Source organism: Atractosteus spatula, chromosome 12 (genome assembly GCF_055471065.1).
Source record: "Atractosteus spatula isolate fAtrSpa1 chromosome 12, fAtrSpa1.hap1, whole genome shotgun sequence".
NCBI lineage: Eukaryota > Metazoa > Chordata > Actinopteri > Semionotiformes > Lepisosteidae > Atractosteus > Atractosteus spatula.
This window is the reverse complement of record NC_142717.1, coordinates 20560814-20697176: the sequence shown is the minus strand read 5'-3', so window position 1 is coordinate 20697176 and position 136363 is coordinate 20560814. Positions and strand designations below refer to the sequence as shown.

Genomic DNA, 136363 nt, shown 5'->3' with positions numbered 1-136363 from the left:
ACAAGTAACCGAAAGGTTTTTTAGTAGCGTCATCGAACGCTTCCAAAACAAATTTGGCTTTACCGGGGAACATCTGTCGGGACAGGGTTGTAATCTGTAGTTTATCTCTAGGGTTTTTAAACAGCACCATGTACTTTGTATTTAAGGCTATGGTTCTACTTTTCCGGCCTTGACAAAACACATTTTGGACGATATACATGATGCTAAGGTTTCTGTGGTGTACGTATTTGGTAAAAGCTTTTTCTATCTCATTATTTTCACACGCAGACTCCATCAAATCATCAACTATAATCAAATTTACTCTATCAGGTGGCAGTAGCTGGTCGTCAGAAAATGACGTCGGTAGCCCTTCTATAAACTGAATGTATGGAAATTTCACAGGTAACTCAGCGTATAGAGGTTGCCAGCAGCTGTAACACCAGACTATGTTTTCGGGTTTACGAGTCATAATGGTATCGCCGTTCTCCAAGAGTTGTTTTATAAAATAACTTTTACCGCAATTCGAGGGTCCGGATAAAATGCATGAAAAAGGGTGTTTTAACCTGACATCCATCGTGTTAATATCCGTAGGGCAACGATGTAAAATTTTCTTGCAGCACCCGCTTGTCGTACACCACCTTCTGGGTTTTCTTTAAGGTCCGGGTCTCAATGCGCCAATCCTTTTTAACACGCAAGATCATCGGCTGTTGACTAGAAATGTGTTTAAATTCCCTGCACTCATCATAAGGGTTAACGCCATAGTCAAAAACCAAGTCCTGCAGACTCTCAAAGTTAACTTTTTCACAATTGTTCACATTGAGCATAATACAGATGCAGTCATTCAAAATGCACGGTACAAACCCGCGGTACGGTAAAGTACCCACAAGCCACCGCAGGGCACCGTGGTAAGTGATTGGCTGGCCAAATCACCGACAGGGGCACTCGTGGTGCATTGGTTGGTAGTGAAAAGATTTAATCATTTAATCTCTTTACTGTGCACATTTTAATCCTCTTAGTATTGAATATTTATATGGAATTTTACCACTGAAGGGAAATTTTAGTAGCTGAGCATAAAAAGAAGAGGAGCATAACGCATCTGAAGGTCATAAACGATATTAATTTAGGAACATAAACATTACTGTATGTAAACTGTACTGTGTATGGCTGGTCTTGGTAGTTTAAAGAAAAAATACACGCCAGTCTTCCCTTTCTCCCTAAACATTTTAAGCATGAAAGTTTTATGAAATGGTACCCAAATATGCGATTGCTGTATAGAATGAATTTTAATTTAAAAAAATTATTTAACACGAAAATTAAGCTGTTTACATCTTCCGCCTGAGAACAGTCACCCGTTGCTACCCAACGCAGAAACACAGCCACTAACTAGCAAAGGACATTAGCTAGCCAATATGATAAAGAAATAAATGATTATTTTGTTTATTTCTTTTGCACATTTATTTGAACATTTCCATCGATTGTACAAGCACTTGGAAACTGTCCAATCCCTAGTTCATCAGGCATTTTCTTTTACACTGTGGGCATTCTCCTGGTCTGGCCGGTCTGTGTCTTCTAGGATATAATGCCAGCGATTTTTTGTTAAATTTGGGTTTCCAATAACGCCGCAGCAAACTCTTGTTTTTATGTCCACTATAACAGACAATCTCCTTTGCTTTTAACCCAGCGTTTAATAATTTCCTAAAATGAAAATGATTTACTTTATTTCCCTCACGGGATCAATAAAACTATCTATCATCTATCTAAACTATGGGACAGAATTCTGGGGTCTCCCTATACCAGAGATTATGGTAGGGCTTCAGAATGGTGATTGGCTGACACCATCTGACACCCCTCTGATTGGAGAAAAAAGACGTGCTGGTCTGCTATACATACTGTACCAGGAAGAGGATTTCTTTCTATTCGAAAATTGTATTTTAAAAGTTTAATTAAGAAGTAAAAACCTTACAGCGTACACAGATTTCTAAACTGATCAGGAGGAAGAAAAATCACCCGTGTTTCGTGCATAAAAAGTGGTTATTAACTATCGAAACCTGTTTTATTTATTTTATTTTTATTTAGATTAAGAGTTCCCGTCACCCCCATTGCATTTAAATCACAAACCTGTGTTTAATTAAATGTCTTTTAACGTAAATCGTTATCTTTGTCTTATGCATAATAATGTTCACCACTCTGTCCACCAAATTAATAATAAACTTTATTTTATATAGCGTTTTAAACGAATAAGTAATTAGATTGCTCATAAACCTAATCACTTATTCAACATAAACACAGCGTAATTGCGCTCTGAAATTTTTTTTACTTTTTATTTAGGCTCAGATTTCAACTATAGATCGTATTATTAATAACCATAATAACAACCAACCAACAAAAACAACCATATAAACATAATACCAACCAAAAACATAGATAACAACCACAATACAAAATTAAATATATCAAACCATTAAACTCTCTCAAATTCCTCCAATTATCATAATCCCGCCCCTTATGCAAAACCAAACCCTCCTCCCATCCCAGTTTATCCTCTTTATCATAAACAAAATCCACCTCAATTTTCAACATAAAGCATTACACAAAATCAACACCTCAACACTCCATACTCAACAACGATCATTCACAGCCAGAACATGTAACTCCACATTCCCAAATAGACCTCATTTCCATAGCCCCGCCCCTTATGCAAAACCAACATCCCTCCCCTGTTCTCTTTCTCCGCTGGCGTTTGTAATCGTTTTTATTTTTAAATAAATTTTAGCAAAATCATGTATTTTAAAAATCTTAAGATTTCTATATTTATGTCTTTATTTAGTGGTTTCATTAGTGACAAAGGCTAAACTTTCTTGGAAAAATGTCTTTTATGTAAACCATGTTTGCTATTAATTCATTTAGGGCTAGAATATGTTCATTGTCTTCCAATGAAAGAAGGGTTCCTTTCGCCGTAGTCGGGTTGACATTAGAAGCTTGCCACGCCCAGACTGTTACACCAACGCATTAGCATGTTAAAGTGATTTCATTGAGGAGCCTAGCTTTCTTAACTAGTAAGTACTGTACTTACTGGGTTTTTGAGGGGGGAGGTGTCTTTCGCTGGAAATCTCGCCCCCTTCTACTTTGAAAATACCTGTGAAACCGGTTTAATTCGTCACAGCCAGCACTCCCGCAGAGAGGGGGGTTGTACTTGCAGTGTATATCGGTATACAGTAGCCAGAGCCGACCGCTACGCCGCCCACGTGTTATGCTCTTCATTAATGTCTGAGCCGGAACACATCATTATATCTCATTTTGTATTTCTTAAAAAAAAAAGGTTTGCCCAGCCTAACAGTATTGTTGTTATTGTTTTATCCTGTAAAGTGCTTTGAGGAGCCACCTTTAAAGGCGCCATATACAATAAAGTTCATTATTATTACTATTGTTAATTTGCTGGACAGAGAGGTGAACATTATTACACAGAAGACAAAGATAGCGATTTACGTTGCATTGTGCATTGTGCTGCTGTAATACAGTTTTAAATAATTAAAAGTCTAAACAGTATCAGCTTTATTTATGGGCTTTAAACAAAGGCGATTTAAACACGATTTAACTCAATATAAATGTTTATATTGTAACGCATAGGTGACTATTCATTGTTATTAAAATGACTTAAATTCGATCATGTTGTGATATTTAGAAATATACATTTGTTTGGTGCGAGTGAAGTTTTATTTAATCTCTGAGCCAGGGAAACGTTTTATTTTTTCAAAGAAATAAAAAAATAAAAATTAGATATAATAATATAAACATATACTGCAATACATTTACTTTGGTGGGTAGCCGCGTCAGCCTGCAACGTTTCGGCTGTGAATCCTTCTTCAGGTGTGAGGGTCTTCAGTTCAAAATGAAACGCTTGGAGTTTGTAATGTAGGGCGCTCTGAACGAGTTCAACTTTAATGCAGGAAAAATGTATTTCCCAGAAGCTATATTGATTCTTATGGAAGCCAGTTTCCGCCAGGGAGTAAAAAAAAAACACACTATGGTATTCTCTCTGATGCAGTGCAGTTAAAAACATATCTCTGATGCTGTTCCTAAATGAATATCGTTTATGACCATCAGACGCTTTATGCTCCTTTTCTTTTTTCCAGTGGATTGAACAGGGAGAGGCATTTCATGATGTACTTTTCACTGATGAAACAACAGTGGCTCTGGAACAGTTTTCAACCATGTTGTTTTATAAAAAGGGGAGATACGTGAACAAGCAAAACCCAAAACAAACATGTATGCCATACGGCGTACGCGTTACTGAAGCTAAAAGTTTAGCCTTTTTCACTAATGTAACCACTAAATAAAGACATATAGAAATCCCTACGTTACAGACTGTATATGGCTGGTCTTGGTAGTTTAAAGAAAAAATACACACCAGTATTCCACTTGCTCCCTAAACATTTTAAGCATCAGAGTCTTACATGTGGTTATTTCGGAAACGTTTGTACGTGCTCCTTCTGACCATGTTACTGTTTACTGTTACTGACCATATTAAGTTTAAGTGCCTGTGGGCACTTTTCCTGTCCGTGGGGGGGTGGACTGTCTTTCATTAGAAGGTTAGTCTTTTCTACTCTGAGAATGTAGAGGGGGTGGAAAGTGCCCGCGATCATTTAATTAGTATTAAAATTCGCACTGATTCCCTTGCGAAGATACGGACATAGGAATATTCATGCGTGGTCAAAAAAATGGCATAAAAACGACAAAGTGAAGGCTGTGAAAACATTCACAATGTACTTTATACACAAAGCAAGTGTTCTCACAACTCTATTGTGAAAATGCTACAGGGGTGCCAAAATCGTTTTTTTAAATTCAAGGTGACTTTACCACGGTTTTCATTTTCAGATTGTGAATCAAAAAAGGCATTTAATTAAACACGCGATTGCGATTTTAATCAATTACTGTATTGATTGAAACACACATTCTGTACAGATACAGTACAGTCACATTCTCCTGTTGTCCAGTGGTGTAAAAGGAATTAGCAGGTGATTGAGATAACAATGCACCGCCCACTGAGTGGAATGTTCTCATTTGTTCTCAAGTGTAAAAAGAGGTGATAATTCTTAATAATTCTGTGTCGCATTAACTAACCTCTTCAGTTTATTCTGCCAGACAGTACATGAATATAATGATATCGTTATTAATTTGTTTAGATACACAATTCCATATTATATTCCCTGTTAATCAAATTCTAAAAGTATGCATTTGTTAGATAACAAGCGAATTCACAGAAAAGGTTAAAAGACTATCACTTTTCACAAAGTATATAATCCTAATATGGTCAGAAGGAGCACATAAAAACGTTTTCCCAAATAACAACATGTAAGACTTTGATGCTTACAATGTTTAGGGAGAAATGGAATACTAGTGTGTATTTTTTCTTTAAACTACCAAGACCAGCAATATACAGTACAGTTTACATACAGTAATATGTTTATGTTCCTAAATTAATATAGTTTATGAGCATGTGAAAGGCATGGTGAATCGGAGATTCTCAAGAATTACTTTGTATGATTGGAAATGAATGCGTGATCGGATCAACTAAATGCTGTGGTGTTACTTTTTGTCAATGAAAAAATTAAACAAATGAAAAACTCTTTTCGTTTACAAAGAATGTGGACCAGGGTAATACTTTGAGCTTACAGCTTGTCCAAGGTCATTCATTATTAATACTATTAGTAATATCTTCGGTAAAGACTTTGATGCATAAAATATTCCTGCATAATTAAAATATTTATGATAAAGGTGGTAGGTTGTGTACTTTTGTCCAACAGAACAATCTTGCTTTTATAAAATATACCGCCTTTTTAATGTTTAATGATTAACATGCTGTAATACACTGTTTAAATTTAAAAGTCTAAAGAGTATACAACTTAAATTCTTAATTGAATAAAGATTGTCCCTTAGCAGTGATCGGGATTCGAAACCGACGTTTTCTGGTGACAGCTCAAATGCTGTACAGGAGAGGTTAACCTTTATTAGCTCCACCTGGCGGTTTTACAAGGTGATTCCGGATACTATTATCATAATCTAATTTGCATACGGTAAGATGCGGTATACTGCGACACGCCCACCGTAATATACCGCAGCATACCCCGCTTGTTTTGAATGGCTGCATCTGTACCTTTCACCTTTAAACAGGCTTTCCCACCAGACAGCTTGTACCCATACGACTTGGGCCCTGTTGATACAAACTTGGTGATGAGTTGACCAGCATCGATTTCGTTGGTCAGCTCACCCAAGTAGTCACCCAGTTCCGGATTCCACTTACCCTCCCGGCTGACAAAGATAACGGAATCTGTGTCGTGGTACAGACAGCGGTCTTGCAAAGCATTTAGCAGCTTGTATAATTCCAAGCGGGCATAGGCTGTTGTAAAGCTAGCAATGAAAATATTAGTGTTTGAATGGTCTGTATAGTGGTCTTTAGTGTGTTTCCACGTAACACAGGCTGTGTTTTCATCGATAGACTCGCAGGCTGACACCTCATGATAAGGCGCAAATAAGTACCTGAACAATTAATCGGGGTTTCTCACAATGGTGGTCTGTGGTAAATTGGGTCTTTGCCCGTACTTGCCCCACAAACTGTTCAAGGCAATTTTTGAAAGCTGTCTTTTGGCCGGATTCTTTTTAATGTTGCCGGGGTCCAATCGGACACCCTCTTTTTCATAATATTCGCTGATATATCTTTGTTGTTTCGCGACATCAGTACACCACTCTGGAAACCCCGAAGCTTCCTGTTTCCCTTTCAGATGCAGCTTGATGTAGTTGGAAAAAAGACTGTGTGAGGACTTTTCGAAATGCCAAATTTAGTAAATTTTACCCACTCTATACCCCAGATCAAAGGCCGTCTGTAATTCCGGAGTGCACCAGACACCAGTCAAAGTGCGATCTTCATCACTGTGCTTGCAGGGAATGGCCTGTTTTGTTTCAGCATACGTACGACACAGTGTGAAAAACAGTTTTTTTGTCAATTTTGGTTGGTAGAACTGGAAAGTACAAACATCTTGGTGGGTAAACTTTCACCTTCGCTAAACCGAAATACAGTTTTAAATCTCCAAAGTTGTTATAAATTATTCGGGGGTGACCCAGTGGGTATTTTTTAGTTTTGTTCACAAACGGATAAAGACTGGTGAAATCATAGTAATGAATTTTTTCACCAGGTTGTGCGATGTAATGCAAACAAATAGCATTTGTTCTACCCCCAAAAAGCAAATCGCGCGGTTTCAGAGGCATTGGTAACTGCGCAACTGCTAGAAATTTCCCCAAGTCTCCATTTTCAACAAGCATGTCTCTGAACTTGTGCTCCCACAAAACATGCAGTTAAAACCTTTCATTTTGAGAAAATTAATTTTCACCATCGTCTTTCTGTACAACCAACCAAAAGTAGTGTTTGTCAGCGGATTAAAATCGTTTTCACAAAAACAAACACTACAACCGTGAAAAAAGCAATCGTTGACTCTAAAAGCAACTCAAAGGCTGTCTGCACTCCGTCAATTACACCATAACCATCCAGAAAATATGGTCCAACCTTGAACTCACCGGGTGTGGTTAATGCGTGTTGGATTTTAACGTGCTCTGTGTGTTCGATGTACATAAGCCATTGAATGCTGGGTGTAGAAAATCGTTTTTGCTGGCGGTGGTAATTGTCATGGGGTAGCAACAATATCGTCTCTTCCTGTAAAAACATAAGTCTGAACATGGCCATGCAGACACTTGTGATGGTCACAAACTGAAAGGGGTCGATGCACACAACGCAGGCAGCCCCCAACTCAGTCAAACGCGCCTGTCTGGTCATACCTCGTCCCAAAACCTGACACAGCTTTCTCTTAGAATTGCCACATCCAGCTGGCAGTAGCGTTTCAACTCACTCTGTAAGTTAAACACCATTCCCTTGTATTCTTCATACCAAACCAAAAACTCGGCTTTCTTGCTCGGCAGCATATAGTTAACGCCGTAAAGTTCTGGCGGTGGCAAAGGGCCTACATAATTTTGTTTTTTTTGAAAATTTTGGTTTTCACCAAACACCAAGTCTCAAATAGCGTTATTATTTCTCTCCAAAGGCTTGTCACGTTTGGCTTTGGTCAGCGTATTAACGTCAGTCTTCGACGCTGTCACCATCTTAGGGCCCGACGTTTCCTTCACATTTTTTTCACCACTCGTCGATGCAGCTGCTGTGTGAATAAAAATAAAAGACTTTTTAATACCACGCCAATGCGCCATATCTCAAGATCAGAAAACTACACTAACTAGGATAAAGATAAAAATAAAAGACTTTTTAACACACCAACCAATGCAATCTAAACGGTCAAAATCAGAAAACTACGTTAACTAGGATAAAAACGCCACACATGTGGCGCTTCCTTACACAAAGGGTTGTGAGAGAATGGAACAAGCTACCCGGCCATGTTGATGTTGTTACACTGGTTTCCTTTAAGACAGTGATGGTGCTACTGGCAAGCTGTTTCGGTTGACGTCTTTGCGGTCTGTCGTGGTTTATTTTTTGAATGTTCGGGTTCTGCACGGAGTGGGAAAATACCATTAGTGAAAGACCTCAACACCCCAAATTACCAAAAATAGAAAATTTTTAGAATTCGTTAGAAATAGAATTTTTATTAATTCGTTATAGACACCTTTAAATGTGTATGTTAAAAGAATGTTTTATAACACGGCACAGACAATTCTTAACTAATACTGACCTCTTCTCCCAGGCGATATAGTAATATGCTCCGCACCCTCTGGAATAACGTGAACATCTGCCTGAGTCTCCACAAGATGTTGAGGTGGTATTGAAAAGCAAAAACAATTTTTTTAAACGTGTATCGACTCGTTCCCTCACCAGCGTCTGTGAAATAGACACCCGCGTGTGTTGATGTGGAGAAAGTGACCGTGTGTCTTTAAGACGCCCATGGCCGTGAAGCGTTATTCAAAACATTGTCGTAATGACTCACTGGCATTGCTGGGTATTGCTGTAACTGGTCGTTTGATAGCTGTCGAACCCATGACCTGTGATGTTGTTTTTGATGTATCTAATGGAAAAGAATGGTTATACGCAGTCACTGAACTACTGAACAACTCCCTTGTAATTCCGTTATAATAATTCAATGTTGCCTAATATACAAATATTATACAACGTTTTGCATCTATAGCTATCAACATGACTACATGAGACATGCACCGTAACATTTATATATCTCACAATAAGCCAAATATACATACCTGAGAAACTTTCGAAATTGTCGTCATCTTCTATCAAATCGTGTAGTGTGATGTCTGAAAATAAGACGTCTTCAGACTGTTGAATTTGATCGGTGCGGTCCATTCTGATAAGTTAGTCGATAACGCGAGACTGATAAACTTGGACCCCTGCCAGCAGTTCAGCTGTCACACTACGTGTTCTTATACACGTTGGTGCGGAACATCCCCCCCCGATAAACATCCTCTTCTAAGAAACACATGTTTTTGTAAGATAAACATTTTTCACCCCCCATATCCTTTAATCTTAGGTATCATGGGGTGTGCCTGTGTTGGGCTGTAGAAATTATTTTAAGAAACATTTTTAGAAAACGTTTTTGAAAAGACCATTATAATGTTAAAATCTATATTATTTTAAGTCATACATCTGTGCCTGTCTAAATTTCATAGCTGTTAAAACGCTGCGAAAATGTGGCCTGGTGTCTGTGATTGATTCAGCAACAGACCTCTCTAAATATTATTAAGAAAAATGTTTTTTTATTAATGGTATCGCTGTAAGAAAATTTATCTTTTTTTTATAACGACGTGTTCACAAACCATCCTTGACGTTTTGAGATTTTATTTTTTCCCAATGCAGAGTTAAGAACATTTACATTATGCATAAAATACATGTAGTGATTATAAATTAGAAAACTTTACATTAATATAAACCTAAAATGTATATACAAAACAGCATTTAAAACAAAAGAAAAACTATAACTCCTATATCCGTACGTTTATTGTCATTGTTAATTGTAGCCGCTTAAAATTTATAACTTTTATGAACTTTCAATAGAGATAAATTTTAGCTCCCCCCCCCCACCGATAAACATCCTCTTCTAAGAAACACAGAATGTCAAATTGACCGGCTGTGTTTGACAGATAAAATCATACATTGTCTCTACATCCCGGAGCCTTTAACTGTCGTGACACCGACCCCCCTCATGACTCCCAAAGATCTCTATTAAATTATTTTAAAACTTTAAGACCAAGCCACGTGTGTTAAAAAGTTTCTGCGAAAAAAATCTTTTCTGCGCAAACACATCATTTGTTGCATGTTAATACTTTTAAAGTTTAAAGACTTTTACGCGCACAGTGTGTGGAAATTCATTTCAAACTTTTGAAAAGCTGTCGAAAATATGTCATTAAAAATAAGCTAAATGTGTCTTATTACATTATTTTTAAAACTTTAAGACCAGTCCGTTAAAATATAAAGAACAACACCACATCATTTGTTGCCTGTTAGTACTTTTAAAGGTTAAAGACTTTTACGCTCACTGTACATGGAAATTCATTTCAAACTTTTGAGAAGCTGTCGCAAATGTGTTATTAATAGTAAGCTGATAAGTTTACTTTTCGCTCTTGATAAAACTCTGCTAAACCTATTACAGTTCTTATTACAGTATTTTTAAAACTTTAAGACCAGGTCGTTAAAATATAAAGAACAACATCACATCATTTGTGTCAAACTTTTGAAAAGCTGTCGAGAATGTGTCATTAAAAATAAGCTAAGTGTGTCTTACTAAATTATTTTATAACTTTAAGACCAATCCACTTGTGTTAAAAAGTTTCTACGAAAAAAAATTATTTTCTGCGCAAACACATCATTTGTGGTTTGTGTTGTGTGTTAATACTTTTAAAGGTTAAATACTTAAAAAACTTATAAGCTGATAAGTGAATATTTTTCGATCTCGATAAAACACACGTGGCTTTGGGGGGTGGGGAGATGCGGTGGGTCGTTCTAAAACACCACAACCAATTGAAAAATGTCTTGAGTGATGTAGGCGTGGTTACGACGTGGGCACTTATTCTTAAACGTACCGGCTTGACAGGGGTGTAGCGTGTCCCTTGAGCTGTCAGACACCACACCGGTGTTGATACCTATGAAGATGGCTTCTTTGTGTGGTGAAACATTGGGTTCCTCTGCGCTGCAAAGAGAAGAGGTAGACTGCTAAAATATTTTTTCTGATCGGGAAATTGTTGTTTCAATCTGCGCTTAGCGTATGTCATTTCAACACTTGGTCTTCTTTTTAGCAAAAGCCGACCTTGCCCTCTGCGACGTGTGACAGCGGCTGTCATGCGCGTTCAGACAGGGAATCTGGTGCTGCAGAACCATCAGGGACTGGTATTGAAACGTCGCTACAAGTGGTAAATATTAAGCCGCCGCTGGCGCGGAGGAAACGAAAAACCCTAACTCAAAAGAGGCGTTAAATGGTAAATATTTTAGATACAAAGCATGCCTATTTATTTTGTTAAGCCTTCCTTTTCTTTTTCCTTTAATAGAATAACGAAGAGGTCGACGCATCAATCTTCAAACTACCATCAAGCTTGAATGTTTCGTGTCTATGCTTGTGTGTTCGTCAAAATTTTAATAATGATGATGCTCAACCAGGTTTAGCTAATGATGTCCCTAATATGCGTGATGTTATGGCCCAGATTGTGAAGGCGGTAGTTTGTTGCATCTTCAAACACTGTTTAAAGGGGGTTCTGGTTGATGAATGTCCGGCCTGTTTGATTGACAACCCCGGTCAACGGGGTCACACATGCCTGGTTGTCGGCTACACAGATGGGTTTGAAGATGTGACATTTGCCGCGTTAGAAATTTATAAGTCTCTCAGTTTAGCCCGAATTTTATCGGCTGTTCTGTACATCGCTAGGTGTCTGGGTTCATACACCATTACAAATGACACTGAGCGGAGCATAAAACACTTGCTTAAAAACATAATTGACGACATGCTCGTCATACGAGCATGTATGCTCCATACTTGAACAGTTAGATGAAAAAATACTAGACGTGACTTTTGATGCATTGCAAAAGAAACATTATTCTTATTTTTACAGACGCAAAAAAAGATCTATGTAAAACCAGGGCTGTGAAATACACGCCATGTGAATAGAGCTTTCACTCTGTTTTACAGACCCGGGTGTGCCATCATCCGAAGAATGAAGAATTTCGAATGTATACGTCTGAATTCTTACAATGAGTGCTTTACACACTTCTTTCCGCAAAGCTTGATATGAAAAACAAAGAGTCGAATGCTAATGTCCTTAAATTTGTTAAAGAGGTAAATGTGTATGTCAAGAACTTACAGCGGATCTGATGTTTTCAGATCAGAAACGGAAGCCTGATGGATTCTGCAGTGTGTATTCCAAAATACAATGTGTTTTGCACAGAACTTGTGGTAACACCATCCCGCTGATTACTCAGGCAAATTTTTTTGCTCTACTAGATCTAATCGCCCAATGCGGTTCGCATGGTTTTAGACATGGTGAGCGGAAAATCATTATGAATGCTTTTTCAGATGCCTCAAAGTTTCTAAGCAATGTTGGGGTGATAGTTACGTGTACCAAACGAATTTTCCGCACCAACATTTAATTGGTGATTCCAAACAGGAGCCTGTAACGTGTGTGTACTGCAATGTTTCTGTGTTTGAAAACCTATTGATGAAATAAAGTGGTTCACATTTCACATGCTATTTGTCCTGCGAGTTCTTTCCGTGAGACTTTACGCAGTCAGTGTGCGTGTGCTTACACGCCCTTGATGTTTTTTGAGACTTGCTGTCAAGGTCAACCACACTGTCACCCGACCCTGGCTGGTGCCGCTCACACCCCGGGATCTTGTGGCGCTCACCAGACTCCCCACGCCGCTGTAACTCCCCGATTCCCTAGGGTTATAATAGAGTGCGCTCAACCCCGCGGCAGACATGGTCGCCTTCCAACCCTAATACACGCTTTCATACGCTTATTTATAAATTGAGGGATGCAGCGGCAGGAGATTTTGGACCCTGAGGCTCAGGACCGCTCGGTGGAAGATGGCAGGACATCCGCCCCTTAACGACACACCATAGGATGACAAGGGGGCGGGACATCCGCCCCACGATGGACTCCCAGTGGCTGAAAAAGGGGCGTGGCACCTGTCAAAAAAGTTTGACGAAAGGTGTTGCTTTATACTTCTGACCTCTCTTTCTCCTCGGCATTCAGAAGCCATTGTGTGTAACGGAGCAGAGGGCAAATGGGTCAATATGCAAAATTAGATTTGAAGTCTAGTCTCAGCATTTTTGTTATGGGAGCTGGGAGGGCCTTAATGGAATGTTTTTTTATTATTATTTTTGGTTCTTGATTCATGGAGCGTTCATGACTTACCTTGATACAGTCTGAGTCATAGAGTTGACTACAATTGACCAAAAGTAGTTTTAACCTGGTAACCTTTCAGACTGCTGAAAATCTAGGAAACCAGGGAAGAAACCAAATCATTTATATGTGCAAACGACCCTGATGCCCAGTGGTGCAGCTGTGCAGAAAGGGTAACCAATTGTTGTGTACATTATCAAATAGTTCAGGTGGGTAGCTGTGTCAGTATGCGTAGGCTGCAAAGGAACAAGTAATAGGTTTATTCCATGCTGAAAAGAGAAGACACAATGTTTCGGCTGTGGAGACACCCGAAGAAGGCTCCACAGCAGAAACGTTGTGTTTTCTTTCTTCTTTTTTCAGCATGGGATAAACCTATTACTTATTACATTATCAAATACTTATCACTGTACAGATATATATCTATTATGGACATGTCCATTAGATTTAAAAAGGTTTTTAAAACAGCAGTAAGCTTTTTTAGGTGTCTTTTTAGGTGTTATTAGCATTAACATTTTTTTCTATAGTAGAAAAGATCAAGATAAATATAAGGAGGATAATTGTACAGAAGATTTCAACATATGTTCTCTCTCTCATCCTAGCGTTAATCCCGCATCAGCAGGGTCTGCTTGTCGGCACGCCCGTCTCCATTTGGTGGTTTGAACCAAATCTTTGAGCTGATGTTGCCATTAAATGCGACCGAGAATACTCCAACCGGCATGTCACTCGTCCTGCCGTCGGGGGGGGGAGGAGAACAAAGTAATGTAGTCAATTTATAAAGGGGGATTATGAGGAGGATAAATTTGGCCAAGACACCGGGGTTACACCCCTACTCTTTTCGAGAGACACCCTGGGACCACAGAGAGTCAGGACCTTGGTTTTACATCTCATCCGAAAGACAGCGCTCGTTTCACAGTATAGTGTCCCCGTCACTATACTGGGGCATTAGGACCCACATGGACCACAGGGTAAGCACCCCCTGCTGGCCTCACTAACACTTCTTCCAGCAGCAACCTTAGATTTTCCCAGGAGGTCTCCCATCCAGGTACTGACCAGGCTCACACCTGCTTAGCGTCAGTGGGTTGCTAATTGTAAGTTGCAGGGTGACATAGCTGCTGGCAGAAGATTTCAACATATCTCAACATAAGGAAAAAGAAGTATTTCATAAAGTTGTGAAGACTGAATAGAACCTTTAAAAGGAAAAATACATACAAACCAGCCTAAAAATTAAAAAAAACAATTCTAAAGGTTTCACCTGAGGTTTTTATATTTTTAATACATATGAAATTATGAAATTATGTCATATGAAACATAGTTCTTGGTCAATTTTACTGTTTATTTTGTATTTTTAAAGAATCCAAGATACAAAAACTGCAAATCACTTCTCTGTCCATAGCATTCAGAAGGTAATGTCACATGCCTGAAAAAGAAGGCAAGGTTACCCACGCTACTGACAGCCAAGCAGACGTTTGAAAATAACACAGAAAATATAAGAGAAAAAATAAGTAAAACATATTTTGCCCATTTATGTGCAGCAAGAATAGATACTGATATTTATTTATTAGAATCTTTGCCAAGCCTTGCAAAATTCTGTACAGACCTTTGTCCTTGATGAGTCTGTTTTTAAGTTAGTAAGACCTACAATGTTATTTAAGAGGCCGGGCAGTACTCTTCTTCCTGCTCTGAATGATTTTGCATGAAAGAGCTGACTTGGTTTAGTTCTTGTTTGCACCAATGTGCAACTCAATCACATACTGTAGATAAAAAAATGCATTGTAATTGTTATTCTGTTTACATACTGTAGTAACCTTGTGAACAGCAATGATAAATTTTAGACCTCTTAAAAAATCCTGTTAATTCCAAGTGCATAACATTATAGGCATTGGTGTTAACTTGGATTATGCTAGGTATTCTTCTTTGGTGCTATAACACTAAAGAAAACAGATGTCTTCTGTTCTTAAACCACACAGGTACTTTTTGTGATTCACTGGGATTTAAATAGGGATATTCACCATGCAAATTCTAGAAAACTATTTTGACTAATCTTAATTCTGTGCTTAAATATTATATATATATATGCATTTTCACATTTATATGTGTTACTATACATGACCTATCTCTATAGCATTCAAAAATAAAAGCAAGAGGTTAACACAATTTAATATTCACAAGTAATGGTACAGATAGATTTATTATGTTAGACAGGGTGGTCCTAAACTGGTCCTTGTGTGTCTTTTGATTTTCCTTCCAACCCAGCTCTAAACCACATACTGTAAATCAGCTCATCACTGGCTATAATTTGATGAATTTCCCAACTTCTTTGAACAATTCAGGAAAAAAAAAACTTTAAAGATGCAAACCTGCAGGCACACTTCAGGGACTAGAGTTGAACTGCCCTCTTTTGGTACGTATATCCTTAATAGGGATATTAATTAACCCACATCAAAATTAAAATCCATCTATCCATTTCTTTCAATTAAGGGTCATGGGGGAAACAGCAAACAGTGAGTGCAGGATGGGGTATACCCTGGATAGGACTCTAGACCTTCAGAGGGCAGACACACACAAACACAGACACACCCACACTCATACCACAGTGAATTATACCAGAAGCCAATTAACCAACCAGTATTTTTTTGGACTGTTGGCAGAAACCAGAGCACCAAATGGAAACCCTCACACACATGGCAGGAACATAGTATAAACTCCTCACAGATAGCAGCCCAGGTTTTGAATTGACCCCAGGGCCTCAGCAATGCAAGGCAGCAATACTACCCACTGTGCTGCTTTGCCACTGTGCCGCCCACCAAATTAAAGGTATTTGATCTAATGTAGAAAGATACAAAATATGTAAACAAACATCTTGTTCCCTGTTTTTTTTTTTACTGCAGCAGCTATTCAGTAATCTCTCGCATACATGCAACATACAGTGCAGACATACAGTAGATCATTTAAAAATTTAAAAGCTATGGCTAAAAATATACAGGCACTAAAATCTGCCTCAGAACTGTAAACCATCTGTATGCATATAGACAGCAAAGAGACATTTTGTTCTTCTAGCACATTTACAGAGACAGTCTATAAGACAATTAAGTCACATATAATCTTAATAACCTGAAAAAACCAGGACCCAGCCTAGTTGTAGATACAGCTCAAAGAAAACTAATGGTCTGCTTTCCAAATGCATGAACTTTCTACATCCTTCTGAGCTTCTGTCCTTTGCAGTATAAAATCAATGAAGCAATTCCAAGGCTGCAGTGATGATAGTACAATACATCTGTCAGCACTGCAATTAGCAGTTCTAGGCTTTAATCCCTTTGTATCCTCCTCCAGATATCATTTTTCTCAGATTTTTTATATGCATATTCTAAAATTCTCTTGGATAATTCTGTCTGGTTCTCAGCATACAGTATGTCATGAGCTGCAAAATATTTGCTGGCACAGTGCAAAATGAGGATGAACATCACTGGTACTGCCTTTCTTTCATTTCTTCAGATATTTTCCAAAACATCAAATGGTACAAATCCTTTCTTTTTCCCACTAGACACTTTAATGAAGCCATTGTTTTCTTCTTCGTTGGTTACACAGATCTGAAATGAAATAAAAGGGAGAAAAAGTAGAAACTAACAATCTATAATAATGTGGTTGTATTCCTGGCAGAAAGCTCTCAGTTTATAGCTACAGTACAAACTATAAATTCAACAAAAATGATGAGTTGTTTTTACCATGTGATTGCTAAGGGTTTATAGATTATCACTAGGGCAAATAAATCAGAATTAAAGTGAATTAAAAAAGTCTTTAGCTTATTCAGCCATCTTCTGGCAGTACTGACCTTGCAGGTTATTGAATTTTACCTGCATTCTATAATTCAAATCCACCATTGGATCACTGCTGATACATCATTACTTTAAAGAAAAAAATACACAACGGTATTCCATTTCTCCCTAAACATTTTAAGCATCGAAGTCTTTAACTAACATGTGAAATAGCGTGTTAAAAAGTGGTAGTTTTAAGCTTTTCTGCTAATATAATATGGAATCGTGTATCGAAAGAAATTAATAATGATATGATTATATTCGTGCACTGCGACAGGGCTGTGTAGGGCTGTTTCGCCTCTCTCTTCATGCGACTTCCCTAGTAGCCCACTGGTCTATGTGCCTGATTACAAACCTACAGGTTGTGTGTTCAAATCCAGCTGGCGCTGTGACTTCTTTTAACAAACATTTCTTCGAAAAAATAGAATAGCAATATTATGGACAATCAATTGACTTTTATATTTCTAAATATCACAACATGATCAAATTTAAGTCATTTTTGATAACAATGAATAGTCACCTTCTTCCCTTCTGACAACGGTCCCTGCTTCTGCTTCCTGCTTCTATTGTGTGTGTGTGTGTGTGTGTGTGTGTGTGTGGGGGGGGGGGGATCCCTTTAGATCTCCCTTCAGATTTAAAAGGTTATTAATCATATCTTCGGTGTTGCATCTTACCAGTGCAGCTGATCTTTTGCTGCCTGGGTCAACTATCACAAAGCTTTAGAGAACCTAACATTTCTAATATCAACAAATTGTAAATATGACGTTTACATTGGCATTATTAATTTTTCACATGGGTGTATGGAGGATTGTCTGACAGCTAAAAAGCTGTACACCACCTGCTATACAGATACATATTGTAATACTTTCGGGTTTGGATAGGACGGACACAAGAACTCAGACTTGCGGAGTTAAAGCAAGTTAAAGCCTTTATTTTTCTTCTCCGTCACCACCTGCTAGCCCGGCTCTCCCGCACCCCGCCCGCCAACAGCGCGAGCCAACACACCGCCCGCGCACCCGAGAGAGAGAGAAAAGAGAGAGAGAGTAAGACCCAGGGGTGCAGAAGCAGGGAACTATTTACAAGGAAGACGGATACCTCCCCAGACTGTACACCCGCTTCACTGTGGGACAGCTGCACTGGTCGGCAGCCTTCCTAAACCCCGCCCTGACCACTTTCACTCCTGTCCTGCTCTTCCCCGCGCACCCCAGCCGGGCGCTCTTTAGCCTCTGCCCGGGGCGAATGTATGTTTAGATATTTAGACCCGGCGCGGCACCGAGAGAGCGTCTGCATTTATAACTTAGTTTTTAAAATTAGTCAAGCAATATGAAGCATCTCCTTTTACTTTTAAGTCCCTTAATTATCATTGAGCACGGCTTTCTCACCACTTAGATTACTTTTTGATACCATCCTTACACAGAGCAGAAACTTCTTGTACTTTCCGATGACATACAAGTGGAAAGATTGCAGATTTTAATCGTCTTTAATTTTGTTACATTATACGTTTTAGGAACGTTTCATCTATACAAATACCACAAAACTATTCTCGATTGTATTTCTGAATGTTATGTTACACCTACAGTAGTTCACTGTTTTAAATACATCTAATTAAGAAAGTTAGGTGTAAGCACTTTAGATCTTTTTTTCTGAACCAGGGAAAATCTGATCATGTTTCTCTATAACAATAATAAAAAACTTTATTTTACATATCACCTTTAAAAGTGGCATCTCAAAGCAATACAGTAGATGTAAACCACAGATTACAAAGTAAATACCCAGACAAACACAAACGCGTTTTTAATAAAATGCTTTTATTCATTCAGCAGAGAGAGAGAGCGTAAAACCTGGGCATAACAGCTGTTCCTTTTTCTGATCACTCGCTCTCTGGATACACGTCTCACCTGTCCTGTTCTTTGTTTTCCTAATTTGCTGATTATGCCTGCTGCGATCCACTCCTGCCCTCACACCTAAAGAAGACTATTTTAAATTTCTTTGCGCGGTCCAAATTACAATTAACCCTTGTATGTGCTGTCCTTAAGGTGATATCACATAAAGGTGATATGTAAAATAATGTTTTTTATTATTGTTATAGAGAAACATGATCAGATTTTCCCCGGTTCAGAAAAAAAGATCTAAAGTATACTAGTTTGTCACTAGTATACTTTTAATACAGTCTTTGCTGTGCTCTTGAGGATCCTTGTGATATTTCGAGCTCTGGTTGAATGATAAGTGTCGCAGTTTAAATAATTTTCGTAGTTAGAAATTATGAAATGCTCTGTTAAAAGCAAGGGAGTTTTTATGTCCGTTACAGTAAAAGAAAATGCCTGACAAAGTAGGGCTTGGACAGATTCCAAGTGCATTTTTGCAATTTACGTTGCATTGTGCATTATGCTGCTGTAATACAGTTTAAAATAATTAAAAGTCTAAACAGTATCAGCTTTATTTATGGGTTGCAATTTAAAAAAAGTCAAAAACCGCACTCAAAATGCAATTTAGAGCTTTCTGGCAAGAGGAGACACCCAAATTAATAATGTAACATGCCACTGTTTGTGCATGAACAAGGTTATACTGCTATTTCCTTAGATACGCGATTAAAAAAAAATTTTTTTTTTTAATCCCCGGCGGAACCAGGCATCCATAAGAATCAAGTAATAGGTTTATTCCATGCTGAAAAAAAGAAGAAAGAAAACACATTCCATAAGAATCAGCACTTTTATATATTGCCTTTAAAGGTGGCTTCTCAAAACGCTTTACAGGATAAAAACAACAATAACAACAACAACAATATTGTATTTCATTGCACTTTGACAGATCGTCCTTAAATCAATTGTTGACTCTTCTCTCTTTACTACTTGTTTGGAGTGACTGAGCTCTGCTCTGTACCACACAATGATTACCCCAGAGTCTCTGCCCCGGATGATTTGGGGTTTTTTGACAGAGGGCAAAAAACTCTCTCTCGCTTGCCCTCCCCCCCTGTGTATTGTCTGTTTTTTTGTGCTGTCCTTTGACAAAACAAGGCTCGCCAGATAATGTGAATCGAAACCTGTTTTTCTAGCTTTTAAAGTCGTGCGATGTGTAAGCGGGAACACATCATTATATCTTACATATGAAAAATACATAATATAGCTCCCAAACAAACGCAAACGTGTTTTTAATAAAATGCTTTTATTCACTCATAATCTGACAATTTCAAGAAGACTAAGGAAGGACTAAGGGAATTGTCGTCTGTTGTTGAAGCTCTGTGAGCTCGGTGACTTTGAGACCACTTGTTATCCGAGGTTGTTTGAATTGCTACAATTCAAATAGAGAAAAAAGAGCTGACTGACAAGATTTAAGATGTGGCTGTCAATGTTGGATTAAAAAAAACAAGTTGCCCGACGTTAGTTGCATTGCTTGAAAAATAATTTTATTTCGAGAGACTGCATAAGTAATTCAAGTGTTTTTTTAACTTCCTGAAAAACAAGTAATAATTTAACTATATGTGCAAATGTTTTATGATATGTCGCTGTTGTGAATGTCTGTGGAGTGTATCTTATTTGCCTGTCTGTCCTGGCTGTGCTCTCTCGCTAGCCCTCTCCCCCCGCCTCTCTCAATTCAATTCAATTCAAGGTGCTTTATTAGCATGACAGATGGGTACAATCAGTGTTGGGTATTTACTTTGCTTTGAGATGCCACTTTTAAAGGTGATATATAAAATCAAGGCTTTAACTTGCTTTAACTCCGCAAGTCTGAGTTCTTGTGTCTGCCCTATCCGAACCCGAAAGTATTACAATATGTATCTTTATAGCAGGTGGTGTACAGCTTTTTAGTATAGATTACACTTTTCTAAAATGTATTAAAAAAAATAAAAACGATTACAATCTAATCTTTCCATGTTTGATCCCAAGATCCCAAGAAAAATAAATCTAAACGGGGAGAAAGCTATGCTGAAAGTTTATTAAGATACTTAGAAGACAAAGATATCAATTTATGTTGCATTTGTCTGATTGTGAATCAAAAAACACATATATTTAAACCCGCGTTTGCGATTTAAATCAAAATGCGATTTAAATCAATATAAATGTTTATATTGTAACGCATAGGTGACTATTCATTGTTATTAAAATGACTTAAATTCGATCATGTTGTGATATTTAGAAATATTAATTTGTTTGGTCCGAGTGAGGTTTATTTATTTAATTTAATTTATTTATTTATTTAATCTCTGACCCAGGGAAAAGTTTACAGTATGCTCCTATTCTTTTTATGCTCAGCTACTAAGATTTCCCTTCAGTGGTAAAATTCCATATAAATATTCAATACTAAAACGGGCACAGTAAAGACATTTGAATGGCTGCATCTGTAAGTTAATGATAAATTAAGCATGTAAATGAGTCTACTATAGAATTTGCCTGCTAGGGGAAATTTAGTTTGCAGTTCTGAATCCTCTAAAATTACTTATTTAACACAACTCGTGTTTAGTTCAATTGTTCTTAAGAATCTGATCATGTAATACTTGTAAAAGCTGCTGGACTGGGGCTTTCCAGGTTCAGTGGTGTAGATAACCTGCAAATAATACTCAGCATGAATAGAAATGCACATAGTTCTCAGATTGTGGTGGTTTTTCAGGGATATTTTGTACCTGAATGTGAATGAAAACAATTCGGAAATGAATTATGCCATATTTAAGCCCAGGCACATTCATGTTAGAAAAAAATGACCTTGTCATACATACTTCTGTTACAGTATACTCGTATACTTCTGTGAATATGGATATGGTTTACCATACAGTACGTTGCTATACATGCATACCACAGTAATTGTACTGTACACCTTGGAACAGTACAGAAAAATGTCAAAATTGATCACTTATTCATCCTAATCCCAGACAAAAAGCCACAGACCATATTTTAAGTATATTCTACACAAGAATGTACAGTACAGCTACCAGAAACGTGAATCAGGTAAAAAGGACACACCTGGCCCTCCTTTAGGGTTATCTGTCCTTGTTCCTTGCAGCCAATATAGGTTCTGGTGCATCTGTAAACTCTCTCACCAGCCCTCACCTGCTGAGCAAAACTGGCGGGAAAAAATCCGACTCTGTCTTCAATTACACCCTAAAAAATTCCCAAAGGACACTGAATATCATTCACTAAATTCCATCTAAGGCAGCATAATGGAAAGATGTACAGTTGCAATATGCAAAGTGAAAAAAGACAGTGTTTACTAAAATACTGAAAAACAAACGTCCACACATACTGCAGGTAATACAACACAATAATATACAATACAACAATATAATCTCACTATAAGGGTATATTACACTGGAGTTATGACATCTAACAGAACTAAAACTTTTCTATCCATGATCTCCATGTTAATGACCGTAATTAACTGTTTGTAGTATCAAAACAGTGGTGCTACTGTATATTACAGTAATAAAAGAGGACAAAAATATAAGAATAACCATTCACAAAGTAGAAAACATCCTATTTATTTTAGGAAATTCTGATTTGCTTTATTGTGGAAATCTTCAGACTGAATAAAAAAATGAATATTTCTTTGTCCAGATTTTCACTCTGATTTTACATTTGCCAGAGCTGTGCCAGAAAATAAAGAATGCACATGCTATTTCTCATGTGCAGTACATTTTTATTTAACCACTCCCATTGACTTCGTAACAATAATCACTACCTGCTGTTAGTCACAATTTAGCTGCCTTACTCTAACGTTTTTGTTATGTGATTAGTATTCAAATATTCAAACCTCTAGCTGGCCTTTGCCTTGATCCTACAGTTGTTTTGCAAATCTGTATAATTAATACAAGTATAGTAGCTAGCTACTAAATATAGCTGCAGTTAGAATATAATAAATGTAGTTGAATTTTAACAGTATCTATAAACCCTGACTTGGAGATAGCAGTTAGAAAATAGATGGATGGATATGCACAACTGTGAAGCAGGCCAGCAAAAGAATAACTTAATTTACAAACAGCTTGACACTGGAGGCCATTTAAGGCGTCTATTCATTGTAAATAGACTTACTAGGTGATAATTGCCTATTTAGTCAGGGTTTATAGATACTGTTAATTGAAATATATGTACTGTATTGTTGTGGAAGGTTCACTACCTGGGGGGAGTTAGGCCCTTTGTGTTACCTCGTGGTGGAGGGGAGTCCCCATTACCTGTGAAGCACTTTGAGTGGAGTGTCTAGAAAAGCGCTATATAAGTGTAAGCAAGTATTATTATCATCATCATCATTATTATAATTATTATTATTATTATTTCAGTGAGGGTTCTTACAGTGTCTTTGAGCATCCAAGTGATTGTAAGGATTTTATCTTTTTTTAAACAAATCCAGCTTGGTAAACAAGCTGTGCATTGACCTTTGTATTTGAAAACTATTCAATAAAATAAAGAATATTCAATACGATAAAGAATAAAATTCAATATTTTATTCTTAAAAACTACTGATTGAATTTATGCTTGGCAGATTTCATCAGCATCCACACCTACTTGCTGTCCTTTTGTAGCCAGACAGGAATATTAACATCTTATCAAAATGTGGCCAGTACCTTAAACTGCTCCTGTACTGAATACTATTGCCACTGTACAAGCAAAAAGGTGGACCTTCACTGAGGTTTTAAAACAGCTTTTGTAATCTTCTTTTTCGTCACATGTAAGCTGATTGGTTTGAAACAAACATCACTAACATTCACACCTGTTTCCACCTTGCTCAGCTCAATCTGACAACAGATTTGCTGGAATGGGCTACTAAAAGGATTAATCAGGTTCAAGAGAAGTAGAAGGCTTCTCCTCTTACCTTCCACCAGTCGTCATTTGAGTCATCCGCTAATATGATTCGGTCTCCAGGTCTGAAATGGTAAAAACACAATCTTAATCAACTGATGATTTCGCGTAAGAAGAATTACTCAATTCTACAGTTCCAGTAGCAAAATTAAAAAGACCAAGCAACAGAGTCTTGTTATAGTTGCTTCACAAGGGTCTTTGTCAGTGATTTCTAAAACATCACGAATACGGCTCATTAAGGCTAATGAGTAATAGAGAAACCTCATTTTACATTTCAACATTAACAGTCTACATTGACAGTCTCTCTTGGATTTCTATTTTGTGCTGTCAATGGGGAATGGCCTTCATTTGGTTGAAATATTAAGTTATGTATTTAAATGCTAATAAGATGTTTTCCATGAAAGAGAGATTTTTCCCCTGCATTTCAAGACAAATTATCAACATGTCAGATGTGCACACTTGTCTGTGTTGTCTACTCCAGTGAACTGGGCAAAAATGTCACATAATACATTTTTAGGTAATGTAAGCAGACAACCTGTTGCCCTGTTTCAAGCTACATGTAAAGGATCTTTTATATCGAGAGATTTACATAAAATTCATAATGAACTTATATTTTAAAATAAAAAAAATAGAATAAAACTATTTGCAAAGGACCTGTGGTTTTATAAGTGTTATAACAATGCTAAGGTGGTGAGCTCTATAGCTTTACTAATGATCTTGATTCCTACTTTAAGAAGGGGTATTTGTCTATGTGACTTTGAATGTTCTCCCTGTGCTCATGCACATTTTTTTGCTAATGCTATGGTTTCCTCCAGTCTTCCAAGGACATGCAGTTTAGGTTTTCTTTCCTACATTGTTCCATATTGGAGAGGTTTTCACTGGGTTTTAATCTTTGATGGAGCTGTTTGCATGATGACTATGGTACTATATAAAAACAAAAACCAAGTGAGCATTATGGATCATACAGTATAGTGTACTTGCATTCCTGACTAGTTCTCATGTTAAAAGAATTAGTACAGTACAGTACTAAGTGCCTTAGTTTGCAGCACTTGTACAGATGCAGCCATTCAAAATGAGTGAGGTACACCACGGTACAATGCGGTGGGTGTGTCGCATCATAACGCGGTATGACGCAGTGTCACGCATCTTATGACGTCATATCGGAAAGTATCCGGAATCACCTTGTAAAACCGCCAGGAGGAGCCAATAAAGCTTAACCTCTCATGTACAGCATTTGAGCTTTTAAATTTAAACTGTGTATTACAGCATGTTAATCATCAGTCATTAAAAAGTTGGTATATTTTATGAAAGCAAGATTGCTCAGTTGGGCAAAAGTACACAACCTACCTTTATCATAAATATTTTAATTATGCAGAAATATTTTATGCATCAAAGCCTTTACCGAAGATATTACTAATAGTATTAATAATGAGTGACCTTGGACAAGCGGTAAACTCAAAGTATTACGCTGGTCCACTTTATTTGTAACCGTCATTTTAAATGAAAAGACTTTATTTTTTCATCGACAAAAAGTAACACCACAGCATTTCCTTGATCTAACTAGCAAGGACGGGACATTAGCTAGCCAATATGATAAAGGAATAAATTACTTTTTTTGTTTATTTCTTTAGCACATTTATTTGAACATTTCCATCGATTGTACAAGCACTGAAAAACTGTCCAATCCCTAGTTCGTCTGGCATTTTCTTTTAGTATAACAGACATAAAAACTCCCTTGCTTTTAACAGAGCGTTTCATAATTTCTAACAACGAAAATGATTTAAACTGCGACACTTTTATCATTCAACGAGAGCTCAAAATATCACAAGGATCCTCAAGAGATCAACAAAGACAACAGAAAAAGATATGTGTATCAGATAGTGTACATGAGAATCCAAGCTTTTTTATCTACGCTAAGAAGTAGTCTTTAAAATTTCTTCATCACACAGTGAAGTCAAAATTCTGGGATGTGCCTATATTAGAAAATATAGGACTTCTTCGAATGTATGTCAGGCAATCAGACTTCAGGACCAGAATTATCCGTTTTATAATGGGGAATATAGTGTAAAATCCTGGGTTCGGTAAAATGTTTCAGGCATTCATGTGAAGGACAACAGAGCTTTCACTGGCCGATTATCATTATTATTAATAATGATATTAATTTAAGGGTCTAAATACTTGTATCTAAAAATATGTATCTATATAGCAGGTAGTATCACTGTATTCCACTTTCTTTTTAAACACGGAAAAACAGATTCACAACACGACGCTGTGTCACTGTGTAAAAAAAAACGGTTTGAACACCCTATATTGTAATAAGCTGCTGAGCTAAGAATAGGAATGTTCCTGCTGTCAAAAGGGGGTGGAAAGTGCCCGCGGTCATTTAATTAGTATTACAATTCGCACTGATTCCCTTGCGATGATATGGACATAAGAATATTCGTGCGTGGTCAAAAAATGGCATTAAGCACTTAAAATTAATATAGTCAGTAATAGTAAACTGTAACATGCTGTAACAAGATCGGCTAAACTGGGAAGAAAATGCTTTCAGAGAAAATGTTTCAGGTGTGAAGAACATAGATCCCCAATGCAATTTCAACCAAACCTGTTCCCACACACCCTGCCCCCACTGCCATTAGAATATACACAAAGCACTGAAATTTTTCGAGCTGATGATCAGGTGTTTCCGTCAACACCTTCCAGCAGCACTCCCGTGCCCAGACGAGATAGAGACGCAAGACAAGCCCGCCAGCCCGAAAGAGAGCGAGAGAGAAAAGAGAGAGTAACACCAAGGGGTGCGGAACCAGGGAACTATTTACATGGAAAACGGGCGATCTCCCCAGACTGTCTGCCCGTTTCACTGTTACCTGGATACCTCTTTATTTAGAACACTCTCCCCCCTGCCTGTCTGACTTTTTTTAATCCTTCTGTGCCCGGATTGCAGCGGGTAAGATATTTTTCCAAGAAAAAAAGAGAAATTAAAAAAGAGAAATTTCACCAGAGCCTTTTCTCTTCTTCTAATTTTTAGTTAAGAAGGATTCAAGCAGGATTTTAGATGAAAGGCAGTGACCTCAATCAAGCCCAAATCATAACTGAACCCATTCAGAGCCTACATTACATTTTAGCATTTCATTCTGAGCAGAAGACCCTCACACCTGAAGAAGGCTTGCGTTTTCTCTCTTCTCTTTTAAGCATGTGATCAAAAAATACATTTAATTAAACACCCGTTTGTGATTTAAATCAAAATGGGGGTAACGGGGATTTTCTCTCTCTTATTATCAACACTAGTTCAATTGTGGCTCTTCTCAGATACTGTAGTTCGGCATTCAGTTAGATTGCCAGGTGAAATAAAAACAGGTTTTGATAGTTAATAACCACTTTTTATGCGCGAAACACAGGTGATTTTTCTTCCTACTGATCAGTTTAGAAATCTGTGTACGCTGTAAGGTTTTTACTTCTTAATTAAACTTTTAAAATACGCGTTTCGAATAGAAGCAACATATGCTGTTGTCTTCCTGGTATATAGAACAGATCAGCAGGTCTTTTTTCCCCAATCAGAGGGGTGTCAGATGGTGTCAGCCAATCACCATTCTGAAGCTGTGCCGTAATCTCTGGTATAGGGACACCCCAGAATTCTGTCAAATTTTCATTTTAGGAAATTATGAAATGCTCGGTTAAAAGCAAGGGAGATTGTCAGTTATAGTGGACATAAAAACAAAAGTTTTCTGCGGCGTTATTGGAAACCCAATTTTAACACAAATCACCGGCATTATATCCTAGAAGACACAGACCGGCATCAGTGGGAGCGTAAAAGAAATTGCAGACGAACTAGGGATTGGAAAGTTTCCAAGTGCTTGTACAATCGATGAAAATGTTCAAATAAATGTGCAAAAGAAATAAAAAAATAATTTATTCCTTTATCATATTGGCTAGCTAATGTCCTCTCTTTGCTAGTTACCTGTGGCTGTGTTTCTGCGTTGCGTAGCAACGAGTGACTATATTCTCAGGCGGAGGAACGTAAACAGCTTAATTTTTGTGTTAAATAATTTTTTTAAATTAAAATTCATTCTATACAGCAATCGCATATTTGGGGACCGTTTCATAAAATGATGCTTAAAATGTTTAGGGAGAAATGGAAGACTGGTGTGTATTTTTTCTTTAAACTACCAAGACCAGCCATATACAGTACAGTTTACATACAGTAATATGTTTATGTTCCTAAATTAATATCGTTTATGACCTTCAAATGCTTTATGCTCCTCTTCTTTTTATGCTCAGCTACTAAGGAAAATTTCCCTTTAGTGATAACATTTTATATAAATATTCAATACTAAGTGGATTAAAATGTGCACAGTAAAGAGATTAAATAATTAAATCTTTTCACTACTGACCAATGCACCATGAGTGCCCCTGTCGGCCATTTTGGCCAGCCAATCACTTACCGCGGTAGACTGCGGTGGCTTATGGGTAGTTGCGTGCGGTACGGGTTTGTACCATGCATTTTGAATGGCTGGATCTGTATGCCACAGTAGTTTCCTACAGTACTGATTAAGCCACTTGTTAACTTACTTATTAACCGTCTTGGATTTTTCTGGGAAAAACTTCATAGAAATATGCATGTAAGGCTACGTTGTTAAGCTGCCATGCTACAATAGTCAAATTGAACTGCTAATAAAATTTCGCTCCTGTTGTAATATTAATGTTATTTTTAGATTGAGTCTCTGCAGTTTGGAATAGTCAGTTGTTGTTTTATTAATTTATCGAATATGAAGTATATGAACTTCTTAAAAAATATTAATTTCTGAATAGAAATATATTATACATAATGCACATACTGTACTATAGCTGGTAGTGGTAGCTAAAAATAAAGTACACTAGTAAAAATAAAGTACAAGTAGTATTCAACGTTCTTCATAAACATTTTCTGTCAAAGTCTTTTTCATCAAATTCTTTAACTTGGTCACTTATTGTGGTTATTTTGGAAATATTTTGATGTGCTTGTTCAATATAAAGTTTATATACTAGAAAAACCTATAATGTTTTAACCTTTCTGTGAATACTTGCTGTCATAATTGTTGTAAATAAAAGTTGTTTAACTTTTTAAAATCCACTTAATAGGGAATATTAATATGGAATCATGTAACTAAAGGAATTTTGGTTTCATCAAAATAGTTTCATCATTATTAAGTCACTATATGAATTAATTCACTAAATCACTATTAATTCACAGTATGTAATTAAATATAATATAATTTATTAAGTTGTTTGTAGTAGCACATTCTACTTTCTTGTAAACAACTGTATCTATTTCTGTAACTTGTTCACTTGTGGTTATTTTAAAGTAGTTTTTGCTGTCGTTGTTATTTTTTTTTACATTTCAATTACATACCTACAATATATGTATTGTATTGCTTATACTGTATACAGTATATTTTATATACAGTGTAGCGGCAATGCTTGTTAATAAGACAGAATTAAGCGTTGGTATGCTCCTAAAGGAGGCCCCATCTCACCCTCCATCTCTGTGGTGCAGCCACAGAGAAAGAATTCATGCAGGCTGATTTAAGATGTTTTCTTTTGATAAGAAGCAAGCTCCCAGACGGGGATGCAATTAGCTAAGCCTGGCTATCATGATCAATGGTCATCCATTGGCGCCTATCAGTCTAGGGAGTGCCGAATGGACATCTGGACTGCATTCCTAAGTGTCAAGAGTAAGTGACTTATATCTCACCTTGACCAACCAATCAGGGACTGGCAGGGCGTGGTAATACCACATGGGTCTCCAATGCCCGCCAAACTCTCAACCAATCAGCACACATCTGGGTCCTGATCAAAAAGGGAGCGCAAGCTCAGTTCTGGGCTCTCCTTGGCCATTTTCGCGCATCCTCAGAGACAATCACGTGACAACTGCTGTTGTCTGCAAAAGGACTTGGACTTTGTTCTAAGCGCGAGGCCGAGGATCCCGTACGTACTCAGAATTCTACCAACGTGAATGCTCCGCTTGATCAACGGCAGCCTACAGTTGGACCCTCGTCGACAACCTGAATAGCTTATTCAGAAGCAGCGCTGGACCGGGAACGAACCAGTTTCTTCCCAGGTAAAAGAGTGACTTGTGAGGACTCGCGGTCACACTCTGTGCATAGAGACTTTCTACTAGCCAGCCGGACTGCTGGTAGATCCCCTCGGAGCAACGACTGCCCTGCGCGCCGCAGTTAGATTCCTCCGCCCGTCCTACTCCGAGCTGCACCTCGACTGGTTGGCCGGTAGCCAGAGGACGCCGACACAACGCCCATTGGACAACCGCTGGAACAGAGGCTGCAACAGAGCCTGTCAGCTGGTTTGGTGTTCGTGCCAGGAAATTCCAAATCCAAACACAGTGGATAAGTAAACCCCATGTTCTACATTGCGTCTCGAGAATTTAATTGTACCTCAACACAAGTTGTTATCAATTTAATTCATGAGTAATGTATTTACTTCCGAGTTTAGAGTAACAGTGGGTAATAACACTGATTAGCGATTTGGTAACCGAACGATATATATTGACATATATTCTCTGTTGTGTATCTCTTTGTGTTTGCATCTCTTCGAGATTATATACCTTGTATTGATAACCCTCACAGTAAGGTCTGCCGCTCGTATCCAGGCAGACTAGTATATGTTTGGTGCACAGTTTATATTAATAAATGTATCTCGTGTATTGAACCCGTGTGTGTGCGTTGTTAGTTGTTCTGACGATTGATTTTCTAAAAGCCCCAACGAACAACCTCGTGATTACTGCTACAATTGATAATTGTCTCAGTAAACCCATCAAACCACTACAACAGTAATACTGTATATACCTACACTTGTTATTGGACACTTAACATAACATAAAGCGTTCAACATTATTGAGAGACAGGCGCACTGTCTGAGATCACACACTGTATTATTACAGACATCCCCTGGGAGAAGTTACCATCTCCTGCCCTCTTTATCACTTCGTGGTCAGTTGAACTGAACTTCAGTTCATTTGAATGTAAAGTGAACACTTAATGCACTGTGATATATAAAATAAATAAAACATCAATACAAATGTTATAATAATTAGATTTTATTATAAGAGAAAGAGTCTGGCACTTCCTCCAAGACTATATTTGGAATATAGCAAAACAGAGGTGAAACAAGAACTCATGTTAGCAATTAATAGTTTCTGAGAGAAGTTGACTAACAGACTTTTTTGTGTTCTCCCAAAGATAGTAGAATGCAATGGGAGACATTCAGGAATGTAATTTCACAAATGCATGTGTTTTGTCTTAAATTGTCAATAGTCAAATTGTCAACAATAAAGTAACTAACTTAACTTGATTTGAGTGTGATGTTAATAAAAAATAAATATAATAAATAGCATGAATACAATTTTCTCACCTTCTCATCCCTTGGGGATAATTAAAGACTTAAAGACTAAAATAATATATTTTAAATATCTTAATATATTAAAATCATGTGTACCATATTGACCTTTTTATTAAGTGATGATGTTACAGATACAGTATACTGTAGGTGACCACAGTAGGAATGTTAGGCTTAGCCAAAGAAATTGTAGACTAAAAGTAGTTTGTTGAACCCTATGCAAATCCTTTAGATGTTTCCGAAGGTAGCTGAGTAACAAGTCCAAATTGTAATCCAAAACTGTAGTCAGAGACGAGCACGAGATTCGAGACCCGGAGAGATAAGTTAATCAGGGCACGTAGAGAACAAGGATTTACAAGGATGAGCTCCGTTCACTAAAGCAATACTGAGCGCAGTGATGTGAATGAGCAGAACTAAAGTAGTAATGGCAAGGAGATTGTGGTTGGTTAATATTGAAAATGTAGTTTGAAAAAGTTTTATCCTCAGAATTTTTGGGGGGTTATTCTCAAAAAATAAATTTAAGAGTGCAAATAATGTAATATTACAATCTCAAATGTAATATCATTTTATCCCCATTACTATGCTTATTGTTTAAGAATTTAAGTATTAAGAATTGAAAAAATAAGGGCAGCAGAAAGATGTAGAACCACACAATTTCAAAGAACAAGGGGAGCTTATCTGAAACTGAAATTTAAATTTCTGAAATTTAAATTCTTTGAAATTTGAATGTACCTGTATAGATTAGAGTTGTTACATTTTTGTATATTTTGTGATGTTCTTATATTTGTACAGTATGTGAATGTTAAGACAAAAAATCTTTAAACTGTTTTAAAATAAAATAAAAAATCTCAAGAATATAGTATATATCAAGAATAAATAATATCTCAAGAATATAGTAGGATGTACAGTATGTGCCACTCTTAGATAAAGAAATATTCATACTTTTCACAGTAAGCTTGTGCCTCATTTTCAGATACAGTCCTGAAACAAATATACTGTAATTAAAATATTTTATGGAGCCTGATAACGTGCATTTCTAAAATTTGTACCTACCTTTGCCATTGTTTTCTGTTTCAACACTTCAGTGCATTGCTGGTTTTATGCAAAAAATAAGATTAGACTGTCATGCATCGTGTATTCTATGAATAGTGTACTGCCCTGTTACTGTAAGTAAGAGATTTCAATGTTGGCAAAGCAACAACCCTGCCTTATTCTTTTGGTCACTTCAAGCTGTTTCATAAAGGATCCAACAAAGAGCTCTTGCATGTACAGTACAGTAAATAATCAATAACTCCTGTTTTCATTCCTAAATCTTCATTCAGAACTCTTCTGTCCTGTTTTAACTCACTACCTCTAATTTACACAGGATTCAGATTGTAAAACAAAACTATGTACTGTATCTCAGTTTTTCAAAGTGCACTGGTACTTTGCGATACACAATGTTTTTGTGTTTGATTTGTTTTTGTAATCACCCTGGTGTTTTATGAGGTATTAGAGTTTCTTAACTTACCTGGGCTGAGAAATCTAAGATTCCTATTACCACCAGAAATGGAGGAAATTTCTGAACTGCATAAACTGTCATTTATGTTGTCTAGCAAAGTTTCTAAGGAAATGCATTGTGTTTTTTATATTTACTAATGGAGTCTACATACAGTACAGATCCAGCCATTCACAATACAGGTCAAATAATGAGCCAGAATGCAGCATACATACTGTACCACCTTACAACACATTTATTTTGACTTGCACTGCTTTGTAAAACCGACAGATGGCGCAGTGATAGATTTTAATTTGCATTCTGTTTCCACTTTTATTAATTTTATACTGTACATTACAATATGTTAAATATTAAATTAATGTTTAAAAAGAAAGTAGGGATGTTTTATTGTTACAAATGTGGGGGTGGGGGAGGGGTGTGTGAAAATGTTGAATATCATAAATTGACTGTGAAATTTTGTCAATAAGTAAAATAAATATCCATAACTCATAATTTGTAAGTGATTTCTCCAGAATATACCCAAGCAATGGCTAGAATTAAAGACTAACTAGAGGCACAGCCTTGGTGAAAAGAGTAATAATCCAGGCACACTTGTACAAATAGTGAACAAATATGTATTATCAATAACAATAAAAACACTAGACTACACACAACCTAACATGCAAAACACAAGTTACTATATACAGTATAAAGACAACGCATTTCAGAGGCCTAACATCCTGATCATCCAGAAAACCCCAGACTGCTACTAAGTATTAAAGTTTTAAATAATGCCTACAGAGGCCAAAATAAGAGTTAAGCTGCCTTCTAAATAAATGTTATACAGTCTGCAGTTAAATCTCTCTCTCTGCAAACCCAGATGCCACAAAGTAAATGGGAGCCTTTTTTAAGAAAATTGGAGATCTTTTTAGAATCGTCCTATTCTAAAAATGCACCCACAATCAGGAAATGTCATCTTTTAATGAGGTACCTTTTACTCCAGAAACTCAAGTTCCCTAAAAACACAGAATAGCAGTCGCTCTCTAGCAAGATTCAAAAACTTCAAAATCCAATCAAATTTTGTTTGGATGATCATGAAGTAGGGGCTCGCGCCTGGTGCAAGCTTTAAGTTTCAACTCCTCCTGACTTCTCTATTGTGATCTGACCTTCCTTTTCTCCTCTCTTCTCTGTTCTCCCCTTTTCTCTTTTGCCTCTCCTCCTGTGATCTTAATGTGATCTTATATGGTGTTTCTGGACTGTTCACTGACAATAAATTACCCACAACGTAATTAACTAGGGAAACCAAGGTAAACTTTGGGGGACCTCCTACACCTCAGTCAACATTCTCTCAAAAAAACTTTTTGAGACACTTCCTTGTCACGACCACACGCGAACGTCAACACATTCCGACGCGCACAGACTCCAGCAGACGTTCACACAGTAACTACAGTAGTTAACCCATTGCTACAGATGCTTATTACCACCATGGAGAAAAAAATATTTTTGCGCTTATACAAGATAACATTGAGTTAAAACATGATAGTTAATCTGTGAATAATATTGCCTACTATATTAATATCTTGCATTATACATGCAATAATATTGTCACATGCAAAGTAGCATTGACTTTAACAACTGAAGAATATCGTCACACACCTCTTTTTGGAAAAAAATAATCTAAAGGAGCATGTACAGTATACTGTCTTTTGAATACATGATATAAAACACCATTTCAGTGAGCATTCCCGGGTTAAAGGCAAGTCTTGTTCGCCGTTACTGTGAAAAGTAGAAATGACACAGCTTTCCAAATGTATGGTAGTGTTGATGCAAAACTGCCGAAAAAAATGCACTGTAATGTAATGTTTTTGCCCACTCTTTAAACATTGAACAGAATATATTTTCCGATGACTTGACATGAAAACTTATTCCTACTAAGAGTATAAGAATATATATTTTAGAAAAAACATTTTTCTGTGTTGCTCCCCACAAATTTCTTACCTGCCTATCAGAGTAGAGTCAGGGCCATTTTTCTGATTGAGAGTACATTCACGTGTAGCTGGAAATAGTGCTGTATGCCTCAAATGGATTTCTTTATTTGCTATTTACTTTTTAAGAAGGTAAAAAATGCTAAAGGACAAAATAATCTCAGGAGTCTTTTCTAGCTACTGTATATTATTTTTGTTTTAATCCAATGAGAGTACTGTACTTAACTTATTTTCCTGAATAATGAAATTCATGAATTAATGAAAACTAATTTCATGTGGTAAATGGAGAATGAATTGGAATCCCATGAAAAACATTTTAAAAGAATGAAACGTGCCTAGCGAGACTAATTGCTGTCTGTACTGATTCACAGAAAGAATGATCTTTACCTGTCAATAATTAATTTTAAATTTTAAAGCCACTGAAGCTTGTCAGCATATCTATAACAGTAAATAAAAAGCCTCTGCACTACTTCTTTGTTTTCTGTGGAATACGAACAGTACTATCAGTTGTGGGTGTTTTAAGTATTCAGTGACCTGTACAGCCTGGTTATTTGATACTGCCCCTTAAATCAAACATTCACTGTTTGACACAAATGCATACCCCAGAAAAAAAATGTCTTTCAGTGGGAGGTTGATAGTAAAGTTAAGTGTTTGACTAAAAAGCTGTCCTTACTCTACTGTATGTGTGCACAATGGGCTCTATACTGAGGTTAAATTGTCAGGTCTTCATTTACTGTATATCTACAGATTTTTAACCTTCTTCTTTTGTTCACTGTAAATGACTGGTGTTGGTTATCTGTTGCCCTTTTTACAACAATCTAGAACCCAGCATTCAGCAACATTTATCAGACATTTAAACTGACCTCATTTCTAAGTCTTCATTCTCTTGTGGTACAAATTTGTACAAGGCCACATAGGTGTTAAGCTGCAGTATATCCTTTCGTTGTTGTATTTTCACCTGCAAGACAAGAAAACAGCCCTTAAAACTTGAGCAGAAATGATAACTTTGGTGGCTTCATATCATTTTGTTTTCATATTTGACAAAGATTAGTGAAACTTTTAAAATGCTTTTTGAGTGACAAATCACCATAATGTGTACTAACTTTCAAATTATAAGTTCAACAACAGTGTAGAAAGTGTAAAAAACTAATTTATTAAAAAGGGGTACAAAATTGAGACAGGAAACTAGACAATCAGTCTTACTTCTACTATTAATAATGTTATGTAAATGATCCTTGGAGCTAAACTAGAAGAATACTTTACTAAATACAAAACAATTGCATTTTAAGAGATTAAAATTAATTAATTTAATTTAAAATTAAAATTAATTTAGAAAATGTTTAATGTTTATTAAAATGTTTAACAAAACTGCTCGAAATACTAGAAATTTTTGAACAAGTAACAAGGATGGGAGATATCACTAAAGCATATGACATGAGATATTTAGATTTTTGGAAAGTATTTAATCCGGTTAACAAACATGAAGCAGCATTTCATCTACAGGGACATAACCTGTAATTGAGATTATGTAAACTATGGTGTGACACAGGAATCAGTATTAGGCCTGTTGCTTTTTCTGATTTATAGTAGCTAATTAGAATCTTGTATCTTTAGCATGAGAGGGTGGCATGCTCTAATGGCTAAGCATTTGACCTCACAACTGACAGACTGCAGCTTCATGTTCCTGCTGTACACTTGAGTGAAATATGTTTATTTAGTCGCTCTAGTACCAAGCTATAAAGGCTGACCAAGACACAGGGGAACAATTAGAAAATATTCTTAACTAAAAAAGAATTAATAATGATGGAGAATAAGAATCACTTCTTTATGTTATTCTGGAAAAGGATACATAGGCATTGTTAAAGCCATAATTCTGGTTTTCTACAAGGAGTAGGTCTACAAAATTTTGATTTACTTAACTATCAAACTAAAAATAGATACAGTATGTGTCGAATAGCCTGCTCTTGTTTGTATTTTCATCAAAATCTTTTATGTTCTTATAATGTTAAGAATTTATATTAGTATGAGTGAAGTCTTGAAGAAAACTGCTATTTTTTCCAATTCTAATCTTTACCTCTATACCTACAGAATAATTGCCTAAAATACTTCTAAAATGTTCAGCTTTGATTCTAGGCAAATCCCCTCTAATAAATTACATTCAGAGATAGAGATTTTTGTTTAAAGAAAGAGAATAGATACGGAAGAAAACACATTTATGTATTTTTTGCTCATGCTCAGATGAATGCTGTTCCTTGCTACTGTAATGCTACAACCAGTGTTCAGTTAGCAAATCAATCATCCAATCTGCCCATCCCCATTTCAGCATGCTAAGGCAGATTTTCAATACCACAAGCCGTAATTAAACACCACAAACCCAATTGACAGCAGGGCATTATTCCCTCTCCTCAAACATCCCGGTGCTCATTCTTAGAGTCTGCCCAGCTTTGCTTAGCTACCTGCTATGTACTTGCCCCCCCGAGGCTTTGCTTTTTTTCTCAGTGCTTACTATTTAGCTTGACCTCCTTCTTGCTTCCTGCATCACCACTTCTGGATTTTGCCTGTGCTTAGCTTTGTCTCCCTTGTTTGAACCTTTGCCTGTTGAATGACCTGTGTGGATTTTCCCTTGGCACTCAGTGGAGAACCTGTAGCTGTACTCCTGCTGTGTGGCTGCCTGGCTGCTTAGCCACGTCTCACTGGCTTGCTTCACCAGCTTACCCTACTTCATCTGTTTTATCTGCATTGCCTACTCAGCCTGCCTGCTCTATTCAGCACACATCACTACATCTTGACAGTTTGCATTCTTGATCTTACCTCTACTCTACTCCTGCATTAGGATTCTTCATTCAACCAGTTAAAAATTACCCAAAACATGGTTACTGTGGGAGAAGAAGCAATCCAAAGTGTTGAGGCAAACCATAAATCAGCGCTGTGTCCAGCAAGCTAATGAATTTGATTAATTTCCTCATTCTTTTTGGGCTTCTGTCCCTGCCTTATATAAGTATAAGTTCTGCCCCCACCCACTCATTTTGTCCCAGAGCCCTAGATCCATCCTCCACAGCCCCCTACTCAGGAGACTTATCGGCCTGTTGAGGCTTCCTCATGCAGTATGAAATTATTTTCTCAATTGAACCAACTTCTTTCCCTTCTGACTTGGTAATATATCATATATCATATATCATCTCCTCTCTCATCAAAGGTTTGGCCTGGGCCATAGCTTTGTGGGAGAAGGAAAACCCGATGTGCAGGAACTTCCGGCTGCTCAAATACAAAATCCACCTGGTGTTCTGCACTCCTGAAAGAGCAGCTGATGCATCGCACCAACTACTGTAACCGAGACAGAGAAATCAAGACAGTGGCTCGCTATGCCATTCAGGTCTGGACCTTGGCCATCAAGAATGGATGTGGGGAGGAGGATGTTGCTGCCCTATTTGCCAGATTATCTGAACAATTGAAGGATGAATTGGTATGCTGTGTACTCCTGCAAGACCTAGAAGCCCTAATCAGTGTGGCTTCCCATCTAGACGTGTGCCTTCGAGAGCAATGGTAAAAGCAACACTTGCAGCTTCAGATGGATGCAGCCAGAGCATAAAGACCACTGCCTGAACCCAGCCCTGTAAGACAAGCTCTTTCACCAGCTCTTTCACCATTCAAGGAGCAACCCATGCAGGTGGCTAGAGCCAGGCTTTCCCCGAGCAAGTGCCAGCAACACAGAGTGAATGGGCTGTGCATCTATGGTGGAAGGAAGAGACACTTCTACATTGAGTGCCTTGAGATTCCAGGAAATGTTCTAGCATAGTAGAGTGAGGGTAGACCTTACTGAGTGGAAGCAGGTAATCTCCTCAATCTCTTCACCACCTCAAGTCTACTGCTTTTGCTGTCCTGGGGGACTTGACAAGTCCAGGTAAACACTTCTGTTGACTTGTGAGACACTGGGGACTTCAATAAAGGATAGCTGAATGTCTGAAGACCCCTCTGAAGATCTACTCAATTTTATCCAATGTCCTGTCTCTGGAGGAAATCTTCTTGGAGTCATTGTCCAGCAGACCTGTCCTTGAATCTCACAATGGGAGCACCTCATTGTGGAACAATCTCTTTCTTGTGTGTCTTATCCCTACTCTACCCCGTGGTCCTGGGATTCCCTGGCTGGAACTGCAAAACCTTCACATAGTTTGGCTTTGAAAGAAACTTACCAATTGCATACATTTGCCCTGTAGGATTTTGACCACAGTAAGATTCCAACTGCATGTTACGAGTTTGCTGACATGTTCTATAAAATCAAGGCTGACGTATTGCCACTTCATCACTCCTGTGATTGTTCCAATGACCTATTACCTAGTGTCCTTCTTCCTAGAAACCGGTTATACTTTCTTTCTCCTCTAATCCATGAAACAATAAATTAAAGAAAACCTTTAAAGTGGATTTATTTGTCCGTCTACATCTCTAGTTGGATTGGGGTTCTTCTTTTTCAAAAACAAAGATGGCTTTTTCCCAACATTGCATTGATTATAGAGGCTTGAACCAGATTATTGTCAAGAACCGAAATCCTCTTCCATTAATTTCTTCATTCCTGGAGAGGTCCAGCCAGGCAACAGTGTTTTCAAAAATCAATCTGAGGGAGTTCTATATGGGGAAGTAGATTAAGATGACTTTTAACACTAATATGGGCCATTATAAATACCTTGTGATGCCCTTTGTAATGCCCCTGTCATCTTTCAAACCTTGGGTTACTTGGATACATTTATGGTTGTCTATATAGATGACATTCTAATCTTCTCCAGCTGGATCACTGAGTAAATCCAACATATTAAGCAGGTCATATCCTGGTTCATCGCCTATATGAGAAGTGGGAGAGGTGCAAGTTCCACATGCCTGAAGTTTTGTTCCTGGGATTCCATATCTGTTTCAAAGGCCTCCAAATGGATCCCCAGAAGGTCTCAGCAGTGTGAGACTGGCCTACTCCCACTTCACTAAAACAAGCCCTGTGGTTTTGGCATTTGCCAAATATCTGCCAATATTTGAGATATTTGAAATAATTTCAATTTGATAGTGGATCCCATCACAGTCTTCACCAAGAAGGTACCTAGACAGAGAAGATAGAATCCGGAGGCGTAGTGGGCTTTTACTGAGCTGAAATGATGCTTCACATTGGCGCCTCTGTTGCAGGAGGCTGGCACTTCTCTACCCTTCAAGCCGGAAGTGGATGCATCTGATGTGCATCCACTTGAGTGATGGAGCCATATCCCAATGGGCTGGTCCATCTAGAATCCATGTCCCCATTGACTCCTCAAGAGCCTCTGAAAACATTATTTCCACCTACACATCATCAGAAATAGTCTCCCATCCATGAAAAATACAGTGAAGAAGGCACTGGTGTATGATCCCACACACCTAAAACCCCTCCTGGCAAGTTGTACTGTACAGATGCAGCCATTCAAAATGCACGGGCGATACCGCATTATTTTCCGGTACGCTGTACGCAGTCTACCGCGAGTTACCGGTAAATACCGCAAGTTACCGGTAAATACAGCTAGCAAAATAATAGTATCCGGAATTTCCGCAAGGTGGAGCTAATAAAGCTCAACCTCTCATGTTTGAGCTGTAGCCATCAAAGTCTTTAACGAAGATATTACTAATAGTATTAATAATAAATGACCTTGGACAAGCTGTAAACTCAAAGTATTGCCCTGGTCCACATTCTTTTTTTGCATTGACCGTCTTTGTAAAAGTAACACCACAGCATTTCGCAATCACGCATTTTTTTCCAATCATGCAAAGTACAGTAATTTTTGAGAATCGATTCACCATGCCTTTCACATGCTCATAAAAGAGATTGATTTAGGAACATAAACATATTACCATATGCAAACTGTACTGTATACAGTATGTATATGTATATTTAATGTCTTAACTGTGCCCGTTTAAGTATTGAATATTTATATGGAATTTTACCACTGAAGGGAAATCTTAGTGCCTGAGCATAAAAAGAATAGGAGCATACTGCAACGCGTGTGAAGGCCATAAACGATATTAATTTTGGAACATAAACATACAGTATATGGCTGGTCTCGGTACTTTAAAGAAAACATACACGAAACATGGTTTCATTATGACCAGAATCGGTCTTGAGATATTTTTAACTTGATTTACAGTATTTGAGAGGTATGTCTTGACACCGATACTACGTAAATACTGCTCACGTACTGTATATGTTTCTAGGTTTATATTATGCATTTCATACGGTCAAATTACTTTTGAGCAACTGATAAGAAGCGCGAAATGGTATGCCCAGGGTGTTTTAGTTTCGTTTTGTGCGGGGACTGCTTTAACTATATCGCCGTGGATTGATTAGAGATATCAAGTACATACAAGTCATTTTTTAAATGTTGTAGTTCGTCTTGTAAAAATGTTACGAGAACATCATCTGTCAACAATTACACAGGTTCTGTTTCCATATTGCGGATTTTGGTTACGTAATATTATTTTCTAATTTCACGTTGTGAATATATGATTTGGGCAAACAGAGCCGCAAAGAAGTACATTATGGGTTGTTGTTTTTTTTTTGCAGTTTTATCTAGAACAAGCGATGCTTAAACCTTTGTCTGATTCTTGTGAAACTATCCACACGACAGTTACCTACAGTAGGAGTTGACTTCAGTGATGTCGCTGATGGGATGTTTCTAAAAATACATCCTCTGTAAAATGTCTTCTCTAGTTGTCCTGCATATGTATTCGCTAATGAAGCTGTGTGTTCTGAGCCTGGTTCTCTACATTTCTGTATGAACCAGCTTAGAGGGCTAAAGACAGCTTGTGTTTAAATTGAGTGTAAGGTAATTTATGCTTCTAAAGTCATGGTCAGTATTTATTATTGTACTGTGCTGTAAACTTGGTCAGAGATTAAATAAAACCTCACTCGCACCAAACAAATTTATATTTCTAAATATCACAACATGATCGAATTTAAGTCTTTTTAATAACAATGAATAGTCACCTATGCAATACAAAATTTATATGGATTTGAATCGCGTTTTGATTTAAATCGTAAACGCGTGTTTAAATATATGTGTTTAAAGGCGATATACTGTATAAAAGCGCTGATTCTTATGAAATGTGTTCAGCCGGGGATTCAAAAAATTTATTTTTTTTAATCGCGTATCTAAGGAAAATTGCAGTATAACTTTGTTCATGCACAAACAGTGGCATGTTACATTATAATTTGGGTGTCTCCTCTTGCCAGAAAGCTCTAAATTGCATTTTGAGTGCGGTTTTTGACTTTTTCTAAATTGCAACCCATAAATAAAGCTGATACAGTTTCAACTTACTGTATTCTAAACTGTATTACAGCAGCACATTGGACAATGCAACGTAAATTGCAAAAATGCACTTGGAATCTGTCCAAGCCCTACTACGAAAATTATTTAAACTGCGTTTTATATATAGCGTTTTAAGCGAATAGGTAATTAGATTGCTCATAAACCTAATCACTTTTTCTACATAAACACAGCGTGATTGCTCTCTGAAAATGCTTTTCCTTTATATTTAGGCTCAGATTTCAACTATAGATCGTATTATTATAAACTTTCTTGGAAAAATGTCTTTTATGTAAACCATGTTTGCTATTAATTCATTCAGGGCTAAAATATGTTCATTCTCTTCAAATGAAAGAAGGGTTCCTTTCGCCGTGGTCGGGGAAATTAGAAGCTTGCCACGCCCGGACTGTTACACCAACGTATTAGCATGTTAAAGCGATTTCATTGAGGAGCCTAGCCTTTCTTAACTAGCACTGTACTTACTGGGTTTTTGAGGGGGGGGAGGTGTCTTTCGCTGTGAAACCAGTTCAGAAAAAAGACGATTAAATTTAATAAACGATTAAGGGTATTTACCTTGTAATCTGTGGTTTACATCTACTGTATTGTGATTTGAGATGCCACTTTTAAAGGTGATATGTAAAATAAAGTTTTTTATTATTGTTATAGAGAAACATGATCAGATTTTCCCTGGTTCAGAAAAAAGACGATTAAAATCTGTAATCTTTGCACTTGTACAGTATGTCATCGGAAAATACAATCAGTTTCTGCTTTGTGTAAGGATGGTTTCAAAAAGTAATCTAAGTGGTGAGAAAGCTGTGCTCCTCAAAGCGCTTTACAGGATAAAAACAATAACAACAATAGTGGCTGGGCAAACAAATTTTTTTATAGAAATGCAAAATGAGATACTGTATAATGATGTGCATGCAAGTTATACTGCTATTTTCCTTAGATACGCGATTAAAAAAAATAAATTTTTTGAATCCCCAGCGGAACACATTCCATAAGAATCAGCGCTTTTATATATCGCCTTTAAACACATATATTTAAACACGCGTTTACGATTTAAATCAAAACGCGATTCAAAACAATATAAATGTTTATTTTGTAACGCATAGGTGACTATTCATTGTTATTAAAAAGACTTAAATCCGATCATGTTGTGATATTTAGAAATATAAATTTGTTTGGTGCGAGTGAGGTTTTATTTAATCTCTGACCAAGGGAAATGTTTCATTTTTTCAAAGAAATGTTTGTTAAAAAATAAAGTCATAGTTACATGGGATTCAATCACAGACCGTGTGACATGGGAGTCAGGAAACTAACCCACAGCGCCACCGGCGCAGTCACATGCAGAGTGCTGAAAAAGCACTACAGAAACATTATCGACAGACAATGTACAGCGTGTACTATTCTTGTGTTGCGGTACATGAATATAATTATATCGTTATTAATTTCGTTAGATACGCGATTCCATATTATATTCCCTTTTAATCAAATTCTAAAAGTATGCTTGTTGACTCCGGTATCTCTTTAGTTAAAGACTTCGATGCTTAAAATGTTTAGGGAGAAATGGAATACTGGTGTGTATTTTTTCTTTAAAGTACCAGGACCAGCCATATACTGTATGTTTATGTTCCAAAATTATTATCGTTTTTGGCCTTCACACGCGTTACAGTATGCTCCTATTCTTTTTATGCTCAGCTACTAAGATTTCCCTTCAGTGGTAAAATACAATATCTACAATGGGCACAGCAAAGACGTTTACTGTAAGTCTTTCTACGACAGACCAACGGACCATGAGTGCCCCTGTCGGTCAACCAATCACGTACCGCGGTACTGAGCATCATTTTGCGTCACAATGCGCGACGCCACCTGCGGTACGTGTCTGTGACACGCACTTTGAATGGCTGCATCTGTACGTCCCTCCCTGTATGTGGGCCATACAGGTGTACTGCAGATGCTGGTACTTCTAGTGGCTGAGGATACGAGATGATGTTGCCTCCTTTGTTGTGACATGTCACACTTGCAAATGGCCCAAGCTTTCCTGATTACACCCTGCAGGCTAGATGCAGCCTCTCCTGACTCTTGGGCCTCCATATGAATGGATTTTGTCTTTGGCCTATCCACACTTTTGAGGGTGATCGTGGAATCAGGTTATCAAGGATCATTTCTTGAAAGTTGCCCATGTTGTCCCTCTGCCCAATCTGCCATCTGCTTCTCAGAACGCAGACATCTTCAGGAAAAAAGTGTTCACACTCTATGGTTTTCCATCTGAAATAACTTCTAGCTGAGGGACCCAGTTCATTTCCAGATGCTGGTGGTTAACCTCTTCTCTGGATACCACCCGGAAAGTAATGGACAGACAGAGTGAGTTAACCAGGACTTGGAGAATACCTTTGCTGCCATGTCTCAACCTTTCAGGATGAACTGGCTCAACTAGGAACATCCTACTCAATGCCTCTGTAGCAGCAAGGCTTATTAAAAATACAGGAATTAAGTTTGCTGCTCCCTTGCCAGTCTCTCTCTCCCTCATCTCAGTGGTGCTGGATACAGAAAGGCATTCCATTTGGTTCACATTTAAGGTGTTTTTCTAGCTGATAGAGTTTCCTGATAAGGAATAACTCCCAAGCCTGAGATTCTCCAGCCACCCTAATAAATGGTCATCTCTGGCGCCTTACTGTCTGGGAGATTCCTTGGGGGAGTCACATCCCAGGTTGTTTACAACCCTAATGTCAAAGAGCATTGTTACTCATCCTCCACCTCAATCAGCCAATCAGGAACTGGTAGGGCAGGGTAACCCCACGTGGGTCTCAAATGCCCGTGAAACATTCAACCAATGAGCGACCATAGTTCCTCCAGATAAAACAGCAGCACAGGGCCCGGGAAGGGCCTCCTACATGATGTTCTCAGACTCATCTCGGACAATCACTTAATGGCCAGTGGGTCCGAGTGCCAGGACTTTGTTCTAAGAGTCGAGAATGGAGGTTGCCCACGCGTAACCAAAGGATCCGCCCGAGGTTAGCCCAGCAGCAAGCCTCGTGAACCGCCGGTACCCCACCACAAACGCTCTCCTGATCAACAAGTGAACTACGGTCGGAACTGTCGACAGCTGAATCTCAGGATTCAGGACTAGTGCTACATCGGGGACAAACCGGACATCTTCCCGTCTAAAGAGTGTGACGTGCTTGGACCCTCAGTCACTTTTCATGTGCACAAACTCTGCTAGTTCAGCCGGGACTGACTAGCCGGACTAGAGAGCCCACTGCCAGTGCATTGCAGCAGGAATCTCTCCCTCCCTCTCCCCCACCTCACGCCGAACCAGGACTGCCTGGCCAGAGGACGCCGGTTGGACGCAGCAACAGCCTGCCGCTGTTCCTTTGTGTCCATGGGAGATCTGAATCCACACAGATTGGATGAGTATTCAACATTCTGCATTGCAGCTCGAGAATTAAATTGTTACCTCAACCTGAGTTGATATCAATTTAATTCCTATGAGTGACATACTTGCTTGCGAGCATCTAGTGTAGAAGTTGTAATCATAATTCGTTTACGAAACGGTATAAATGAATGGTATACTGAATGTATGTCCCTCTTGGTTTGTAACTCTTCGTGATTGAATATATAGATAGATAGATAGATAATACTTTATTAATCCCGTAGGGAAATTGATGTGTTACAGCAGTCCAGCCCAAGACAAGCAAAACAGACATCAGAACAGTTATAAAACAAAAGACAAACAAGATAAATAAAAATAAATAAATACATAGGTGTGTGATATATATGTGATATATGATATATGTGTGATATATACCTTTTGTATTCTGCTAACCCTCACTCTTAAGATCTGTTATGTTTATATGCACATTTTTTGTATTAATAAATGTATTCTCGTGTATTAGTATCCGTGTGTGTGCGTTGCTGAGTTATCCCACAAGGTCGGTTTTCTAATAGCCATCCACGAATAATTTTGTGACTTACTGCTACAATTAATAATTGTCCGAATAAATGCACAAAACCCCTACACCTCCTTGGCAACCTCACCCTTCTAGTACATATATTGCTGACTACCAACCTCCTCTTCTTACCTTGCAGTATACCCACCACGAATAGCACTGCAGCCTGCAGGAAGTTTGGAATGTGGTTGCTGTAACCAGGAGAAGAAGTCTTGAGGGCAGAATCAGCTTAGATAAACTGTAGCACCTTTCTCATGAGGCCAGAAGGTATGGTTGGAGTCCAAATATTTGTGCCTGTGAGTTTCATCCCTTAAACTGGCTCCTCAATTTATAGGTCCCTACCAGATCTTGAAAAGAATCGATGCATTCACTTATCGGCCAGATCTCCCGCTTTGCCTTGGAATGCACCATTACTCAAGCAAGCCCAGTGGAGTGCCCAGAGGTTGCCCTTTAATCATGGAGCTCATCCTTAGGGATTACCCAGCTTTGCTTAGTCAGCTGCTATGAGCTTGCACCCTATTGAAGCTCTGTTTTGTTCTCTGTGTTTAGTGTTTCCCTGTGCTTTGTGAGGAGACAAGGGAGAGACCTGGGAAGTGAGATAATTATATAATTTTTGTATTTTTGCAAACTATGCAGTCTAGTGGCTTGAAGTTGGCCTTGCACCCAAATACATAAATGTGGTGCCTGTCCTTGGTCAGTAGGATAAAAAGGCATGTATGAGGTAAGCTGGATGTCTTTAGTTACTTATTTTTCGAGTTCGGTGGTTGCAAGCCGTTCTCCCATATAGATACAGTATGAAATAAAGAGACTTCTACTAGACAGACACCTGGACTTTGTCATTTGTATGATTCAATATTTGCTTCATCTCACATGTTTGGCCTTCACTTTGGTGCTTTCACCTGACTCCACCTCTGTGGTGTGCCTGCAGCTCTACTCCTGCTATAGTGAATGTAACTGGCATTAATTACAAAAGCAATGTTTTAGGTATTGTTTTTTTTAGTGAAGTACACAGAAGTCAAAATTTAGAATGTTTTGCTAATCTCTTAGAATCTCTTGCTAATTATTGCATTTTCAGAAATTTAAAAGATCAACACGTAAATGCCAGCAGCTATATCACCCTGCAACTGACAACTGGCAACCAATCATGTCCTACTAATAATCCCCATCTATCATTTGGTAGTACATAAGAGTAAGGAAGAATTATTATTAAACGATGACCTTGCAAAAGACTTGACTATCATTTTGTAATGACTATACAGTATGTTGACTGTTTTGTAAGGTACTGTACACATTGTGTGGTGTTGTCTAATGTTGTCTATTATCTATTTCGAATAAGAATCACAATGTACGTGTACATATGGAAAATAAATTCCTTTATTTCCCTATCAATAACTCTCAACAACATTGTATACTCAGGACATTCTGGAAAGATGAAAGATAAACAAATGCGACTATGGTGCTTATAAAATTATAAGACATATCAAATCTGCATTGGAAATGTAGCTCTGATGTATTTTCTACTTCAGTCTTGACATGGTACTATACTGTACATCTCAGTTCTTCTTCCCAAAAAGAGTCATACTTACTAGGGACAAAAACTAGTAATGCATGCGAAGGACAGCTCAGAACTCACAGCTATTTGTTTCAGCCCATTTTCGTATGTGGTTGTATTCATGCTTGTTTTATGCCATGCATATCAGATTTGCAGATGGTCATGTCTCTGCTATTTTCTTCTGTCCATCAAAGAGTTTAAACAGTTTAAAGAGAACCTCAGTGTTTAAGACAGTTCTGATGAACTCTATTATTCTCTATTATTTACATTTTACTACAGTTAGTTTAACACTACAGCTATTTTTAGTAAATATTTAACCAATATTAATTTATACTTTTTTTTATTAATTGACACTACAGACACCATACCTCTGACCATTGAATGTAAGCCGAACTTGAACTTAAAACAATACTTGATTGTAGTTGTACTATTTGATAGTTGTACTGTTTGATAATCGCCGTATTATTTTGTACTGTTCGCCTAATTATTTTGTTTTGTTTGTGTACTTTTGCACAGTTTTTAACAGATATGGGTACTGTCACACTGGTACCATACTCATTGTTTACATTGTTATTGTTATTGTATTTACTGTCTTGTCTGCTGTTCTGTATATACACTGCACCTGAGAGACTAATGAGAAACACTTTCCAGTAGTTGGAAGTAACTGTAGTTGAGTAATAAAACATATCAAACAAATGTAAGCTCACCTTTTGGAATAATGAAAATTAATAATGTGTCTACACCACAGGAGTAGACAATATTGTAAGCTAGGTAAGACTGGAAATCATCATGTGAAAATAGGAAATGATTAAGTACATGTTTGGCATTTGGTGGAATTTGAACCACACCACTTTTTTAATTAACTTTTTTTTCGAACACTTTGAAAATTAATGAGTCATGGAACATCCAAATACTCAATTGACATCCTGTGGATGCCAGCTCAATGTTAATACCCCAGGAGAAAGAAAGATGAATAGTGTACTTCCTTAAAGATAAATACTTTCCAGCAAGCTGTAATTTGATCAGACAGTGTCATAAATCTTTACTGTCAAAATCATACCTGCCAAGAATTGTACAATAACAGGCTAGATCTTATTTTATAAAACATCATTTTTAAACAGTAGACTTTCAAACTCTGTCTTTCTGTCCATCTATCCATTTTAACTAATTGCATTTTTACACAAGATTTTTAAACTTGAAGTTCAGCTTTTGTTAAAATGCCACTCCTTACCGGAGAAGTTTCAGGTTTCTTTTCTTCTGAGTGAAAATGTTCTGCTCCATTTTCTAAAGATGTAAATACTGGAAAAGATAATAATTCAGAAAACAAGGAAGATTAATTCTTTAAAGATTTTTCATTTTCAATGTTTGAAAATAAAAAAAAGAAGGCACACAAAAACATGATGCAAAGTTGTGTGCACGTTATTAGCATTCAATACTTTGGAAGCATTATAAGAAAAATCTCTCTTCTCTTTTATATAGTTTGTCATTGATTTTAATGTCTATGTTTGCTGGTAGCCCAGTTTATCCCTATTTTTGCTAGGTGTCTCTCACCCCCTCCACAGCGAGTTCACACTTCACCCACCTGGGAGATGCCTCTGTGTCTCCAGATATAATACTAATAGACACGACACAATAAATCTTTCATCCCCATTGCAATATCTCTTTCAAACAATGTATTTTAACTATCTTCTCCCTTATTTTGCTGTACCACTGTTGTACTGAATTTTTGGTTGGTAGCTTTTGTCTCTCAATGTGTTGTTATGTTGGGAATGTGCTTTAAAACAAATTTCCCAACTGAGACAATAAAGCTTAAATTGAATTGATATATCAACTTTGTGTGCTGGCATAATAAACACTTTTGTACCTTTGAATGTATGCTTATGCCGTCATTGCATATTCTAATTGCATTGCAGTCCCTCAGTCTTATTATAAACATTCACAATTATACCACAGTTTTTTTTACTCAATACTTCAATATGTAATATAGTTTTGCATTCTGGATTAATTGTTTCTATAAATATCGTGAGATATCCTGGTATAAGAAAAACATAGAAATGTAATTTTTTGCTTTACCTGTTGCATACCATCTATTCGCTAAATCTGAACTGTTTTTTAACTCAGAGCAAATATATAATGTTAGTATATATATTACTCACAGTAGTATAATATGCAATATTTCTCAAGTTTTCTTTTAAATTGAATTTCTTAAAACATCTTACTCCATAAAGTGTTATCAGTGAATCAATGCTTCTATGGTCATTATCAGTGATTCCTGTGATATGATAGAATTAATTGTGTCTTCACTAAGACAATCAATGACATACCAAAAAAAATTGCTAGAATGTAATACTATAATGTAATACAGTAATACTGGTAATACTGTACCAAAGCAATGTAGCAAGTAAGTTTTTATATGATTGGTATCTTCCTTGCTAAATTGACAAGTGAAAATCAACTTTGCAGTTAATCAGCTAGGTTTGATCACTGACAGTTTAAGTGTTCAAGATACAAATAATAACAATATTTTTATAATTGGCCTTTTCAAACCAAGGAAGCTGTACCTAATGATATAAAATACACTAAAAAACAAAATGTAAGACATACAAAACAAACTAAGAAGGTCAAACCATGAGAAGAAATGTATACACAAGGGAGTTCACAAATGTATGATGTAGTCAGATTATTCAAAGCCTTATAAGTCAGCAATTAGGTCTTGTGTTGAATATGTGACTTTACAGGTTGCCGATGTAGACATTTAAGAGTAGTAGCAATGCGCTGCCAGGGACTAGTGTGAGATAAAAGACTAGCTGCAGAGTTTTGGACATATTGCAACTTACTGAGGTGCCAATAGAGCAAAGAATTGCAGAATTCAAGCCGTGGTGTTATAAATGCATTAGCAAGCACTCGGTATCAGTATGATAGAAATTGCCAAATGCAGGCATTATTTCTAAGATGAGTTCTTAATCAAATTTTTCACATGGGACTCAAATTACAGGAGAGGATCAAATAAGACTCCTAAATTCCAGACTAAATTTGGAGAAGCCATCCACCATTACTGTGAAACTCTCCAGCTTTTCCAGCTGACATTAACTGCCTACCAGTAATGTTTCTGTTTTGTCACTATTTAGGTTCAAAGAATTAGATATCAACCAGAGCTTAATGTCAGGCAGACAAGTGACAAGTAATGGAGGTGGGAGATCAGAAAGGGAAGACGTTTTAACATAGATCTGATTTTCATCTACTTAACAATGAAATCAAAGACCGTATTTGTGTATGATCTGACAGAGAGGAAGCATTTAAATAATGAAAAGCAGTGGACCTAATACAGAACCCAGAGGAACAACATGGTTGACTGTGGCCATGGGGAATTTCAGAAGACCAGGAGAAAGCAAAATGCTGCCTGCCAGATAAATTTGTGCAAAACCACTTAAAAACGGTGTCATCGATAGACAAACATGCCTGCAGTGTTTGATTAACAATGAATGGTTAAACACTAAGAAACACTAAGTTCAAGGAGCAAGAGTGCTTATAGCCCCAGAGTCTGGCACAACAAACAATTCACTCATAAACCTGACAAGAGCAGTCTCTGTTCTATGATTAGTATGAAAATCAGATTGGAATTGTTCAAACAGATCATTTGCTATAATGTGTGCAAATTGGTAACGTAGAAATTGGTCTATAGTTTACAATTATATCAGAATCTGAATCTTGTTTATTTCATATTGGAGTGATTGATGAAGTGTTTAAAGTAGTAAGTACAATACCACACCCATGGAAAGAGAACTGTTAATAATATTGACTATAATAGTTCAGATGTTATGCAGGCAAGCTTTCAGTAAAGACACATGGTTGGGTTCTAAGCAACATGAAATTGTTTAACTGTTAATAATTTTAGAAAATTAATCTGAGTCAATTAAATTAAATTCAATAGAATCTGGTACAGAGGTAATGCCTATTGAAAAACCTGGGCTCAAATAATTATCCAGATCAGGAACAAGGCTAAAACTTGATTCAGACAAATGTAGAGTTTTTATAAATTATAGATTTAAAGAATTGCAAAAACTTAAAACTGAGGTCAGGGATGGAAGAAAGAACAGTTTTCAGTTAAAAGTTATCAATTATCAGTTTGTTAATAACAGAAAAAGCAGGTTAATATTAATTCCTAGCCCAGGGTTAATAGTTCCAGAGGTATAAGAAGATATGGCAGAAGATAGTGCAACTCTTTAGACTTGTTGATGTTCATTATACGGCTTAATATGAACCTCAAAGATTTTTTTTTCCTCAGGCATTCCAAACTCCATTCAATCTTAAAGGAGTTTTAAGGGGAGCAGCTCATCCTGCAGCTCACAACTGGCAACCCACTGAAGCTAAGCAGGTGTGAGCCTGGTCAGTACCTGGATGGGAGACCTCCTGGGAAAAACTAAGGTTGCTGCTGGAAGTGGTGTTAGTGGGTCCAGCAGGGGGTGCTCACCCTGTGGTCTATGTGGGTCCTAATGCCCCGGTATAGTGACGGGGACACTATACTGTAAACAGGCGCTTTCCTTCGGATAAGATGTAAAACCGAGGTCCTGACTCTCTGTGTTCATTAAAAATCCCAGGGCGTTTCTTGTAAAGAGTAGGGGTATAACCCTGGTGTCCTGGCCAAATTTCCCATTGGCCCTTACCAATCATGGCTTCCTAATAATCCATCTTTAATTGGCTTTATTACTCTCTGCTCTCCTTCCCACTGATAGCTGATGTGTGGTGAGCGTTCTGGTGCACTTTGGCTGCCGTCGCATCATCCAGGTGGATGCTGCACATTGGTGGTGGTTGAGGGGAGTCCCCGTTACCTGTAAAGCGCTTTGAGTGGAGTGTCCAGAAAAGCGCTATATAAGTGTAAGCAAATATTAATTATTATGATTATCCAAAGTAATAGTCAGTACATAAGTGCTGAGTAGCACAACCACTGAAGATGACCAATTTTGAACAAGGGGAGAACTAAGAATAGTATTTGAAAAATCAGAGATGTTTATAGATTTCAAATTTCTAAAACAAATTGTGCGGTTACATCTTTCTAAAGAAAAACGCATAGGCTTTAAATAGCTCAGCCTTCTTAATTGGAAATGTGTTGTTGAATTTCTTGAGGTTGTTAAACATTCTGGCCAGAAACACAGACCAGATCAAAAGTGTGGCTGTAAAAGTGTTTGGGAAAACTTACCAGTTAAGTAAGGTCGAGGCAGACAAGTAAAATCAACAATGGAATGAGGCCATAAAGTTTAAGAACAAGACATTCATAAAAGGTGACAGAATAAAAAGATAACTCTTTTATAATTAAGTCCTTTGGATAGACTACAGCCAAAAAATCACCACGGCCAGCAGACCGGTGTTTTCCAACATATGTGAAACCTGAAGGAATAGTTTAATTCAATAAAACAAAATTGTTAGGTTACTGCCAGGTCTCAGTTACACATAATATTAATTTTGAGAAGAAGTACCTCAGGATAGGTGTGGTAAGTATACAGTCATTATTTCAGCTTGCAAAGGAACAGGTAAAAGTTTATTCAGTGTTGAAAGGAAAAGAAAAGATACCCAATGTTTCATCTCTGGAGCTTTTTTTAACACGGAATAAACTTTTACCTGTTCCTTTGCAGCCTACACATACTGTACTGATGCAGCTACCTACTTGAAATTATTTCAAATTGTTGAGCACTTTACTAGGCAAAGTCTATAGAGGCAGAGCATCTGCAGAATCCTGAGTGGTGCCAATACAGTACTGTAAAGTGCATTAAATCAATGGAACAAAACAACAAAAAAGCTCTTTGGAAACTTTTAGAAACTTTAAATCGAACCAATTTAACAATCAGCATCCAATGAACCAAATTTAAAAAAGGAAAGGAATTAAAAAACAGCAAAATATACCAGTAGTGGCAGCCAAAACATACAGATACACTCAAACTGGATCCACAAAAAAAGTGACAAGTAGTAAGGATGTCTTTGTTGTCAACACAGGAGCACCACTGAACAATATTATAATTTCAATGTCCCCAAGAACTCACCTGAATATAGTTTATATTTTCCAAATTTAAAGTTTAGTACTATACCTTCAAAGTTCAGTACCTTACATTTTCTGAATATAAGCAGCATGAATTTTGAGAAGTGATAGAGGTAAAACAACCAAACATTCTAATTTATGTAATAATTCCATTAAATCCATTTAATTGGATTGCCACTTGAATGATATCTACAGTACTATAGTCTAGAGTTTACTAGTCTAGTTTGTGAATAGGAGCATTTTCTGACCATACAAAGAGATCAAATGACATGGTGCTCAGACAGCTGTCTTAGATTATGCAGGAACCCCATTTCATCTAATGTTAATTGTATTAGGTATAAAACTTGTGTAGGTATAAAACAATTGCTACAGCTTGTAAGGTACAAATGAAGCACTTTTGGTTGATGGTGAAATATGCCATATTTCAGTTTAATGTGCATTCCATTACTTACATTGTTTGACCAGGGCCAGTTTGAAATTTCATAATAAACAAATAAACGACAAAATTGTAAGCAGTTATGAAGGTTTCCTATCAAATTCCTATCCACTTTTTAGGAAACCTGAATGACACTTATGAAGTCTGGAATTCATTGACCAAATGTTTTTTGAAGAAAAGCAGCGGGCATTTCTAGGTGCATTTTACTAAGCATGTGATGACCCATTGAGGGTGTATGTACAGTAGTATCACTGTAGCGTTTAAAGTGCAACTTTAAAACAGCCCTAGATGTGATGACCTGTTAGGAGTGTAGAAATCTGGCTCTGTCCTGGGGTCATTCTGAGTATGCTTTAAACAGACATCTGCTGTTGTACATGACACCTCAGAAATAGCTGAAAGATGGGATAACTCATTAGGAATAGCCACTGTACCATAAGAATGTGTAGAATGTGGACTCTTAAACCCCCATTCATGGCAATAACATGGCTGGACAGATTATTAAACCTTTTGCAATTCAGGGCAGTGTGGGAAATACACCTTGTGTATGTCACCTTCAGTGTTCTCTGGAAGTGGCACTTTTCATCACAATTAAGCTCATTTCAAACCTTCACTGGACTGCGCGACTCCTTGGATCCCTACATGAATTAAAAATTATAACAACAACTTGTGGGGCCCCAATCAGGAGCAGATTTTATTGTTATCACATCAATTGGTTTGAAGACAGAGAGTTGATTAGAGAAAACAAAATGACAGTAATGTGGTCTTCATCATATGTATAAGAATGACACTGTCACAGATGTTAGTGGCATGCCCAGTAGAATGATACGTATGATGTTTGGAGTTAACTAGCTACAGTAAATTGATTTTAAATAGCAGAGGTTGTTATGGGCTGCATGTACAGTAGATAATGAAGAAAAAGAAACAATGGTTATGTGGCAATTTTGATTTATGCAGGAACCTCAATTTCACATACTGTACATTCATCCAGTTGAACTTGAATAATACCCATAAAGGTTAGAGCTAATTGGCCAGACAATGAGCAGGAATAGTTTGCGTGATACTTGTGTTTTTTAAAAGGTTTAGAACTCAACTTACTAAAATATTTTTAGCACCATTTCAGGTGCAAAATTAAAAAAAAAACTTTGGCTGTTGATAAAATTCAGCAGATTTTAATTCAATCAGTGCATACAATGATTTTGGTGTTTTCAAATACAAAGATCAACATGCCATCTGAGTTCACACAGGACCGATTTTTTGCAAATTTAATGCCTCATCTTCAAACATGACCTTTTTCAGAAGTAACAAGAAAAAATCTTTTTGACTGCTATAGATTCCACTACTTGTGCAATATGTGTCACATTAATATGCAATGAATTATGTTAGGATTTTAATTTATTCAATGTAAGCTGCCTACAAAAATTATATTTGCTAATTGCATAACAAGAAATACCCTAAAGCCATCTGAAGAGTATTACACAGCTTTATTTCTGACAAGTCCCTGGATAGCATTTTGGTATCCATTGGTTTTTATTAGTATTACAAAATGTTTTCTGCTGTAGATCTAAAAATTTAAGTAACATACTGTACACAAATTCCAGCATGATGGAGCTTGAGAAAGGTGGAAAAATCAGTTTTTCCTTTTTAAAGTAGCCTATGTTTACCCATTTTAAGTGCATTTAAGGACTTCTGGTCTATAAAGTGAAAGTATGGAATATTGAAAAATAAAAAAAGAATAAATACAATAATCTTCTTTTGCTTATGTAATATAGACTATTTGCTATGGTACAGTTTAAAAGATTAAAAGGTTGTACAATCTGCCATCTTGTTTGAACCTGCCATTCTGTAACAGGGGGTAATTCAGCCTTGGCTATGGACTAAATGCACACCAGAATGTTTCAGTTTGTTGGACACATAAATGTTTTTACTCATAAATCAAATCAAGGATTGTGGATTCCTATGAATTGTTTTCCTAGTGAATGGCTGTAACATAAACTGTTAAAGCCTAATACTGTGACTTTAATCTTAAGTGCTCTTACCTAATACGAAAACAGGAATTTTATTAAGAACATTACTGTTATAATGCACAGCACAGTTCAATTCCTGGGGTGCTATCTGCATGGAGTTTGGATGTTTTCCCTGAGTTTCCTCTGGATGCTCTGGTTTATTCCCACAGTCCAAAGACATATTAGAAAATCAATTGGCTTCTGAGAAAACTGGCCCTGCTGTATGTGAGTGTTTTTATCAGTGTGTGCCCTGCGATGGACTGGTGTCCCGTCCATGGTGTATCCTGCTTTGCGCCTGATGCATGCCGGGATAGGCTCTGGCTCTCCGTGACCCTGAATTGGACAAAGCGGTTAGAAAATGGATGGACAGACATACAGTAGTTGTTATAAACAAAGGAAGATTATTCAGATAATCTAAATTGTTTGTTTTTTTCGAGATAAAATAACAATGGTATCTTTTTTATCTGGTTGGGTACATTCTTACTTGAAAAATGTTATTTTACATTCTTACATCATCAGATAAAAGCTAAATAATCTGACAGAGAAAGGCAGTTGAAGGTGTAGAGTGGTTGTTGTTTGCGTGTTGTGGTGACACAGCAACAATGACAATATGCTGAAGGCAAAAGAGGATTTTTTATGTAGCTGTCTGTATCTGCACCCTGAAGCCTAATCCCATTAAGGGCTACAGATAAATCAAATGCAAATCAAGCAGAAATCCTGCAACCATAAGGAATTATCAGATGTGTTGCAGGTGGCCTCTTGATCTTCCAAACAAGCTAATAAGTCCTATGGCAGAAACCAAGATGACAAGGAATAAATACCAAATCTATAGCAAAGTGTTTTGTGTAGCACACATTTGTTTCAGGCAAATGTACAGCACACATTATGTATTACTTGAAAAGCTCTTTAAAATTAGAAATGTAATTTATTTTTTAGTCTTTAAAGTGATTTCTAAAATTGCTCACATACAAAAATAAACTGTATATGTATAAGAATAACTACACTGCCTATGTCTCTTTTCTAGCATTTTATATATTGTTGATGTACAGATGCAGCCATTTAAAATGCAGGGTAAAACCCCATACCGCGTGTAATTATCTGCAGAATAGCGTGGAATACCACATTACGTGATTGGCTGGCCAAAATGACCAACAGGTGGTACTTGTGGTTGTTGGTTGTTAGTGAAAATTATTGTTTCATTTAATGTCTTTACTCTGCATATTTAAATCTGCTTAATATTGCATATTAATATGGAATTTTACAACTAAAGGGAAATTTTGGTAGCTGAGCATAAAAATAAGAGGAGCATAACATCTCTGAACATCATAAATGATATTAATTTAGGAATATAAATATATTTAAAAACTGTTTATGGCTGGTAGTGGTAGTTTAAATAAAAATGCACAACAGTATTCCACTTTCTTCATAAACATTTTAAGCATCAAAGTCTTTCATTCGGTTATTTAGGAAATGTTTTAATGTGTTCCTTCTGACTATATTAAGTTTATATACTTTATAAAAAGTTATAATGTTTTAACCTTTTCTATGAATATCATAGTAAAAAAAAGCATTCTTTTTAGAATTTGATTAATAGAGAATATAATATAGAATCACATATCTAAAGAAATTAATAACGATACTTAAGGTTTTATTTATTTTCATATAGCTCAAAGTATTACCGTAGTCCACTTTCTTTGTAAACATCTGCATCAATTTGAGTCCTTCACCCATGATAACTTGAAAACATTTTGCCTACCCTTTTCAGCTATAACATAAGTTTTCAAGAGGTGTGTTGGTATAATGGCTTTGGCATGTGACTTGCATGCTGGAGGTCAGTGGTTCGAACCCAGCTCCCGGCATGGGTTTTCTTTTAACAAATAAACATTTCTTTGAAAAACTAAAATAGTAAATATTATGAACACTATATTGAGTATTTTGGTATTTCTAAATATCACAACATGTTCAAAGTTAAGTGATTTATTAATAACAACTAATAATTTCAAACTATTTGTATTTTAAAATTGTATTTTGTTTGGGGTGATTTGTCACCGTTTTCAGAACTTTCAATTTATTAAACGTCTATGTTTGAGACAGGGTGTTCCAGACCCTGGAATTTAATATCTGAAACTCCCTCTGTATTTCCTGTTTTCACACAAATAAGAATAAACTACATATGCAAATCTTTTCACAGGTGGAAAGATGTTCTGTGCTCAATAGCTCTTTTACTACAATGTTACATTTGTAACATTTGTTACGTTACATTTTTAAGCATCAGTCAAAGCATTCTGAAGCCTGTCAAAATCGTAAAAAATGTTACCAAATAGTATTGGTGAAACTGTTACCTGTCCTGGATAAAGTGGTGATAAAATAGACAGGTGGATTTACATTTGTAAAAAATTTCCAATTGTAATGTGATATGGAAGATATTATTAATAATAAATGACCTTGGATGGTCTGTAAGCTGAAGATTTATAAAGGAGACACATTGAGTCTTTTGTTTTCAGCTTGGAATGAGCTTTTTCCTACTACAGTATATTCCATTGCAGCCACTTTATGTAACGCAGCTCCGTACTTCTCACAAAGGCTAAAAGTGTGACACTCTGTTGTGTTTATGTAGAATAGACAGTTCTGCCCAGGGGATGGGAACGAACTTTCAGTAGCATGCTGTGTTGTCACTGTTGCTCTTTAACATTTGGCAACCAGCAATCAAATGTCCTGTTTTTTCTAAACACTCGTTTTTCCAAACTATAGTTTTAAAACTTCAACAAAGACCTGCCACATGCATATAGCATGATATTGTATAGTTTTAAAGCCACTACAGTATAGCTTGTGGAAAATACATTTATTTGTCCTGCATCAAAGTTGAACTCGTTCAGATCGCCCTACATTGAAAACTCAGAGGGTTTCATTGCCTATTGCAACAGTATCGACAGCAATGTAGTTAAAAAGAACATGTCAAAATGTTTTAAAATGTTTCATGGGAGGAAGAGCCGTTTTTGTGTTCTTCCTAAGCTTGTTGAGCGCAGTGAGGGACATTCAGGAATGTGATTTCACAAATGCTTTTATTCTGTCTTGCATTGTCAGATTGTGAATCAATTAAAGCATTTAATTAAACACACGTTTGCGATTTTAATCAAAAATAAATAAAAATAGTATGAATATACAGTATGTCTTCTCGCCTTCTTGCCCCCTGGGGGTAATGGGGCTCTCTGTTTTAAGCCTTGCCTTGCTGATGTGTTTCACTTCATGGACTTCCTTCTCTGAATTAAACAGCCATTTTCACCCAAAACAAACAAGAAAAAGAGCATTTTTAGAAATCAATTAATTTGTGTTTACATATATATAATAAGTGATTAGATTTATGAACAATCTAATTTCTTATTTCTTTAAACAGTGAAATTTCAGCTGCAAAAAGATTGCACCAGAGACGGCACTAGTTCTGCTTGTCATAGACGTTCAGGAAAGGGGTTGAATTAAGTAATGTCAAGTGCAATAATTCAGTGATCAGTAATAACAGCTTATAAATCAAATGTATCAAATGCACAATAATACACCGTGCAGCAGTAATAGCTGACAATGAAATATCTTTTTTGCATATTCCGCGGGGGGGATCAAAAAATTAAATTAAGGACTCAGCAGCTGTCAGGTTGAGCTCAGTGTATATTTTGTCACAGAGTTGGTGCAAGATGTTAACAGTGAAAATAGGTATTTATAAATGACCCATTTCAAGAAGAAGATTTTCAGAATAATTATAAATCAAGCAGGATAGGGAAAGCACAGAAAATAGGTAGTTAGATTGATCAGATCCAGAGAAGAGGAAAGGCTGACTCCTTAAACCAGCACTATAAAATAATTTATCCTCAGTGAGATCCTGCCATCTCATAGTGGGTTTCTATCACTGTGTATACAGTAGTTACACAGTGCCTTTAGTTCCATTAATTTTCTAATCTTTTTATCCTTTACAGAGTAGCTGGAGTCTATCTCTGCAAGAAACTGATGCAAGGCAGAATATACCCTGGACATAGTGTCAGTCCATCACAGGGCAGATAAAACAGACACAAACCCACACTTAAACCAGGGTCAGTATTAACCTACCATTATGTTTTGGACTGCAAGAGGAAATTTGATTACCTGGAGAAAACCCACATGAACCCAGAGAGAATATGCAAACTCCACACATACAGTACAATACCTCAGGAATTGAACCTAGGGCCTCAGCACAGCAAGATAGCAAAGCTAGTCACTGCACCACCATTAAAAATGGATGGATATCTTAGTCATCTTTCTAGTTCAAAGATGTCCATGCATCATTTAATTTTGAAAGCCTCTGAGACATGTGGTGCTACTGTTGTATTGATGAAAGAACATACAAACATACAAAAGGCATGCTAACCATTGTGCCATCTGATTCTTTAGTTAATATATTTATTTTTTTATAAACAGTTAAGATTGTTATTAATTGTTGATTATTAGCAAATTTAAATGATATTTTAAAACCCTATTTTTTTCTTTATTAATTTTGTATTTTACTTATTATCTTATAGTCATGTACATTTGAACAATGATTTGTAAATTAATATTTTTACAAGATGCTGAAAAAGTGCAACAATTTATTAGTGCTAATTTTAATATTATTGATTACTAATCGTTTATGTTCACACCTGACTTTCTTATTTAGATGTATTTAAAATGTTGAACTAAGTGTGCCATAACATTCAGAAATACAATCGAGAATAGTTTTGTGGCATTTGTATAGATGAAACTTTGATAAAATTTATTTGAATAAATCAAAACAATTACAATCTAATCTTTCCACGTGTGATGCCATTGGGAAGTACAATATGCTCCTGCTTTGTTTAACGATTGTATGAAAAATAAACCTAAATGGTGAGAAAGCTATGCTTAAAGTTAATTAAGTGACATAGAAGACAAAGATAACGATTTACGCTGTTTAATTTTAAAAACTAAGCGATAAATGCAGATGCAATCGGTGCCATTCGCACTCTGTGCTTTAGAAAGCTCGCTCATGTTGTACTGCTCCTCCTCCCTCTCTCGGTGCCGCCCCCCCTCTGATGGAACGCAGTGGGCAGTGTGATATTTTCACAGCCTCTGATTGGGAAAAAAGACCTGCTGATCTGTCCTACACAACAAGAAGAGAAGAGAATGTGATTTTTTTCTGTATGAAATGTGTGTTGTGTTTATGAAATTCAAGTATTTTAAACGTTTAATTATAAAGTAAAAATCTTACAGTGCACACAAAGATTCTAAGCTGATCACGAGGAAGAAAAATCACCCATTTTTTGTACATAAAAAGTGTTTTTTTTAACTATCTGAACCAGTTTTTTACAGCTTTTAAAGTCATGCAATGTTTTAGGCAGGAACACTTCATTGAATCTTATTTTTTATTTTGTTTTTAAAAATTAAAAGAATTGTTTGCCAATCATGTTGATAAGCTGATCTCCGATTACTGGCAATTGTAAAAAAATAACCCTTCCCCCCTCCCTCATTTAATTGAAATATTTCCATGAAGAAATCCTTAAACACAAAACCATCACGTAAAATAATTCATCCAGCTTGTTCTCTGTTGAATGACACTGACAGACCGGGTTCAATTCCAATTACTATATAGTACAGTTTAAACTGTTTTTGAAATTCAAAGTTACTGTAAATTGTTGGCTGATTACTGGCTGCTGACATTTGGATTAAGACAAAATATAGATTTTCGAAATGTAAATTTCTCAGATGTAAACCTGAAAGAGACACATCATGTTCACAATAAACTATAATAGTGGACTATTCTTATGCATTTAGCTATATGAGAAACAAACCAAAAGTAATGCTCTGATCACGCTTTGAACTGCCTAGGTGCAGCTCGCTACATTACAGTGCTCATTACCACTACAAGGACAATAGAAGTTTTTTTTAAAAGAAACGGTTGTCAAAATGTTTCCAAAACGTCTACTTGTGATACTTTAGCTGCTTGGTTACATGATTCCATATTAATATAACTATCACGTGATGTTAAATCACTACAACATTTATCTTTTTACAATAACAGCAAGTGGTGTTCTTACTACATATTCTTAGAAAAGGATAAAACGTTAGAACTTTTTATGAAGTACATAATATAAGCTTAATAATGTTAGAAAAAGCACATTAAAACCAGAACCCACTGTAAGTTACCAAGTTAAAGACTTTGATGCATAATATATTTATACATAATTAAATTATTTATGAAGAAGGTGGAAGTGTGTACTTTTGTCCAACTGAGCAATCTTGCTTTTATAAAATATATCAACTTTTTAATGTTTAACATGCTGTAATACACAGTTCAAAATTATTAGAAGTCTAAACAGTATACAACTTAAGTTCTTAACTGGAAAAAGATTGTCTCTCAGCAGTGACCAGGACTCGAAATCCGGTGTTTTTTAGTGACAGCTCAAATGCTGTACATGAGACGTTGAACTTTATTAGCTCCACCTGGCGGTTTTACAAGGTACTTCCGGATACTATTAATCTATTTAAAAAAACATGCAGTATGTTGCAGTATGTTGCGCTTTGTCCACCATGTTTTAACGCAGCATACCTTGCTCATTTTGAATGGCTGGATCTGTAGATTTCTGTTCAAATATTTATGCAGAAGTATGTGCATAAAAAGATTAGGCATATCTCAAAAACAAAAGGTTTGGATGATGTGTTTAGTTTAAATCTTGAAATATCAACTGACTGGAAAGTCAATATTCTGTGTCAACTGGACATTAAGTGATTTGTTAAATTGTTAAGTTCTTTTCTTTGCATAACCTAATTAAAACTGCCATGCAAAATAAATGACTCACCACTGTCACTGTGTTTCCTTGTGTGCCCTGGCAGGCTGTGGCCATCAGATTCTTCAGGCACTTCTGCCAAGTCAGTTGTCTGTCAGGATATAAAGAAAAATATCAGTCTGAGAAAGCACAGAAAACACTAATTCTCAGGTTTCTTATCTGTTGCTTCCAGATTTAAGAGTCTGCAAAGATGTGATACTTGTTTTCTGCTCGTATACTGTACTTTAAGCTGTCCATTCAAAGATAAATAAGCCTTTCCCCATTTGCATTGACTCAAATTAAAATTCACATACTCTCTGACCTGAGAAAATGATCATGTATGTTATCCTGTACTAACAAAATATTGGTCAGTAATATAACAATTTATAATACTTTATGTGCCCTATATTCAAAACAAGTTACAAACATGAACAAGAAACACAAATTATACAAGGATAACATGTATTTTAACATTGAAAGTCATAAATAGGAACATTAATAATAAAAAATAATGATAAACAGAATATGTTACTTCACAATTATAGCAAATCATAACTTACAAATTACTGCATTGGAACCTTTGTAGAAAGGAATTGATAAATAAATACATATTAAAGTAAGAAAGTATTACACTTTATAAGTGAAATTGAGGCTGAATAGATGGGAAAGGTTTATAAAATTGTTCAGAAATCAATCCACCTAGATTAAGGGAGGCAAATTCATCAATTACATGTTCATACAATAGTAGTCCACCCACTACATGATTGATGCTCATGATGGCCAGTCCACTGAGGCAGTCTTGTGCCATGGCTGAACTCAGGTATGTTTTTTTTAATCATGTTGAGCTCTGAAAAGATCCCCTTTGCTTCTGTCACTGGGAAAGTGACTGAAAAATGAAGGACTATAGGTTAGGTTATAAAGTACAGGAGAAATTGTAAAGAAAACAATGTGTTGTATTGCTGATTATGTATACTGTAACTGTGAACATTTTTTTTTGTACTGTACATTTGTTTTCATGGTTTTTTTTGGCCAGGCAGTGCTGAATTTTAGCCAGACGACTCACACTTCATGTGTAAAATTAAGGGAAACCTGAATAGGTTAACTTCTACTGTTACGTCCCAGTGTGGTCCGTGTGTTTGTTTTGATGTTATGTTCCACACTTCCTGACTTTGTTTGTTCTCCTTCCCCATTGGTTCATTAATTCATCCACCTTTGTCGTTGTGACATCATCATCAATTAACTCTCCACCAATCAGAACTCAGCTTATTCAGTATTTAACTTGGAGGTTTTCAGAACGGAGGGGCCTTTCGCTTGACTTCGGTTCTGTTCGGCTCAGCTTTGTTTCACTTTCATTTTGCTTCGGCTCTGTTTCTCTTTGTTTTTGTTTCACTTCAGTGTGTGTTTCCGTATAGCTTCAGGTTTGTTGGTTTGTGTCCGTCTCCTCTTTGTACTTTTGTTTGTTTGTATTATCCTGTATTTTGCCATTACCTTGCCCAAACTTGTTATTTCAACCTCTGTGTTCTTTTGTACCCTATTCCTTGTGTCTACCCTCATTTCCCTTATTTGTATTCATAGTTCACTTGTGTATTTGTGTGAACTTTTGTGTATAGGGTTAGTTTAGGTGGTCGGGTACATTACACACGTAGTTGATCTTTGTATTAGTAACAAAAGTTAGGACAGGTGAGTGCGTTTTGTCTTGTATGGTTTTGGGTAGTTAGTAAAGGTTAGCCAGGGCATTAGAAAACGCCGAAGACCAAGTGTTTCGGGTTTTCTTTTGTAGTTAAGTCAGTTTTTCCTCACTTTATTATCCAGCTCCATTTTGTTTGTTGTTTTCTTTTCTTTGGCACCACTCTAGTTCCCTTTCCCTGTGTGTTATTGTGTCCTATTACGTACCAGTCACTTATTCACTTTAAAATAAATCAATTTTGCACCAAAACATGTTGTCACGCTTCCTAAGTCCCTCACCAGAAACCCACCTGCATCCAAATCATCCTAAATGTTACACCCCTTTACCCTTAAACACCCGGGGTCATAACATCTACTAAAACACCTTGAGTAGTCTGTGTCTGACTGTGGCGTCTACCACTAGTTACATGGATCTAACTAAATAAAATACCAAATGCATTTGCACTTGCCTAGTTTGCCTGTGTCCAGGGATGGCCCCGTAGGGGTCTGTATGCTCTGTCATATTTCAGTTGACTAGTACACATGAAGTGAACCGTTAAAATTGTTTGGATTCTCTATTAATAATTAATGTATTTATATTTCAATACCAGTGAAAATATGGAATGCCTTGTTAGTAGTTCAGGCTGTTATGGTAGTGTGAGGCAGCAAATCCACTGAACTAATATTTTTAGTAAAAAAAATTAAACACAACCAGCCATTCAATATAAAACACCTCCAAGAGTGGCCATGTGAGTTCTAGGGCTTATAATTTCTTATTCTCTTTAAAATGTACAGTTAATTCACATATCTATCTCAATTAATGGAGTATTTGTTATAGACTATAGTGAAATCCCCCTACTGCACTCAGCTGAGCACTTCACCCACCCAGGTAAAAGTATTTAAAATTAAATTCTAATTTATATCTTCAATAATTGTAATCATTCAGTTCACAATTAAACTCCTCTTACTAATGTTGAGTAATCCAAACACTTTGCTATCATAACCAAGTTAACATTGTTGTAGTTGTCAGGTGTACAGCACCTCGGGGAAACAATAGCAGATTTGTATAGCACAGGTAATGTGTAGCATTATGTCCATACTCAAAGAAAAGAACTCTTGCATAAACATTTAGTTTTGTCATTGTTTTATCTTTCATATGAGAAAAATGTTCCAGTGAATACCACAGGGGTTTATATTAGGACCACTGCTGTTTTTAATTTGTATTTGACTCTGGTATAGTTGATAATGTATTTGGCAGATCAATGGAAGGAAATATTATAAGCAATGACATTTCAAAAAGATGAAGATGAAATTAAAGATAGGGCAAAAACCTTGCAGTCAGTGTTATATGAAGAGAAGTGTAGAATATTACATGCAGATAACAAGAACTAGAAATATAAATAAGAAAACACTGTGCTTGAAGAAACCACCTTTGACAAAAAGTGTTTATGCTAACAGATCACTTACATCTCATCTCATTTTCTGTCTGATTATTCCTGGTGAGGGTCAAAGTTAAAACAGGTTGAGCAAAGCAGACCAGATTTCCCTTTTCCAAAGCAACAGTCTCCAGCTCCTATTGAGGGACTCCCACGCATTCCCGGGCCAGCTGAGAGATATAATTCCTTCAGCATGTCCTGGGTCTGCCCCAGGCTCTCTCCCCAGTGGGCTGTGCACAGGTGTTGCCCTGGGGTCATCCTTACCAGATGCTCAAGCCACTTCAATGGGCTTCTCTCAAACTGTAGGAACAGCAACTCTACTCCAAGGTCTTACCAGATAGTTGAGCTCCTCACCCTGTCATGGAGTGAAAGCCCAACAGCCCAAAGGAGAAACCTCATTCGCACCAATTATATCTGTGATCGCATTCTTTTAGTCACTACTCAAAGCTTGTGACCATAGTTGAAGTTTGCAACATAGATTAACCAGAAGACTGAGAGCTTTGTCCAAAAACCAGGTACTTTCCTAGAATGTCAGACAGGCTGAAAGAACTGAACAGTTTTAATATTGAACAGAAAATACTAAGAGGGGACCTGATTCAAGTATTCAAAATCCTCAAAGGCAAAACCAAAGGACTTCAGAAATAACAGTGAATTATGAATTGGACATAAGTGCAAACTGAAATGAATTCCATTTAAAAGTGAGAAGAGAAGGCACTTTTTTACACAAAAGATTGAAGGAGTCTGGAACAAACTACCCAGCCATGTGTTTGAAGCCAATACCCTGTTTTATTTTAAGAAATGGTTGAATGAGATTAATTACTATTTACTAAAGAGGCTAGATTGAATGGATGGCCTCCTCCTCTTTATAAGTGTTGTTGATATCCTTATTCTTTAAAAAAACTACTAAACCAACATTACCATGCTGTGTTTAAATGTGGCACCCGCTGAAATGAATTTAGATATTAGTAGGAGATTTATTGAAATATTACAGTGCCTAATGGATTCTGTGAGGTAAATAAGGGCACTTTTATATCCAAAAGACAGTTGTGAATGCTTCCATAAATGTCTTAAAAGTGTTTCATTAGAGCAGGTGTTTCACATTCTAACACAAGTATTTGCCACCTCTGTCACCTCCTACAACACACTGCATAATAAATTACAGCTAGTGACTTGCTCATTATACATCAGAATGAGTTATTAAGCAGAGATTAATAACTCAGGGAAGCCTGCTGTTAAATCGATAAATAACTATTGATGTAATAAATCAGCCTTCACTGCTCTGGACTTTGATAAACAGTCACATTTGGGCCCAGGTTTCTATCCCACACATTTTTGGAGGGTTGGCAAGTACTGCTACTTCTGCACTGAATAATTCATCCACAGAGTAATATATAAAATGATTTTATTTTTTTAATAGTTGTGAAAATATTTTTTTTCTCTACTGTCAAATTCAGACTTATTTAAGATATCTTGCAGATACATACTCTGTGCCTCAGGTTAGTTTTTTCAGTGTTTAAAGTTTGGGTTCCTAAATTTGGTCTACACTACAAAACATTATGATATAATATTTTACCTTTGCCTATGTCCAAAATTCTGAGTGTGCCCAGACTGAAGCAGAAACATAAACCTCAGTGGACTAAATGTCCAGTTCTCTTTGTGTTTGTCAAAGTCTAGAGTCTCAAATTATAGCTATTAATGTTGTTGTTTAATCTACAACTACAGTGCTGTGAAAAACGTTTGTGAGCCTCCAACATAATTATGGAAATTACAACTTGTTAACATGGCATCATTGTTTAATTGAAATATGGTTTAATTGAAACAATGATTTGTATTTTATTCAATGGTTTTTGAGATAAATTATGAAAATGAAAAAAATAGGAATCAGCCTAAACATCTCGTTTATGTAGTGCAATTAATGGGGTAATTAGAATCAAGTGGTTTCTGTAAATAATTGGGTCAAACTTAAACAAGGATTAAGTGTGCGCATTCCTGTCCTAAATAATATTCTGAAATTTAGTGAGTTTGTTTTTTTGCCATACAGATTCTGAAATCAGAAGAGATTTCAACTGACCTCAGGAAAAGAGTAGTTAATACCCATTCATCTGGAAAAAGTTACAAATCCTTTCCTCTATAAAGCAAAAATATTCAAAACCATAGTTACTACTCCCAAGACCAGCTGGCCTGCTAAAATGTTCCCAAGAAAAATCCTTCAGAACATCTTCCAGGAAGTTCAAAAGGACTCCAGAGTAACATTTATGGATCTCTATGCCTCTTCTGCTATGACTGTTGTCTGTGTTCATGCCTCAGGAAAAGCCTGAACATGGGAGGATGGCCATTAAGAAACTAGCTTGCTCTCTAAAAATAATGTACTGTAGTTGTGAGGAAGATTAATATATATATTAAACTTTCATGAAGAAATTAATTTTCTATTATAGAAAGTTTTTATCTAGATATAGAAAAGGGGGAGCAAATTTTATTCTTAAGGAACAAGCTTTGAAACTGATCCTGTATGAGTATAAACATTAGTTTGTAACCTTAAAAACTATGATTTAGAGCACAGCATACTACTGAATGTTTCTTTCTCATGTTGACACAGATGAATATAACTATACACTTCACTTACAGAGTTTCGATGTGGGGACTCAGAGCCACTGCCAGTGCTGGACCTCTTAGTCTTCTGTGCTAGAGAAGTTCCAAAGCGTAAGGTCTCATATACTGGGTCAACCTTACTGCCGCAGGCTGGGAGGAGGGAATATGAGGAAAGAGGTAAATTAGAACTGACAAGTGAGCAAGAAATTGCCAAGAGCAATCAGGCACGTACTTGTAATATAGGTCTGTGCATTCATTGAGAGTACAGGAAAAATCGATACCCACCAATAGGCATCACCTCTTTGATGCAGCCAAATTGCTCCTGGATGAGCAGTGGGGAGCTGTAGTAGCGACGAAATCCTTTTGGCTAATGAGGGAGAGAGAAAGAAGAGAACCACATCAGTGATGAGATCAATACAGCAACATGGGCAATGTCCCGCCAGCTAAATACGTCTAAACCCTCCATGTGCGGCCACATTCTCTTCCTACTCTTGCTCCCTGCACGTACTTGCTTTTCCCTAGTAACTTCCATTTCTGCATTCTTTGTGTCTTTACAAACATTGATTAAAAATGCATGTTGATATACATTTGCAAATATTAACTAAGCAAAATGATCTTGAAAATCATTGAAAATGAAAATCAGGTATTTTATCACACCAAAGTACACAGCAGCAATTTCTAAATTTCAGTAATTATGATAGTTTTTATACTTCATACAACAGGTTTGTCTTATAATAATATAGCCTTAACATGTAATCAGGTTAGAGAAGGACAGTTATTTATATAGAACTGACAACTCCAATATTGTGAAAAGCTTTTATATTTGCTATAATATGACTACACTTATTATAATGTTAGTAACTGAAATTTACCTGTCTTGTTTACTTCATATTTTATAAAATCAGTGGCAGAGGATCTGCTTTTGTTCACAACGCACTTTGAAAAACAGTGGGCACACTGTTATTTTAATTTGGTTTTAAGTAGTTAAATGAATGCATAAAGTTAAAACAGGTGCAACATCTACTGTAAGGTAATCCTTTATTTGCACATAATTATCACATTAATTTATTTTCCTTTTTATTGAGGAACATTATATCCAATATTATTAACTAATATTAACCAATATCTTTAAAGTGATTAAACTGAGGGATTGACTGGATTTTGAGGTGGAATTCAATTTTCTTTTTAAAAGGGACTAGTAAAGCAAAAGATGGTTATGGTTTTGAAAATGCAATTAAGATTGGGTTATCAATGCAAAAAACAATTATTCCCTCAAAATGCATAAAGTACATTGTATAAGGCTATATGCTTAATATTCCTCACATAAGAGATAGACAAAGAAAATTTTCAACTCGGTATAAACATCATATATAAAGGTTTGTTTCTATATTTATTAACTTATTTTAGTTAACCATACTGTACACTGTATATATTTATATTTAGGAACAAGTATGCATGCTGACGCAGCTACCCACCTGAACTACTATATTTATATTTAGTCAAACAGCATACTCTATGTAACTGCACATCATCCATCCATTTTATTACCATTTAATCCAATAAAGGGTTGTGGGGAAGGTGGAGTTTATCCCGGCAAGCAATGGACACAAAGCAGAATACACTCTGGATGGGAGGCTAGTCCATCGCAGGGCACACACAGACACAAACACCCCTACTCTTAAATCAGGGGCAATTTTCCCAGAAACCATTTAACCTACCAGTACAGTATGTCCTTGGTTTGTGAGAAAAAAACCCATGTGAACATAGAGAGAACATACCACCAGTTGGGCAGGGTTTTTATTAACATCCTGTTTTCCCTCTTTTATGAAGGGTGATAGTCAAACTTAAAATGTAATTTCTTTCATGTGAGTGGGCTTATTTGAGAATCAATAACAGTGTTTACACATCATCTACAATTACAATAGGATACATTTAAAATATCTCTGCTAATTTTATATTGTCTCAATAATAAAAATAGAAACATTTCATTAATACATGTTTTAACAATAGGAATACAAAAAATACAAAAAATAGTTTTTCACCCAGACTGATTAATAGGAACTGTTCTTTTTTACTTCAAATTTCAAATTTGATCAATTAAGAGGCATCACAGCAGTGTAATGGTTAGCATTTCTGCCTGGGGTCCTGGGTTCAGTTCCTGGAGTGCTATCTGTGTGGAGCTTGTATGTTTTCCCCTTGGGCATGTGGGTTTCTTCCAGTTCCACAGTCCAACTGTTAGGTTAATTGGCTTCTGGAAAAATTTCTGGTGTGAGTGTGTGTGTGTGTCTATAGTATGTGTACCCTGCAATGGACTGGTGTCCTGTCCAGGGTATCCTGCCTTCCACATGTTTCTTTCTGGGATAAACTCCGGCATCCCCCATGACCCTGAATTGGATAAAGCAGTTAGAAAATGTATAGATTTTGGAACTGAAATCCCCCCTCCTTTTAAGGAAGATGGTGCCAATTACATTCAACTGTAAATGTTCTTCAGAATTTACTCAGATATCATTTTTACAAGCAACCTTACATAACTGACTCTTCAAAACAAGGAAGAATACAAGTTTTAATTTGAAGCCCATTTTCTTGTTGAACCTGTATAGTTGAAGACAAAAATATTTAGCTTGCCCCCCTTCCATATTTTTTTCTATTTTTTATGTTATACCTTGTGTATACAGAATGTTGTAACACTGAAAGGAAAGGTAGGCTGAACTATGGATCAAATCCAGATCACCATAAGGAATTTGGCCCAGCTAATTTTGTTACTTGCTAGTTATTAAGGGATTCAAAAATCTCATCTTGCTTCTTTCCGGATTCCCACAGCCATTTATGTAAAAAAGTGCCTCCTGTGCTGAATTGTAAAGGCACTTTTCTTCTCTTCTACTTGAGTCACAAAAGACAGGCCTATTATTACATTGCTTGGAAGGGTAGAGCATCCATATCAGTTTGCCAATCCTCAGCTTTAGCATGTCAACACTACTGTGGGCAGTCTCCCACACAGAGAAGTACAGGCTCTCTGCTTTATGTCTGACATTAATACAACACTGGAGGGGTAGGCATTGCCTAGATAGAGATAACACAGGAAGCCTATTTAACTAATACAGGACTCCCATTCTTGGTCCTGTAGGCCCACAGACCGTCTGGGATTTAGCAGAGCTTTGTTACACAGTTGTACCCTTAACTGACTTAATAACAGAATTAATTCAAACTGTTCGGCTATTTTCAGCGCTTAAAAATATTGGAGGTTGTCTTTTAACTATTATAATTCATACTGTAAGTAAAATACAATTTAAAAATTCTGAATAGAATTCTAAACAGAAAAATATTAAAATCAAGCAACTTTCAGTTCAATTAAAGCTTCAGTTAGGTAATTAAGATCAGCTGGAATGAAAACCATTAAGTGTGTGTGCCTTCAGGACTAGGATTCAATAGACCTAGATTACATAGCCAAGGAGTAATTGATTGCTACTGTATGTGCACCTAGCCTCTCCACGTCTGTACCTGGACTCTACATGTTACAACCTTTTTATGTTCTCAAAATTAATTTAAAATATACAGTATCACAAAGATACAAAGATAAAAGCACCACTAGAATGTAGACAATGTATTATAGGACAAAAGGATGTTTCTTTTCAAAATCCAAAAATTCTATAGAAAAATCACATCAAACAGTAGTCAAAAGAACAAATTTATGCATGCATTTAAAAAATAATAATAACTACAAATAGATTTGAGGTCTACGGGGAATACTATTGTTTATTATCAACACTGCACCTTATTTACCATTTCTGAAATACAACCATATCACAGAATTGCTAATCTTCAAATCATATTGTAAAGGAAACACAGCTTGTTTGCTTCTATTTTTTTCATCAGTAATGTAATGTGACTAGGGATGTGTATTGCACAGGTCTCAAAACCACACTTCTTCCTAGTGGCACCTGACCTCTATGTGGAAATTTGCAGCAGGCATGCCAAGAGATATGATATATGACTTATTTTTTGCTTTTTTCTCTTAGTGTGAAGCTTGGAAATGTCTGTTCTTGCTTGGTTGTGACTATCAATCCCCTGGAGTACCACTGAAGACAGCTAAATGACAGACGAGATCTGGCATGTTGAAGAATATTTTCCTAGCTTCTTCATTAAAAATGCATGAACACATTCAGCATACAGAAGAAGCATGAGGATAAATTTGTTACTTGGTTAAGGAATAAAGAAAAAAATGAAACACAAACTGAATAGACTAATAGTAAAAAGGAGCACTGATGTACTTTTGAATTCAACATAAAAAAGAAAAAAACAATGTAACAGTCATTGTATTTGATTAAAACAAATAGGATTAATTATTTACCAAGGTTAATATGTGCTTTGGTATTTGGTACTTATGTAAATCAACATAATAGTTCACATCTATCTTTGGTCTCATAGTCACTAGAACAATACACTGTATTAGTGTTACATTATTTTATGTCTAACAATTAAAGGGCTGATTGGTGTAGAAGATTATTTTTAAAAAACACCCTAATGTGAGCTTATTAAGATGCTGAATGTTACATTAGCTGGTTCTACAAAGAATGCCAAAATAAACAAGATGACCCCACCACAGAATATCCTTTATGGCTCTTTCTTGATTTGTATTCCATCACCCAATTTAATCTCTATTATAAGGATAATCATCAATCATTCTCTTTAACTTTAACAGAAATCCATCTCTTGCGTTCATGGTAAAATGCTCAGTATCTGATAGGGAGTAAGGAAAAGCCATCTTGTAATTAAACATTTCTCACATCAAGCACAAGGTGGTGATAGTTTTGTTCATGTAAGGACACAAAATATTGAGTACTTTCATGATGTGTTTTTCCATGTGGTTAAAGGTAAGAAACTTTTGTACTGTTAAGTTTCTATTTTGTGGGCTATCACTCAGGTCCATGTTTAAAAGATTTCTGCAATGTGACTGATATGAAACAGCTGGTTTGAAAATCTGTTGTGCTAGGAAGGAAGCCTTACAAAGGATGGCAGCAGAACAAAGCATCTAGTTATCATTGCTTTCAAAAATGCAGGAAAAAAAGAATGTCTTACCAACTTGCCCATGCATCGCTGCTGTCCAACGCCATCTGCACACTTGTGATGGATGCTCATTTTGCAGGCTTTGCAGCGCAGTCCATGTTTTGCATTGGTGCCTGACAAAAACCCCCCAGAAAATATAACTTTATGATTTATAATAATATTGTTAATAAAAAGATTAATAACTTAATTAATTAATGTTTTTGTTTAGTACTGGTGTAAACCCATTTAAGCACCTGTGGCAAAGTATGCTATAGATTACATTGTGTACACTATGACTAGAAAAACTGAAGAAAAATATAATTTAATTAAAATTATTAATACTTGACATGACTGTGAACAAAATATAGAGCATAGAAAGAACAAAGAAAAGCATATTACTAGAAATAAATACTAAGATGTAGTATTATCTTGTAAATAAGAAATATCTGGGTCTATATTCAAAATACTGTAGTTACCAAACTCAAATCCTTATAGGAAGCAACATGGATTTAAGCTTTAAGGTGTTTGAACATATGGTGCTAATAAAATAATTCATTTCACTCACTGAAACAGTTCTCCTACAGTGTACAACTTAACTGCCTTATTAAACTGTTCTTGTTATTAAACTGTGGTATGGCACTTCTATATTTCTTTGTTATTACTGCTACTGTTACAAATATAGTACAACCCAAATGCATCCCAGTTACAACCTGTCATCTGATTTATCCCTTGCTCAGTAGGTTGGTGTGCAGAACATTTTACATGGATTTCAGCTGGCTTGATATGCTCTTGTAGGTGTAATTAAACTATATGATTGATACTTTGACTCACAGTACAATCTGTAATGTGTTAAAGACTGCTGCAAAAACATAACATGGTGAGCTGAGAGAGTGGGAAAACTGACAAAGAAGAAACTCTGTGTACTGTATATGCAGAATGCAAATACTATCCTTGTAACTCAGTTGTAATCACACACAGGCTTATATACCCATATTGTGTTCTGGACATTAAAATAGTTATGCATTTTTATGGTGTCATCTTAAAAATATGAAGCCAACCAATTAATTCATTGACTAATGCATATTGATAATTTTGACTAACCCACTTTTGAATTTCCTCTGCATGTTTCCTTTGGACAGCAAAGCTAGACGTTCAAAAACTCTCACAACCCACAAAAAGCAGTACAAATGGCTAATGTGAGTTACACAACTACAATGCAATCATTACTCAGATACAGTATGGTGATATGATAAATACAAAAATACATAACTCACTGAAAAACAAAGAAGTCTTATGAAAACAAGAACTGACCTCCCAACTTCATGGTACTGCCTCCTTAAAACTACAGCTGAATAAATCTACCTTATGAAGCAGGAGGCAGACAGAGATACAGTACTGTGTCCTTAGATCATACTTGGTTGTATTGAATTCCAGAAACCTTTCTTGTCGAAGGACATATGAAAAGGCTAAGCTCTGCTAGTGAAACTGAGACAGCATGGTCAGGTGCTTCTTCTTAACTAAAAACCTGTTTATTTAGCTCCCTCTTTCCTGTTTTTTGTCTGTCAACCTTCAATATTAGCACATATTCTTTTTGGATTTGTGTTTCTTTGGAAAATAGAGAGCTGTTGTGTCAGAAATTTCTGTATCTGCTTTCTATCCATGCATAGCCCTAAATAGGGATTTGTTGCCTGTAGGATTTGGATGTGATTCATTGCAAAGTCAGTAATAGCAGACCTGCCATTGTCTGTTTTCTGGATAACACAATATTTCCATTCTAATTGCTTCCATTGATACATAAGTCACAAGCTTATTATTAAATGAAGATTAATGAGGCGTATTTGCATACAGATGTTATGTAACACAGGATCAAGTAAGAGAATAAAACAACAGATATTAAATGCTAATTACCACATGACTTCACAATCTTGTGTGCCAGACATTAATTGGATACACTACAGATGCAGCCATTCAAAATTGGTGGGGTATTTCGCAGTATACCCCGGTGGGCGTGTCGCATCAAAACGCAGTATCACGCAGTATCACGCGGTGTATCGCGTCATTTGACGTCATACCGGAAAGTATCCGGAATCACCTTGTAAAACCGCCAGGAGGAGCCAATAAAGCTTAACCTCTCATGTACAGCATTTGAGCTTTTAAATTTAAACTGTGTATTACAGCATGTTAATCATCAGTCATTAAAAAGTTGGTATATTTTATGAAAGCAAGATTGCTCAGTTGGGCAAAAGTACACAACCTACCTTTATCATAAATATTTTAATTCTGCAGAAATATTTTATGCATCAAAGCCTTTACCGAAGATATTACTCATATTATTACTAATGAATGACCTTGGACAAGCTGTAAACTCAAAGTATTACGCTGGTCCACATTATTTGTAACCGTCATTTTAAATGAAAAGACTTTATTTTTTCATCGACAAAAAGTAACAACACAGCATTTCGTTGATCTAACTAACAAGGACGGGACATTAGCTAGCCAATATGATAAAGGAATAAATTACTTTTTTTGTTTATTTCTATTTATTTGTTTATTTCTTTGAAATATTTGAACATTTCCATCAATTGTACAAGCACTGAAAAACTGTCCAATCCCTAGTTCGTCGGGCATTTTCTTTTAGTATAACAGACATAAAAACTCCCTTGCTTTTAACAGAGCGTTTCATAATTTCTAACAATGAAAATTATTTAAACTGCGACACTTATCATTCAACAAGAGCTCAAAATATTACAAGGATCCTCAAGAGCACAACAAAGACTGTTTTAAAAGATACTTGTACCAGATACATGAGAATCCAAACTTTTTTATCTACGTCTTTTTTATCACACAGTAACAAGTCAAATTTCAGGGGTGTCCGTATACCAGAGATTATGGTACCGCTTCAGAAGGGTGTCAGCGAGTCAGATTCCAGGACCGGAATTATCTGTTTTATAATCAAGAATATGTAAGCACGTATCTAAATAAATTAATCATGATATTAATTTAAGGATCTAAATTTCTAAATCTATGTATCTATATAGCTGGTAGTATTACTGTATTTCACTTTCTTTGTAAACACGTTTTGTTAACACCCGAATCGCAGGTGGATTCTGTTTTTTGGTCTGTTATGGTCTGTAGCTAAAATCCTGCTTAACTAAAAATTAGACGCGAGAAGAGTATTATTGGACAATGTTGTGAGGCTCTGGCGGAATTTCTCTGTAAACTGAAGAGTTATAGAGGAGACAGGTTGTCGATCTTTGACGATCTGTCAAAGTGCAATGAAATACAATATGCTGGACAGTATGCTTCTCAAAACGCTTTACAGGATAACAACAATAACAGCAACAATTTTACAAGTCCTGGGAGGAAGAATATCATCAATGTTAATAATAATAATAAACTTTATTTTATATAGCACCTTTAAAGATGGCTTTTTAAAAAAAAAACTTTTTTAAATGTATTTGCATTTGCACACAGAGCAATGTTTACTTGAACATGGAGATGCCATACTGAATAATTCCTGCACACAACCATTGCAGTGGAATTTGCATCATTTGGCAGGGCTATGATTCATACAAGTGGTGGTGGATTTGGAGACAAAATGTATTTACATTGGGTTGCTGTAAGTGGAGCACTAATAAGCCCAAAGCTCTACTTATTATTTTACAAAAGAATGCACCTGACAAGCTGGACAGTATGCTTCTCAAAGCGCTTTACAGGATAACAACAACAATAACAACAACAACAAACAAGTCCTGGGAGGAAAAATATGATCAATATTAATAATAATAATAAACTTTATTTTATATAGCCCCTTTAAAGGTGGCTCCTCAAAGCGCTTTACAGGATAACAACCGATGAAACAACATTGGTTGGGGGTTGAAAATACCTGTGAAACCAGTTTGTTCACAATGTACTGTAGACACAGAGTGTTACACCAACGCATTAGCATGTTAAAGCGATTCCATTGAGGAGCCGGGCGCGATAATTGTTTTGTTCCTTGATACAGTATCTGATCTGCAAGGCCATTTGGCTGCAGCGAATGTGAATTCTGTCTGGCATTACCAGATTGTGAAAAAATAAAAGTATTTTAATCAAGATTCCCTTATAAAATTAACGTGAAACAAAACAAAAACTAAAAATAAGATTCAATCTACAGACATTCACAACATAAACATATCTTAAAACATTTACACATATTGTTAAATTATTACTTTAAATATATACTTTAGGTTACTGAAACAGCCAGTTAATAAAATCATTGCAATTTTGTTCTTGTTTGGAGGTGGGGATATTCTGACAACAATTGATTTAAAGACAATCTGTCAAAGTGCAATAAAACAATTACGCTGGGTGAACGTTCCGAGGTCAAATTCTTCCGCGACAGGGGTACCTTTAAAGCGCAGACGACAGCACCGAAAAATTTTGGCGCGCCCTCTCTTTAAAACCCTGGCCAAATACGAAGACAGTACGTACAGTTATAATTCAAACTGAATTAAAAACTACTCCTATTTGGCATTTTAGTTATGGAGGCGGAAAGAAGCCCCCCCATCTCTGGGTGCCTGAGTTGTCGCCATCGTTAACCATTCCGTGTCCGAGTTGCAGCAGGTAGAGACACGTTCGAAAAAAAGTTCATCCCAGCTACAATACATTATTTTTAATATTTTTGTGGTAAGAGGGAGCAAAACATCAGTATTTACTGCTAGTAATTAGTGTACGATCTATAGTTGAAATCTGAGCCTAAATAAAAAGAAAAAGCATTTTCACAGAGCAATTACGCTGTGTTTATGTAGAATAAGTGATTAGGTTTATGAGCAATCTAATTACTTATTCGTTTAAAACGCTATATAAAATAAAGTTTATTATTAATTTGCTGGACAGAGTGGTGAACATTATTATGCAGAAGACAAAGATAACGATTTACATTAAAAGACATTTAATTAAACACGGGTTTGTGATTTAAATGGGAATGGGGGTGACGGGAACTCTTAATCTAAATAAAAATAAAATAAAACAGGTTTCGATAGTTAATAACCACTTTTTATGCACGAAACACGGGTGATTTTTCTTCCTCCTGATCAGTTTAGAAATCTGTGTACGCTGTAAGGTTTTTATTTCTTAATTAAACTTTTAAAATACAAGTTTCGAATAGAAAGAAATCCTCTTCCTGGTACAGTATGTAGAGCAGATCAGCACGTCTTTTTTCCACGATCAGAGGGGTGTCAGATGGTGTCAGCCAATCACCATTCTGAAGCCCTACCGTAATCTCTGGTATAGGGAGACCCCAGAATTCTGTCCCATAGTTTAGATATATGATAGATACTTTTATTGATCCCGTGAGGGAAATAAAGTAAATCATTTTCATTTTAGGAATTTATTAAAAGCAAAGGAGATTGTCTGTTATAGTGGACATAAAAACAAGAGTTTGCTGCGGCATTATTGGAAACCCAAATTTAACAAAAAATCGCTGGCATTATATCCTAGAAGACACAGACCGGCGCCAGACTGGGAGAATGCCCGCAGCGTAAAAGAAAATGCCTGATGAACTAGGGATTGGACAGTTTCCAAGTGCTTGTACAATCGATGGAAATGTTCAAATAAATGTGCAAAAGAAATAAACAAAATAATCATTTATTTCTTTATCATATTGGCTAGCTAATGTCCTCTCTTTGCTAGTTAGTGGCTGTGTTTCTGCATTGGGTAGCAACGGGTGACTATGTTCTCAGGCGGAAGATGTAAACAGCTTAATTTTTGTGTTAAATAATTTTTTTTAATTAAAATTCATTCTATACAGCAATCGTATATTTGGGTACCGTTTCATAAAACTTTCATGCTTAAAATGTTTGGGGAGAAATGGAAGACTGGTGTGTATTTTTTTCTTTAAACTACCAAGACCAGCCATACACAGTACAGTTTACATACAGTAATGTTTATGTTCCTAAATTAATATCGTTTATGACCTTCAGATGCATTATGCTCCTCTTCTTTTTATGCTCAGCTACTAAAATTTCCCTTTAGTGGTAAAATTTCATATAAATATTCAATACTAAGCGGATTAAAATGTGCACAGTAAAGAGATTAAATGATTAAATCTTTTCACTACCAACCAATGCACCACGAGTGCCCCTGTCGGTCATTTTGGCCAGCCAATCACTTACCGCAGTGCCCTGCGGTGGCTTGTGGGTAGTTGCCCGTACCGCGGGTTTGTACCTTGCATTTTGAATGGCTGCATCTGTATATGGAATCTGAAATTTTTACACTACATACTGTATACTGTAGTCATTTAATTGCTTACACCATTTGAGACACTCTGTACCTATACTTTCATAAATATGAGACGTATACCAATAAACAACTTCAGGAGGATTAAACAGAAAACTAGTATCACATTAATATTGTTAAGTAGACCAAAGCAGTAAATAAATTTTGCCCAAAAAGTCTAAAAAGACAGCAGAATGAAATGAAGATAAATTTACTGGGACCAACACCTCAAGGATATTCACTGTTTACATGTACAGTAAATTATGTATCCAATTTGTATAAGGATTGTCAGGAGAAGTACACTATACTATATTAATTATACAGTAATTTAAAATTTTCATCTATTACACATTTAATGGAGTAAACTGAAGTTCAGGATGATGGTAAAATCCTATATAGTATATCTAAGTCCCACAATAGGTCTTTCCTTTGAGTATCTTTCTTTCATTTTTGTATCTCTCACTCACCATCTACACCCTTACAGCAAACTCCCAAGCCCATTTATTACAATAGTGGCAGGCTATTGTCTCGCAAACTAAAATCAGGTTTTGTCATTTTTTCTTCTTCTATTATTATTATTATTAGTAGTAGTAGTAGTAGTAGTAGTAGTTGTTGTTGTTGTTGTACTGGGGTTATAGGGAGTCTCCTTATGATTGATTCAGAAACATAATTTCCTATCAGTACTCTTACCTTAAGCCTACACTTCTGCTCTCCTTAACATCTCTCTATTCTCAGATTACTATCCCTGTTTTTAATTTGTGCATTATTAGTGTCCGTTTAAAAACCCACTCTTCATCCATCACTACTTCAGAGCTATTGCTTACTCTCCCTTCTTTTTTTTTCTCAAACCCATGCGTGGGTGCTGCATCAACATTTCTACTGTTATATACTGTTAAAGTGTTTTATTTTGCAACACTTGCTACTTGCCTTTCTTCAGTCTGGCCCGGTACACTTAACTGAAAGTGTTCTCCACGTTTACCAATTCTCTTTACTCTGCTTGATTTGCTCCCTCTTCTTTGTCATACACTATTTTAATCTCTCTGCCACCTTTGATACCAAATCTCTCTATTCTAGAGGCTGCAGTTACTGACATTTCTCCTGTCAACGGGACACTACCCTTACCTGGTTTTCCTTCTATCTCACTGGTGGCACATACAAAATCTCTGAATAAGGCTTACTCTCTGCTTCTTATACCATTACTGTCCCTCACATACTGTACCTATCCTGGGTCTCCACTTTTCGTCTGCTGCGTAGACTCCCACCATCTTAAACTCAGCCTCTCAAAGTGTGACCTCCTTTTATTCCCTCTGTTATTTGCAAAGTATTTTTTTCTCAGGTACAGTCTTGTTGGTGCTTTTGAAGTCCACGTTTTCTAAAAAAAAGTCTAGTCTCCTAGGTCTCCTACTGTATAGCCTAGGCTATTGTACATCCATCTTGGCTAGCTTTCCTGAAAAAAAAATCCACTACCCGTCACCCAGAATTATGCTGCTTGTATTATCTATCGTGTTCTATTCCATTAGTCCAGCACTGGCTCCCTATTGCCATAAACACCAAATTCAAAACCCTAGTTCTTGCCTAGGCTTCACAGAATGAGAAGAGAGGATCACTTTAATGGCCATATACAATTTCTTGTATTAGGAATTTGTCTTTTCGCATACCCCAACTTGCTCTTCATGAGACACACAGAGAGGGAGAGAAGCTTGGGGTCAGAGTGCAGGGTCGGCCATTTATACGGCGCCCCTGGAGCAGTTGGGGTTAAGGGCCTTGCTCAGGGGCCCAATGGAGTAGGATTCCTCTGCCAGCTGCGGGATAAAAACTGGCAACCTTCCAGCCACAGGCACAGATCCTTAGCCTCAGAGCCACCGCCCACATTCTTCTCCCATCTTTCTTCTATCCCTTATCACTCCATATACCCCCTCTTTTTTCCTTCTTTTCTATTAGACTTTCTCCCTATCCTTTCTCCCACATCTAGAACTGGTCATTTCTCTAATCATGTTCCTCAGTGGTGAAATAATCTGCTCACAGAAATTAAAACTATTCAGTCCCCTACCACTTTCCGGTGCCTGATCAAGTCCCATCTGTTTTGACAGCACCTGTGATTTGATACATTCTTCAGTCACTCTTAAACCGCATTGCTCTAATCTTCTAACCTCTCAAGCTGTTAAAGTGATATGCTTATTGCAATTATTCCCATTAATATTTATTTATTAATTTTTCCCAACCCTTCACAGCTGCGACTGCCCAATACCTCCTCCATCCCCCCACAAACATGGCCGCCTACAGCCACAACCCCCGACGGCTACTCACCCACCCATCCCCCACAGCTGCCACTCTCCAACACCTCCGCCATTAACACCTGCAGCACTGAAAGCACTATGAGCACCATCCCCCAGGCCAGGCTGACCATCACAGCTGACCAGGTGAAGAAGGAGCTGAAGAGGCTGCACGAGGGTAAGGCCACAGGACCAGATAACATCTGTCCCAGAGTTCTGAGGGCCTGTGCTGATCAGCTGAGCGGAGTGCTCCAGCGACTGTTCAACCTGAGCCTGCACTTGGAGAGAGTCCCGGTGCTCTGGAAGACATCATGCCTGGTCCCGGTACCAAAGAAAGGGCGCCCCTCTGTCCTCAACGACTACAGACCAGTTGCACTGACTTCTCACATCATGAAGACACTGGAGAGGCTGGTCTTATCCCACCTGAGACCCCTGGTCAGCTCATCACTGGACACCCTACAGTTTGCCTACCAGCCCAGTGTTGGTGTGGAGGATGCGATCATCTACATGCTGCAAAGGGCCTACTCACACCTGGACAGGGCTGGCAACACTGTAAGGATCATGTTTTTCGACTTCTCCAGTGCCTTCAATACCATCCAGCCCTTACTTCTAAGGAGGAAGCTGGAGGAGATGCAAGTCGATGCCTCCACGACCTCGTGGATCACTGACTACCTGACAGGCAGACCACAGTCTGTGAGACTTCAGAACTGTGTGTCTGAACAGGTAGTGAGTAACACAGGGGCACCTCAAGGGACAGTTCTTTCTCCATTCCTCTTCACCCTCTATACTTCGGACTTTAAGTACAACTCAAAGTCATGCCACCTGCAGAAGTTCTCAGATGACTCTGCAATTGTGGGATGTATCAAGGGTGAGCAGGAGGAGGAGTACAGAGGACTGGTCAGCAGCTTTGTGGAGTGGTGTGGGGTGAACCACTTGGAACTGAATGTTACAAAGACAAAGGAACTGGTGGTAGATTTCAGGAGGAAAAAGGTCTACTCCTACTCCTGTCTACATCCATGGGAGTGGCGTGGAGATGGTGGACTCGTACAAGTACCTGGGAGTGCACATCGACGATAGACTGGAATGGTCTAAGAACATCGAGGCCATCTATAAGAAGGGACAGAGCCGACTTTACTTCTTGAGGAGGCTCAGGTCCTTCAATGTGTGTAGTAAGATGCTACACATGTTCTATCAGTCGGTGGTAGCGAGTGCCATTTTCTACGCAGTGGTGTGCTGGGGCTCTGGGATTAGAGCAGTAGATTCCAAAAGGCTGAACAAGCTCATCAGGAGAGCAAGCTCTGTCATTGGGTCTGACCTGGACTCCTTGGAGGTAGTGGCTGAGAGGAGAATGATGTCCAAACTAGAGGCCATCATGGACAACTTCTCCCATCCCCTCTATGACAGGCTTGCAGGAATGAAGAGCACGTTCAGCAATAGACTGATTCATCCACAGTGCGACAGGGAGCGCTACAGGAGGTCATTCTTGCCGTCTGCCATAAGACTGTACAACGCATCCACCTTGCGTCTTGGCAGAGGCAACATCGACAGTGACCTGTTTCTGGACTAAACGCATCTACACATCTACTGCTACATCTGTTCTCTTTCTTTTTCTTTTTCTTTTTCCCGTTTACAACCACTTTTTGTGCAATATATGCCAGGGACCTGTGCAATACATTTATATTTATATCTATAGTTACATCTATATTTATATTCATATGTGTGATATGAGTGTGATACGATTTTCTGTGTACTGTTCTGTTCTAGTTTGTTCTTGTGTGTCCGGACTGTGAGTAACTCTTGTATTGTATTGTATGTATTGTACTATTATTATATAATTCGTTACACTGTGGCTGTGTTGTGTGTGTTAAGCTGCTGTTGCACTGCAATTTCCCTCACGGGATCAATAAAGTATCTATCTATCTAATTAATTTCCCATAAAAATGCTTGTAAATTGGGGGAATCTGTTCTGGGTCAACACCCAATCTGAGGATTGAACTCCTGAATAAAAATAATTGCACATATAGTTGATGTAGTTGCACTAAACATTGTTTTTCATCTATTTGCTAATGTTTATCAGCTTTATATACAGTATGTATATATAGTATATACAGTGGGTGGTGAACAGTGTGGAAAATGCATGACTCATATGCTTATAGACACATCTGAATTGCACAGTCATCTTCAGTCCTTTTAGGCTCAGGGATTGTTTTAAATGACATTGCTTAATTTTAATGTCTTGTAAGTAACATTACAATAATTTTTTTCCTTGTTGAGGTTTTTAGACAATTACTATTTTTAGATAAGTTCACTATTTTATAACTGTTCTATTCATTGAATGTTAAGGATTTTGTTTTTTAAAATGTAACTTTAGTACATTTAGTTTAGTAAGCATGAGACAATAAGAGGGTGGCTTGAAGAAAATTTTAAGACTGTATAGCTAGTTGTCTTTGTGTCATTGAAGTGACTGTCCACCCCAGTGAACCCATGCTCTTGTACATCTTAAGGAACTTTATGCCTTCTATTTCACTAACCTCTTTTAGGAGCGTGTGAATATTTTTCTCAGCTGGATAGAAGAATGCTTCTTTGATTCCTATATCGGCCTTGTCCCTAAACTGCCCTATCATGTCATATTGCTGACCACCTAATCTGTGCAACCCTGTTGTCCACAGCTCTGTAACAGAATCTGCTGCATCACCTTACAGTACCCCTCTGGACAGTTTCGAGTCACCCAAAAAACATCATGTATATCCAGCAACCTCATTTACTACATCTTAAGCAGAAAATGCCCAGCCATTTACATTGGCGACACAAGAAGACGACTAGCAGAGCGTTTCAGGGAATATGTCAAAGCTGCAACGATCAAAGATCTCTCCAAACTGATAGTTCCCCATTTCATCTTTACCAGCCACGATCATTCTGATCTGTTTGCGAGCTGTCCTTTCACAGAGATTATTGCAGAAAGAAACCAAAATTATTCTTATACTTGGATCACACTTTTCCAATTCTTTCAATGACAGATTAATTTCCTTCTAAAACCTCATCATTTTGCAGATTTTGGCTTTCCATACCTCTCCTAAAGTTCTCCCTTAGTCTGGACACTCATGCTCACCTGCTATACACCCATTCCCCACTGCTCCCTGCTGATTCTCACCTACTCTGTCCTTTGTTCTCCTACATCTGATTTATTTGCAACTTTCCCTCTCTACCTCACAGAAAAAGGCTCTACAGCCAAAACATTGTGTTTTTCTTTACCTTTCAGCATGTAATGAAACTTTAGCTGTTCGACTTGCATTGTATATCCAGCATTTGCTGTCCTTATTGTAAGGTAAATCAACACAACAACATATATAAATAACAACAACAATAATAATAATAATATTAAAGGTTTCATATAACCATCTAAATATAATATTAAATACATTACCTTCTCAGGGGTTATAACACTTGTTCTTCCTAAATGAGTTAAATGCATTATACTATGTGACCTTATGACTTCTCATGTAAATGCAACAAATCTAATTATATGTGTGTTTAGAAAAAAGATGCACTAAGTCAGCAAGATAATAAATGACGAAAGAATGCTGAACTGTATGCATCAACATTCGTTTGTTCTCTTATGTTTGCTCAAATGCTGAATTAAAGTTCATTCCAAGGTTATGTCCTGTGACACATTTTGAGCTTTTTGACTATACTTTACCTTTTAAAGGCCCTGCACCCCCTGCAGCAATACATGGTAACTTTACACCCCCACCACAAAACTCAGTGGTAATCAATTCTGATTGTGCTTTCAGGTTGTTTAATGGATTGATAGAAGTATTCATTTGGAAAGCAAACTTTCCTTGATTCCAGACACAATAATAGTAAATACTGTATTTCAATAATAACAAAACTTAAAACTAATAAACACACTTGACACAGGTGACAGATAGTGTCGACAGCTGTTATAATTTATGTTTTGATTGTAATATGTGTTCTTACTAGATAAGATCACTTTATTAGCCATATACAATTTCTTGCATTACCAATGAGTATATACAGTATAATGGTGTGACATTGTGCATGTATCGTCTTCATGTGTTGTGATGATGTCATGTTTGAAGTATATTGGGTGGATATTCGATGATTATGTTTAAACTATACACTATTCCCACGCCCCTTGGACTCTGGACTGTGGGCACAGTATACAATATTAGTGTATTTACTATTATATTGATATTTTAAGTTTAGGACCATTCAAGACGTGAAACATCAGACATTTTTTTACATAGAGGAACCTACTCCCACTCATGTGGTAGAAGTTGATTGTGAGGAATCCTTCAAGAAAGATTAATTTTTAGTTCAGGTGGGTAGCTTCGTTAAGCATGCATAGGCTGCAAAGGAACAAGTAATAGGTTTATTCCATGCCTAACAGAGAAAAAAAGAAAACACAACATTTTGGCCATGTTGCCTTTTTCAGGTGCCACACCTGGTCCAGGTGTTCTTTCTTCTATTTTCAGCATGGAATAAACCTATTACTTGTTCCTTTGCAGATTAGTTTTTAGTTCATCATGTTACTAGTGGCCAAACAACCTGCCTGAACCATATTGCCTCTTATTACAGTACTTATATTCTAATAATTATATGTTAGAATTAAAGTGTTGGGTTTAATGCAAGTGTGATATGATCTCAATCATGACTGTATTCATGTTGATTGAATGATGTACTGTATCTGTGTTACGTCCCAGTGTGTGTTCTGTGTGTGTGTTTTTTTCTGTTAGTTTCTTTGTACTTTCGTTTGTTTGTGTGTTTATCCTTGTTTTGCCATTACCTTGCCCTAACGTGTTACATGTTCAACTTTTGTGTTCTTTTGTACCCTGCTCCTGTTGATTACTCTTGTTTTCCCTTATTTGTATTCCTGGTTCGCTTGTGTTTTTGTGTGAACTTTTGTATATAAGATTAGTTTAGGTTGTTGGGTAGACTTTACACACTTAGTTGATTTTGTATTAGTACACTAGTTTAGTACGGGTGAGTGCCATTTGTCTTGTATGGTTAGGGTGTTGAAGATGCCGAAGACCGTGTGTTTCGGGTTTTCTTTTGTAGTTAGGTTAGCTTTCCCTCACTGTCCTAGCCAGCTCCATTTTGTTTGTTATTTTCTTTTCTTTGGCACCACTCTAGTTCCTTACCCTTATCACGCTTCCTAGTCCCTCACCAAAACCCACCTGCTTCCAAAAGAATTATCCTAAATGTTACACCCCTTTACCCCTAGACACTTGGGGTCGTAACAATCTGATTCTACATGGCACTTTAGACTACTTATTTAGTCTTTTTTCCTTAATTGGTAGAAGAAGAAAAAAGGCCATTTCTTTAAACCAATGCTTAAATGCTTATCCACTAGAGTCCAGTAATGACTACTACCGAGCTGCATTTTTGTGCATCACAACTGAAGCCTTACTTTCCTGAAGAAAGCTTAACCTTGTTATTGACAGACAGACATACATACTGTACACAAATATATTTATCCTGTTAAGATTACTCAGCTAACTAATACAGAGAATGTAAATGATAGAGCCATTTGCTAAAAAAGCATGGTATGGGTGACATTATAGCTTGATCTTTTTGTGTAGTGAAACAATTTGTATGCTGCCCTTAATTGATAAATGGATTAACACATGCCTAGTTTGCTGTGTTGCTAGTAGTGAATACACATGTACTTATTGATCCCCCACGTTGGAATAGAAAAGTTCTCTATCCAGTTCTAGAGGACTGACAAGCAATGTTCACACAAGAGTTTCAGTGTAACGACAAAGACTCCCTGTGTGATAATGGCAGAAACAAGAATAATAATAAAAAAAAGTACTGACAAAGATATTCATATATTCACATAACCCATTTATGTTCATAAAGAATTCTCTAATAGAATTTTGAATACATAAGGTCAGTTACACAGTGCCCTCAATAATTATTCACTACCCCAAACATATAGGGTAAAAAACAATGCAAATATTTACAGATTGCATAATGTGTCTTACTTAAAAATATTCTAAAATGCTATACTGTAATTATAATAGCATTCCATAGGGTCATAAAAGTCATATTTGTCTCAATTAATTAACTGAATTTCAGAAAACACAAGAACCACACTCATTGACAGTTCTGTAGTTAGTATTTTGAAAGTACTCGTATGATATGGATTACACTGATGAGACACCTCCTGTAGTGTGCTGTAAAGCTCTGATACTACTGAGGTTGTATTTCTGACCAGCTAATGATCATCAGAATTGCTCAAGGTCCTTCAGACTCTGTTTTCCTTTTGTGTGCTTTGTTTCTTTAGTTGAGGTCTGGAGATAGAGATGTCTAGCAAGAACACTATTTTGTGGAATTTAACCATTTTTACATTGATTAGCATGGGAATGCTTTGGGTTCATTTTCATGCTGGAATATCTACAGTATTTTTAGCCCGAAAAGATACCTTGAAGAATGTGTTTATGATTCCCCTTATTGTAACAAGGGTTTCAGGCAGGGGCGTAGCCAGGAATTGATTTTTGGGTGGGCGTGTGCAAAAGTAGGTGGCCCGGGCTCTAACTGACCGTCCTGCCAGCATAGGGGCACCCCTCCAATTTACAATCCAATCCTCGAGCAGTATAATCAAACAGCAGAATTAGCGGAACCTTATACTGTATATATATACTCTCTCACACACACACACACACAGGTCAAGCAACAATTACCTAGGCTTCCGAACACTACTGTGCCATGACGGACACACACACAAAAAACAATCAGTGCCTACTGTACCTCTGTTGTGAGGTTTTGGCCTTCTAGACCAGACGTAGGTGCCGGGGCTTGGAATTGAATATGGCGATAAGCTTGCCACTTAGAGAGTCAGCAAATTCCCGTTCAAATGACAGCTAGTTTGCAAAGGACTTTGTCTTTAGCTAAAGAAAATCTGCAAGAGCTCATTTTCACTTGTTGCTTGTAACAGTTCTAAGTATTTCTTATGCCTGCTTTTAGATTATTCAGTAGTTTTACAAGTTACTCTGAAGTTAATATTTTATTGCAAAACACAATGAACGCAACGCAAAATGCAAGATTCAAAATCCGTCTGAAATATTATATTTAAAATGGTTTGCAGGGTTTACCTTGCCTTAAAATATTCAGCAGACTTTAGCATAACATACCAAAAGAACGTGCACGCATGTGTGGGTTTTAGAGGTTGGAGTAAATGTATCGCCCCAAGGGTAATATCGAGGCGCCATGAGAATAAAAACTGTGAAGGTATTACAATATTAAGTTCTGAAGATCTTGTTTAATCCTTCATGATGCTTTTAAACTTGTATGAAACCCATTCAATTAGTATTCTATTTTCGATGCCAAAAGACACCTAATTTGGAAATTCGTGACTTATTTTCACACAAGACTTAACTCTGAATCGGTATAGTCACATTACAGTGCTAACCAATTCATCGTACCTTTAACTGCAAGAATGGTCTGCTAATAAAAGCGTAAAATACATACTTTGGACGTCGTTCACTTAAAAATACTGCAGGGCATTTAGACTTTTTGTTTACAGGAGACATTTTAGAACTTCTTCGTGCTTAAAGAAGAAGACCTACAGGTCGAGCATGTATCGAGCTGCTACAAGCAAACGCTTGCACTGCCCCTTGCGTTCCAGAAACTCTTGTATTCGGGAAGCCAGGCTGTACTCCTTAAATCCCAAGATGCCTGTAGCATCACATGTGTCTTATTTGTTTCAGGGCCAGTGTGGTCATGGCTTTTTGAAAAACGGAAATGCATTTGTTTTGCCAAGTTGGCTAATAAACCAAAAACCTAGTGCTAGACGACAATGATAGCCAATTAAGCTACGGCTACACATGCACCGCCGCATACATTTACATAATTGTCTTATTGGTCACAAAAGATACAGCGAGCCAATAGCAAATAACATACAATGAAAAAATCAAACACGTAACATTAAAAAGCAAATCATATAACACAAACAAGGAAAAAAAATCTTAAATTACTTTGGACTGATCGGGTAGGCCTAGGATCAATCAGGGTGGCTACGCCCCTGGTTCCAGGGCTTTGTTAAGATAGAAATTAACTCCAAAACATTATGTACACTCCACCTTATTTTGCATTGTGTAGTATAACACAAAACAAAACTCTGACCAGCAACTCCAAAAAGCTCAATTTGCATTTCAGTTGATCGCAAGACTCTGCCAAGGTGGCAGTTCCAACTGCCATTCAGATGTAGTCTGGCAAATTCAAGCCACTTGAACTAAAATTCTTTTAGTGTTCACCCAGAGAAGGGCCTCGTCCTTGCAGCCCAGTCGTGAATGTCATATTCATGCAGGAAATTGTGAATGGTAGGTTGTATCCTGAAAATGCTATTTTGTGTTGGAGATCTCTAAGTGTTGCCAAGCATTTGTCTTACAGTTGATGGTGTCAAGATACACTTGCATTCTCTTCCTCGCTGTGTTGCCACTGTAACACTAGCCTTACATTTCTTAATGTAATCTTGTTAATGGACACTGCAGTGCAAAGAGATATAATAGATTCAATGTTTTGTGGATTCTTTCATAGCCATTCCCCAACTTGTGGAGGTCAAAAACATTTTGCCTGCAGTCTTCAGAAGGCCTTTGAGCTTAACCATGATGATGTATGCTTCTTCTGAATATTTTCTGTGTTACCTCTTTTATACCCCAGAGAAACTGGAAACCATCTGAGGACTCTATAGTACTCTATAGAATAGTATATATTGTGGTGTCTCCAGGGGAAAGTTTACATAAATGAGAAAATTACTCACACCACACTTTTCTTTCTTAATTTTTGTGTTTCTTCCGTCCAGATATCTTCCAAATCCAGTCCGTAAAATAACACCAATCCGCGCCGTATGCAATCCACAATCCACAATCCAAAAACCGTAAGCCGTATCTGCTTTCAATAGTTCGTTATTCTTTAGTCCAATCTTTAACACAATCCTATTTTCCTCTCTCTCCTCCAAACCGCATTCACCTTATCGGCTTCCGCGATGGTTCACTGCCTCCGGGGCATTTATATTTCGGTTCCTGATGAGGCTCAGCTGTGTCTCGTTGCTTCTCTGGGTAGACCCTTTCCATATACGGGTGAGCTGGTTCTTCTTGGCGGCCATTTTGCTCAGGTCTATGTCGAGTATATTAAGTAGGTCGTTCCAAAAACACCAGTTATGAATGACCATTCCCCTGGTCATCTTACAATATATATACGCTATAGAGATCTGGAGGTTTTGATTGCACTTTCAATGAGCAGACTGTATTTAAAAGAATGCACACAGGTGTGAATAAATGTGACAATCCTGTTCTCTGGAATTCAATTAATAATTCATGAAAAACTAAAGATGTCAGTTCTGCATTCCCTGAGACAAACTATATAAATAAAAGTTTTAAGAAATTGAGATCTTAAGAAGGATATTTCTTTCAACCAAATGTGTAACTTTATATCATCTCCGATAATTGTGTATAATAATACATTGTGGAATTCAACCTTTCATTAGGGTAAGCCTGTATGCCATTTGCCTTGTATCGAGGTAGGAGCAATAATGGAATTAGTCACAGCAAAGAAACCACAGAAACGCTTAATTCAGACTAGACCTGAGAAATTAAGAATATTAAGAAGCTTGAGGCTATAAATTTCTACCTCCCAGTCTTAGTTAAGCAAATTAAGAAAAAAATACCAATAACCTTAAGGTGATCCTCATACAGATTTAGGTCAGGAGAGATCAAATAACTAGCACTGTCTTTTCTTACTAATGATGTAAGTAAGGCTGCGGCTGCATGTATGGCATTTGAAGAAACACAGAAGATTACTCTATTCATCTTAGGACTTGCCATTTTCATTAAGGTACAGTAGCAATACTCCTAAACTTCCAATACTGGCTACACCATAGTCCAATGTCACAAACCACCAAAAGTAACTTAAGTAACTGTAAGTTTATTTTTAATTCATATTTAGGTGTATATTTGTTTTTATCTCTTCTTGTACATTTTTACTTTAGAAACTTCCATAAAAAGTGTATGTGTTCAATCAGTAACTCTTTTTGATCTGTCTTCTGACAAGAGCATCAGTCCCCACAGAGAGTTCTGCTACAAAAGGGCAATCACTCTGACCTTGGTCCTGAGTATACTGCAGTTTCTGATGACATGTTCACAGTGTGCAGATATGATAGCTCAGCTGAGTGTTGATAATGTGGTGGCTCATTTCGCTGCATGATTTTTTAGAGGCAGAACAGACCCTAGCATAGAACACACTGGCATTAAACCATCTCCTCCCAAAAAATAATCTGGGATTATATATACAGTACTGCTTTCAGTCTCTAGTTTAGGCAGTTTTAATGGTCCTTGATTCAAGATACTAAAATAAAGCTGAAAAAATACAGTACACGTGCTTAAATCTATATCTTATAAATGTTTTTCTTATTACAAAGTCAGATACATCATTGTGAGAGGTTCACACAAGAAGGAGACTTTAGTATTAACTACATTACCTGGAAGAATGGGGAAGAGGACTAGTTGACTTCAGTCACCACAATATTTGATGGAAGACAATTGGTCAGGTGACATTTAAAACTAGAAAGCTGAGGCTTCCATATGACCATTAAATTCTTAAATTCTGTTCAGTGTCTGACGAACCAATAGACATTAAATGACTTGTTCTGGTCTTGGAGATACTTCTGTTTTGGAGATAGTAAACATCTTAGCTCCCTTGTAGTATCTATAGAAATGAATCAAAAGACGTTTAGCTAGAGCTCAGACAGAGAGAGGCTTTTGTTTTCTTGTAGTGAAAGTATGAATACATCTTGAATGCGTTTTATAATACATATGTCTTGAAGTGAGGTGTTTTCATGTACAAAGATCTCTGTGGAACAGTATCATAAATACCTTTGAACAGGGATGGTGAAATCATGCAGAATTATTTTTCAATTATCATATTTGCAGTCTAGCATTTGCACTTGCAGCTCATATTTTTAATATGAGCTTTTGGTATCAGAGTAAAACTTATTATAAAAACTGAACAAAATTTAAGTTATCATCAAAAACTACAATGTTTATATAAAACCTATCATGCTTTTTCGCATGCAGGAATGTGAATCCAGATTGCATTTATTGACATAATTTACATAATTTTTGCCTGGACATGATCTTAAAAACAGAAGCTTGGATTTCATTGTATTTATTGTTAATTGCATGAAGTCAGTAAGTGCTGTTAATTGTAGGACTGGGTGCACAAGTCAATTTTAGAATGGAATATGCAAATATATTATATATTAAAGAGCAAGCTCCATTGGTTTTTGGGTAATTATACCACAATCTGACACTGGGGCAGCTAAAATCCAACACATCACTGGGTCCTTGTGGCATCTTCTCAATTAAAAGAGGGATGTTATTCTGTTAACCAGGATACTTCACATCTCGCTCTCGAACATTACCTGGGATTGGAAAATTGCAGATCTACCACCAATATATCTGCCACAGGTAATCTGTAACTGTACTTTATCTCTGCCTTTACCTTTTGGGAAATAATATTTTGAGTTAAATTGAATGAATACTTAGAAAACAATGCAGTTTGAAGACACAACCAACATGGATCCAGAATTCATAAATAAAGACATAAACATAGAAAAAAATGTTGAATTTAAATTCATGGATGTTATGCACAAGTTTTATAATGCATCAGTAGGAACTCATTTGGAATACTGTGTTGTTTCTGGGTCAACATATTATACTGATGGAAAAAAGAAATGCAACACTTTCTGGAATGAGAATACTATAGTTATAGGTGGGAAGAGGTGGAATAAACCTATTACTTGTTCCTACTATAGTTATAGTTTATATAAAAATTTGTTTTAAGACCTCTGACCAGCAATACAGCTTTTGCCACACTTAGTCAATTTTTTGTGCATTCCATAATGCCTTGAATGTCACCAGAAGCAAGGGAGAGGCCCATTGGCATACTGCAGGCAGGCATGTCATGTGCCAGTGTTGCCAGACACTATGGGGTAAGCCGCTCCACTGTATCCCGACTGCAGAGCAGGTTTCAACAGACCAGCAGAACTGATGACCGTCCAAGATCCGGTCGCCCTCGAGTGATCACACCAGAGCAGGACCGACACATCAGACTGTTCTGTCTGAGAGATTGTTCCAGATCTGCCACCCGTACTGCTGCTGAAACTGCCGGCAGACACAATGTCTGCATCTGTGACAGGACAGTGAGGCTCCATGCTGCTGGCCTAAGAGCAAGGTGACCTGTCAGAGGCTCTCTGCTCACACCTCCTAGACGTCACACCAGATTGGCTTGGGCCAGACAGAGGCTGCGATGGACTCATCAGCAGTGGCATCAGGTCCTCTTCTCAGATGAGTCACTCTTCAGCCTGTTCCAAGCAGACAGGAAGGCCAGTGTGTGGAGAAGGAGGTGTTGTGTTTCTTTTTTCCATCAGTATATATATATTAGATTAGAAAACTGAAGAAGAGTGCAAGAACATTTCTTCTTCTCAAGCAGTTGCAAATACATCCAAGTTAAGGAGATTTGATTCAGGTATACAAGATCCTAAAGGGTGAAGACAGGATCAAACATACAGATGAAACGGGACTATATCACACACTGTAGTGTAACAAGAGCTTGTGCTTTCACAACTGGGAGCTAAAGGGATATTTAGCATATAGAATAGAAAACACTAGGAGCTATGTGTAAATGGAACAGGTATTGCAGTAAGATGGCTGAGATCGAAACAGTATTTTTAAGAAATGGTTGAAATTTTTGTTTCATTTAGTTATGAAGCTATGAAATGAGGGGCTGAATGGCCTCATCAAGCTTGAATTTGTCTAAAATTCTTATGTAATGTCATGTCATCATTTTTTTTATCTGACAACTAAGGTAAATAACCTTAAAAGACTTCAGATTCTGCAGATCACATCTATCTTGCTGTTCATCCACAGAATAAACTGCAATTCAAAGAACAGGAGCCAGTTGTGAACTGTCAACACAGAAGCTTGTATTAAGTGTATTCGACTAATGTAAAATAATGTTCTTTAATTTATTTGGCAGTAATCATTTATCATGTAGACATTTAGTTTTGTATTGTAGACAAACAAAAAAAGCCTTCCGTTATTTTACTGCAAGGCCTACTGATGAACCATAAAAAGACCTTTTGACCATTTGACTGTAGTCTAAATGACCACATGCAGATTATATTGTAGTGATCACAATGTGTATGACTGGATCTTGTAAAAACCTGTGATCCTTTTTATGCTTCCCTGATCTTGTGTGCATGTCTGTGTTTCTGTGGTACAGGAAACATGCACAGACAAAGGAGTGATTTGGTGCACCAGTCTTGCTGCACCCAAGGGGGAAGAGAGAACAAGAATGGAGGAACCTCTGGTGGACTCATCGGCTTGTACAAATAGGGTCTGTCCAATTGCTGGGATACACATAAATAATGGTGAGTTCTCTGGTTTTGGTAAGTCTGGGGAAGAATCCAGGGTAAATGTTAATGTCTATTCTCTGCTGTAAATTCTTAAATATCCTGTCTTGTAATATATTTCTGTAATAAAGTTGTTGTACCCTAGCATATTTTCGTGACAATATTTTACATACATTTCAGTGTATGTCTATGTCCTAAATAAATTATAATACAACCGATTAAATAATTATTGATTAAGTGGTTAAGAATTACAGAAATACTGGTTAACTGTCATAAGACTTATGCTGTTGCCAAATCAAAGATTTTTCCTCCGTATTTAGAATTCTCCATACTAAAATTCAGAAACAAGTGCAACAATGTCCTTACATAGACTTCCAAAGTAAACTTAGACTGCAAGCTTAAACTAGCTCTTGAGGAAATGTATTTACCCTTGAGTTGCACCCTCAGAGTTTCTTATTTTAAAAACACAGTAACGTAACATTTCTGTCCATCATTGTAACCTCAGCACACCACAGCTGGAAATGGAATGCCATAGCTAAAATGTGGCAGATACTGAATCCCTCATTAAATCAAGCAAAAGTTCATCATGATTTCCCTTCTTTTTAAAAAAAAAGTTGTATAATTTTTCCTTGTTTAGCATACTTATCTTAAGCCCATGTTGTGATACTGCATTTTACAATTACCCAAGCCAACAAAATAACAATTCGAGCTGTTCTGGCTAAACAGCAATGGCAAATGTACTGTATCTGTCTATAAACATGACCCTATTAAACATGAACACTTCAAACAAATCTTGCTTAATTTCATCATAATTTTAACTTCCTATTTTAATTTGTGCATCTTCAAAGGTTGGGATTAATAATCATCATTCTTAACTCTAAAATGGGTTTAATACAGCATCTGTAAAAAAATCATAAACTTAGTCACAAATCGATTGTATTTTCATTCACAAGTAATCATGGCAATTAGAGATTTGCTTGTTGAGTTAAATGGATGCCTGAATTAGGAGGTGAAGGGTTCCTTTGTAATTTGTTTTATGCGTGATCCGTCGTCTGAAACATAATTTTTATTTTTGCTACTGAATAACTTATTATCTCCCATACTGTGCTATTGTGCACAAGTACTGTAGTCAATTAAAGTTCTAAAAAACTTAATTTGAGGACATTTGTCAATGACAGATCTTTACAGGAGTCTTCTTCCTTATTCTGAAGTGCAAAATTGCAGATTCATCCTGACAAAAGGGAGTGTACACCAGAAAACAGCAAACTAGTTACTAAAGAAAGATCACTAAATATCTTTAAGTAAATGGTTTCTGAAAGATATTTAGTGAAACGTTAAGAAGGACAAATATTAAGTTACCGATATAGGAAAAACAACAACAAACTGAGCATTTTCTTAATTGCACTTCTTTCATGACAGTTTTCCTAGTACTTCTGTTGTTGTTAGTACTCTGTTTTTCAAATTACAGTACATTTAATGGAGCATGTTAGAAACATATGCTAGGTTGTCAGATCACCATGTCATTTGCTTAAGAATACATTCGTTGGCTACATCAATAAAAGTAAAAATACAGATTGTTTTTTTTATTTGATTAATTTTCTCAATTTCAACTGATCTATAACGGCCATTTTTATTATAGGCTTACTCTGCTCTGGTAATGCCTGCCCATGACACTACGCTAAATAGGACTAAGTTCTCATGGTTACATAGTAAGCAGTGTTTCCATGAAAAATTAACTAAGCATAACAAAGCCAGTGCTTCAAAATCCAAATAAGAATAATTGTATTACACAATGCAGCACTACTGCCTTGAAGCTTGATCTAATCAGCTTTCAGGAGCTAAGTAATATCTTGTCAATACTGCCATGGAACACCTCTAAGCAAAACCAGGCTGCTGCAGTACATGGTGTTGGTGGACCAGTCTCATCAGGTGTTTTTATCCCTCTGGACAAGGATTTCCAAACAATGCCCTAAAAATTATGACAGGGGATGCTGCTGCCCTTTGTATAAGTTGTTAAACCTGTTTATTTGGTCGCTATTTGTAGACTAACGATTGCAAGTCATTGTTCGCAAGATTAAACATTGGGTTTGCTCAATCTGTCATATCTAAACTTCCTCTAGAATGCAAATACTGATGAAGTTTCTCATATCACCTCCTGGTCTCATGCGTAGTGAGGGTAATAGTATACCATGCCACTCGCATAATACATAATGGCAAAGCAAAATAGTTTGGGAGCCTTTAAAATAAAAAGCACTGTATAAATTCAATTAGTGTATTAGTATTAGTATATTTGTATTAGTATTAGTTTAGTTTTAGTATTAGTAACTGGGGGTAATAAGAATAACCACCACTTTTTATATGCTTCTGACAAATTTGGGGTTTTGTTGGTATGAAAAACTAGTGTCTGAACAGTATTATGTGACATTTTCCATAGTTTTATCTTTTGAATTACTCAAAGAAAGAAAATAAGTGGTTTTAAATCAACAAACCATACTGTAAATTGTTGTGTAATCTCTTGAGAATGAAACATGCAGCTGATGACTAGTCTCAACAGCAGAGCAGAGGTCAAGCAGCTTATCCACGGCTGGAGGTTATCAGTGTCTGTGCTGTAGGATATGAACCTGGAAGTGAAACTTGCTGTTTTTTTTTGCTCATTTGCTGGTTGCCAGTGGAAAAACCATATTGGGAAAAGAAATGTGTTGAATTTTGCCATGAGAGAGAATGTGAAAAAGGTGCAGGTGGACAGCTTTTTGTCTCTGGCAAAACTTTAACATTTTTTTTAAAAAAGGTTCCACATTTTTGCCATTTTTAAATGGTGCCTCAGCTGCTCAACTTCAATACGTGTATTGGCATTGTAAAAATTATCTTTCCATTCAGCATCTTGCAAAGACCACCAGAATGTTACAGATATACTTATAAGCTCTGCACCTCAATTTACAGTACATGGAGGATACCCATTCACTGTATCTGATGGTAAAATAAATTATTTCTAAGCAAAAAATCAAAGTATATCAATAAAAGGAAATTACATAACATGTAATAGGAAAAAACATTAAAAAGGTGATGTGAACTGGCTAACTTGAAGAAACAAGCACAGCTTGGACCCTGTTATTGTATCTGTGCATTTTGTCAGACATTTGGTGGAGTAATGTGCCAATACTCCTTCAGAATTAATTAATAGCAAGTTAAATTAGTTTTAATGATCTGTTTAATCTGCCTGTCATGTAGCATTGTACAATATTTCTGGGTAATTTGGCTGAATTTGAAGCAGACACTGACATGACTGTACAGAGATAACGTTTCTAAAGGACAAATAAATATTATGCTTCTATGGATTTTCTTAACATAATATAAGATCTTAGATGAGGTTTAAAATATGAAAATGAGAATGGTATTTCTCCAGTTCATTTTGCATATGCAGTACGTACTATACAGAGCAAATAATATAATTTTTTTATTGTTTTTGCTGTTTTGTATTCCAACATAATAGCTAATAAATAAGAACTAGGAAACAATATAAAAATCACTTAGGTACCTCTACTCTTTCCTCTTTTACTCGTTACCATAAAACATAAACTTACCATTTTCATTCTTATTCTTGAAAATTTATATTTTGTGGATACTGTATCTTTTTCATGCTTAACACATGGTGCCATATACTGTACTGTGAACTTTTATTAAAAAAACATACAGACAGTCCTACTTGAATTCATGCTATAAGTTGTGATGACTGTTACTACTAACTCTGCATAGGAATAACAGGTTGAGTCACACCATGCTAAAATAAACAGTGTTACTGAAAATACAAAGATAGTGGTAAAATATCATAGCATTTCCTAACATATATTCATTCCACATTCTTTTTTTAAAATAATGTATAAACAAACAATTTTCTGCACATTTTAATAAAAAACTCAAACTTATTCATCGGTTCTGTAGCTCCTTGAGATTTGGCTAAATGCAAAGAGTGACCACAATATTAGTTGTTGTGAATGTATCAGTATTGGTTGTCTTAATACCACATCACTATTTCTTTTCATATCTTAAAGTAATTCAATGCTGTATGCTTACCTACAATCATGTGATTACAGACATCACAGAAAGTGGGCTTCTTGAAAATATGTTCCAGGAAGCTGTGGACAGTGGTGTCAGGTTGCTTCAGGCTCTTTGTTGGAGAGGAAATGTGACTGTCGGAAGTGGTAAGCTGCCCTGTGCTAGTGCTCACACCAGTCAGTAAGTCCACCTGCAGCTTCATGTCACTGTTAGTCCTCTGGAAAAAATTATCAGCACTCTTACTCCTGAGACTCTTGGCTTTGAAGGACAGTGATCTCTTCAGCTTCTGCAGCTGTGGAGAAATAAGAGTGACTTTTAGAATCCTGGCTGAAGCATTGGTCATATTTGAAAAATGCTAACTCTGGGTACAAGTATGTGCTCAGTGTGTAACAGAAACAACGTTAGCTTGGGCTCTGCCATAGTAATTGTGAAAGATAAAGATAAATCCCCTGAACTAAAAAGTGGCTGTGACTGTATAATAGGGTAGTGCCTAACTGTACTTTCTCAAAATACAGCATAAGAGGTATAAATAGGAATATGGATAAAACATGTGGAAAGGCCAGGACTAATGCATTATTGGGGCTTCTGACTGAAAGCTGCTCCTGTTTCACAGTGATAAGTTTGCAGTGATAAGGTTTTTAAAAACCTTTCCTAGCAAGATCCCTATAGAATTTCTTTGGTTCACTTAACTGTAATTGCCATAGACATGTTCATGTACAGGCCAATGGTGGCAGTCCAACCACAATGAGAAATTAGAGTGAGAGGGCAGTGGAGGCTGCTGGCTATTTGCCGGAGATGGGGCTTGGAAAGGGTCATGGAGGTGTTTGAGTTGCGTTTATTGTGTGAATGAGGCGCGGCTGAATAGGGAAGACACATGAGGGCAAATTGAATGGAGTCTGCGATGCTTACTGGGGGCTCTGAAAGAGAGAGTCTGTTGAAAAGCAATTTTACAGGCAGTGGAGGCTGACAGTTGTGGTATCTAGCAACAGACTATTAACCCTTTCAGATCCACGGTGGAGCCAGCAGTGTGGCATGTCTTCTTTGGTGGTCAGTGGGACTACAGTGAGACTGCAAATCAGACATTTTTCTATCTTTAATGTGACCTTGCAACCAACAAAATTCAAGAGAAAAACTTCTGTAATAAATGCAATAGGTCCTTCCACAAAGTATTAGTTGGGGAGGGGGGTGTGCACACTTATGCAACCAGAGTGTTATAGGTTTTTTAATTTCAATTATTTTTTCTAAGAATTATCTATTTGTTTTTCTCTTGAGTTTTGTTGGTTGCAAGGTCACATTACAGATGGAAAAATGTCTGACATGATTTATCTTGATTTCTGGCTTTACATCACAAAAACCTGCAATTTCAATAAGGGTGTGTAGACTTTTTATATCCACTGTATCTGTGAGGTGAGTGAGCTCTTTTGTGTGTGAGTCAAAAAAGTATTTTTTCCAGTAAAAGGCGTGGGAGTATGAGTAATTGTGAGTGATGAGTTACAGGATTAGATAATAAGTTTCTGTGTGTGTATCAATGAAGCCGAAAGGGCTGACCCCCAGGATACGAAGAGTGGGCTCCTGGCTTCCTGTAGCTGAACGAAGTCTAAAGCGTCTCGACTGCAAGGACAGAGAAGGACCTTGGCAGGGGTGAATACATATCAGACTGTTGTGTGATAATTAAAAGGGTGTGTAGTGAAAGAAAAGAAACTGGATTGAAGTATGTTAATTGTGTCTGGGGGCTGTGTGGCTGGTCAGTGGTTAGCATTACTCCCCCCAGTGCTGAGACTCTGGGTTCAATTCAGGACCTGGGGTACTCTCCCTGTGTTTGAGTGGGATTCCTCTGGGATCCCATTGCTTGCCAGGATATGCTCCAGCTTCCACATGGCCCTGATTTGGAAGAAGTGGTTAGAAAATGGATGGATGGATGGCTGTTTGGCTTGATGAGAGTTAGAAAAGAAAAATATGACAAAAGAAATGTTTGGAAAAGGTATAATGAAAGTGGGAAAAATTCTGTGCAGACAGGCCAATGATGAGCTCACCTAGTGGGGTGTGACCAGTCTGGTACACAAATCTCATTTTATTTATTTTGTAAAGAATTATTTTATGTATTGAGTAATTACAACCCTTTTAGTTTATTGCTAATCCTGATATAAAAAAGACAATGTGATATAAATATATGTTATTGGATGTTTTGACTATTGTCTGAAAGATACTTTAATGTTTTCTTATACAATCATTAAAACCTATTATGCATGCATCTCAGAAACATTTTTTTTTCAGTCACACATAACACTAATAAGTAATGGGCTAACAGAGTTCCGACAGGTTGTGCCATTGTTTGTCTGTAATCCCATTCAAATTTGTATCAGAATAAGCAGGCTTGCGTGCACTATAACCTTTAAGTTATTGCTTTAACCAGTAGGTGGTCTTTGGTTCATTTCTTTGACAAAAACAATTCCCTACCTACAGCACTAATACAATTTCCAGAAGACAGAATTTAAGTGCTTCTGTGGTAGGTCTTTATTTCAGGCATGTTGAGGCAAGACATGAGCACTTCCTCACTGTGATTCCTCTCTGCTCTCATTACAATTTTTATGAGTCATTATATGTGCTGGTCAAGTTTCCAGGAAACTTCCTTTTCCAAGAATTAATTCACTCTACCCTCTGGGCAGCAGGTTTCAATGTTCCTGTTGAAGCACATTCTTAATTTTCCACTTTATTACTCATTTCTTCAGCCTTTAGAACTAAACTGCAGCACCACTTTTAAAAATGACTAAGGTTGATAGACTGATTATAACCTAGAAATAATCAAATTCCAGTTGGCAGGAGTGAGTTAGCGGGATATTATAATCAGAAAGTTTTACTGATAATTTACTGAGATTTACATTTGAGGCAACATCTTTTTTTTCTGAACAGAAAAAAATTGTTAATGTTAATGCCGGATGTCAAGATCCATTCTATCGATGTTAATAAGAGTTTAAAGAAATATGTATTTTTGAAATGTTGTTTTTTACATACAGTAATCTACCTTTTAAAAATGCCTCAAAATAAACCTTTTCTGGTCCTGATGGGCCAACGTTTGTAAATGGGCATTCCCTCCCATGCCTGATCATCATAAACTGATCACCTACAGTAGTAAGGGCTCTTTACCCTCTCATCTAGTCAGAAACAAAGGTAAGCTGATGAGAGGATGCTTTTAGTTGTACAGTATATGCTAAAGCGAACAAGAACAGAGTTCAGAACCAAGATCTGCACAAGAAAGCAGATCATAAAAGTCCTGAATTAGAAGTGGGGATTTAGAGCTCAGTTGGATTGAGAACCACAGACAAAGGACTGGGGTTGGGAACCGATTTTAGGCCTTATAAACCATGAAGATTAAATTATTTATAAAAATGTATTTCAACACTTTATATCCTTAGCCTTTCCACATACACTCTGAAAAGAAACCATGCAAAGGTTAACTTTTATGCAAATCAATATGTTGGATTATGCAAAATTAATCCAACATATTGATTTAATATGATTAATCCAGCTAATGCTGGATGCAAATGAGGCTGAAGAATGATATGAGGAAACCATGCTGTCAATGAATAGTATTTTAACCTATAACTTCTCATAACTAGGCATTTCAAGCATGTTTTATAGTGACAAATATGATAAATTGAAATTGAATATACTCGGATCTGTATTTAAATCTTCAACTGTTTACAACTGCTTGTGATCCGAAAATCACACCTTCAACCAGCTTTATGAAGATTTGAATGAGAATCCAAGGCATAATACTGTACATGAAAATAAAAATGAAATAAAAGCTCAAAACTCAAAGGCTGGCTCTATGATTCAAATAACCCTCACGTGGAATGAAACAGAACTTTCCCAGGTACAGTATATTCACTAACATTGCAGTTTTATTCCCACATATGAGGAGATACTATGCTTTAAGGCCAAAACAATCAAACTTTGCAATACTGTTGTTATCACAGAGACAATAGGAACTTTCTGTTAGAATTACACATTTTAGCTTTGCTTTCCTTTTGAACCGACCACCAATAAGACTGATGTCTGATTGAGGAGTTTGCACTACAATGTAAACTAATGTGAAGGAAGCAAACAAACTGTATCATGTCAGAAAATATGTCATGCCTGATGAAGGATTAGCAATGCACAGTAGTTATTACATGGCTGTTTAATCACTAACAGTTTTTTTAAAGCCATGCTTAAAAAATATGTTTTGCCTTTGGACAGCAGAAAGAAATATTAAATTTTGCTTTTGTATACTCATACAGTGGGTATAGAAAGTCACCACCCCCTTTCAAAATTTTTACCATTTGTTGTATAACACTTTGAAAATAAAAACAAATTAAATTTGGCTTGTTCATCTTTTATTTACACACAGTAACCCACATTTACCAAGTGAAGATAACATTCTAAAACATTCTGGAAATTAATTAAAATTACAAAAGTAAAATACCTTATTTGGATAAGTGAACATCCCCCTTACAATTGCATTTGTAAACTTGCTCAGGTATAACCAATCACCTTACACATAACAGAACAAACTAATTGGCTTCCGTTTGTGATAAACTGTGGTGATTTTGATTAGTTCAGAATAAAAGCAGCTGTTTCTAGAGGATTCCACTGCTTGGAAGTGCATTTCAAAGCAAAGAATCCACTATGGGCGGAAAGGTGCTTTCAAAAGAACTTCGAGTTAAAGTTATGGAAAGGCACAAGTCAGGAGATGGGTATGAAAAGATTTCAAAGGCTTTAAATATTGTCACGCCCTCTGCAGCCAGAGGGTGCTCCTACTCTGTCCTGTCCCTAGTTTCCTGTGCTTTGCTGTCCTTCCAGTGTCTCTCTCTCTGGGGCTATATATTTCCGGGCCACTCATTCACCTTCGCTCAGCATTGACCTTCGGATGTCCTGAGACCCGCCTAGCATCCAGGTCGCCCCACGTCCGCTGCCTGAGGGCATTGGTTTCTATACTACTCCTGAACTGCTGAGCCTGGGCTAATCCCCCATTCTGCCGCTACACATATGGGTCTTTTTCTGCTCTCCTGCCTCTCCACGGTTCGTCCCTTCCGACATCCGTGACAAGTATCCCATGGAGCACAGTCAAGACCATCATTAAGAAGTAGAAGGTATATGGCACCACCCAGACCTTGCCTACATCAGGCAAACTGGATGACTGAGCAAGAAGACTGATCAGAGAGGCTACCAAGAGGCCGATGGCAACTTTGAACGAGCTATAGGCCTCTATGGTAAAGACTGGTCATTGTGTGCACGTGACAACAACATCACAAGAGCTCTACAAATCTGGTCTATATGGGAGGGTGGCAAGAAAAAGCCACATTTCTTTAAAAAAGCCACATCAAAAAGCACCTTAAAGATTCTGTGGCCAAGTGGCAAAAGGTGCTGTGGTCAGATGAGACCAAAATCAAACTTTCTAGCCGGAATGCAAAACGGTATGTCTGGCAAAAACCCAATACATCTTACCATCCAAAGAACACCATTCCTACAGTAAAGCATTGTGGTGGCAGCATCCTGTTGTGGGGGTGTTTCCCTTCAACTGGGACTGGGACACTTCTCAGGATAGAAGGGAAGATGGATGGTGCAAAATACAGGCAACCTCTTGAAGAAAACCTGTAGCCCTCAGCCAGGAAGTTGAAAATGGGAAGATGGTTCATCTTAAACATGACAATGACCCAAAGCACACTGCCAAAGCAAATGTACAGTGGCTGAAGGACAGGAAGATGAATGTCTTTGAGTGGCCTAGTCGGAGTCCTGACCTAAATCCTATCAAAAATCATTGGAATGACTTGAAGAGGGCAGTCCATCAACGGTCACCACGCAGTTTGACTGAGCTTGAACAATTCTGTAAGGAGGAATGGGCAAATATTCCTCCCTCTAGGTGTGTAAAGTTGGTAGAGATGTATCCAAACAGACTCCAGGCTGTAATTCAAGCAAAAGGTGCTTCTACCAAATATTAACTAAGGTGGGTGTTCTCTTATCCAATCCAGTTATTCTACTTTTTTATTTTGAATTTTTTTTTAGAAGTTTTGCTTTCTTTTTTCACTTGGATGCTATAATAATAATAATAAAAGTTTATTTGATATAGCACCTTTAAGGGTGGCTTCTCAAAGAATTTTACAGAATGACAACAACAATAAATAAAAAGAATACACAAGATAAAATACAAATACAATACACAGAGGAGACCGTAGATGGTAGTACTAAGTATAGTAAGAGCAAAGGGGTAAAGAATGGAACCAGTTAAGTAAAGGCTTTTCTAAAGAAAAAGATTTTGAGTCTGGATTTGAAGGAGTTTAGAAAAGGTGACTCTCTGATATCCTAGGGGAGAGAGTTTGGGGGCGTAACATGGGAAGGTCCTGTCACCCACAGAATGTAGACGGGCTTGGGGGACAGTTACTGTAGGAGACCAGAATTAGAAGAGCAAAGGTTGCGAGGTGGGAAGTAGGGCAATAACAGTTCAGACAGGTACTGAGGTGCCAAGACATGCAGAGCCTTATACAGTAGGTGAGCAAAAGGATTGGAAAGTCCACATGGAATTTGACAGGAAGCCAGTGCAAGGACTCCAGGATAGGAGTAATGTGATTACTTTGCACTAGACCTGGACAGGATTCTGGCTGCCGAATTTCAGACATACTGCAGTTTGTTCAATGTAGATTTAGATATCCCAGCGAGTGGAGGATTACAGTAGTCAATTCGGGAGAACACAAATGTGTTGATCAGCTTTTCAGCCACAGTTAGTGATAACATGGGGTGTAGTCTAGTGATATTTCAGAGGTGAAAAAAAAGATGTTTTGAAAATATGCTGCACATGTGGGTCGAATGTTAAGCCAGAATCAAATATCACCCCAAGGTTTTTCAATTTAGACTGAAGCTCAAGTACAGAACCATCTATAGACAGGGTTGCAGCATTGGCTTTACAAAGTTGATGGGTGGTGCCAATTAGCATGACTTCAGTCTTGTCACGGTTAAGATGACGGAAAATTTTTAGTCAGAGATGCAATTAGATAGAATAGAGACAGCCACATATCCTCAGCATAGAAATGATAGCTGAGGCTATGTGTTTTTAAAAGCTGACCAAGTGGAAACATGTAAATGCTGAAGAGCAAGGGGGCCCAGTATTGAGCCCTTAGAACACCAGACTTAACAAGACCAATTTCAGACCAACTGTATACCCATTAAGAGAGACAAAGTGACAGCGATCAGTGACGTAAGACCAGAACCACAGTCTCAAGACTAGAAAGTAAGATGTCATGGTTAACAGTGTCAAAAGCAGCACTGAGATCAAGAAGGATGAGTATAGAAAGAGAACCAGAATCAGAAGCTATTTGAAGATTGTTAGTGTCTTTGACCAGGGCAGTTTCTGTGCTGTGAAGTTGAAGGAAGCCAGATTGGAGGGGCTCAAAAAGGTTATTTGCCATGAGGTGGTTATGTAACTGAAATGTGACATCCCGTTCTAGAATTTTTTAAAGAATGGGTAAGCTAGAGATGGGGAGAAAATTGTTTAGATTGTCCACAGCCATGTTAGGCTTTTTTGGCATGGGGGTAATGGCAGTAGTTTTGAGGACTGTTGGTACAACGCCAGTGCTCAAGGATTCATTTATAATATTGAGGACAATAGGACAGAGAGAAGAGAAACAGGACTGAAATAAAGAGGTGGGAATGGGATCTTTCATGTGTGTAACTAGTTTATTGAGGGATGCTGAGTCAAGAAGAGAGGAGTTGGAGAGAAGGGAACCCGAAAAGTTGGATAAGGAGGGAGGAGGAACTGTATGGAAATGATATGCGTATTGTAGAGAATGTGATGCCGGATGTTGTCGATCTTCAATTCAATTCAACTTTATTTGACATTATACTTAAACAGATGCATAGTATAATGAAAAGTGTTTTTCATTAGTCTCTCAAGTGCAGTATATATATACTATAGGACAGCAGACAATAGACAGAAAATACAGTAACAATAACGGTGTAAACAACAGTATGGTACCAATGCGACAATATGCATATCTGTTAAAATATGTGCAAAAGAACACAAACAGAGCAAAACAATGCAAAATAATACAAGTTCAAGTTTATTTGTCATTCCAGCCATATACAAGTATACAGAGGAGCGAGGTATCATTCTCCAGGTCTACGGTGCGAATACAGACAAGGCACTGATAAGACAATGCTATAGACAATGTAGACATAGACATTTCTGACAGGGTACAGGGTACATAAAGTGCAATGTGCATAGTGCAATTTACTTTACAGGACTGTGCAAAGAATACATCAGACAGTGTGCCTGACATTAGGCAAAAAAGAACTAAGTTTCCAGATTTGAAGTAGGTGCAGTAGGTACAAGGAGCTTGTTGAGGAGCCTGACAGCCCTTGGGAAAAAGCTGTTACGGAGTCTGGTGGAGCTGGCCCATATACTGCAATATCTTTTACCAGGTGGTAGGAGGGCAAAGAGGTGACGGGATCGTCCACAATACTGGAGGCTTTGTGTGTGCAGCGTGTGTGGTAGATGTCCTGAATGGACGGAAGGGAGGCTCCAATGATGTGGATAGTATGGGGGGAAGGGGGTGATGGGGGAAGGTTTGCTCTTCTCAGTTGCCACAGGAAGTGGAGACGTTGTTGTGCTTTTTTAGCTAGGGAGGTGGTGTTGATGGTCCAAGTGAGGTCATCTGTGATATGCACACCAAAAAAATTTAGTACTTCTAGCTGTCTCCACAGGGTAGCTGTTGATGTGCAGTGGGGAGTGTTCAGTGTGGGCCTTCCTGAAGTCAATTATCATCTCTTTTGTCTTATCTACTGTACATTCAGAGACAGATTGTTGTTGTTTTAAAAGCCGGGAGCCCTGGTTTGACCCGCGAAGTTTGCAGGATCTTGGAGTTAAAGAAATCTTAGAATGTGTTGCAAAGTTGTGTTGACGCACTCTTCTCCAGAACCAGGATTGAACACTACTGGTATAATGAATAATTAATCAATTGCGCATGAAATCATGATTAATATAATAATACATTCTAAAATAAAAGATCTATAGCTTCATATTATTTTAACTTTAGTCTGATTTCCATCTGTGTTGCTTGTTACATGGCCTTCAGAGACATCGCTGTTACTGCCGGTCTAAATCCAGGAACAGGACAATAATACACAGCATTTGGGAGAAACATGGGTTACAAACATTCCTACGGAATTGGACTGTAATGAACTGGACAGATGACTTCAAGCCAAGAGACCAGCTGTGTAAGTCTTCAGGAGAAAAAAAAATGGAATGAAATAGCCGAGTGGTTTTGTAAAAGCAGTGGAACAAAGCCAAAAACTTGAATCTGCTTTACTGTAAATGAGGTTATGGTGCTTTGAAAAATATAAATAATCAGTTTATAATACAGTAACATTCTTCAAGGACTTGATGCCATTGTTATTCTACCTCTGCCAGGGAGTGAACATGTTTTAACACTTAAATGAAACATAAGATCAGATTTAACAGACGTAACAGGAGGTATCTCTTTAAACGGAGGGTTGTGGGAGTATGGAACAAACCACACAGTCATGTTTTGGAAGCCGATACCCTGCCTTCTTTCAAGAAGCAGCAAGATGATCCTCAGATCAATTCTCTGCCAAGAATGGCTTTCCTAGTTATGACATTTCTTTTATTTTTTTCATCTTAGCTACATATGTTCTAAATATATACATTATATACAGACTTTTTATGTCAAGAGAATTGCTATGAACTCAAGCACTGCATGCACATTTTTCAGCTGTGATTGAGCAAATTAAACAGCATTTCTAGGTTACACTGTTACCTGACCTAAAGAATCTCTTACCTAAATTTAATCCAGGATAAGAAAAATGAGATGCGAGAACTTACTTTAAAAATAAGTTTTTCAAAGTTAAATATTTTTATCTATTTTCAAATTAAAACATATAAATAAAATGGTGTGCTTTGTAATATTTCTGTTGGTCAAATTATGAATGCTTTGCTATGTTTTGGACACAAAACACATTTACTATTATAATCTATAGAACATAATGACACACCAGAGTAAAGTCTATTTTTATAACTGTGCATGTACAGTATTTCACCCAGATGTGATGTTCAGAAAAGTCTGATTCACACAAATATAAAATCACTTGCCACTTGTGATATTGCCCATTTATTATTGAGCCAATTTTACAAACTATATTCATTGCATGGACAGATGCCATTTGGCACAAATTTATTGGTACTAATTTAACAGCATTAATTGTGCACAAATTCACTGACATTTTGGAAGGAGAAATAATCATCATTAAAAGAAGATTCACATATTTTCATATCTTTAAACAATCAATAGGTATTTGTACAGGTATATTTCAGGTACTTATGAGCTCTTTAAAGATTTACTACACACTTGTCTTGAGAAAAGATGCCTTAAGCCATATTGTACAACAGACCCTTTTCAACACTACATGCACACCTCCTGGGTAGTACACTGTGTGGGTGTCTTCATTGTCAATTTACTGTGAAGAAAAGGTTTTAAATAAACTAGCTGGCAGGTCTTACGAGAAACACCAAATTTGAATTATTGGTTCTGTGAAAGATCACTGAATTAGCCTTCCTTAAATTCAACATCACCCACAGAACGCTGTTATGCTTCAATAATTTATTTTACATTTTTAAAGCTAAATAATACATTTTACTTAGGAAATATTTGAGGTTAGAGAAAAAAGTATAAGGGAAAAGTAAATGAGTAAACCTACTTATGCAAAAGTTTATTGTGAATATGGTACCTGCATTTTATGTACTATATATTTGAGATGTTTGTGAAACAATATATAGAAATAGCACAATGATGGTTAGCATTGCTGCTTCACAATTCTTGGGTCCTGGGACCTAATCTTGACTGGGATGCTATCTGTATGGAGTTTGCATGCTCTTTTGAGGTTCATGTGGGGTTTTCCCTTGGTGATCCAGTTCCCCCCATCTTCAAAACACATGCTTGCTAGGTCAATTAGTGTCTCTTAAATGTTCTGTACATTATTGTTTTGCCTTAGTATTGGATTTCTTATATTTTCATGTGAAAGACTCATGATGAGTAGTAATATGATTAGAAATGGAAGCATTTATTGCCTAATTTAACAATAAATTAATATATAATTGAGTGTAATATTATTTCATTTTAATATTGTTAGGTAACTGACAATTTCTTTGGATCTAGAAAACTTTTGTCGGTTTGAGAAAATTATTTCTCTGTTGTCTTTTGTCAGACTGTGACCTTGTATTACCACTGAAAGTAGAAGAGAAGTATCAATAGATAATTATAGGCTGCATTCAGTGTTTTTAAAACCAACGAGCCTTCACTACTGAGAATAAAGATGGTCATGCAGTTTGAGCTGCTAAAATAGATGACAAATACTGTGCAGCTTTCTTTTTTACACTAAGGTTTCCATTCATTCTTCTTTTCTTTGATAAGGAAATGCAGCAGTTGTCCTGAGAGCATACTCAATGTCATATTGTAGAAAAAAGCTATTGTTATATTTGTTTTTACAAATTTAATTCTATCCTGCTACTGCAAGATAACCGGATTTGTAAATTTAAGCACATAACAAAAATATTCCACAAGGAAATCTACCAAATTTAGCTTTTCACTAGTTCAGTCTGATCCTAGTAAGTGTGATACAGAGATGAAATGTATTAGAGGTTGTCTGGCGTAATTTGCCTAATGGCAGCCTAACTGCAAGCATGAGGCTGACAAAATCCTCTCTCATTTTCACAAGGGGTGGTGAGAGAGATGTGCAAAGGGGTGTTCAGGAAGTGATATATATATACTACTGTGAGAGAGTAGAAGTGGGTAAGTTTAGAATCGAACCTTTCTCTTAATTTCTGTTAAAAATGCCATTTATGATGATCAAATATTATGATTCCAATACAGTAGCTAATTTGTAGCCTATAAATTGAATACACAGCAATATACAGTACTATACACGACTCAATTGCAAAGTATTCTGAGCTTGAGGTCAACCTAAACAGATACTCCTTTCTATGCAACACATACTGCAGCAACACATAACAGCTTATATTTAAACCCTGGATCAATGAATTACATTTTAGCATGTTACCCAAATATTTATATTATGTTCTCATAATCAGGTCATGATTTTACCTTGAAGCAAGAAACACCTTGATGCATTCAAGGAAATGGCTCAGAAAAATGAAAGTTATTTGCTTTCTTCCCACCGTCTAATTGATAATCACAGTAATATGTGTGGGAACAAAAGCTAAATTGGAAAACGTGGAGCTAATGAGACCATTCTGTTTTCTTCAACTTCAGACATAAATCCAATCTAGACACTCTGGGATACAATGAATCGAGTTTTATTACCAACAACCTTGAAATTTCTTTTAAATGATACAGGACTTTCTTAAGGTAGGCTAACTTAATTCATCAGTTCGCAAAGAAAAAGAAAAGGAGATTAATGTTCAGTGACACACCTCTAAACCCCTACGTAACATCATCCAAGACCCAGTATGTGAAAACACTGGTCACTGAGGGTTTTATTCTTGTTTGGACAGTTCAGCTTGGGTGCTTGAAGGAGTGAAGATGGTTCAAGTCCATGATCTTAACCACATACACTACAAACGCAGGAAATAGATAAACAGAAAATATTACAAAGACCTTGGTTTTGTTTGACTTTGAATTTTGTTATTGTATCTTTAAGTAAATACTGTACATCAAGCTTACATGTTTTTGAAGACCCTGACTGTTTTTCCTTCAGAAATTCTTAGTGACACTAACTCATCATTTTAATGAGTCATTTGCGTGGTCTTTGTGATTCCAAAACAACACCAAGCAGAGAATCATACTCTGCAGACTATTTTCTATGCATGGGTAAGTGAAATTCTCCTCACAGGTTTGAGGGACAAAACTGATCTTGTATAAGCTGTACCAGTGATATAGCTGGAATTTGAAAGATAAGAATATTATACAATACTGTAATTAGCTAAAGATTTCCTACTTTTTCAAATACCACTTCAGGACAAAGTTACTTCAATAAATAAACAAGCAATAAATGAGTACTAGCAAAGGCCAGTGAAAACGCCTTTGTTAAAAGGGAGACCAGTCATTTTTATGTCCTGAAAACCAATCCTTCATCACAAGAGAAAAAGAATAAAAAGAACCTTGAAAACATGCCTTTTATTCATTGAATGTACTGTACAGGAATGCCTGACTGTGTTTGGGCAACAGTAAGAATATCAAGCAACCAATTCCTCACGGCCCTTTGAAAAGCACAATGTAAAAATAGTATACAGTATCAAATTACAAAACTACATTATAGTATGCAAGTTATGTGGTCATCTCATTATGTGTCATCTCAGCAAGTGGGCACCTTTCGATTTTACTCATATATCCATTTTCTGCAACTGATTTAGTCATAGAGGGTGCCTTTGAGCTGGAGCGTAATCCAGCAGGCAAAGAATGCAAGATGCAATTATTCCCTGGATGGAATAACAGTACATTGCAGGGTGTACACACATTTAGGGCAATTCAGGGATGCCAATTAACTCCGGCAACATATCTTTGGACTGTGAGAGGAAAAGGATGCACCAGGTGAGAACACAAAGGAACACAGGGGAACACGCAAACTCCACACATAAGGCTCCACAACCAGAAATCAAATGCAGGACCAAAGAGCTGAGACAGAAACATTAACCCCCTGTTTAGTCACAAATCCTGGGTTTCTAAATTATTTGATTGAACCTGACTTATTTAATATTAGTACTTTTACTAGCAACTTAAAAAATTGTACTAGAAGAGTCCATCTTTACAAATTAGTAGTTCATTAATTCAGCCTATTATACTTTAATGTCAGCTGCACTGTGTAGTACAAAACAGTAAATGCTTAAATACTAGGTGAAATAGATCACACCTGGAACTTTACATCCCATGATTGTTTTCCATACTGGTTAGCTCACGGACTCACTAGATCAAAAGATCATCACATCTCTAGTGAATGCTGGTGAAAGAATATCACAAAACTTATTTAAATAGTTCTTAGTGTAATCTAATCCTCAATAACCTTACCTAGTACTATGCTCTTTTTGCAATATAGTTCACACTCAAGGCTATAGGTGACCCAAAAAATTGTCACTGAACTAGAAACTTACTGTACATGAACTGCCAACAGGGAGACCTTTGGTAAAGTTTCTTTGGTGGGCTGATTTGACATAATTTGAAATATAAAGGTGAACACTAGTATTTTAACATTAAATTATAACATACTATACTCATTAAAAGCATGAGGATATCTCATTTGGATAAATATTACATAAGAACTTGAAATGTAATATAGTAAAGAAAAATATAAAGTACTGTAAGCTTCATTAACTATCACAACACCCATCTACTGTAGCTAATGTTAGCTAGCAGTCATTTCTTTCTTAAAAGTTGTTGTTAAAGCTAGTTTGACAGTTTGATAATGACAGATATAAAATTAATTCTATTTCATATGCTGTAGCACACTGTAAATACTTTTCTCAATTTGCTTCAAACTATAGGATCATAGTGTATAAGACATGTGACCAATAACTAATTTAAAAGTAGTGTAATAACCAGCCTTACATCTAAAATGTTTTTGTGTTTAGACTTTGACTTCCTGTCTGGCTTCAAATTATTCACACGTAAACATAAGAATGACTCAATATGAATCAAAAATAACATGGCAAGGTGGAAAACAATGTCATTATCTCAAATGCACTTACTGTAACTAACAGACAATTCAAAGATATGAATGCCATCTTGAGAAATTTTCATTTCATCTGAATTTTCATTCAGATTGCGGGTTGATGGGTGTTGCATAATTAGTTGTTTACGAATTTAGTTGCTACTCAGAATGTCTATATACAGTATGATGCTTAACATTTAGACCAGATTCCGCTAGGATTATGTGTGTATTATTATTAAGTTAATATTAATCTGTAATTCAAACAGTTGTCTGTTCCCCCTAACTGTGTTGTAGAATAATTACTTGATTTTATAAGCCTGGAACTACAGAGAATCGCTAAGAATATAAAATGAAGAATACCCCTTGATCAGGTCGAAAACGAAACATGTTCTGGCAGAAACAAAACTCCTCCGAAGCAGAGACTTCATTTATTACCTTTGATTCTTGCTGGCTGACAGTAGACGCTGGTGATTGAGGCAGATCATGCTCTTGTTCATTTTCCTTTTCTATGTTGTCTTCCTCTAGCATGTTAGCTGGTGGAATCATCTATGGGGTTTTTATAGTTGAAAATAAAACCAGCGTCAGATGATCCTGTTCCGTTCCTCACCTGCTTCGTGGAGTCTCTGTATTTTATTATAATTTTACATACTGGTTCTGAAAGCTGTCCTGGCCCCTGGAACCGTCTGTGAGTCCCAGAACCATCAAAGCATCATCTCATTAAAGTACTCCAAAAGGAGGGTAGCCCGTCTTTTGTCAAACTATCAATTGTAAAGGGTTATGCAGTGGGAAGTCAAATCGATTATATTTCCGATTCAATAACTTTATATCAATCAAATTCATACAAAGGTCGACGGGTAGGAAAAAAATAAAGTACAAAAAACACAAAGCAAACGGGGATTAACACTCAAATTAACAAACCTCAGCAAGAAAAAAAAATGTAACTCAGATCGCAGACTTGAGACAGTTCAGTTTTTCATGTCCCTTCACCAGAAAGCTGCTGTTTGTCAGAGCTTTGTCCCTATTGGCATACAGTATACCTCCCACCGCTGAATGAAAGTAAATGGTATATCCTTTCACTCAGTTGAGCTGGATTAGAATGATCTGGTTAAAATGCGTGAGACTTTTGTTTATGTCTCTGGTATGTCTGACTGACGGCTTCGGAGGGAGGAGTCGCGCTAGATCAGTGCCATCCTTGTTTATCCTACAATGATATCAACCCCTATTTCATTTAAAAGGTCATAAAATAAACGTTAAAATAACTATAGCAACGCGTATTTCCTTAATCGTAGTTCGATTAAGTAAAATATTTTGAAAAATGATAACTCCGAATCTGCGCATATTATGCGGGGCACCATCCGACTTCATTTACAATATTTGTCATAATGTGCATCTAGGAATGTGAGAAAACATTTATTAAATATAAAATAAGTTAAAGACACAAATAAGGATACACAACATAAATATTTTAGCATTATTTTGATTAATGCTGTGATGAACTCAAAATCAAACAGAGAATAGCGAGCAATCATTATCCGTTTTCATTAATTGCTAAGAACGAAATACAGTACATGGAAGGAAAGTAAACAGCGAATATGGCATTTTGAGGCTGGAGTATCACAAATGGTGAAAACATGACCAAACATAATTAACTTCGGCTTACTTCCGAAGCTGTTTGAAATTCCATACTTTTATTAACTTTATTTTTGTACTCAGTGGTCATATCAGCATGAAAACTGTATATTGTCTTTCATGTACTTGTAAAGTGTGTTTTTCTTCATTTGTGATTGAAAAACACACTACACAGTAATTGTAGTCTTTTATCGTAATGAAACCTCTTTTCCCATTGTCAAGTAAAAGGATTCAATAAAGTTATAATAAAGTTAATAAAGTTATTATTAACATTTGAACCAAATAAGACCTATAATAATAATAATAATAATAATGATAAGAAGAAGAAGAAGAAGAAGAAGAAGAAGAAGAAGAAGAGGAAGAAGAAAGTGTAATGTATTATTATTACACCCCAACCTTTGTAAGGGAGCAGTAGCCTTTTCTCAGCAAGCAAAAAGTGCAAGACGTGTCACACCCAGAATAGGATGCCAGTCCATCATAGGGCAAACACAGATACAGACACGTACACACTCACACCAGGGCCAAGTTTCCTATAAGCTAATTAACCTATAAGTACAGGTATATCTTTGGACTGTGGGAGGAAACCAAAGCACCTAGAGGAAAGCCATGGGAAAATGGAAAGAACATTTTCCATTAGGACACTATTGTAAAACAGTGGTTAGAATTGCTGCTGTTGCAGCGCTTGGACCCTGTGTTCAATTCCAAACCTGGGTTGCTCTCTGTTTGGAGTTTTTATGTTCTTCCGCAGTCTAAAATCATACAGGGAGGTTAATTGGCTTCTAGGTAAATTGGCCCTGGTGTGAGTGTGTGCATGTCTATGTTTGTGTCTGTGTGTACCCTATGATGGACTGGTGTCCCATCCAGGGTATACCCTGCCTTGCCCATGCTGCTTGCTGGGGTAGTCTCCTGCTCTCCTGTGACCCTGAATTGGAAGAAACGGTTAGAAAATGGTTGGATGCTTTACATTATTCTAAATTGAAATTGCAGGGGGGATAAACAATTTCCTAGATGTATTGGTGTTGCACCTGGGGGCACAGAGGCAGATGGGAGTAGTGGTGATTCATAAAGGAGGAGGTGTTCCACACACTGCTCAGTGCTGTTAGTCTTCTTTAGAATACTATTTTTTCAGAGAGGATTTAGCTTGGTCTGATTCACCCCAATGATTTTGTTACTTATGTTCACTAATCTAGAGATAAATTGTTTTAAATCAATGGCAGATTGTGCTCTACAGCTGGCTATCATGACACCCATGCAGGCTGACGTCTATCCTCTGAAGGAGAATTCTTCTGGGATATCACTGCCTTTCAGAATGGGTTAGATTGCCTTGGGAATACTGCAGAAAAACAGAAACAGCATTGAAGGCCATACCTTTCATCTTAGCACACAGCAACACTCTGCTCCGATGTCCTTCAATTTCAATGCAAACTGGGTAACAGTTAAGATACTGGACCTCAGCAGATAAAAAAGTATAAAAGCCTACCAATGGATTTCTTTTAGAATGATAAAATATTGGCCTTGAGTCACTAGGATAATGGTCTCTGTTCAGTGATAGATAAGACATTCTAGTACCACTCAAATGTAGTTAATCTTCTTCACAATACATGTCTGCCTCAAGGTAAATATGATTTATTTTATTGCATGTCTTCATGAATCTTTCTTAGAATTCTGAGAGAGTGAAAAAAGCTGAAACATGATTTTCTTTTTATTTTGGTAATCTGTAATCATGTATAAATTGGAAATGCTGGAAACTTTTAAAAGCAGATAAATCAGAGGTTATTTACCTACACACACAGAGGGGACTCTGTCCTAATGTTTCTAGTAATGTAATTATGTCTCTAATGATTTTCTTCTTTATTAGTGACCAGTGTATCCTACAAATGTGTAAATAATAATAAGAAAGTCCTAATAGGAACAGGGATGTGTTAGAGTTTTAAAAAAATGTGGTGTTTTATTTATTTAAAAAAAATATTTCTTGAATTTAAGGATTTACAGATGCAGCCATTCAAAATGCTCGGTACAACCCATACACGTGCAATTACCCACGGTTCACTGCGGTGTACCGTGGTACGTGATTTGGCTGGCCAAAATGACTGACAGGGGCACTCGTGGTGCATTGGTTGTTAGTGAAACGATTTAATCATTTAATCTCTTTACTGTGCATGTTTTAATCCACTTAGTATTGAATATATATATGGAATTTTACACCTAAAGGGAAATTTTAGTAGCTGAGCATAAAAAGAAGAGGAGCATAACACGTCTGAAGGTCATAAATGATATTAATTTAGGAACATAAACATATTATGTAAACTGTATATGGCTGGTATTGGTAGTTTAAATAAAAAATACACACCGGTATTCCACTTTCTTCCTAAACATTTTAAACATTAAAGTCTTTCATTCGGTTACATACTGTAGTTTTTTAAAAAGTTTTTACGTGCTCCTTCTGACTATATTAAGTTTATATACTTTGTAAAAAGCTATAATGTTTTAACCATATCTTCAAACTGCTACTGTACTGCCACTACAGTATAGCTTGTGGGAAATACATTTGTCCTGCATCAAAGTTAAACTTGTTCAGAGCACCCTACATTACAAATTCCTAGCATTTCATTTTGACCTGAAGAGCCTCACCTGAAGAAGGCTTAACAGATGAAACATTGTGTTTTCTCTCTTCTCTTTTCAGCATGGAATAAACCTATTACTTGTTCCTTAACAATGACAACATTGCATACTACTGAAAATTCCTTCCCATCCCCCTGAATTGTTCTGTTCTATTCTATTCTACTGTCATGACCGCCAGCCAGCAGAGATCAACCCACAAAAGAGCCAACCAGTGCCAGCAGCGGTAAATAATAACAAGCGCCGCCGCACGTGTTAATCCATCAGCAAACGCTCTACTATGCGGCAGGCAACGCTATTTAAACCATCTAAACTCGCTTCCCGCTGCTCGGTACTAATTCCTCTCCCGGAGAGCTCTTACCTCGCCTTTGTTTGAACCCTTCTTGCAATACTTCTCCCAGCTACTGAACCTCAGTTTGCTTTTTGACCACGAACTTGCCTGGCAATTTGGTTTGTACGCCTGTCTCAGTATTGTTTGGTTTCTGAACTTCCTTTTGTCTTTCGACCACAAACTCACCTGACGATTTGGATTGTACGCTTGTTTCACTATCTTCCCTCTCCTTCGTCTGCATAGGATCCTCATACCTCATAATTGGGATTCGTTACATCTATTGAATATAACAAGACAGGGATGTTGACAGCCCAAGCCTTATGGAGCTGCTTTACATAAGGCAGCTGCAATGGAATATACTATCTAAACCATTTTTTACAGCTTTTAAAGTCACGCACTTTTTGAGTTAGGCAGGAACACTTCATTGTATCTTATTTTTTATTTCATTTTTTAAAAATAAATATAAGGTAACCAGCAATCAACAAGTCTCTTCTATAACTCTTCAGTTTACAGAGAAATTCCACCAGAGCCTCTAATTCGTGTTTAATTGTGTCTAATTCGTAGTTTAGCAGGATTTGAGCTACAGTATATGAATATAATTATATCATTATTAATTTAAGTAGATACGCAATTCCATATTATATTCCCTATTAATCAAATTCTAAAAAGTATGTGGTTTTTTACTGCGATAACGAGAATAAGTATTCACAGAAAAGGTTAAAACAATACTTTATATACAAAGTATATAAACTTAATATAGTCAGAAGGAGCACATACTGTAAAAGTGTTTCCAAAATAACCGCAGTATGTAACCGAATGAAAGACTTTGATGGTTAAAATGTTTAGGAAGAAAGTGGAATACTGGTGTTTATTTTTTGTTTAAACTACCAGTACCAGCCATATACAGTTTACATAATATGTTTATGTTCCTAAATTATTATAGTTTATGAGCAATCTCCGGGAAACCATTATAGGCATGGTGAATCGGAGATTCTCAGAACGTACTTTGTATGATTGGAAACGGATACATGATGGGATCAATGAAATGCTTTGAAGAAAGAGGCGATCTTTTCCTCTGATTTAACAGTCTGTGCAGCAACAAAACAATCGGTTTAAACAAGAGAGTGTGGTGCTACTTTTTATCAATGAAAAAATAAAATATTTTCATGTCGCAACAGTTAAACTGATGCAGCCGGTTACAAAGAAAGTGTAACTCTATAAAAAGAAAGTGTAACGGTAATACATTGAACTTACAGCCTGTGCAAGGTCATTCATTATTAATACTATTAGTAATATCTTTTGTAAGACTTTGATGCATAAAATATTTCTGCATAATTAAACAATTTATGATGAAGGTGTAAGGTTGTGTACTTTTGTCCAACTGAGCAATCTTGCTTTTATAAAATATACAGACTTTTTAATGTTTAATGGCTAACATGCTGTAATTCACAGTTTACAATTATTAAAAGTCTAAAGAGTATACAACTTAAATTCTTAACTGGAAAAAGATTGTCCTTCTGCAGTGACCGGGATTCGAAACTGGGCGTTTTCTGGGGACAGCTCAAATACTGTACATGAGACATTAAGCTTTATTAGCTCCACCTGCCGGTTTTACATGGTGCTTCTGGATACTCTTATCATAACCTAATTTGCATGCGGTATAATGCAGTTTGATGCGCCACGCCTACTGCATTTTAACGCAGCATACTTCGCACATTTTGAATGGCTGAATTTGTATAAAGAATATAGCTCAAAACAGGCATTTCATACAGACACTTCTTGTCTTCAAAGAACTCAGTTTGTATGTACAGTATATGAAATGACTACTTAAAGGGCTAAGTAAAGGGCTTTTAGTACTATCTAGTAATTTACATGTCAAACAAAAATGTTGTCTGTTTATGTTGGAAAATTATAATGTAACTCTAAAAAACATTATATAAGGCTGGGCTGTCACTGTATATTGCTTAAAGAGCAAGAATGCATAGTTGTGACCTTGTTTATATGTTGTTTATATGTTTATATGGAGAGGAAAACAAGTGTGAATGAACATGAGCTCTTGCTTACATAATCATTAAACTAAGCTTTTGTCTAGTTTAAAATAGAGACTTAAGTGTAAGATGTTTTTTTTTTGTTTATATCTCTGAAGTCATAGTGTCTCTTCTGGAGTGTGGATCACTATATTTAATTTAGTACTAAATATTAAATTGCTGATCCCTGGACCAGTCTACTGAAATTAAAACCAAGACTTAGAGTTCCTGTCACTATCACCCCTTTTAAGATATATTTTTAAATACATTTAGAATCAACAGATGTATTTGTCATACCCATCTGATATGTGGAATTAGTAATTGTGCATTTTTCACATCTTGTCTTGAGGCTACAAACTTGAAATGAATGAAGACTGCTTCAACTCACTTGTCTTTTCATACAGTATATCCAAGGCTATGTACAGTAGCACTGTGCAGGAGATATGGCATCAACAACAGAAAATGTGTGTTCCTCGTTGACAGAACCTTGACCTTGCAAGCACTCGGCAAGTTACAGGGGTTACCTGCAACTATGTAGCCTGTAGTCCTGGTCAACTCAACTATTCTCACTGTACTGTCAGAGGCATTTGGCCAACCCATTCATAGAGAAACCCAGTCACAGCTGACTGACATAACCTAGGCTGAAAACCATGACAACAGGCACTTGGGCAAGTGTTGGTTTTTACTTGGAAGCCACCTGAGATGGCAGAAATTTGAAAGAAGCTGGACTCTTCTCCTGTCTCTTACCTAGCTATGAAGAAAAAGAAAGAAAGGTCTGTGGCAATACTGATTCCTAAATTGCAGCAATGGCTGAAAATGTACATGCTTAGGTAATTACTACTCAGAAGCTGGTGTCTAAACTATATTTGGGTCAATTAATAATGCCCAAGTAACAAATTCTGGAGTGCAAGGTCATTGAGAAAAAAGATTGTTCAAGGCAAAAAATATTGGAATTTATCTTAGTGGTGGTCACTAACCCTAAGCGGTTTCTAGTAGATCCTGCTCTAGTTTCTAAGCGGGATATTAGATTAATCATTAAGAGGTTAATGTACATAGGGGAAATGTACTGTATATGGAGATCACGATTCTGAAGACTACAACAAGGCCCAGATGTTTAGTTTCAAGTTTCTCCAGTACATAAACAGAGCTCTTTTCAAAGTAAAGTAGGCAGTACAGCCCCCTTTGCTTGGCAGAAGGAATCATGCACTTCTATCCACATGTCAGTGGAAACAATCTTCACACAGCTGCACACTCTTCTAAATTTAGAGCTTCGATCATTCAATCAGAGACCAGTGACACCATAGGCCATAGGCCAGTATTGGGAGGGGGGAGTCTGTAACACGGATGTCAAGGTGAATACAAACGATATGGAGGGACAAAGGGAGAGACAACAGAACACTACCACAGGCAGCACATGGTACTGGCCTATAATAACCCATCACAAAATATACACACATTTTCTAATGTATTACTTAGAAGTGTGTGCTGTACAAGTGTTTTGAATCTGTGTGTGTCAGTCAATGGAATGTGTACTGATGATGTCCTTTTTCTTTTCTTTAGGCATCCTGTTTTGCTGGGAATGTTCTTCATGAGTGTATCCTTGTTTGGTATGAATGTGTTGTGTATGTCCATTTCATGCATTATCACACCGGATTACAGTTCAGCAACAAGCCAGCAGAGATGTATCTGCTCAGGAATATCTGCTCAGTATTTTTTAATGATGTTATTAATTTTATTCTGCTTATTCCTCTGTTAATGTTTAGAAGGGTTTTCTATGCCAGACATGTGAATTATTTTTTTTAGTTTTCTGACTGAGGAGAAGTGCACTGGTGCTTCTGCTTTTTTTATGACTCTCCCAACACATGCTTCCTCTCCTCCCATTTGGGTTATCTCTTTGGATGGGAATTATTTTTCTTTGTTGTTTTGGGATGGGGGAAGGAGGTACTGTAAATTTAAAAACTCCACTTTAACTTATTCAATATATTAATTAATTGTTGACATTGAGTTTGGTTTTTAATATGTACAACTAATGTTTCGATTTTGTTATGGAACATGTGTACGTGTACAGTATATTCTCCCAACAAACAAATCTATTTGGAGAATAGATAGAAAAGTATTTTATTTTATTTTATATAGAAAAGAAGGTGTGAGCCTGGTCAGTACCTGTATGGGTGACCTCCTGGGAAAAACTAAGGTTGCTGCTGGAAGAGGTGTTAGTGGGGCCAGCAGGGGGCACTCACTCTGCAGTCTATGTGGGTCCAAATGCCCCAGTATAGTGACAGGGACACTATACTGTAAAAAGGTGCTGTCCTTCAGATGAGATGTAAAAAAAAAAACTAGGTCCTGACTCTCTGTGGTCATTAAAAATTCCAGGGCATTTCTCGGAAAGAGTTGGGGTGTAACCCCAGTGTCCTGACCAAATTTCCCATTGGCCTTTACCAATCATGGCATATATGAAATGGTGTCATCACTCTGTTCTCCTCCCCCCTGATAGTGTGGTAAGTGTTCTGGCGCATTATGGCTGCTGTCACATCATCCAGGTGGATGCTGCACATTGGTGGTGGTGGAGTCCCCATTATCTGTAAAGCGCTTTGAGTGGAGTGTCCGAAAAAATGCTATATAAGTGTAAGCAATTATTATTATTATTCTTATTATATTGTCATGATACTGGACTTTAATTTGAGACAACAAGATGTTTGTAGAATTTCTAATAAACATTCTAATAGAAATTAGAAAAAATATATATAATAAACATTAGTAAACGGAGAGAAATGGGGCTTCAAAAGCCTTTCTTTAGAGAAAATTCTACTGTAATTACCTGACATTTGCATAATTCACATCTTAGGAAAATTGCTGAATAGGAAACTAAGTTGGATATTCTGCAGCATGCTAAACAACTCTTCTTTTGTTTCCGAGGACACTGCATTGGAAATAAACCTTATTAGAATTGAATTTATTCACAGCTAAATGCATTCTTGAATTTCTTCTACATGAATCTAGGCAAAATTGTTATTTTAACAGCAATTGGCCTAGCCAATAAGTAGATTTGAGACTCCTCAGGACTCCTCTACTTTTGTAGATATTCAAGCTGATAATCAGAACAGGGTGAATTTCTGTCAGATCCTGTGAATATAAACTTCACATTTTGCATGTTTAACTCAGTTAGGACATTCAATTTTATCAGGGTACCTACTGGAGACTTATTAAATCTCTTTATGTGTCTTTAAGTCTTTCTCCTATGTATGCAGCTGTATATTTGCTTAAACTAGTTGCCCAGTTATCAAAAATATATAAAGATATTTTGTTTTATTTAGACTTGTTTGAACATCAAGCTGTATAAAGTGTTATGACACTGCTTATAGGCTTATATGACCAGACTAGTTTGTTTGAATCAGATTAATTAAAGTCTGTCATCTTAAATTGTTCACTGCAGACATTGTGTCCTGCTGTGCCATTGTGTTATAAGATGCAGAGAAAGCATTTAATCAGCATCAATGGGAATGCTTATGATTGGTTCTGGATTATTTGGACTTGGGATCAGGTTTTATTTATATGAAATGTCTCTCTCTTAGGTTATTAGGACATTGCACTGTGGGAATTAAATTCTCTACCCTACATCTATAGCCTACAGCTATTCAGATTAAAAAAAAAAACTTAATACCTTTATTTTTGTTTTGTTTGTTTTAACCTTGGCACTTCTGCCTCTGGCTGTTTTTGTTTATTTAGCATAATAATAATAATAACAATAATAATAATAATAAAAACATTTTTTCCTGGCTTTTCCTTTGTATGTCTGTGTATTATTGGAATGAGAGATATTAACTGTTACCACAAGGTACACTTGCCAGAGGAGGACAATAATTTGGATCTCCCACAGCTAAAATGATGTCAGCACTGCATTGGGAGCCTCACATCCTCCCTTAATCATTGGATCCTGTCTGGACATTATTTTTATGGAGAAATTTGGAGTTGTACTGCTGTTGCTGTTCTTTAAAATAATTTCCTTACAAATTAAAATAACAACCTTATTAACCTAAAGAACTGTCTCTCAAAGTTTCAAGTTTTGAAATATTGTTTTAAAATCCCTTGCAACTGAAATGTTAAAAAATGTTATGTATCCTTTTTAATGGCTGGTCTACAAAACTCCAGAGAGACTACCAGACTACACAGACTACCAGAAAACTGGATGACAAGAGTTAATCACAACTGGATCCAAGGCTAAACCTGCTCACTACATTATAGATAATATATCACTACTGAGTGAAATAAAATGTTCAAGTTATTCCCAAGGAATTACATAATTTGTATAAATTAGTATTAGATCAGTTGAAGAAAACAAATCCTTTCAAAATACATTTGTTGACACTAGTTGTGAATACACCTGAAGGTCACAACAATTTGTCAAAAAAAGGCAGAGAGCTGTGGGCAAAATAAATTAGTGGAAGAAGGCAAAAATACACCAGTCAAACAAGCAATTTTCTGTTCACTTACAGATACACTGCGGTAAAACGCGGTGGGTGTGTCGCATCACAGTGCTTCATAATGCGTCATATCGCATCAGTTATGATAATAGTATCCAGAATCACCGCCTAGTGGAGCTAGTAAAGCTTAACTTCTCATGTACAGCATTTGAGCTGTCGCCAGAAAACGCATGGTTTCAAATCCCGGTCACTGCTGAAGGACAATGTTTTTCCAATTAAGAATTTAAGTTGTATACTCTTTAGACTTTCAATAATTTTAAACTGTGTATTACAGCATGTTAATCATTAAACATTAAAAAGTCGGTATATTTTATAAAAGCAAGATTGCTCAGTTGGACAAAAGTACACAACCAACCACCTTTATCATAAATATTTTAATTATGCAGAAATATTTTATGCATCAAAGTCTTTACAGAAGATATTACTAATAGTATTAATAATGAATTATGGTATTTTTCATTGACAAAAAGTAACACTATAATACACCACCATAAACGTTACTAATTTAGGAACATGAACATATTATGTAAACTGTATACGGCTGGTATTGGTAGTTTAAAGAAAAAATACACACAAGTATTCCACTCTCTTCCTAAACATTTTAAGCATCAAAGTCTTACATATGGTTATTTCGGAAATGTTTTTACGTGCTCCTTCTGACCATATTAAATCTATAGAAAGTGTATAATACTACTATTTGAGCTACAGTACATGAATATAATTATACCATTATTCATTTCTTTAGATACGCGATTCCAAATTATATTTGGAATATATTCCCTATTAATCAAATTTGAAAAGTATGTTTTTGTTTACTCCGAAAATGAGCGTATTCGCAGAAAAGATTAAAACATTAGGACTTTTCACAAAGTATATAAACTTAATATTGTCAGAAGGAGCACGTAAAAACGTTTCTGAAATAACCACATGTAAGACTTTGATTCATAAAATGTTTAGGAAGAAAGTGGAATACTGGTGTGTATTTTTTCTTTAAACTACCAATACCAGCCATATACAGTTTACATAATATGTTTATGTTCCTAAATTAATATCGTTTATGATCATCAGACACATTATGCTCCTCTTCTTTTAATGCTCAGCTACTACAATTTCCCTCTAGCTGTAAAATTCCATATAAATATGAAATAATAAGCGGATTAAAACGAGAATTAAATGATTAAAAAGAGATTAAATGATAAAATCTTTTCACTAACGACCAATGCACCACGAGTGCCCCTGTCGGTCATTTTGGCCAGCCAATCATGTACTGCGGTACAACGCAGTGGCTTGTGGGTAGTTGTGTGCGGTACGGGTTTGTACCGCACATTTTGAATGGCTGCATCTGTATGTCTTATGAACATACAGAATACAGTCTCGTTCTTATGGCATGCATGTAGAAAGATACCCATTTTCCATCTTGATCTTCTTTTAGCACCAAAGTCTAGAAATAAGTCAATGTACTAAGGTGTCCATTGGAGCCTGGCTGTGTCTGGAATTCAAATTTCAGAAGGAGAGCTAAGAATTTAAGAAATAGCAACGATATCTTAAGTAAGCAATTATCATCTGGGTCTTAACATTCTCCATTCATTCCCTATGCATTTTATTCTCCACAGGACTAACCATTATCACTTTTATTCATACGTGTGTTTCTCAAATATCACCAAGACAGAAATTAAAAAGTTTTTTCAAAGATTTCAAATTTAAACCTAGTTTCAAAATGTCATCAAGGTTGGTTAACGAGTAGTGGTGTAAATAAAATAAGATGAACCAATGGGTGTACCATAAACTAATTAAGGCTTTTATACTTTTTAATACATACAGTATGTTAAAATGGTTTCAGTGTGTATATATTTGTAATGAATTCTATGCATCACCTGTTAAAATACAGCATTAGCCGCAAAATGATTTATATAATTTGGTGATGATTTAGAGAAGCAGCATGAATGTGAATTAATTAGGTTAACAACCCTTTCATGGGAAGTGCAGGCAATTAGGGAGTGTACTGTAAGTGAGGTTGCTATCAATATTTATTCTCTGTTTTTCTCCTGAGGGAATCTGACATTTTACATACAGCAGAATTAATAAACCTGTACATACAGAGTAGCACACTATCACACTGTAATATTTTATATTTATTTCTTAATGCTTGACACTTTTCTCTTAGACAAAAGAGAAAATGTTCACATGCAACAGGAAAGAAACAGAACTGCAAATGTTTTGCTTGTGTTGGTAACCAGTTCTAAAAATTAATTTAAATTACTCAGTAGGGGCTTGCTCACAGATCACAAATAAAAGGATAAGAAAAAAGAAGAGTGAAGAAACTATTTAGTAAACCTACAATTAATAATGATTTTCCTGTCATTGAAGTCTTCATTTTTTATTCTTTTTATTCTACAAAGAAATACAGTATTTAATAAGGATAGCATTTTCACACTATATACAGTATATACTGATGGAAAAAAAGAAATTTCTGGAATGTGAATACCATAGTTATAGCTTACTGTACAGTATGTACTTTCACAAAAAGTTGTCAATTTGTTTTAAGCCCTCTGACCAGTAATATACAGTAGCTTGTGCAGTGAGGCATTGCAACTTGCCAATCACACGAAAGCTTGTTAGATGCACTTTTACCCAACGAGGTCCAGGTGGAACAATGCCTGATCAGGTCACCTTTAAAAAGGCCTTAATTCAAAGCTTAGGTCACTGCAAGAAAAAGTAACTTTTCTATGCATTCCATAATGCCTCGAATGTCACCAGAAGCAAAGGGAGAGGGCCATTAGCATGCTGTAGGCATGAAGACTGCATGAGAAGATTTCAGCAGACCGGCGGGTCAGATGACCATCCAGGATCCAGTCGCCTTCAAGTGTCCACACCAGAGCATGACCGACACATCAGACTGGTCCATCTGAGAGATCGTTTCAGATCTGCCACCCGTACTGCTGCTGAAACTGCTGGCAGACACAATGCCGACATCAGTGACAGGACAGTGAGGATCCATGCTGCTGGCCTTAGAGCAAGGCAACCTGTCAGAGGCTCTCTGCTCATACCTCCTAGACGTCACACCCAACTGGCTTGGGCCAGACAGAGTCTACGATGGACTCATCAGCAGTGGCATCAGGTCCTCTTCACGGATGAATCACTCTTCAGCCTGTTTCACACAGACAGGAGAGCCAGACTGTGGAGGAGGAGATGTTGTGTTTCTTTTTTCCATCAGTATATATTAAAATAACTCAATTGTATTCCTATGATTCAATTATAGTACTTTCTCTAATAAGTGTCTAATGAGTGTTTCAACCACCAAGATGGTGGTTAATACTACTGGTAACTTCAGGTTCCTAGGTTAGATTCCAACTGGGTGTCCCTGTTTATGGAATGTGCAGGTTCTGCTGTTGTTCAGGTTGATTTTCATCAAAAGTTCTGGTTTCCTCTCACTTGTCAAATATCTGTATAATAACTGTTTAATAACTGCTACTTTGGGGAAGTTCAAGGGGATTTTACATTTGGTGAAGAATGGTCCCAGTATATCCAGAACTACTTATGGAATAATAATGAAATAGAACCAAATGAGTTCAGAATGAAGGAACTATAGAATCAATATCATTTTCTCACCCTTGTAGTTGTTCTGATGTTCTGTTGTTTTAATTCATTACATATAAATGATTAAAAATATGCAGTTACAATACTACATTTTGTTTTGTATTAAATACAAGGTTACGGGGAGCTGGAGCCTATTCCAGCAAGCAACGAACACAAGACAGGATACACTCTGCACAGGACACCAGTCCATCACTGGGTACACATACACCAGGGCCGATTAACCTGCTAGTATGTATTTGGACTGTGGGAGGAAACCAGACTACCTGGACAAAAACCACACAAACGCAGGAAGAACATAGTGTAGTGCATTCGCCTGACGACTGGATGAGATCGCCTGCATTCTTTTAAATAGTTCCCTGGTTACGCACCCCTGTTATACTTGTATCCAATTGCCACCCTATCTCTGTGTAGCTTCCGGAATAGATCCCGGTGTGTTGCTCTCTCTCTTGTCTCTCTCTGGCGCTTGGTCATTCTCTCTCACTTTCAGTCTGTCTTTTGCTCTGCTGGCGCGCGGTAGCGGTAGTAATAAATACTGTATGCAGTTAGCATCAAAGGTCCAGAGTTGAACCCTGGGCAGCAGCTGCAATGCAGCAATGCAGCAATGCTAACCATTATGCCACTTTGCCGCCCATATGTTTATGAATTTGGTCAGAATCTATGTTTTTGGCATTTTGTATTTCGGGTTCAGGGTTCAGTCTGAGACTCTTTTCCAACGGTGATATAATGTACAAAACAGCATCTGTTGGATAGGTGATGTCTAGACACAAAAATGTTCAAATGCATGCTATCTGACCCATTATACTTATTATATTTACCACCAAAACTCTTAATGTCTCCAATATGTTTTAGACACACTCTTCTGTAGTCTAATTTAATTAAGATACACGCACACTCATTATCCATGCCAGGGGCACAATAAAGCAGCTTGTGTAATTATCCTGAAAATATCTGCTATAGACATCATTTACTGGCTATGCAACAGCATGGTGCAGTGCCTTACAATAGCATTCAGATGCTTGCAAAGTTTCCGGTTTTCTTAAAGCTTGCAGTCATGATACTTTCAATATGTTTTTGGTCAGTTAGTGAATTCAGCTTTCAGCTGGACAATGATCCAAAGCAAAAGACCTGAGCTACTGTGCCCTGGAAGGGTTTAACAATAAGAAAGTGATTGATTGTGTCATTGATTGTCCCAATCCTGATTTGATTCCTGACACGAATCTGTGGAAAGACATGAAAACCGCTGCCCATAAGCAATCCTCAGTCTCCTCATGCCCGGGCTGGGACCATCTTGCATCCTGCTGTTGCCCCTGGAAACAGAAACATTCCCAAAATTTCTCAACTTGTCACTCAAACTAGATCAGGATGCCAGACCAACACTTTTTCAGTCAGGCTCCCAATCTAAATCACAATCTAATTAGGCTCTTTATTTAAGACAGTTTAACATGCTGTGGAGTCTATTTGTTCCTCTTGTTTTTCTCCAAGCAACAGCCTAACCACCCTCTTTGGTTTATTTTTTTTAACCTTTGATTTATTTAGCTTATTAGTTTTTTCCTTGTGTTTTTATGACACCAGCTCTCCAGCCTTACCCATTTTTTCTATTTCGCCTGGGATCTTCCTTTTTCCTGTCTGCACCATATATATATCTCTCTCTCTAAATCCCCTGTTCTATCCTTTCACTGATTCTGTAGAAAGACCCTTAGAAGCACTTGGGTTTTGGTCTATCACCACGCTAGCCACCACAGCATAACACAATCAACTTGAGAGAGTTTGAGCAAATCTGCCAAGACGAATAGGCAAAAATTCACCAAGCCACTGTGCGAATTTGTTAGACTTATCCAAAAAGACACGATGCTTTAATTGTTCCAAAGGTGTTTCCGTCACTGACTCCATGCATCTGAATACATTTTTTAATTTTACATAATGAAACACCATTGGAAGGGCCTGAATACTTTTGAAAAACACTGAATATTCTGTGACACATCAGAACCAAGTATGATTTCTTTGACAAAATGAATTAAAAAGTGGGCAAGTTATTTTCAGAACTTTAACATTTTATTTCTTATGAAAATATTTATTGCATGCAAAAAATAAAGAATATTTAACACCATTTGCTGGATCCTGTGTAGAAAAATATTATGAAATGGCATAAAATTGACATGTATCCAATTGCATTTGATCAAATGAATATTATATACAATATACAGGTAAAGAATCCAAATAAAGTGAAATATATAGTCCTGACTATATTATATGTAGACGGTGAAACTTTAACTTCTATAATACCTTTCTATAGTATAATCTTATATTTTGTCTTTAAGACTTCCCAAAAATCCCTTGCCCCTCTTTAGCAATAATCCAACAATATTTTTGTTAATTCTAAACATTACAAGATTGGGGAGATAATCTGTTAAACAACTTCATGTAAGTTGTTATTTAACAAGCAACAATATTGATCTGATAATCTAGCAAAATAAATTCATTTTACAAATAAAGGAATGGACTATGTTATGTTTTGTTATACAGATAATACTGAGTCTATATAATAAAAAGCCCTATTTCATGTCTTTAGTTCAAAAAGATACAATACAAAGCGGTTTGAAAACCTTCCAAGGCATTGGTAGAGTCAAATGAGCAGATTTCTTCACAATTAAACATGAACCAGAGGACACATTTGAAAACTATGTGAAAGTATATTTAAAACAAAGAACAGGAGGCACTTTTCTATCCAAAGGGTTGTAGGAGTATGAAACAAGTTACTCACTCAATACCCTAGTTTCTTTCAAGATACCACTGGATACAATCCTTGGATTAATTAACAACTGACTACAAATTTTGTTAGAATGGCTGAATGGCCATTTCTCTTGTGTATGGTTCCCATTATTTTATACTGTGTGCCTTTGCAACATCCACAAACAAAGTGAGGCCATGATATTTTTTTCCACTTTTAAAGTTTATTACATATGGTTATTTCTGTTATTAGTCTAAACTGAGATTGTCAGATCATTACACTAGAGGTAAATCTTTAACCAGGCTTTAGGTGGGGAATGCTAAATAGACTTTGCTTTCACGGACACATTAATGAACTAAACATTACTTATATTTGGTTTTATACAACTGTAATTTTGCTTTATGCATTTTATGAACACTGATATTCTTTAGAGAAAAATAATTAATCTCAGTAAGGTTTTGGTAGCTTAATGAAACATATATTTCACCTCTGTAAAATGTGTGCTGCTTAAAAAAGCTGCTTGAGCCAATATTGCAACATTTCAAATCTGCAAATAGAACAAATTTCTATTTTGAACTAGAAAAGTTAAAAGATGTTTAAATTAAAGAAAATAATTTCATTAAAGGATTATAACTAATAACAAAAAGAAAAGGAATGTTTATTTACTTTTAATATGGAATGATATTCTGTCAGTTCATGCACACCAGCAAAGAAGAGCCTCATTTGCATCTTAAAATTGGAGGAAAGGAAATTTTATAATGTTAACCTGGGCTAAGAAAAGCAATTGAATCTTTTAAATGATTTTAGAATCTGGTGCTGATTGAATGGAACAATACTGGGATTTCACAAACCATGATTAACACTAACTGTGGACCACATAATATTACTTTAGGTAAGAAGGCAGGTGTTATGATTAATCATGGTCCATGGAAATATTAAACATTAAGTATTGAATGCAGAAACCTTTTTAATAACATTTCATTGGATTAAATGTATTCATGTAATTTTTGCTACACCTTTAAACTCAAAGGATACTTAAGTACAAGACCAAGAGAATATGTGACTTATGTAACTCAAACTTATGTTTGGTGCTTGGGGAAAAGCATATACTGTACTGTACTGTATTGCTTGGGAGTATGAAACTTTCTGTATGATGTGAGCCTCTTTATCAAAGTAATAGAGCAAGTCACAGAGAACTGCAGATATGTTGTGCTGTACATTGAAGAAGCCTGTTTTTCAACCACAATAATTTTTTAGGGATTAGAATACAACAATAGGTACTGGAAGATATTGATATTATTCATCACTTATCACTTATTTAAAATATGGTATTTGGAAAGAGTTGCTGGATGTAAATTAAATGTATGTAACTCAAACTTATGTTTGGTGCTTGGGGAAAAGCATATACTGTACTGTACTGTATTGCTTGGGAGTATGAAACTTTCTGTATGATGTGAGCCTCTTTATCAAAGTAATAGAGCAAGTCACAGAGAACTGCAGATATGTTGTGCTGTACATTGAAGAAGCCTGTTTTTCAACCACAATAATTTTTTAGGGATTAGAATACAACAATAGGTACTGGAAGATATTGATATTATTCATCACTTATCACTTATTTAAAATATGGTATTTGGAAAGAGTTGCTGGATGTAAATTAAATGTATTAGAAGGTGGGCACTTAATCTAATTCAAAGAGTTGTGAAGACTATTGTTAATGCATTTATTCACAATTTGCAGTTCAAATCCAGTATAAAAAATGACTGAAGCTCATTTAAGGTTTAATTATATGAGATGACTACAGTAGTTGCATTTAGACACTATGATTAAGATGTGACTCAGGGCCATCATTAAAAATACTTACGCATATGACCTTTTAATGACTGTCTCTCAGGCTCTTGGTACTTGACAAACTGAGTTTATGCTTTGGTTTTATACAGTAGTTTTTAGTTTAGCATTAGTAAGCAATTTCGTTTTCTGGTGAATTTCTTTTACAGTTTCCTCCAAGCCATTCATTTTGCAAACTCTAGCTTTGCATAGTACACTTCTGGAGGATCCTAATTTCTCACAATTGTACACTTGCTTTGAATAGTAGAATAAAATGCCTTCCCTATGTGAATTGTGGAAAGACAAAAAGAAAATTGATGAGAAAGTCTATGAAAATGTCCTTAAAAACAAGTTACAGTCATGTGAAGTTATTCCTAAACAATATTTAGGAATGCTGTTGTTGTTGGCCACAACTATTTAAATAACCCATGAAATTGCCAACCAGGTGATAATACCTGCTCTTACTTGTATTTGAATTGATCTTGTCTGCTCATGAATATGAAAAGTTTACGTGAACTTCCATTTTCTTCATTGGGCATATCATTGTAGTAGCTGCAATGTCTGCTAGAGGTGTTTCTGGAACAGTTACATACAATGGATATGGAGGATTTGCATGTTATTGATTGTTGTAAATAGTTGCTCTTGAATTGATTGCTTCTGTCTTTCCTTAGATTGTGCAGATGCTGCATACAGATGCAGCCAACAAAAATGCACATCAAAACCCACATCAATGAAAAGCACTCTGTGGAAATCCACCTCTTCCAACCCTTCATGGCTCAAAACAGATCGCAAGGTGTTGCATTATAAGTTACTAGAATGGTAGCTTCATTTAATCTGTTTTTTTTTTAGCAAAACAGTGGTGTGAATACTGTCTGGAAGACTGGCGACAATAGTTGATTGGATAATGATGTACACTATGGATATCTGTGGATTTTACTTCACAGGATACTTTACTCAGGAGCGTTTCTCTTACTCATTTTAACATTACTTTCCTTGATTTTATTATAAGATTATGCTTGTGGGACATGAGAAATGTGTCCATTTAGTTGGCTGAAGCATCAAATAAAAATACATGTTGTGCTTGGTGATGGACACTTCCTGCTATGTTTTAAATAGACCCTTTAAAGTAAAAAAAATAAAAGTATGTTAGACGTGTAAAATTAATTCAAAAATTCAAAAGTATTGTAAATGGTTGTCTTTTGTCTTTGTACCCTCATGTTAGAGCTAGTAGTCAAAGTACATAGTAATGTTTGGGTGCGACATGCAGGACAGCATTATTACAAGGTAGATGTCTACAGTATGTGAAGCATTAAAAATAATTTCTGAAATTCAGAAAATAAATATGCTTGTCGCTTGTCCCTCTTAACTGTACCTCCAGTGCTACTCTAATTTGTAGCCATCAAGCTGATTTTAGTACTTGCTTACATTTTTTGTGCATTTGTCATGAACCCTCATGTAGCTCAAGAAAGGTGCTGGGTGTTATGCACTAACAGAAGTGCTCATATTTATATCCCACTCTGCCTATTAGCAAGCAAGTAGGTGCAGCTGTTTTAGTGTGCATTTAATAGACTGGTAAATGTGTGATTCAAATGTGTTAGATGTAGCAACTTATAGAAAATACAATATTGTTTTTCCTCGGTCTTGTAATTAGCATCGTATTGCTGTGTTTGACCAAAATTGAAATATCAGATTAGATACAGTACCTTATTATTATTATTATTATTAAAAAGAAGCACCTGATCATCAATAGTACTAGATTTTCTTACCTAATGTTCACTCATTGAGTACTAGTGATTATCATTTGTTTTATTCTTAGTACTTAAAACTACATGCTTGAAATCTGTATAGCATTTTGCCCAGTGTGTAAAACATCTCAGAATTCAAAGTAAAAGCTACTTGTGAAGGTCCTGTGTGCTATTAAAGATTAATACACACATCAAAAAAGGTTTTGCTTGGATGTTCTGCAGACTGATCATTTTAACTGCTAAATGCATGGATTTTAGAAGCAAACCTCTAATACTACTGTTTGAATACAACATGTAATCTTAATACCATGTACAGTACATGCTAGAGGACAAATGCATCAGAACTTTAATCAGTGTTGACAAAAACAACAAAAATTAGGTTTCTTAAAACTAAAATTGGAGTATTTGCATGAAAGCAAAGACACAAATAGAAAACTAAATTGAAGGGTCTGAGAAAACTAATGTACATTTTCTCACAATTTTGATGTGGTGATAAACACACTTGGTGAGTGAGAGTTTCATTTTACACCTTAATCTGTGAAAAATACATATCAGATCTAGGCAAGAGGTAGTTGAAAACTTATGAAATTAACACCTGTAGTAGTATGAAGTAAATATTATATTTTATTCTTTGGGCCTACCACGCTGACAGGTAATTATGGAATTATTAGTATGCATTTACTATTTTAATAAATACAGACTTTAGAACAAGATAGCCTATGTTTTACATCATTGGATACATGATGTAAATAATGTTATTTACTGTACATGTGAAATGTAAATAGGATTTTTAATTGAGTAGTATTCATCCTTGGGATAACAACATATTCATCTCATGTAATGGGAATTCAGATAAACACCAGCTGCTATATATTTGATATTTGAGTTGAGCTAAAATTGGTTATTAATCTGTAAAAACAACCATTCAGAAAGACATAATTTAAGTGAAATGAAAGAACAGAAAAATATGACCATGCCCCATGAATGAAGATTGTTATTTTTGTAAAGGTAGCCTTT

At 36.6% G+C, this 136363-nt stretch overlaps 1 protein-coding gene across 1 annotated transcript; it reads right to left on the bottom strand.

The window, feature by feature from the left end:
• Positions 1–14688: 14688 nt before the first annotated feature.
• Positions 14689–115524, bottom strand: stac (SH3 and cysteine rich domain). The gene is made up of 11 exons (XM_088929687.1): positions 114801–115524; positions 99675–99948; positions 73671–73771; positions 68880–68961; positions 68629–68744; positions 62938–63016; positions 48863–48930; positions 35683–35777; positions 23982–24033; positions 22139–22276; positions 14689–16958 (listed from the first exon to the last, which is right to left on the bottom strand). The coding sequence occupies exons 1-11, from the start codon at positions 114909–114911 to the stop codon at positions 16860–16862; spliced, it is 1215 nt and encodes a 404-aa protein (XP_088785813.1). The 5' UTR covers positions 114912–115524; the 3' UTR covers positions 14689–16859.
• Between the last annotated feature and the right edge of the window lie 20839 nt (positions 115525–136363).

What these genes read in the sequence shown, in the direction of transcription:
- stac (XM_088929687.1), bottom strand. Translation starts at nt 114,911, where the DNA reads ATGATTCCACCAGCTAACATGCTAGAGGAAGACAACATAGAAAAGGAA. An exon ending in TCAGCCAGCAAGAATCAAAG is followed by an intron (nt 99,949 to 114,800) that starts GTAATAAATGAA and finishes ATTTCTCCACAG; the next exon opens with CTGCAGAAGCTGAAGAGATC. An exon ending in AAGGAAACACAGTGACAGTG is followed by an intron (nt 48,931 to 62,937) that starts GTGAGTCATTTA and finishes TATCTTTTCCAG; the next exon opens with TATTTACATCTTTAGAAAAT.